The sequence below is a fragment of the Pezoporus flaviventris genome, unplaced genomic scaffold (genome assembly GCF_033815535.1).
Source record: "Pezoporus flaviventris isolate CSIRO_AGI_PZ_B2104156 unplaced genomic scaffold, CSIRO_AGI_Pfla_v1 ptg000023l, whole genome shotgun sequence".
Classification (NCBI taxonomy): domain Eukaryota; kingdom Metazoa; phylum Chordata; class Aves; order Psittaciformes; family Psittacidae; genus Pezoporus; species Pezoporus flaviventris.
The window spans coordinates 13407181-13510000 of NW_026892571.1; the positions used below are offsets into that span (position 1 = coordinate 13407181).

Below are 102820 nucleotides of genomic sequence, written 5' to 3' on the forward strand. Positions count from 1 at the left end.
CTTCCAACCGAGGATGTTTTCTGCCATTGTCCCTCGTAAGCAAGGCTTTGCTCAAGACTGTTAATGGCTGACAGCAGAAATATGTCAGATGACTTTTAAAACCCTGCTATTCTCGAAACTTTCATTTAGCTGCAACAGCTCCTGTGTTATCACTGCTTGGGTTGCTGGAATAACAGCTGGAGACTAATGTGGGCTGCGTCTCTTGGGGACCACCAAAGCCAGAGAGAAAGGCCATCAAATGTAGTGACAAAAGTGATGATCTTGCTAAGAAAAGCTGTAACAGAAAACCCAGAGCTGCCCATAAATCCCATCGTCTCGTTATGCTACTGAGCAAAAACCAAACCCGAGATAAAAAACCATCACAAAAAAATGCTCTGCTGTAAAGCCTGTGTGTTATAAAACTCAAAGCATAAAAATGATAATAAAGCTGCGTGAAAATCTGGAGGCACAAGCTCTGCGAAAGCAATAACAGACCATCCAAGGCATGTTGTGGGCAGGATAAAGCAGCCTGCAAGGTCTCACTGCCAGACTGCAGGGTCAAACCTGCAAAACTTGTTCTGTGTTTTCAGCTCATTGGAATTCCTTGGCCTAAGGAATAATCATGTGAAACGTTTATGAAACGCTTCCCCCCCGCTACTATTTTAATTGCCAGACACTCTCTTACCAGGGCAGAGGAAAGGCAATAGGAAGTTGAGAAGTCAAACAGAATCATCCGAAGGAACAGATGGAACGAGGAGGGGGCCGGGCAGGGATTAGCACTCTGCACACACCTCCATGCACACACACAGCCCAGCACATCACAGCTTCTCTCTCAGCACAGTGAGAAGAAGCCAATTCAAACAACAGGTCTTGCATTAATGTCTCATTCTCCATAAATAAATCAATAAAGGGAGCGCTGTTTGGCTGATCCTCCTCTGAATTGCTTAGGAGCCGAGGGATGCTTTGTGTTCTGCTTCACCCCTGGTTGGAGGTTAGTGGGGAGGGGACATCAACATCCCCTCTCTTGTACAGGCTGTCAGGGGCTATAGGCAAGATGCAACCCCTTCTGAGCCCCTCTTGGACCACGTTTCTTTTTGGGAAGCAGCTTTGCAGCCCCAAGGAGCAGCCTGTTTTGGAAGAGAGTGACCAAAAGAGGGGTCTCTGTCCAGAGGTTTGAGGCTGTTGCCACTTGTTTGTGGCATCAATATATATATATTGATGGGTTAGATCGGGTTAGATAGGTGGCAATATATAGGTGGGTTATAGTGGAGGCAAAAAGAAGAGTTCCAAACCTGGTTTGAATTTTGTTAGAAATAAATGACTTGGGGAAAAATACTGGGGCTGGAGGGAAGTGCAGCTGTGAATTTCCATAGAGGTTATAAAGGGAACTAGAATGATCCTGTAGGAATAAGGCAGTATCATCTGCAGCTCTGGGATCCTGCACCCAGGGTCAGCCTATCCCAACATGCAGGCTGCAAAACCAAAGTGGATTTTGGCAAATGACGAAGGGACTGATTAAGAGCCTGTAAAGATGAAAATGTCATTTGACATTTGCACATTTGCAAAGTGCAGCATAGGTCCGAGATCAATTCCAACTGCACAGCTGAGGAATGGCCAGGCTTCGGATGCTTCTGCCTGCAGTCAGTTTGCAAGTTTAATATGACATTCAAGACAGCGTGGTTGGGAAACATAGAGCTTGTTTTGCCTTTTCTCCATCCCTGCTTGCAGGCTCCCTGTCAGTTTTGCCGTGTGTTTGCTCTTTTTTCCCCAGCAGCTTATGCCTTGTTGAGGAAATATGAGCTAAAACACTGAGGCTCTGAGGGACTGGGGCTCCACGCAGAGAAATGCTATGTAACGTCTGTGCAGCAAACGTTGCAATTCCCAGTACATTGTTAGGGTCTCACTACAAGCCCCTGTTTCACTGGGTGCCCTTGTTCTGGCTCTCTGTGTTTGGTATCTCTTTGCTACCTGGTGCAGGCAAACCTTGCATGCCATCCCTCCTCAAATCCAGGCTTACCTTCCAATTAGCAGGGAGGTGGTGTCTTGACACTGTACTTCAAGGGGAGGGCTTTGGGAAGAGCTCCCTTCTGCGGGTAGAAAGCCTTTCAGGGTAGGAAAAGTGGTAAGGGGAGAGGCAAAGCTAAACGAGAGGGAATTCAATGGGAAGAAATGCTGCTGCTCACAGCCTGCTTGGGCAATGTGATCTTGCCCTTGTCATGAGCCTGACCTTGACTCCTGCTTTTCTTGGGGGAAGCTACCAACTTTCCCTCCATCTCCCCAGCACAGGGACCCTGTTACTGGGGACACCCAGTGTGCTCTCCTTAGGGCTAGGAGACATTGTGGTGCTGTGGGACACCAGCAACAGCCCCAGGGCTCTCAGGGCGTGCTGCTCCCCAGCTCATTCCAGACCCCTTGAGCATGAATCTCTGATCATTATCATCACCATCATGCCTTGGACAGAGACACCTCCTGTCTCACCTCTGCTGCTGTCATCAGTGCTCTGTGGCAGCTCTGCATCCTGCTAAGGGATGCCCTAATTGCTGCCACCGGTCATAGAAACTGTCAGCTGGGAAGAGATCAATACTCCCTCCCTCCAGCATTCCCAAAGCAGCTAATGCCAGCCGCTCTGTCCTTTAATGTGCCTAATCACACAAAGTGCTGCCAAGAGGCATGATCGCTGCTGCCGCCCACCTCCTGCCCTGCAACACAAGGAGTACACCTCCTCTGATGTTTCTCCTAACTCCAGCATCCACAGAGGCTGCTCTGACGGTGCATTCCCCAGCCACGGTGGCCACTCGCTTGCACCATGTGTGTGGCTCTTGTACCTGAGTCCTGGGTGCGAGCTGAGCCCTTGGGTATCGCTGGGAAACCCTCCAGCACCGAGCCACCCTCCTCTCCCTTTGCTGCCTGTACATTGCATTAGGCTGCTAGAGAACAGAGGAGACCCTGCAGGGCACTGGCACAGGCAAACAGAGATGTAGGGGAGAGGGGCCTGTGGGGTGCTCCCAGGTATTCATAAGCCCCTGCTTCACCCACAGAGTAAATGAGCAGTGGCTTTTATCCAGGTGCTTATGGTGACCACCCTGGCACTTATTCATCAGCTCATTGAGGATGGCACCGTCTGGGCTATGGTGTGGGCACACAACCAGATGTGATTCCTGCCTCTGAGATGCTGGTGCCAGGGGCACCTCCTGGGACGCAGCACTCACAACCTAGACGTCTGCACCTTTCCATGGCCAGGCTTTGCCAGGGTTGTTGCCATCTAAATAGCAATTTATTATCTCCTCCATCAAAGAGAGATCCCCCCCAGCAACATTTGCAGCAAGCAGAGCCAGGGGGTCACGTATCTGCAGCACTAACAGCTGCTGAGATGAGTCTGCAGGATGCTCCCTTCATCATCTGCTGTGATGGACCTGCCAGCTCCAAATGTTACCCAGGAGCCAGAGACAGTGGCGGCTTCTTTGGCAGGTTGAGCCCATCCTCCCGCCCTTAACTGTAGTGTTATAAACATGAAATCTCAGCAGGGCTGCCAAGGAAAGGCTCCAAATCACAAATACCTGCCGTTATAGTAAGATAGCCAAGCAAACAGCTTCTGCATCAGTGCTGCCTTTAAAGTATTCTCAGCTGGGGGCTGATGCAGCTCTTTGGGTTTGTCTTTCAAGAGAAAAAACAAATCCATTTTTATCAAACAGTAAGATCTTGGTCACTGCCCAACTTTCCTGCTTGCCTGTTGACTTAGATACCTTTGGCATGATGAGTGCTTTAGCCAGGCAGGGAGAAAAGTGCTTATCTTTTATGAGAAGAATGGGAAGGTGCCTGGTTCCCATCCCAGATCCATACACAGCTCTTCCCGGCATGTGCTGGTGTTCACATTGCTTTCCTCAGCTCGGCTTTAGCACAGTGGTGAGGTTCCCTGAACACTTTAGTGCATAATAGGACTGGTTCAATAATCCCATTACAGTCTGTCTTCAGGATGCCAGGACTAATTGGCAGGCACTGGGACCTTCATCCCCAGCTGGAATTTTACTGCTCATTACAATTAACCATGATGGTAAAGTCTCTCAGTCACACATGTGCCATTAGCTCAGTCTGGAGCCCTGTCCTCGCTGGGCACTTTCAGGGCCCCACTGCACCAGGTCCCCAGCCTCTGGCAGGGAAAGTACATGGTTATTGCTGCAGCCGATTTGCCTTTATTTCATGCCGTTTGTGGTTTAATGGGATTTATTTTGCGCATGTCCAGTTGGAGCTGCTTGCTGCGCACAGCACTGCCTGGAGCTGGGAAAGCCAAGGGCAGCCCTAGCCTGGAGCGTGGCCACGGCACAGGGGTGGGAATGAGTGTCCTGAGCTGGCACTGCCAGCTGAGGGGCCACAGGAGGGGCTGCCCTTAGGCTGAGCCTTTGCCGGTCTGGTCACATCCCTCTATCACAGCTCTTGGCTTCACCTATCTGCCCCTTCTTACTGGAGCACTTGGCATGTGTTTCACTTTGAACACGGGTAGAGGATCAGCTCACTCCGGTTCCCAGCAATGGGAACATTTGTTTAAGTATGGGTTTGTTTTTTTTACCCCGACTTAAAGCTGTTAAAAAGCAATCACAGCTCGTCCTGGTGGCTTGTTTTCAGCTGCTCTGGGATGTGCCATTTCTAGGGCTCTGGAGAGAGCAGAGGGCTGAGGACAGGCTGACAACACAGCTGGTGACAGCTTTGTTTCCTTTTAAGCAATTCAGACTTCAGAGACTCTGCTCCCACTGTGGCTGTTTGTAGTGATGAGGATTAAACTCTTTGCCTCTGCTTTTGTTTCCCATCCTTGTATGTGACTTAGATCCCAGTGCTGAGGACCGAGGCCTTGGAAGCACACAAACCTCTTCCCACAGCATGTCCTTCAGATGGAGACTTATTACCAGAAGTCATTGCAAATGCCAGAACTTTGCAAGGCTTCAGGAAGTGATTAGATGAGTTCTAGGAAGAAAAAAATCCATCAAGAGCTATTAAGCAGCGAGACAAGTTCTGGGACCCAGATGGGTGGATGCCAGGGAAATGTCCCTCAAGTCTGCCCTATCCCTCCTGCTCTCTCCACCTTGGCCAGGACAAAGGCTGGGATGTTGAGATGAAAGGGCCCTTGGTCTGGCCCAGATGTGCTGATCCTGGGTTCTATTTCTCCTCTCCTTTCTCCTCTACTTTTTCCTCTTCTCTTCTTTCCTCTCCTCTCCACATTCACAGGGGTTATTGCAGGTTCTCCCATGCTGTGCAAGGCTCTTTGCCATTAGCTTCTGGAGTTGTTTCTTTAATCAAGAGCTGGTATCTCTTGGCACTGGAGCAGGACAGCAGGAGTACCTGGAGTGCTGTAAAGAAGCCTTTGGGATCAGGATCTGTTGTGGAGCCAAATGGGGGAAAGCAAAGGGAGGTGGCTCTTCAGACAAAACCTCATTGAGAAGAGGAGCAAAGGGAGGCTGGATTTGTCCTGGTTTTCACAGCTGAGGCTGACATGCAGGAAGTGACAAAGTCCAAAAGCCCAAAGGATGCAGCAGGGAGGGCTGTGCCATTGGGATGCATCCATCAGGTTGGAGCTGAGCTTCAGCTGCTGTCAGAGAAACCTCACCTCAGAAACAATGGGTTTTATGTTAAATGTGGGCTATAGAATCAAGTATCCACCATGCAGCAACCTTAGGTCCATTTCAGTCCTCTCTACACTGCTTTTAAAGTTGTACAAACCCCTGTTTTAGTCCATGCCTCCCAGCTATAGCTGTTATCAAAATAAAACCCTCCCCTGAATTCATCCTTTCTGGCTCCAGGTCATGTTCTCTCGGTTTCAAGCCCATCACCCTGCCCTACTGGCACCCCACAGTGAGATGGTGTTCCCAAACCCATGCTTGGGGAATGCTGTGTCCCTCTGAGAGGCAGTGTGCCTGACCCTCTTTGGTCCCCAGCTCCTGTAACTCCCCAGTGCCTGCCAGCACTCACACTTGCACTACTTCTGTCCAAGTAACTGAGCCAGCCTCATCCTCCCACTCCCGTGTCCATCATCCTTTGGAGGATGAGATCCTGGTCATGCGAATCCCTGTCTGCTTCATCACCTCCTCCCTATCCAGCAGGGAGGCTTTGAGCTGACTCCCTCTGCCCGTATCTGCAGAGGGGACATGGGGATGGAGAAGGGCGAGCACTCAGCTCCTGACTCCTTAGCCGGTCTTCAGCTTCGGTTCCAGTGTAGAGCTGTGCGTTGGGGCAGTATTTCATGCTTGCCGGTGTCGGTTGATAAACCTTTGATTTTCACTTCTGGGAATAATAGCACAGTAATGAATTATATTCACAAGAATAACTGTAATAGTCATAAAACTGCAAATAGAAGAAAACTGTAAATCAGTCACCCCCTTGTAATGTGCTTACTCCATCTGAATCACCCTCCCTGGGCAGATTATCAATTTTATTTGGCTTTTCCATCCTAAACTTTTATTAAGTGGGGTGCCTCATGCGTAAAGATACCGAGCACAAGCCATATGGTCCAGGGATTTATCTGTTTATTTTACCTTCCTTCCCTCCCTCCCTCTCTCCTCCTGCTTTGTGGCTCTTGGGACCTGCAGGCAGCTGAGGTGGGATCATAAAAGACACATATCCCCTGTGTCACTTTACCTTTATTATGCTAAAGCAATAAGCTGCCGGGTGATGCAGAGGCTTTTCTCTGTGCTTGCAGAATTAGCCAGACCCTGCAGCATGTTTAGACTTCCATGTAATTAAAATAGAAAACCATTAGCATAGCTCCAGGGTAATCAAGGGGCCACATCCTGGACTCCAGCGTGTCCTGGGCTGCAGCACGAAGATGCTGCTGCTCTCCATCAATGGCACAATGCTCGCTTGGAGCCCTGCAGGTAAACTGGGGACAGAGAGGGGTGTGAGAGCAGCTGGGGCAGCGTCGAGGGAAGGATGGTAACAATTTACTGCTGTGTTGATGAGGCTGAGCATAGATGGAGAATGTGGCTTGGATGGCAGAGCCGCAGCACTAAGTGCTACCAGGCATCTCTGCTGCTATGCTTGTGTGGCTTTCTCCTGGCCATGGAGGGAAGCAGCAGCAGAGAAGATCTTCTGGGGACAAGCATCTTCTCTTGCTGGGTTACAGCATGATAACTTGCTGGGTTACAGCACGATAACTTGCTAGATTATAGTATCATAACTGAGTGAAGTCCCTGTCTTCTCTCTTTTTATTGGAGAATCATATGAAAAAAAAATCCCATCTTGTTTCTCCCATAGCCCATGCTGTCTTCCATGTTTCCTATCAGAAATCCATTGGTTGCAGTTGTATTCAAGGGGTGCAAGGCTGGCATGAGAACAATGTTGAATCAGTGCTGATGGGAAAGGTATCAGAGCAGTCAAATATGCTGGGGGAAATGTGCAAATTACAGTCAGCAAAATGCAGCTGTGGGTTTGGTGACCTGAAACCTGGAGTGGGGTTTGCTTTAGCTGGACTGGAACTTGCCAGGCCTGTATGTTATTTCATAGCTTTTGGAAGCACCAGCTGCAGTTTTCCATTGTAGCACAGCAGGGAAAAGGGGGAAAACCACAGACCGTGTGATTTATGAGATGCTTCTCTTGGATATTTCCATCTGCAATCTGGAATTATCAAGTAATGTAGAAACCCTGAATTATTGCTCCAACTACTCCCACCAACTGTGCTTTTGCCATGATTTCTTATGCAAGTCCAGCTTCTCCTCCTCTGCGCCCAGTAGCCTCCAGTGCTGGATCCGTCTGCAGCCGCCTCTGGCCATGCCTCCTGCCCAGCAGCAGGTTGGTTTTGTGGCTCATGATGGTTAGTGCATTTTGGATAGTCAATGATAGCTAATGGAGCTGAGCCCATCTGCTCTCATCAAGAACTCTTGGCTTGTCTCTTTACAGCTTAGCAGGACCTGAAACACATCTGCTGAGTGAAGGATGTGCTGGAGATGAACATTTTCTGCTCTGGCAAGTAGCTCCTTGCAAGTCTCAGCCTGTTTTCCTGAGTGACAGGCTCCGGGCAAGTGCTTGAGTTGTGTGTATGTGTGTTAGTGCCAGCATCATCCTTGTTGGCTTATCCTCCTGGCATTGCACACATGGACATCACCTGGGTTTTCCTTACTGCAGGCTCAGGGGTGATCAGAGAAGGGTCAGGGGGCTTTGCACAGCTCCCTTGCTCCTCCTTGCATTGCTTCATGGAATGTGGTTTTCTCCCTGAACTGCAGAGGTGACTGAGCTGGAGGATGAGCAGAGCACAGCTGCTGCTGTGACTCATGCAGGTGCTTCACTCAGCACCCAGCTCATGGTGTTATCCCACACGATGTTATCCTGCATCTATGTGATCAAAAAGGCTTGCTGGGGGGAGCAAACAGTTGCTGGTGTAGGGAGAGGAAACTATAAGGCCAGAGTGGGAAAGGCTGGAGACACCACAGCATCTGCTGGAGGCTCAGCCCAAGAGATGCTCCCCAGACAGGGTCTTGCTTGCAGGCTCCAGGTGATGGGTTGGCATCTCCTCTCCTCTATTTCCAGGGGTCCCAGAGACTGGGGCGACAAGCACAGGAGCAGAAAAGCCCTGTGGGACATGCAGCCTGCCCTTGATCCTCCAAGGAAGGCTGCTGGAGCGAGCTGCTGCTTGTGCTGCTTCCCAGCTCTGCAAGCTGGAGTGGAGCTGTGCTTGGAAGAGGGGGGAAGAAAAACCTCGTGGGAATTGGATTTTAAAGGCAAGTCACAGGTTCAAAAGTGGCTGCAATGTGAACAGAAATCTGCTCTTTGCAGCCAATTAACAAGGCTGAGAAAGCAGCAGGAGCGTCTTGGGTTGTGACAGTGTTAAAAAGGCACAGAAACTGAACAGCATGGATTGAACATGCCACCCATGCGAGCTGTCACTCCAGCATCAGTGACCCAGCACTGAGATGATCTGCTGGTTGCCTCAGCAGCAGGTCCAGCAAGGTCCCAGGCTGCCCACTGGAAGGGCCTGGTTTGGGCTGTTTCTGCTGTGTGGGGGTGGCAGTGTAGTGGGGATGCTACGGCTGCCTGGCTCCGCTCCCATGAACAGATGAGTTTGCAGCTGTTTCACTGTCCCAGCAGAGTGAATCGATGAGCGTGGCTCCAAATTCATTTAGCAGACTTGGAGAGGCAGGTAGGTCTGGCACAGCATCCAGGGTGAAGCTGCAGGAGGCAGAGGGTGAGGGGGACCCTTCCCACAAGAGTATTGCCTGTGTGCAAGGCAAGGGATGCTCTGTTGTCCTGATGATGCAAGAAACTGGTCCACAGGGCCTGTGAAACACTGGGAGTCCCAGAGAGACAGATTTTGTTTCTCTCTTATAAACAGTAAGACTCCATGTCTGCTGCCTGGGGCTCACACACACACAGAGTCCCTCTGGGACCCGTGGAAAGAGGCTGATCTGATACTACAGTGCAGGTGTGCCCGTTGGTATGAGGCTCCAGGGGCACTTTGTCCCAGCTAAGGCAAGAGGAGGATCTCCAGACACTTATCACACAAGGCATGGACAGAATCAAGTAGAAGCTGAGCTCTGTTCATTGTGGCACCTGAAGAGAGTAGACACCCACTCCATGGGTCACCTCCAGACCTTCCTGCCCCACTGACATGTGTCCCCTTATCGGGATGCTTCCTGGACAGCAGTGAGTGCCTGAGCCTGTGCAGTTGGGGATGGCTCCCCTCTGGCTAATGCAGCCTTTGCCCCAACCACTGTGGTCACAGCTCCACTCCCTGCTCCTCAATCAAGCTACCGAGGAGCGGTAGCTCAGGCATCGGGAGAGAGCAGTGAGGAGGTACTGGGGGGAAGGTGGGCAGGGGATGCTCTTTGCCCCACTCTGGGATAGGGTTTTCTGTCTTGGAGGTGAATGCTGGGAAGCAGCTCCCTCCTTTCTTCCTTCCCTCCCTCCTTTTTTACCTCAAGCCAAAAAGAAAAAAAGCTGTGACAGCTTGATTTAGGGCCGGATAATGAGGCAGTGGTGAGGAGGATGGGTACAGCGGGAGCTGCGCCTGCCAAATCATTCGCCTTAATTGATCAAATAGTTTTATGCACCGTTTATTCCTGTAAGGTGACCATCAGCCCTGCCTCCTGCTGCATGAACTGAGAAGAGCAATGCTGGGAATCACCTGGGCTGAACCCTGCTGTGACAGAGAGGTGGGTGGCTGCTGAGGACATCCTCCGCCACTGAGGACTTGCCCGGCTCCCGGCACCAAGTGGATGGTGGGTGAATGGATCCAGCCTCTCCAAGGCTTGCAGCAGACAGAGGCACAGCGCAGGCAGCATCCATGTGGCAGGGCTTGTCCTGAAGTCCTACCTGGAGCATGGGTGCATCCTTGTGTGCCACCCAGGCTGTGCCTGCCCTTCCCTGGGGCTGGCTGTGTCCCCAGGGCAGCGTGCCATGGGAGGGCTGTGCTGCTGTTCACCATATGAAGGGAAACACACAGCGAGCCAAGACAGACACGTAAGTAATTGCCAGGAAATGTTTTCCCCATGCAATTAAGTAGCTGTAATCACTAAATCCCTCAGTCAGAGCTGGATCTGTTAATCTACAAAGAAAGAACAAACCAAACCCATTCCTTGCTTTTATCTCACACCCTTCTGCTGCAGGATACCAGTGATGGGAAATTGCTCTCAGTGTGGGAGGGATGAGGAGGCACAAGGCTCTCATTCCAGCATCCTCCCTTGGACATCACTGCTCCGGGTCCCTGAGCCTCCTGTGTCCCCTATGTCCTGGGTTCAGGCTGGCTGTCACAGAGCTGGGGATCCCCTTGCCCACCCAGGCTTTAACACACAACACACGGCATTTGCCACATGGAGAAAAGCCACTGCTGAATGGGCTGTCATTCACAGCCTGGGTGGGTTGTGGCGAGAGCCAGCAGGCAGAAAACCTCATGATCCTTTTGGAGCTCTCCCCTATCTAGCCAAGCCCAGATTAGCTCCATCACACCCATGCGAAGCAGAGATCCCTTCTCTCCCAGACGCAGCCAGTCTTCTGCACTTTACCCTTTGTTCAGAGCAAATCAAGCAGCATAAGATTTTCTTGATCACACACCCAGGGATGCTCCATCATACTCCTGTGCTCCAGCGATGAGCAACTAGACCACGAAGATTCAGGAGAAGGCTGGAAATCCTGGAGACGTCTGAAAGGGAGTAAGACAATCGGATGGAGGTGAATTGATAACTGGAGCTGAGTCTCCTAGCCCTCACCCATAGGAGGAAGGTGTCTGGCCTGTGCTCCTTGCTGCCAGTCGAGGAGGATGCTGTGGCTGAGGCATGTCAGGAAGAATTGCCGTTCTTTATGGCCACTAATGGTATTTGCAGCTCTGCATTTAAAGATGATGGTAAAGGTAATCAAACTGTCAGGAACAAAGACAGATGGGGAGCTCACTGGAGCCAGCGAGGGATTCCCTGCTTTCAGTTAACAGCCGTGATTTATATTTCATTCACACCTACGGACTTGGAGCAAGGAGCAGGGCAGCAGTGCTTTACAGAAACTGTAGGGAGAGGTACAACAGACACTGGATTTATCTGCACTTCAGCTTCTACACCTATTTATGCCTTCATTAGACACTACCATGAAATATCACAGGGGTTATTCACTTTTCCTATAAAACATTTTGGTGAGCAGAATTCCCTGATGAGATAACAACCAGCAGCTTAACTTCCTGCAGCCGGATGCATCCTGACAACCAGCAACCCCCTTTCCCTTTCTGCTCCTCCCAAGCAAGGTTTTGACAAGGTCCCAACAACAGGCACTGCAGTCCCTATGACCTGTCTGAGCTATGAAGTACATGTGTTTCACAAGTAGGGCCTGTGACAGCAGCAGCAGGGATGAAGGAAGAGGAGGGAGGTGTAAGGACTCACTCAGCAGCTCCAAAGCCACTGACCTTAACCTGCCAGCAAGGTCCATAGCTCTGATCTCTGGTGGATGTGGATCCCCCACTGTCTATCAGAGACATCTCTTGCTACTCTTCAAGCTCTACCATGATTCTGGCTTCCCTCCTTTCTTCTGTCTTCAGCTGTTGTCTCTTTTCTCATCTTACCTTTATACAGTGTCACATCAACAGCAGGGACAGCCGGCAGCCTTACTTCCTTTGTGACAAACTCATTCAGCACGGGGCTGTGCCAGTGCAGATACCGTATCCACGCAACCTGTCTTTCAGGGATCCTGTTTGCTTTATTTCTGTGGATTAAAAAAAGCCCAGACCCAAACCAAACAGCAAGAAAACAACAGCCTTACTAAGAAGAGTTCCAGCAGTTAATTAGTCTCAGCATTGAAAGGGCCACTGCCCGGCAGCTAAAAATCATCATGTTTGAATGGTGAATTAAGCCAGCCAAGCAATAAATCTGAGCAACAAAACAGTCCCTTTAGCTCAGAGGAGCTCTCTTTCCTCAAAACACTGATAAATGGCTTCTTCTGGGAGTCCAAGAGGTCATCAAATTAATAAAGCATTTCAAGTAATGTATGGAAGTGAAGTGACACCCTGCTGCAAGAAATTTGCCATTAAAGCCAACTCTCTGTAACAGAGTGTGATGCAGAGAGGATTTCCAAAGCAAACCCATCCTCTAATTTAGGACAGTTGTCTAAACTCCTTCATGTCTGTTCTGGTCCATTGTCTTTCACCCTAGTCATTATTTAAGAGAGATAAGCTTGAGAAAAACTGACAAAAGAAAGAACAATGAAAAACTTGGATTTTCCCTTTAATCAAGATACTCAGAGTATTTACCATGAAGGAAAGGGACCAAGGAGGGAAAGTAAGTGAAATGCTGAAAAGCTGTCAAGATAATGGCAGGACAGACTTGTTTTCTTTGCAGTTGCTGCTTTACATCCCCTACCACATACATGTAACAAAGCTATGGCAAGAATGCTGCACCCAAAATACTGGATTTACTCGTTTGACATGAGTAGGGGCAGGGACTGTTGGCTGCTAGCACTAACTCAGGGACATTTGCATGACAGCAAGAAGGTCCAAAGTCTAAGAAGCAACACTCAGACACCCAGGCATTAAATAAACAAAAGGAGTTTGACTTTCAATTAAATTCTGCAGGTTTAGCCTGAACACAGAATGATCTCTTTGGTCACAACAGGCCCATAAAGCCAAGTAAGGTCCCTGCTTTATGCCAACCTCTGATTCCTTTCCTGCGTGTTTCGGGTGGCCCAGGCTGTTCTCCATGTCCTGATCTTTAGAGGAAGAGAAAGTAGCACAGGCCACAATCGTCACTTTCAGCTCTTCCAGATGGCCCATGACAGGCCTTATGCCAGAGGCAAAGAAAGATTAAGGCAAGGGGAACTCTTGCTATCTCCAACTACTTGGCTAGAAGTTTGTGTAATGGCAGCTGAATACATCCCCTCACTTTCCACTTTCTGCAAGCTTGCATTACACTTGGCATGATTTAACATGAAATATGTGTTTAATAAAACAAACAAACATAAAAAAGAGCTAGCAACAGCCTCTGCAATATTGCATCCACTGGGTGCCCTTCTTCATGAAATCCTGGCCCGGGCTTCATCTGCCTTTGATTTACTCAGAGTACAAACCTCTTGAGACAGCCTCCAGTACATTTACACACTGCAGTGCTCTGCCCTTCGAGTGCTCAACCCAGCACTCATCATTAGAGTGGTGCTGCCCTCGGTGCTGTATGGGGACCGCTGATGTCCTGAGGGAACTCTTCATCACCCTGCCAGTGCCTGATATTCAATCCCAGCAGCACACACACGATGGTGGCTCCAGCCTCGTCACGGACTCATTGACAAGCAGCAGAAACCCCAGATACCATATGGAGCGTGGATGCAGATGGATGGACATATGTGCAGTCTGTGTGCACCCCTGCTGATGAGAACGTCCCAGCGCAGGCATTAACAGTCCACTCTATGGGTTGCGTTTGGGGCTTGCAAGAAAATCTTTCTCCCATAAAATAAATAAAATACATTCTGAGCAGCTTGGGATGAAGCCAGTCTAATCCTTTCATTCCTTGCAAAGGAAAATGATTCCATATTCAGGACACTGTGCAAACAATTAATTAGCCTAACAAAAATGAAAGGCTTAATTGCTCAGTATTATTACAATCATTGGCAGCCAGGCGTGACCAAAGAATAGGCACTGTCTTACCAAGGATAAAGCTCAACTTTCCAGCTTTGGGGGCTTTTGTGATATTTGGACATCTAGCAAAACAGGGTGGTTTTTTTGAGTGATGGTGTAATTCCCCTTTCCACATGCAGAAAAGTTGGCAGTGTTTGGAGACCTCTGCATGGGCTGCTATACAATAAGGAACACGGACAGAGACCCAGCTGGGTCTTTATTGACAGAAGTTGATAGAGCTGTAACTTGACTGAGTTGAATGAAATGGCGGCATCTCCATCGTGTGTCTCTGGCTGGAGACTTGGCTCACCGGATGAGAGTGCTGCAACATTAAGGAGAATTGTAGTTTTTAAGGAGCACACCTTAAATTAAAGTACAATCATCCTTAATGCAGCTTGCTTTTCAATGAACTGTTGTTATCCAAATGGAAACATGCTTTAAATTCAGGCAGATGAATTTATTCACTGTGGATAGGATCATGACGAGTCCGGTTACAGGAGCTTTAAGAAACTGAACCGTTATCATTCATGCATATCTCATAACATGCAGATAGAAAGCAGATGCTGATTGAACACTGACCTAGCCTGAGGAGTGTGGGTCCAATAATTCTTCCTTTAAGCAGCTGATTCTCATGGGAAAATCCCCAAGATTTGGCTTTCATTCTAGGATCTACCTTGTGCAGAGACTGTGACCAGAGAGTACTCCTTACAGTGTGGGTGAAGTCTGTTCTCATTCATATTTGCTGACTGTATTTAGAGGGTTTCTCAGCAAGCTGGGGTTTTGGTGTTTGGGGTGGGCTGCAGTTTAAACTAACTAGGGGCACTTTTACTCTGTGCTCCAGAGCTGCAGGACGTGCCCATACAGAAGACATCCATTATCATGCAACATTACACACTCACATGGGAGACACGGCTTCCCTGTGTAAACCAGTGGTGGTGGGCAAGTGGCTTGCTTAGGGGCTTGGGATCACCCTCTGGCAGAGTTTAATAGACTGAACTGATTGCAAGGGGAAAGCCTGGTCACCAAAATGAGGTGGGATGGCCTCCTCCCTCCCACTCTCAGTATGCTTATCACAGAACTCCAGGGATGTTATTCCCTCTCCATGTAATTTAATAAACTGCTGCAAAACTTGCAAAGAGCAAGGGTTAAGTCAGAGCTCCATCTCCTCCATCTCAGGGGATGCAGTGAGAGCAGCACACACACTTATCTTGGCGCAGGAGTGGAAATTTCTTTATGCCATCTCAGCAACTCACTGGAAAAAAACACAATGCAGACTTGGTCACTTGAACCCTTTAGATACTCCACATTAGTGTTGTGTTGCATTTTAGGAGGTAAGCTGTGTCCAAATAAACTGTGTTTTGAGGGGGACTAAAAATAATAGAGGTGATTACAATACAGAATAGTACAATCCTGTGAAAACTTAAGCACAGAAAATACAGGTTTGTGGCTGCAGGTCACTGCACTTCACAATCACCTTCTTAGTTTCCAAAAGTAAACTCAAGAATATAGAGGCCCTCCTGAAACTATTTCAGGCCTGGAACCATTCATTTATGCATCTGGTAATGATTATTACAGATGCTGCTGAGGACTTTGAGATATAAAACAATGACAGACCGGAAGATGATCTTAAAGTCCTTTCCAACCAAACTATTCTATGATTCTATGCGGTTCTATGTCATTGCAAATGACTGAATATCCCAGAAACCTTTGACAGGCTGGCTAACAATTTCTGCTTAGCTGAATAGAGCTGCTATTTAACCTCAGACAGACAGGTACTTACAGATAAACGAGAAAACTCTAACAAAAGAAAGCTTTTGTTTTGAATTTATTTTGCAAATCTACCGATTTGTTTTATGAAAGTATGAAATCCTATGTGGTTACATTAAACAGTTACATTACAATCCAGGTAATACAAATAACCACTACAAAGTTAGTTTTAGGTACTCTTGGATAACAAGTAGATTTTACATTATTTAAAGTAAGTCACAAAGAAAAGAGAAAGTAGCCTTGTGATTGTCAAAGAATTTAGTTTAAAGCAAGGAAATCAGTGTAGATTCTCCTCATCCTATGGAAAGTTAAGGAAGAAACACTGATGTTTACCTAATCTTTCAATGTTAATGATCAATTAGATGTATCAAACAGATTTAAGTCTACTCAGGATCAAGAGTAGTTCACATGTTGTTTGGAAATCAGTGCCGTGAAATTACATTTACTGTATAACATCACCATCGTCCTTGCTTTCAGATGCATAAAAATCCTGTAATATCATTTGTAAAATACACCAGAACTTCAAATCTGCTCTAATGTAATTCAGTGGGAGTAGGATCAGTTCCTACACTCCTACATTCCTACACTCCTGATTTACTGAAATCCTTACAGCCTCCTTCCCAGGAATGAAATTAATTTAGTAAACAAAATACTGCAGTAACTTGGGAAAACTCTTTGCTTTGCTATCCAGCAATGACACTGCATTTATGAGGATCTTTATGCATCCTCATTCCTGCCTTTCCACTGGCAACAGGACACACGAAGACACCAGTTGCTGTGATCAGAAAAATCTCAGAGCTATGTAAATAAAGTGTAAATACCAAAGAACAGATTGAATTCATTTAGCAACTGCTCTCCTGACACCCATCTGACACACCTCTAGTGTCATTCTGCTGCCTGTAAGCTGCCACTTCTGATGAGACATCTGTCAATCACAACTGCATAGCTGCTTCTCCAGAAGAGATTAAATGGAGCTTTGATTTTGTAGCTGCATCTCTACATGCATATGTAGTTAGGGGCAAAATGTCCAAGATGCTCCTGCTGCATACAATGCAACAGTTTCACAAAAGCAAGCAGAACTGCTCATGGGGAAAAAAGGCAGGTGCAGGTACAAACCTCATGGCCTGTGAGAGATTTAAGCAGATCATTCTCTCTTGAAGCCTTCACCTCTTTCAACCAGGACATCCAAAAGGGTGTAAAACCCACAAATCTCCATTCATGCAAGTGCAACAAACCTGCAGAGCCTGTTGTAGTACAAAAGTGAAGCCAGAAGCATCTTAGCAGGGCTCCTAAGAGAACTGGGCATTTATCCACAAGAGTATCCTTTAACACTGATCACCTCAAAAGAACTTAAAAGAAACCAGACAGGTTACACAAAACTACGCAAACTTTTCACCTGGACATAAAGTGCCATCAAACTATGGAAGCAAAGAAAAAGTTACTGTTGAGGGCAGTAACTGCCCTAATTCTCTGCAGAAGGCTTTATTCCCTTGAAGCAGATAAAAGTTTACTACAGTCTTGGAAATGGTACCAAGCTGGTGGGAATGCTGCTATAACCCAGGCTAGCAATTTTCTTCCTTCCTGAAAAACATCACTCTTACCTGACAGGCCAAAGCCAACTAGGGTGCATTTACTGGTGGCTGACTGCAGAGCTCTCCCCAGAAGGTACTTTAAAATGGTAACAGATGCTTTACTTTCCCCTTCTCTAATATGATTTGATAAATATAACTTGCTCAGACCCTTTGTTATGAGCATGCATTACAACAGATGGCCCCACCCTGGTTTTACCACTCTGCCTGCTTGTTTTCCATCTCTACTCATGTAAATGTAATATCAAATCCTCTTAAGAATCCTGAGCAGCCGTCCAGAATCATTTGTTCAACTGACATTTCTGTAACAATAAGGAAAGAAAAAGAGTTGTGGGGAATTAAATGGTGCTCCTGTTGCCAAGTTGTTAAAATTATATGGCAATATGCTTCCAGTAGTTGTAAGAAATTAATTTGTGGAGTGCTTACAAGCTTTACATCTACTAAATCTCAACAGGATACAAAATGCTATTTAAGTGATATGGCTTACAAATGTTAAGGAGAAAAGAAAAAAAAAATCAGCACCAAAGAGTGAAAGAAGAAACTAGATTCTTGTCTGCACTCTGACTCCTGGAGGCTGGATTTCTACAGCCATGCAGGAGATCCTTGCTGAAGTACATATGTGTGTGCAGATATCAGCACCTGCACTTCTCCCTTCAGTGATAAGACAGGGTATGTTGCCAGCCACTCCTGTAATCAGTGGCTGGCAAACAGCTCAGCCAGCCCCTCCACTAACTACTCCCTCTTCTACTGCTTTCTGAAAGTACTAGCCAGAGCAAAGTGAGTGTCACCTCCTTTAGTCTAATGTTGTTCAGCAGGAAGTGCACGAGACACCTGATCTGTAGATGAGTTAATTTTTACATGATGCCACTATGCGATTACTGGCATTCTTTTCTCACAACAATGTCAAACAGAATAGAAAACTTTGGATTTTCTATGGTAAATGAAATCAGCAAAGTCAAAAGTCAGACCGTGCTGGCAGTGCTGTTACTGCTTCATTCTGTAAGACAGAACCAGGGTAAGGCGCTTTGGCAATCAGCACCGAGTTTAAGCAATGAGCTTTGTAACAATTCGCTCTCCACACACTAGAGTATGCCGAAGTTTTTTGCAGATGTATGGAAAACTGAGAACTCCTGGTTGTTCTCTAAGCTGCTTTGAAACTAGAGCAATTCTTCGAATCCAGCAGCAGATCCTGGTCCTATTCTTTTCCTAAGTACAGTACACTTTGATAGCAACATAGAAGCACACGACACAGAGCAGATTTGTTCAAACTCACCATGGCTCTGATGGGCTACACACACCAAGAAGCAATTCAAAAGGAGCACACAACTCAATGCATCAAGGACAACACTGACACAAAGGAATTCCGGCTCCACTTTCTGAGGGAAGAAAGAGTTCACAAAGGAAAAGATTTTACTGCAAGTTGCACCACTCAGCTTGGCCACTTCTAATATGGATCAGCAGTACCAGAAGCTACCAAGGAGCCAAGGACAAAGAATTCCTGTTTTGTAAATATTTTGAGTGTAGCAAGCTCGCTTTAAAAAGAAAAGCCACTGCACAATACTCCAAATGGCTTTTCTCTAAGAGATTTGAAATCATTCAGTCAACACTGATAGAAAACACAGATTTCAGTAGCAGTTCTGGCACATGGCAATTTGGAAAACTCTTGTGCATATGGGACTGAGGCAGCTTGTTTGCAGAACCCTTTCTTGTAGCATCCTAGGGTGGCCTGTGCCTTCTTAACAGCTCATCACTGGACTCAGCAGGTGCCCTCTTCAGAAGGTGCAAATTGGCAGCTATCATGAGAAACAGTGTCAATGCTCTGCACTTCTGATTGCAGGTGAATGGACACCTGAACAGCTATCTCCTGACCTGGCTCATTCATGGACCCATCATCTGAATCCCCGGCTGGCGAATCGCTGCGTTTCATCTCGGGGTTGATGGGGTAAATGGCAGCTTGGGTACCGCAGGCTTGGGGCTGTTTTTCCTCCTTACCAACTTCATCGGGATCATCAACTCGCACAGCCTCAAAGATCTCCTCCATGAACGCCCTGCAATTAAGGATCAGAGGTGGAAGAGGAATGCTTCTGGCAAGCTCTTCAATGTACCGAGCAAATTCCATGGTCTTAAACTGAGTGACTTTGGCCAACTCTAGTGTTTTGGCAGATGTAATGATAGGGATACGCTTGGCTATCTCAAAAGCCTTCTGAAGCTTCTCAGCCCCTTCCGTCCTGAAGAACTCATTGATAGCCTTCTCTGTTTTGCGGAGGTGACTGCTCATCATGCACAGCCGGGTTATGTTTAAGATGAGGGTGATGGCAAAGGCAACGAGGCACACAATCATGTAGTAGATACTCATGTCTCCTGAGGTGAAGGTTACCCTCAGGGTGACTGTGTAGTACAAGGTGTCATTACGATTAACTCCTGCACAGGTGTATCGGCCCCGGTCAGCAAAGCTGACCTTTGTGATGTTAAGGGAATTCTCAGCAATCTTCCACCGGCCACCTGGAGAGCCAAAGGGAACAAAGTGAGCTAAGGAAACAAAAATCACTGGGTAAACTAGACACAAGATGGCTGCTCCATCAATGGGAGACAGAGCTTGGAAATAAGCAGTCCATTTCCAGCACAATACAAACAGTACACCTAGGACTGAAATTTCCTTTTCATGCCTGTGATACAGACAGCCATAATCCAGTTACCAATCCTACTGCTTAATGGTAAATTGTTCCTCATGCTTGCTACTCTGGTTTTTCTTCTTCCTCTCATCTGCACTTTCTTGAGTGCTTTTGGACAGCTAGCTCTTTGTGACAATGAACCTCATTCTTCACTAGTGCTTCTCATTGACTGTGTAACACTGTTTTGAAAGACTGTCTCTATAAAGTCTAATTTTCCATATTTTCAGAGCCAGAAGTGACCCATGAAAAAGATGTGAGTCTGTAAATGGCTCTGTTGGCAAAAAACCCCAGGATTTTCTTGAGATGCAGTTTTCTGCTGAGCATGCAGTGCTGATACACAAAACCCACGCAAAAAGAAATCAATAAGAGGTTAGCTTTCTATGGTGTTTCTTATGCGTTTATAACTTAGGGGGAAAAACTGTTTTCATAACTCATTCTTCTAATTACTCTACTTTGAACTAATCTCCAGATGGCATTATAACTACAAAGAGGTTACTGAGTACTTAAGGCAGAAAGATGGCCTCCGAGAAGATCCTATCAATTAGCTTGACGACCTTCATTAATACTAATAGAGAAACCACATGCGTCTCTAAAAGACATTATTTTGTGAAAATTAAAAACTACAGGGACAGACCTCTAAGAGCCAATGCTAGGAAAATACATTCTCCCTCTGTACAAAGAGGTTAAATAGCATATATATCATCATTGGCCATTACAAATTGTGTTCGTTTCCACAGTCACACTGGTGCATAAAAGAGAAAATAAATGTAGTAAGTTACCCCATGCTTTAAAAAATCCTGTAACAAAACTAAAGCCCTGACTGCCAGCTGGGAAAGAGCACGAACTGAGGAGAATTGTGTTTAATTCATGTGTTTGGAAAAATATAATATAAACCAGAGCAATAATAAATAGAACATCAGTTAGAATCTGGTAGGATGCAGACTCATTTCTTCTGTGTAACACTGTAGCAGGATGGATGGGCTAGGACAGAAGAACTCAGCTATAATTCACATGCCACATGCCAGAGGGCAAAAGGCTTTGTTTTGCTCTCTCCTTATCTCCCAACTGTAAAAATGGGAGGATAGGAAGACAAAATGATAATAAAGTCCCAGAGGTTTTCAGATACTTTGTATAAAAATGTAATACTGAAGGATAGAAAGCAGCAGGAAAGCTCACCTTCATCTTCCTGTTCAAGCAGGTGTCCTCTGGAGTTGTACCAAAGAATATATTCATACTGGCTGATGTTCAGTTTACATTCAATTAAAATACTGGTCCCCTCTTTGGCTATGATATCATGGTGTGCTGGAGAACTTATTAAAGCTTGAGGCACCGTATGAAGGGATGCATTGAAAGACCCAAAAGCAACTGTCCAGTTAAAAGCTACATTTTCCAGTGTAAATCCAACTGAAAGATCAGCACTAACAGTTAAAATTAACAGGCAATAACTGAGCTTCATGGGAAGCCAGAGAAAATTCTTCTTTCATTTAATTTGAAGAAATGAGGTCATATGATATTAAGCTGTCTGTACTGCTATGAGACAGGAGAGGAGGCTCTTGATTTGTTCTGCGACAGAAAATGTCTGGGATCCAAATGCACTTTCAAGACCATCAATACCAGAAGTGGAAATTGGAAATCCAACTGGAACAAAAGAGAAAAAGAATTAACTTTATTAATGACAGCAAGCTTATGGTGTATTCTAATTTCATTTCCAGCAAACAGATTTCAATTAGCATAATACAAACTGTCAGCCAACAGGTTCCAAACCAGAGCTTTGCTCAGAACACAGTAATGAAACAAGGGTAAGAAGGCATTAGCATAACCTTGGGTCCTCTGGATGTTCATCTTCCTGTCCAAATAAATAACCTCAGGAACAATAATCATTAAGGGAAAAAAGACTTTTAAAAAAGAGCAAATTGTTCAGACTACTCAAAATGCAGAACTATTTTTATGGTCAGAAAGTGGATTCTGCATGTGTTAACAGAGAAAAAGTGCTTTCTTAATAGAGGAAGATAAAGAAGAAAGAGGATATAATTTCTGCCTCTCTCCCCCAGAATTGCTTTTAACAACTGGTTTTCTAATGATAGTCTTTCATTTAGCCCCTAGGAAAAAAACAAAACACACACACTTATGTTTTTTAGCATTTACACATCTACTTACTTAATTTTAGAGGAACAATCAGTGTTAGATATCTAAATGCTACATAAAATGCTTCTAATTTGTTGTGTTGGGAAAGTTCTTGTGGCAGTTATCTACAGCCACAGAGAGGAAGTCCCTTGCTGAGTATCAGGACACTGATGTCTAAACATACTTCCTTTTTTGCAATGCCTCTTGCTGCTGCTGCTGTATTTTCTTATTCTGCCTCCTTTTTTCTTGTATGTTTTACAATAAGCCCCTGTTGAAAACCTTCTGATTTATGCTGCCACATCTCATGGGTCAGACCTTGTTTCTCATCCTCTCTACCCAAACGCTGGCCCATATTTCTGAGCAATTTGAAAAATGGCTTTTTCTAATGACAGAATTTGCACTCTTCAAATTAATGTGCACAAAAGGTATTTCAGGGAATCAGGATACAGCCTTAATGTTCTTCGCACACAAGGAGTTTTCTCTTTTAAAAGCCAGAATAAAACCAACTGATAACAAAGTGAGATGACACCAGTAAGAGAAAATCTGTAATCAGTTTTCCTGGAAGCCTGATTCAAAAAAATTTCTAAGCTAATACACATTCCCTGAAGCTATGATTCCATCCAGACTGCCCCAGAGCCTCCAACCCCCCCCAATTTACAAAGTACAGAAGCCTCAAGCCAAAATATTATCCTAAAGAATACCTCACTTCACCCCATTGACTGTGTGATTTCAGATATATCATCTTTTCTTCTACCAATAACAAATGCCAGGAGACTTGAATTTCATAAATATCACAATACAAAGGAACACACTTTCTTAATAAATAATGCATACGCTTCCGGCCTTCCAGAATCGCCAGTTAACACTGCCTAAAGCAGAAAGAAACCCTGTCATTTATGAAAAAATAGGTAATACAAATAAACACAGGTGATTTGTACTAACTGTCTTTTCAGCAGAGAAAATTTGCTGATAACACATTACCTAGACTAGGAATACTTTTCTGTTAATTTGTGGAAGGTCAAACTGGACTCCAGACAACATCCGATGAGAAACATATTAACTGACCCACTTCTGCTGTGGCCGTTGCCAAAACCAGTTTGACAAAGAAGGCAAATAAGACAGCTGTGTCCAACTCTCCTTCAAGCTTGACTAACCAACTCACCCACTGAATCCTGCAAGAGAAACTGGAAAACAGGCTCTCTGGTTGTTTCCCTGTAAACAGCAATCTCTCCATCTGCCCTTTTTTTAATTGGCCCCACTCTGTTTTCTATCATGCCTCTTGTCCGTTCATTTGAGACCAACGCTGAGAGCTGAATTATACCATTGTTCTGAAGAAGCTACTTTCCCATAGCTAAATGGTTAAAAACGTTCCCAAGACCTCTTTAGTTCCTGTTTTCCACCAGTTACACATTAGGGAAAGTGTGGCTGAGCCCTGCTGCCTCTGGAGAAGAGCATCCCAGCCACATCAACGGCACAAGACAATACTAAGGTTGCTGCTGATCAGTAACTATTCTTCTGTTTGAAGGTGTGGGTTTAACCTTCCTTTTTCAGATCCCTATTATTTTCAAGAGTGCTTCAGAGCCTTCAGAAAGCTGCTAACAACTGAGCTGCTTATTGGTTACCTTGTGCAGCCTTCTTAAAGCAGGATTGTTAGCAGTTTGTGGACCACTGACATTTGAAGTGCTGGAGTTGCCATTTGAGCCTGTCACAGCTCGTGATCACAGATCAGCACACATCACCCCACAACCCGGCTGCCTTCAGTTAAAAATGCCACCACACTTAATGGCTTTTGCATGCATCAGGACCTGACCTGTAAGCATTTGAGGCAGTTACAGCTGATGATAGCTCTGCAGTGAAGACAAACCCTCATTTTCAGGACCAAATCAAATATATAACTTACAGTCCTCTAAAACAATAACTTCCCAACTAATCATGTTTTAGATTTATTCTAAAATAATCTAGGTCCTGTCTCTATAAGGTCCTGTGTAGGACCTCCTGTACTTTACCTGCACTACTGTAATTTTAGATTATTAAATTTAAATTGTTAAGAGTTCCAAGAGTCTGTGACACTCCTAAAATGACATCAGGAACCTCAGTCAATTATTTAATACAAGAAATACTCATCAACATTTTCTCTCATAAGACAATTATCTTCAGTAATTGCATATGCTCTCCAATATATTCACACTGAGCTTGCATAATGGGTAAAACATTGGTGATGGGTCATTGAGTTTTACTATTAAACTCTTCGAGGTCTGATTTATTAGAAATTGTTTGTCGTGTTTTGCTTTGGAAAAGCCATTACTGCTAAGCAGACAATGATCTCTCACTGCCCAGTGCTGGTTTGTGAAATCCATATTCTTCAACCATCACACTTATGTAAAACAGCTGCTGGAGCTGATAAAGGATCCAAAAAGGATAAAGCATGTACAGTGCCTCCATTGCAATTCTTCCAGAAAGCATTAAGCCCAAGCAAGATGAAATGTGCAGAATAGAAATTGGCTTTTTTACAACTGAACCTGAAGTTGAGCTGCACATACTTAACCTTTATTAAACCGTAGGTTGCAACAACAAATAGCAGTTCAAAGATAAAACTCCATGATGCATATGCTTGTGTGAATCATCTTTGGCTCTTATCCTGAAAAAGCATATTTGTGTTTAACTCAGAGCGCTATAAGTAGTCCCACTGAGGTCAATGGAAGTACTGATAGTACTTAAAATCACACACATTTACAAGACCCTGCAAAACTGGGGCCCAAGGGGTTGCCAGTTATATGGCTTTACATTCAGTGCTAATAACATCACTCCGTACCTGGAGAAAAATGAAGCAATAAACCCGGACACACCTGACAGACCACCGACTGCTCTAACCGACTGCCACTTCTGTCTCACAGCGTGGAAACAAACGCATTTTGGCATTCCCAACTGGTAATAACACACACTAAATAGATGGAAATGGACCACTCTGCTCTGAGTGCACCTTCCTACTTGCAGTGTGACTGTGACCACCCTCTGACGCTCTTTCAAATCAGGGAGCTGCATCTGGCAGAGCCCTTAAGTCATTAACTCCTGGGAAGTTAATGGAAACAGATGCATGGCCTGGCCAAAGCCATTATACTGGTGTTCCCAGTGTAGCAGAGGCTGCATGGAGGGTTCACCTTCTGCCAGCAATAGTGAAGGCTCCTGGGGTGAGCGGCTGCACCGGCAGCCCAAAACCAAACAGTTTTGGGAGCAAACCTCCAAGAGACCAGAGCAGACCTCGATGCTGAGTAGCTTTTGCCACGTACACAGTCTTTGCCTGACACAGGCCACGGGCAGCTCCCGAAGGGCACGGGACACGCTGCACACGAAAACACGGTTACTGTCCGCGGTCAGCTAAACACCATCAGGTACAGAGCCCCACAGAACCATCACCCTGTCCCCAGCGACCCTGCTCTCGCTCGGGTCAAACCCCGCTCAAGCCGGGCTGCTCCAGCCTGCGGGGAACACGCCACACATCCACCCTGCAGCCGAGGGACCCCGCCGGCCTCATGCCACCCCAAAGGCACCACCCCCCTCCGGCAGCCAAAACAGCGAGGCCGGACCCAGGCTGTCCCTCAGCAGCGAGGTGGGGCTGAGCTTCCCCCGAGTCCTCACCGGGAGCAGCACGGCCGGGCCCCGGCTCCCACCCGCCGCTCACCTCCGCCACCGCCGTCCCACCGCCCGGATGTGCTTCCCCGCGCACCCTTCCGGGCTAGGCCGCACTTCCGCGGGGTGCCGCTCTGCGCCTCGGCTCGATGGTTACGGTCCGCCCGGCGGGGGAGCGCGGAGCTGTCCCGGCCCGGTGGGTGAGGAGGGTGGAACCGGGGCCGCGGGTACAAAGGGCTCGAAGGGGCCCTCTGTGGGACTGTGGAGTCCCGAAAGTGAGGAGGGCTCGGGGCACACAAGGGTCCTCTGTGGAGTAGTCGGTACCGGTAGAGAGGTTTGTGGGCAGCTGGGGGGCCCTTATGGGGCAGGAGTACCATGCCAGGGGGGGTAGGGAACGAGGGGTCCGTTGTGAACTAGGCAGCGCCATGTGGGGGATGTGGGATCCTGGGGAGAAGGGGAGGGAGGCAGGCCCCGAGGGCTGGGTAGCTCAGGGGGTGCCGGGGGAGCTGCAGGGTGCGGTGTCCCACTGACTACTATGGGGAGACATGTGGAAATGGGATGGGGGTCCCCGAGTCACCCCGAGCTGTCCTCTTCGTTCACTTCAAGCCAACAGAACCCGTGAATGGGGGATAGCTGCCCGGATTGCATCCGTGGCCAGCTCCGAGGGGACGCAGCTTCATGCCGGCAGTGATGCTGGCATCTGTGGGGTGCCCAGTGTGACCCTGCCTGTACCTGCCTGCTGTTGTTGCCCTCAAGTTACTGCCCTGGAGCTGGTGTGGTGCTGCCAGCGAGGCCGGGAGGAGAGCAGAGAGAAATCTCTGCCCCCGTGAGCAGGCTGCGACGTGGCAGCGCTGTTCATGGGCCACCGTCATCCCCTGTGTGCAGTGTCAGCGCCCGCTGAGCGTGTTTCAGGTGCTGGGTGGTGTTAACACCCTGGCGAACACCCTCAGCCCCAAATACAGGAGCAAACCAGTTGCTGCCTCCCTCCTTGTCTGGCTTTCTGACAGCTATCCCCATTTTAATGGAGCCCCCTTAAAAGCAGCCTTCCCAAGCCGTTTGTTTTCACTGTTTTTCATGAAGCAAGTCATGTATTGAATTATCTGAGGACCTCTTGTACCTTTCATTTGCTTTTCAGAGTTAACAACCTGTTTCTGTCCTGTGGAGAGGGTGTGTCACTTAGATAAAGCAGAGTGGTTCTGTGGGACTTTAAACTTCCAAGTGGGATGTTTCTTTCCAGTCAGATGTAACTTGGTGTACACATTTGCTTACAAATGTAATCTGTTCATGCAGGTACGTGTGGCAGCATGGAGGGCTTTCTGTCTTAGTTGTGTTTCTTTAAAACACAAATGTGATGCTTTTGAACCAATGTCAGTGTGTACAAGGGAGTGATTGTTTTATCTGCTCTGCTTTCTATGGGTGTTCGTAGTCATGTCTGAGAAAGATAGCGTTGAAGATCTGAAAGAAGAAACCTCTAATGAAGATGGAAATGAACAGAAAGCAGAGGGCCTTGGCAGCACTGAGAGCAATGAAGAGAAAGAGCAAGAGATCGAGCCTCCGCCTATGACTCGGAAAAGACCTGAACCCAAACCCACAAGTCAGCCTGCTGCCACAGAGAAGCCTGCAGCTGAAACCCTCAAGGTATGTTCCTGTGCTAGCTCTGAATAGCGTGACTTCACGTTTCATGGCTTTGAGTACAGAAGAATGCTGAGCATAAGGCTCGCTCCTCTTCTGAAAATTCACATTGGTGTTTATCTGAAAGGAAAAAGCTGCACAAAAGTGACACATCACAGACTGCTTGTGTTCCTCTGCTCACCATAATACCTACATCACTCTCCTCTTCTTCATTAAAGGCCTCTGATTCTTCAGCTGCAGTTCAGACAGGATGGGGTTACTGGGGAAGCTGGGGGAAATCTCTTCTGTCAACTGCATCTGCTACTGTAGCTACTGTAGGTAAGGCTCTTTCTGGTATTTGATATATATTTTAACCATTCTTCATGTCTCAGCTAATGCTTTTGAGCTTGTTTCTAGAGAAGGGGATTTCTGTCATAGCAGCAGTTATTGGAAAAATGTCAAGGGAATTGTTAAGTAATGGAGAAAACTTGTAGCAATAGGTACAATGAGATTAAAGAACTTATGCATAGCCAAAATGACTTTCAAACTTTTAAGGTGTTTGCATCATTTTCAGCTGGTATTTTAAACTGCTCTTCAGCCAGTATTTGCAACTTGATTTAAAAGCTGAGGTGAAACCTGAGTTCATTACATTGGTAAGCAAGCTGGGTGGCAGTAGGTTTTAGTGCCGGGTGAACTGTCTTAAAAAGGAGGAATACAGAATAATAAAACCCAATATGCAGCCCTGATCCTGTTTCTGATTTGATTTCTGTTGTATGGTTAAAGTAATACTGTTGTCTTCTCTAGGTCAAGGTATTTCAAATGTCATAGAAAAAGCAGAAACAACCCTTGGGATCCCCAGTCCAAGTGAAATCTCTTCAGAAACTAGAGATGCTACAAGAGGTCAGTTTTTACTTCGTAAGAACAACACTGAAACGCTTCTATGATTCTATGACTTCTCGTAACGTAATCAGCCCCAAAATAACATCACCTTCCTCTTCACCTTGCATGTTGAGGTAGATATCTCAGTGCTAAAATAATACTCTCATACTTCTGTTAGCTCTGAAAAGAAGGTAGGAAAATAATGCCAATTCTGGCTCTGCTTCTGGCTGACGCTTGGTGTTTGATTATTTTCTCCATTCTGCAGCTGACAGGATCTTTTGGGGGGAGCAAGGAATTTAATTTTCTGCCTTCTAATGCAGGAAGCGAAAATCCTGGTGCTAGCAGCACAGATGCAGTTGGGGATGGCAGTTCCTTTCCTATTGCCGGAGCTCTTGAAGTGTTATCAACCATCTCTACTGCTGTCCAAAGCACAGTGAGTGAGTTGGGAACACAGGGAAAATGGGTGTAAGAGAGCATTGGGGTTTTTGCCTTTCATCTGAAACATCATAAGAGAACGGTTTTACTTCTTATTTTTTTGTGGGATGAATGGTGAGAAACTGTTCCAGTCTTCAGACAAACTTTATCCTGTGCCTTGCTTCTAACTGGTATTTAATGTGTAAGTTGTCCTGAATTTTGATAGGATTAAATGTTGACTCATAACACAAAAAACCTAACAGTGGACAGTGTGGTGTGTGCATTCCTGTGCTTGTCACCTCTGTACCCTGTTATCTCTGCTCGCTTCCTTTAGAGTATTCAGGTAAAATGCAGGGTCAGACTCATTCCTGGAATATTTCCACTGATTTCCACAGAACTGTCTAGAGATGAAATCCATTCTCTTCTTCAAAACTCCTGTGAAACTAGCCCAAATTGCTTGGAAATCAGTTTGCTCCTGTGACCATGGGAAATACACTTCAAAGGAACACATTACCCTTAGAAACTGTGCTTTCGTGATCTGTTGTCTTGTCAATTTGCCCATGAATCTGAAAGAGCTGCAGACAGAAAGCTTGCTTTTGCTTTTAAGGCTTGAACAAGAGTTAACAACCAAAACCCACAGGTCTAGTGTTTTCTGATTGGAAGGATGAGAACTAAATACTTCAGTGTGCTTAAGAACCAGCTTATTCACAAAAGAAAAGTGTATTTCCCATTAGATTGCTGCAGCTGTCTGAGTACTCTATTAAACTGTAGGATGATAGTGTGTTGTGGCTCTTTCCATGTCCTTCTTTGTGGCAATTAGGGTTGAATTTTAGGGTGACAAGGATCAGTTTGGATTTTATGTGAGTGTCCAGCATGATACTGCTGATATAAATCCTCCAGTTCGTTTCCTTCAGTTGTATAGTTTTCTATGAATTTTATGTGCTGCCTATATCCAAATCTGATTTCTAGGGAAAAAGCGTTATTAGCGGAGGTCTGGATGCCTTGGAATTCATTGGGAAAAAGACAATGGATGTAATAGCTGAGGGAGATCCTGGATTCAAAAAAACAAAGGGCCTAATGAACAGAAACTCCACGCTATCTCAGGTATGGCAGTTCCATATCAGCAGCTCATTGGTTTCTCCCTTCTTTTACAGTCCCATCACTATGCAACCTTTTTTACTATTGAACCAAACGCCTTCTCCTCCCCTGCTCTGTATCTTCTGGCACTGACCTGAGTACTCTGCTTTTATTTTTCAGGTCTTACGAGAAGCAAAGGAGAAAGAAGAGCAGCAGACAGCTACTGAGGTTGCCATGGCTACGGAGAAGAAAGCCCATTATGGGTTACTGTTTGATGAGTTTCAGGGTCTTTCTCATCTGGAGGCCTTAGAGATGCTTTCCAGAGAGAGTGAATCAAAGGTAATGGCCTTGAGCAATTTGCCTTCTATTTTGAAGTCAGCTGAGCAGGGAAAAAAAGGCCAGAAATATATGGATATACATGCAAAATCGAGTGCTCAGAACTTGCTGTAAAGTGATGGATTACACAACTTCGCTCTGACCCCTGCATTATGATCTGGTGTTTACCTTGGGAGCGTTATGTCCTGTCCTCAGCCCCTAAAGCCATTTTCTTTACCCAGCTACCCTCAGTTCTTGCATGTCTTCAACAACATTTCACAAATTACTCTTTCCTCATAGTCACTTGTTTGCTGCCTTGGTCTGGAGAAAAGGAGAGTGTTGGAAGCACAGCAGAGATTGCCCACTCTGTCTTGGGGCAGGAAGGAGGGCAGACCAACGTGCGATTTCAAGTCATTCATTTTTTAAATGAAAAATTGAATAACTGCTGAAGAATCCATTATTATTTAATGTGTCTTCACAAATGGGTCTTTTTCTCTTTTCTCTTCCTTGTAGGAAAGTACTACTTTCTTATTAACATTCAGCCTGATGTTTTTATGTGCAGTGTAAACCAGTGTTGCATCTTCCATTGTCTGTCTTTTTCTTGTTGGATTTATGATTCTCTCTTTGGCTGTGCAGGTGAAATCGGTTCTAAGTGCTCTCTCTGGAGAAGAGTTGGACACACTGAAGGAGGAAATGGAACAAGTGAAAGAAGCATTTTCTTTACCTGAATTCTTTGAAGAAGAGGAGGAAGAAAAGAAGGGTAAAAGAGCCCCAGGTTCTGGAAGAGCAAGCTAGTTCTCAATGAAATTCTCAGTGTAGAGCCAACCAGCCTTGATCACTAGCAATGGGCAGGTTGCCAAAGTTAAGGTGTTCTTTAGCTGGATGCTTAATCCTAAAGCCAGCTGTGGCCAGGAGCATGACAGGTAGCAATATCCTTCATCTCTGGAAAGCTGCTGTGAATTAATTCTGTAGCAGGAATGATTTCTTGCCAGAGGAGGATTAAAGTTGTTTTAACTCCTGGGCGGTTCATACAATTGACCTTGAGCCAAGGTACAAATTCAAAGAGATGCTGGGTTTCCCTGACCATGAGGAAAAAACTGTGAACAGAGATGTCCAACCTGTGGGAAAGCAAAAAGCCTTTTGATTTATGTGTTAAAAGAGAGTTAGCCACACAGACCAAAAGACTCAAGAGGTGCCTCCATGCACAAGAGCCATCTGATTCTTGAGGATTATGCAGATTTAAATGTAAATTTCTCGCATTGCTTTTGCCTAAATGGCTCATCAGGGAGGGCTTACACACCTGCACTTGCTGTCATTTAACATTTAATGTATCTTTTATATTTGCACATGATGCATCTCACAGCCTTCCCCCCACTGTTAACATCTGCCCTGCCATATATAATTGGAGAACCATAGGCTTTAAGTGATATTTCAGGCTCTCCAAGGTGATGTGCAAGTTACTGCATTATAAAATGCTGCCTGTAAAAAAATAAAAGTGGAATTACCTGAGTTACCAAACTGGAATTAAGAAAGCAGAAGTTAACCTTCTGGCACTGGTGTCTCCGCTGTTTCAGAACTTACCTTATAAATTGTATTTAAAAAGACCAGCCTCAATACATGTTGCCTGAGGTGATGATTTGAACAAAAATAGAGGAGATAGTTGATAGATTTGGGCAGAACTAGTTCTGCATTGAAGTGCTGCTTATTCCTGTCTGTGTCCTTTGCATGGATTCTCTAACTTTTCCTGTTCTCTAGGAGATGAGGAGTTCACAAAAGAAGTAACAGAGTTGTTTTCAGAGTTGCACATCTCCTCAAGCCCGGCCAAACTGATCACAGTGAGTTATTTCCTATCTTCTAAAAGCTGGAGAGATTTCTTACAAGAACTGCGTCTCTTCCTGTTTTGTTTGTGAAAATATCAAATGCATGAAAACAAGCCTTGTTTTAGATCCTTTGACAATGGTAGGCGAAAGAGATGGGCCATTTCCTTTGACCTTATGGGGCAAAATCATGTTCTGTAATGTTTTTGGTTCTGAATCAGTAGATACTAGTGTGTCTTTCCCTTTCATTGTGCAGTTACAAGTGGTGGCAAAGATAACTGTGAGCACTAAGCCTTCAGCCACCACAGTGAAATCGACCTACAGTCATGCACTGAAGTCCTCCTCTTGGTACAGAGCAGCTGGTTTTGCTATGTCCAGAACTTGGTATGAGGAGGTATCACTTTTCTTGCCTTCATTTTACTACCCTTCAGATCCACCAAGTGGCAGCAGTATGCTGTAGACAGGTTTTTAAAGCACCTCTTTTAAGTTGTGGTTTTGCTGGTAAACTAACACCCAGTGCTGGAGAAATGACTGCCCTCAACTACATCAGTGCAGCCAGCTGACCTGAAGCCACTAGGATCATTTGCTCTGGTTGTTCTCACTAGCTCAGGAGTTATGGCTGTTTTCTTCCTCCGTAGAGATTCAGTACTCCATGTTTTGTGGTGAGCAGAGGGGCTTCATTCCAGTCATTAAATACTATGGCACATCTTCATACAGGTGAGGACATCTGCTCATGAATGGATAGCACAATTCAACAGTAGTCTTCCTAAAGAAGAAAAAGAGAGTGAAGAGAATCGAGAAGTAGAATCCAGAGATGGTGACCACGATGCTAGAAAATCAGTAGAGGTAACTGAGTGATGAAGGAAGAGAATGTCTGACCATAGAGTGTTTACCTGGCTGCTGAGTTACAGTTGTGTTTCCCAGAGTCTTTGTGCAGATCCTGAGGTCTGAAAGTGCAGTGTAGTGACAGCATGTTGTGTGATTCACTTGTCTGAAATAATAAAAGCTGCTAGTTTATGTGTGGTCTGGGGAATCCTCTTAACTCTTGCAGGATATTCATGCATTTGCCATAAGAAGTCTGGCCGAACTGACAGCATGCTCCATTGAAATGTTCCACAAAACTGCAGCTTTGTTTCTACATGGTCAGAAACAAGAGGTGACGGCCACAGACAGAGCCAAGTCCCTTTCACAGTAAGTTCATCTCTTACTAAATGTGTAGCTTATAATTACTGATATACTGATTAAACTGTTTAATGATGCTTTGCAAATCATGGGATGTAGGGCTTTTGAGTTCTGCATGTATGTTTAAAGTTGCAGTGGGTGGCATCACTATCTTCCAGCAGTATTCAGCTGCCTCTTCTTTCAGCTTAAAGATATTTCTTGATAAGAAAGAGGAAACCCTACTTGAAAGCTTTTGTTTAGCCAAGTAGAATGTTTGCCCTAAGCTTGTGCTAGTTAGTGGGTAGACATATAAAATAAGACAAAGCAGTTGTATAAAAGTGATTCTTAATTACCTCTTTGCTAATCTTTTAGTATGTTAGGTATGCAATATTGTAAAAGTACTGCAGCTAAATTAGTACATTGGTCTTTCCAATAACGCATAACACGAGGTTTTTCTCTTATGTCAGGAGATACTTGGCAAGCACATGAAATATGCAGTACTTTCAGAAAGTAACACTTGTCAGTAAAAGGAAAAAGGGAGTTAGTACCATTCCTTCTTGAAAGGACATGTTTGTCCTTTGAATGCTGTTTCAGACATTCAGCTTTAATTGTTTGTTTTTACATCTTCCCCCTTCCTAATTTATTCAGGGAACTTCTGGAGCTTTGTACACTGTTTATATGCTCTATATCAGTTTTGGTTTAATTGCAGTTTTGGTTTAATATGCATGGAAACAAGGTATTTATGTGTTAGAGGAATGCTAAAAGTTATTCCTGTAGACTGCATTTATTACATTGTTTTCCCACTCTTCTTTCACAGAATGACAATTATGCTGTGTAAAGAACTGTCAACTTTCTCTAAAGAGTTTACTACATGCTTAACGACTGCAGGGGTAAGAGTTACACCATAGTTCTTAGGAATGAGATGTGGCTAGTTGATTACAGCCTTGAGATCTTCACCACAAAGTGCTTTTTGTGTTGGCACATTTATATATGCATTTTTTTTTGCCTTGTAAACTGATCTTTTAGGTCAGTGTTTCCCAGATTGTGGCATCTGAATGTATGCTGAGCTTTTGAATGCCTTCTGCTGCATTCAGACTGGTGTGGGGGTGAGTGCAGAGGGGGAGTGGGAGCTGTCGGTACTAAGGAGACAAAAGTAAATGAGGTTTGTGATCCTAGTGTGGCTTTTCCAAAACACTCAGGTGTTATTGAAGATAGTATCATTATCTCTCAATTCTCCAGCTGTCCACAGTACATTTAAACACATAATGTGCATATTCATATACAGCTTACGTTGGGCATATGTGGGTTGCTTTGTTCTTATTTGCATGCTACAAGGCAGGTCCTCTGCAGCTTGCAACTTAGCTTTCCTAGAGTCAGGGGAGCAATGGTGATTTTAAGCCTACCAAGGATTTAGCTTTATCTTGCTTGAAGAAATGTGATCAAATTTCCAATCAGGATAATATATGTCTGATCTCTGCAGGTCAAAGAGAAAGCAGATGTGCTTAATCCCTTAATCACTGGAGTGTTTTTGGAGGTCAGTTATGCTAAAGTTAAAACGTTGAGTAATACTTAAAAAATAGATATGCTGTTTTTTCCACTTTGGTATCCTTGTGTGTGCCAAGCCTCATGGTCCAAGATTCTGCTTCCTTATCTAATCACTTGAACGTTCTAATAAATGTCTGTAGATTTGCACAAGAGATGAGTTACATAGTGAAAGGTGAGCCTGTATGGTCTCAGCTGACAGTTATGATGAGTCAGAAAAAACATGCTACATCCAGCAGCCTGGTTTTCCAGAATTGAGGTGTCCAAAGTCAAACCTTAGACAAGCTCATAAATAAACATGCAAGAGTCCCACACTTCCTATCTGTTAAACTGGTTCTCAGAGCTTGTAAATTTCAGAGGTGTGGTAGGAAATGGGTGTTTCCTTGTTGGTGTGTTATTCCTTCCTGCCACAGCATTCTTATGCCTCACTTTGAAACGGATTCTTCTCATCTATTCTTGAAAACAGTGTCCTACATTTAGATTACACTTGATCTTGTTTGGCAGTTTTGAAGCCAGTTGATTTTTTTGCCTAGTGGCATAAAACTCCTCAAAAACTTAATGTTAAATTGATTTCTAAAATGAAGCCTTAAAAATCCAACAAGCACGAGGCTTCTGTTATGTGCGTTATTCAATGTTGTTTGAAATGAGTGTGTGGTTAGGAAAGCTGATTGGTAGCGTAATTATTCATGTGTGTATTTTAATTTTTGTTTTCACAGGCTTCAAACAGTGCTTCATATATCCAAGATGCCTTCCAGCTCTTGCTGCCTGTACTTCAGATCTCTGTTATTGAGGCTAGAACGGAACTATCACAGTAATAAAAACCCTTCTAATTAAGAACTTTTTGACCTTCCCACTTCGTAGTTTCCATGCTGGAGAGTGATGTAATAGCTCTTATTAAAGGGAAAAAGATTAACTCTGATCGCTGCTGCTGTAAGAACCGTGATTAAATGCAGTCTGGCAATGACAGCTTCTACAGCACTGAGAGATGTGATTAGCATAGTCCAGGTTGGTGGGCAGTGTGACAGACTTAAGTGCAGACTGCTTCTCTGTTTCCATGGACTGACTATATCTTCTCACTGAAATCCCTCTGCTGTATCTGTTAACAAGCCCTTTGTCTTCACAGTCCAGAGAGCTTCTGCCAGTGCTGGAGAGAAGAGTAGCAGCTGGGCAGTTAAAGAGTTAGCTAAACTCATGGTGTGATTTTTAAGTCAGAGAGACATAATTAGGCTCCTGATAGCTCTGCATTGGTGTCGAACTGAATATTGGATAGGAAGTGCAAGAAAAGGCAAATATTTATGAACCTTGCAGTTCCTAGACTGGAAAGAATAGAGCTGGAAAGAGAGGATTCCTTATCAAGCTGTTGCTGCTGAAGAGAAGCCCTGGTTGCCTGAAGATGTCTGTTAATGACTCAGGGATGTGGGATTGGGACTCTCACTAGGGTGCTGTTCTCTTGCAGAGTGCTTGCTTCAGCATGAGCTGCGAAAATGCTGATCTGGCCCTAAGAATGGGGGTACTTTGCTTTATAGCAATAAATGAGAACTGGCTAAAAGAGATTGACTTGTGTTTGGGCAATTTAATGAGAGAATTTAGCAGGAGGATTCCACTTCCTCAGTGCAGCTTCACATGTCAGCCACAGACAACTCAGATACTGCTTGTCTCCACTTTCTGTGTAAAAAAACACTATAATGCAATGCTCCTTCTTCTTGGAAGGTATATTAAAGTAGGGGGAGAGGAAGCAATTTGGTTCTGTTAGCAGGAGCCCTGATTTGTCTCAGAAGCTTCATGTACAGTGTCTGTTTCTTTGTGCTCTGAAATTTCCCTGCTTTGTTCCTTTCTGCAATGTCTATCTTTTGAGCCTGCCCATTGGGAGGGAACAGCCTCTGTTGGAATCACAAGAGCAGAAATGCACAGCTAAAATGGAACTTCAAGAAGTCCAGAATAGCTAACCAGAGGTGACCGAATGTCACACCTGCCTCTGTACCGGCTCATTGGTGACAGTGATGCTCAAATCCTGTTTGGAAAATCCTCTGGGTTTTAGCAGGTCTTGCACGTTTCAGCTGTACTGAAGGCTTAACATTCCTCTATTTGTGCAGTAGAGAGGTGTTCTTATTATTAGAATACCTTTTGGATAATGCTCCTCTGATTTTTATATATATATATATATATGGGGAAAGCCTTGCCTTAGTCATGGGTAGACCGATTAGATCTCTAAAGGGAGAGCTGTGTTTTTTTGCATCTTAAAGGCAACTAAACTTGAAAGGAGAATGTCTGGTGTAAAAAAAACCTGTGCTACCATGAATTCTGTAATTTTTTTCTTGGTTTGCTTGATAGCATTATTAAAAGAAGGATTTCTTTTGACAACCATTTCAGTGAAAAGCTATTGAGGTAGCAGTGGGCATGAATACAATGAGAAGCAAGAACGGTGGGGTTTTTGATTCTAGCCCTGGCTGTGGTTTGTGGGGCAAAGCTGGGACAGCTGAGGCTTTTCTCATGGATTTTCTCATGGCTTTTCTCTAGCTTTCCCAGAGCAAAAAGAACTCTGAACCAAGGCTGGGCAGTGAGGGCTCCTACAGCCGAGCTGCCAGTTCCTGCACCAGTGCAAAATGGTAACTTTGCTCCTGCTAAAAAGCCAAAATGTACAGAAATGGCAGAGGAGAAAAAAATAAAGATATGGCACAGCAGCTGCTTTTCTTGCAGATACATTCTACTGACCTGCAGTGCTTTAGTGGAGTTTAATAATTAAAGGAAATGAGGTGATTTGTTTTGAATATGCAGACAGTAATTCTTTCTTTGCCCACCTGGATTTTGTTACAGCAGCCAGTAATCAAATGTTCACCAGCTTCACTGGTGTGCCAGTGCGAGGACTGCAATAGACAGCCAACTAAAACAGATCCACAGTTGCTGAAATCTTCCTACCCAAAGGGTTCATCAGAATTCAGCATCCAACTGTCTGGAGGTCTTACTGCTGGCCTTGCCTTGTGCATGAACCTAATGAGAGCTGGCAGTAATTTGAGCACTTGTGGTAGTGTTTGGAGAGGTAAGAGGTGGCTGAGAATAGAGAAGAGTTAGCTAAGATGCTGGCAGGGACTCGAGGGGGATAAGAGAAAAAAGCTTTCCACAATTATTTTCTTTCCTTGGGAGAGATTCTGTTATTTGTAGCTGTAAAAGCTGCTTCCTGGCAGCTGCTGTGGAAAGGTTTAAAACATAAGAAAGGCTTGGTCCTCCCGATGGGCTCGGGGATGTGCTCCCAGCCCTTTTCCAACCAGCTTCCCAGGGACTCCCTTTCATTATTAAAACACACACGTTCGGTAGCAGCAAAACCTCTGACACAGGCGGGATGAGCAGTTGTTGTCATTTGAAAGAATCAGCAGCTACATTGCCACTGGTGGCACTACCAAGGGGACAGCATGTCCCACGTCACCTACAGCGCAAATTAAATGCCCTGACTCAGAGGCAGGAAGGGGAAAATCTGTGGCAGGAGGAGGCATTTCTTTCCCAGGTGTGGACACTGGATCCTAAATAAACAGTGGTCTGTGATGATGGAATTTAAACAGAGATTGGTCTTCTGTAGCTGAAGAAGATGTAAGTGCACAGAAATAGAAGTTGCAAGTGCTCAGTACTGTGCTAATTAATGTTTTCAGTGAGTCCCTCAAATCTCTGCACTGTGACAGCAGCTCAAAGGTGGCTGTATGCTGGTGTTTTGGGTCACCCTGCTGCAGGGTGACAGCAGAACCTTCATGGTCTGTGGGTTGGGACCTGGACGTGGCTGCAGGTTCCACTCTCTGCTCTCCTGCTGGGTGGTGGCAGCCACCCCTGTGCTGTAAGGCAGCAGTTAAAAGTAAGGTTGAGTGTGGTGTTTGTAGGGGAGGATCCTCCTTAAGGTGGCAGGGCTGGATGCCATCAGGTCCCAACACCACACAGCCTCCCTGGATCCAAACAGGGTCCCACGCTATGTTCCCTGTGCACATCTCTGCCAGATTTCTGCACTGTACCCCAGGCTGCATCGATCTGGTGGCTTCATCCTGCCGGGACAGGCAGGATTGCTGCCATGGTTTACCCCAAAACTGGCTGTGAGGAGTTCCCAGAGTGATTTGCATGTGAGTTGAAGCATCTCTGCTCCAAAGAACCACAGCTATTGACTGTAAATTGGCAGCAACGGGGACTCTGCCACCCATTTTGCTGAGCTGCTCCAGGGTTTATCCACCCTTGCTGTTAAAACACATCCCTTATTTCTGATCTAAACCCGCTGAGGGGAGTTTTGATTTTAATTTAGGGCTCCAGTGGAGGAGGCCTGGGGCAGACATGGTTGGTTTTTAGGACAAGTGACTTCTATACAGCTGCCTGCTCCCTGCATTGAGTTACCCAGGGTTAGTCTCACTCGGTGGGAGGGGACTCCATGCGTATTGCAATTATTGTAAGTTAAAGTCAAATGACTGCGGGAGCAAATTTGTTGTAGAGTTGAAGGTTTTAAATGGCGCAAATCTTGCGGGAGAGGTAATACCTTTTATTAGGTGGAGAAAACAAATTAGCTTTCAGGTACACAAGCCCTTCTTGACATTATTGTTACTGTTATTATCCCATATTGGTGCTATTAGAAACGAGGGCATTGCATTAGAGGGGAAGCACATTATGCAAGTGTTTAGACCTGCTGGTAACTGCTCTCTGCTGACAGGTATTTGCTTAATGATATGTTGGAGTGAAAGCCAGCAGCAAGGACATGGTTCAGAGGGAGCTGGGAATACTGAGTACTTCATGGCCTGGCCTTGCCAGGACGTCTTGGAGCTGCCTGACACCTCTCACCGGGAGTGGAGCAAGGACCTGCTGGAGGCTCCTCTCACTGTGGTTTTAAGGACGCCCCAAATCGCCTCTTCTCTATTTCCACTAGGGTGCTGACCATAGCACATGCCCAGACTCTGAATGCTGCATCCCTGGTGGTGTTCAAGGCCAGGTTGGATGGAGCCTTGGGTGACATGGTTTAGTGAGAGGTGTCCCTGCCCATGGCAAGGGGGTTGGAACTTGATGATCTTAAGGTCCTTTCTGACCCTAACTATTCTATGATTCTATGAGTCCTCCTGGATCCCAGGACTGGTTCCTATGGATGTCTGCAGCCTCCAGAGCTGCCCTGGCTTGCTTGCAAAGGGTCTTTCTGCTCTGCCCGTGCTGGAGGCAATGCCTCTTGCAGGTATGCATGGGACTGGTCATGTTCCCAGTGTCATGTGCTGTCCGTGGCAGAGCCAGTTTTTCTGCTCTCAAAATGGGACTAGGGAGGAGACTGCAGCACTCAAATACCCAGATCCCTGGCAGCTGCCAGCCAGGCATCCAGGAGGCCACTTGTCTTCATCAGCTCCAGGTAAGCCTCTTCCCTGTCTCCCTCATGTCATTGAAGGGATTTAGAGACTCATATACCAACTCCACAGGCTGAAGAAGCAGAGCAGGAGGGCAGGGTGAAGCAGAAGGTGCAGCAGGAACATCACTGGGACAGCTCGTGCTCAGTGTGGTCTTGAGGACGGCAATTGGGCATCATGCTTGAGGGAAGGATTTTGGCTCCTTGGGTGAGACAGGAGCAGGCACTGTGACCTGTAAGCCCATTGTACTGGTGGGGTAAGGCCATCCAGGCTACTGTAAGGCCACGTGCTTCTCGAGCTTTGGTTGGCTGTGGAGGACAATCACAGCTTGTCAGTGAGAACCATGGAGCTGGGCACTGGGGTTTGCTGGTTTGCCTGCCTGGGCTCTAAGGAACCAGCTCATGTGGGGCAGGGAAACTTGGCTGCCCAAAATGCTGCATGGCCAAGGAGCTGGTAAAACTGGATTTGCTGGTCTGGGATGAGGATAAAGCTGAGCTTTGGCAGCTGTCATCTGGGCCATGGATCATGGTGGGGACTGCAAAGGATGCTGGAGACATCCCCTCAGGTGAGAGCACAGGGAAGACCTAGTGCAAAGCTTGGGGTCCATCTCTGTGTATCTCTGTTCACCTTGTGCCTTTCCTACCTGCTCAGACCCAAGCAGTGAAGGCACAAGGCAGGGGCATCCCCCATGGATCTGGGTCTGAACACACACTGAGGAAGCTGTGAAGCAGCTTTGGTGAGCGGGACCGGAGCTCAGGGTATCAGCTACACCTCCTGCATCTTCCCAGGGGCTGCCTTTTCTTTTGTTAATGTTTGATTATTTTTAATGATTTTAGATTAAAATGTAATTATTTTCAATCAGTAGTTGCACCTCTTAATTACAAAGATGAATTAGATTACTGTTTGTTATTAATTAGATTTTAACTTTGCACTGATTCTGCCTTTTATCAGCCACTTCCCATACTCCTCCTCTCCCCATCCAACCTATCTCTCCTCCTATGCTTCCTCAAACCCCACAGCTTCCCACTGCCCTGCAGGGGAAACTTGTCTAGAAAATACAAATCAATGTTATCTGCTCTTTTAAAAGCCCAAATACCAACCAGATGATGTAATTTTTGGCCAAAAAAAAAAAAACCATGGAAAGAAACCATTAATATTCTGCCTCCTTTATCAATGGCTGGAACAGAAACTGTTTCCCTATTACCTGCTGCAGCATGGGAACAATCCCCCTCTTCCCTATGTGCGGAAGAGACCTGATCCCCCACCCCTGCTGCATTCCCTTTGCTTTATTTTGCTATTTGTGGACAAGGCGATTTCCTGGGCTTTGTTTGGTCCTGCTATTTTTAAAGCAATCTTCTTTCTTTCCTTTTCATCTGTCACCCTTCAGGCACCTCATCAATGCTTGCTGCTGCTCTCAGCTTTCCTGCTTGCTGCTGTCTCTATCTCCCTCCTCTCATCACCGTGTCCCTGGGGGAGGTCTCCTTCCTGCTGGGGCTTCCTGGGACCCCCAACCCCTGCTCTCTATTGACTCATCCCCATTTAATTTGAAGTAGTGCTGTAATTTGCACCTTCTCCCAGGGGTTTAAGTGTGCTCCGTGCACATTTGCCCTGAGATTTCTCAGTCTGCCTCTGTCACCCTCCCTTTGCTGCTTCCCTGGGCAGAGGACAGCGGGTGCTGCTTGGCTGGACACAAGTTCTGGTCCTGTTTGATGGGTTTTCTTGTGGAGGTCACAGATTACCCCTTTCCCTGCTGTTTCAGGGGGTAGAAAGTGCACAGGGCCTCTTCTGAGATGGAGAAGGGAAAATCAAATGGTGGGATCCAGGGAGATGTTTTCATCCCTGAAAAGCTCCCATTACTCCTGTTGCTCCTTCAGGGTCTCTCTGTGCTGTAGGTGTGACAGTGTCGTGCCCCAGAGCTCTTTGGCTTCTTTGAAATGTCTACAATCCTGAAATGTGAGTGTCTGGTGTGAAACCAGTGGGACCTGTGGGGTTTGTGTGTGCTGGATGCTGTACACTGTCAATGAAACTCCCTCTGTGCCCTCTTGTAGGGTTTGGACGGGAAGATAAGGACAAAGAGGAGAAGGAAAAGGGCAAGGAAGAAGAGAAGGGGAAAGAAGAAAAGACTGAGGGAGAAAAAGAGAAAGAAGAGACAAAGGTAGGGGAATGGTGGCACTTTCTGCTCATCAGCTGTTGAACCATTTGCCTGAGGGTTTCCAGCCCAAAGTCCGCAGCCTGGTGCTTGGGGTGAGCCCAGCACAACTCAAACCATCTGAAGCTAGGGGCTCGTGTCTCAGGGAGCAGGCAGCTATGGAGTAGGGCCTCCTCTATAGGTGAGCACAATGCGGTGGGGACGTGAATGGTACAGAGCTCCCAGGTTGCCACCGAGCCCTGTGGAGAAGGATGCTTGGCACAGGCAGCAGCCAGGGTTTGCAGGGTGTTGGAAAGCACCAGCCCCACCTGATTTACATCCTGACTGTGAAGTGAAGCAGTGTCTGACCCATGGAAGCCCCACACCTCTGGTAGCTGGAGCTGTGTCTTGTAAATCATACTGCATGCATGGTTTTTTCACTGAGAGACAGCTCTCTCTTTGGTCCCAATATTCCTAGTCAGTACCCTCTCCTTTTCCTCCTACTTCAACTGCTGTGGACAGTGATGTCTGCACTGCACACACCATCGAATCCTTACTCTTGCCTCTGCAGGTCTTTGTGGGGCCATGGGTACATGTGGCTCCATAGCACCCCTGGTGCAAAGCCAGGCTCTAGATACCCACAAGACCAGCCATGTCCCTGCCTATAGGCTCTAGCGCCAGCACTAAATGGGGTGCCAGGGTCCCTGGTGATGCTTGTCCTTTTCTCTTAGCCCCTGCAGGGAGATGGGGGAGAGGACAGGAGCAGCAGCAGCAGCAGCAGCTCCGGCAGCAACTTGGAAGAGGTAACCACACCACCAGCTCTGTGCTGGGACCTGCCCGCCCCTCTGCACACCAGTCCTGTGGGGTTTGCACCTACCACCCTCTCTGTGGGTGCTACCAAATACCTCGCGGTGCTAGGGGATGATACATGAAACACCCAGCACACTCCTCACATGCTGTCCCTTTTCCTTTTGTTCCTGCCCCAGGCCCGTGGCAGCAACAAGGATGATGAGAAGGAAGACAAGGACTAGCCTTTCCATGCTGGAGCGGCAGCGCGTTCCCTGGGCACACCAGGGAGGTGTGAATGTGAACTGCAGCATGTGCTGGATGGGGCCTGGGCCACTTCTAGCCAAATAAAGGTGTTTGCAGGCTATGAAGAGAACTGCTATTTATTCATCCAGCCACACTGCCTATCCAGTGCTGTATATCCTTCTTGAGAGGGAAACAGCCAAGGAAAGGAAGTGGGATCTGTGTGAGCAGGGTTTGTTCAAGACCATTAAAGAGTCTGGAGAGAAATCCAGCGCTCTGGCTGCCTGGATCTGCATAGTCCCCCTAAATCACGTAGTATCACTCTCCTCCCTGTCCCTTCCATGCTGCTTGCTACGGGATGGAGCAGCCCAAGAGGGGCAGATGGGCTGCACAAGCGGTTACAGAGCCCTGGGGCTGAGCTGATACGACTGACTGTGATTTCACATTCATCAAAACCAGCAGTTTTAGGTGAACAAAACCCAAGAGCATCCTCTCTTTCCGCAGAGCTGCCCCAGCACCCAGAGTGTGCGCAGCCCAACCAGGGCAGAAACTCGGGAAAAAAGGAGGAAAAAATAGGGATAAATGATGTGGCACCGCCATCTACCGGGACTGGGATGTGTGGCAGCGGGGCTGGGTTTCATAACCGCTCCGCTGTGTTCTAGGGCTCCCCGAAGTGTCCCCATCAACCAAGAACTTCAATGCAAACCTGAGAACAAGCTCTCCCCTCTGCATCACTGCCTGGATTGGTTTTCCTTAAGGAGTCTATTTTTAAGGGTATGTTCCCAGTAATGCAGATTTCAGACCTACTTGAGTTTAAGAGTCAACGCTGTGGAGGATTTCACTTGAAACCACAGGGCATGGCTTTAGATGTTGTTTTCACGGAACAAATACATCTGGCTCTCGTATAATCACAAAAACCAGCAGGAAAGATGCAGAGGAATGTTGTCTTAATTGTCTGGCACAAAGATTAAAGGGAAAACACGAAGATGGGAAAAACAAACATCCCCAAAAGCTAAACTGGGTTTCAATGCGCTGGTTTTGCTTCAGCAGGAAAAGGCTGAGTCTGAGTGCCTTATTGCTCCACAAACAAGGGTGCCTAATGTAAAATAACCCTGTATGGGATTATTTTACATATACTGTTTTCCCCTTTGTGCAAGTACACAGGATTCTTGCACAAGACACAACCTACTTCCAAATAGTGTATGGGGTTGCGGCATTTTACAGTCCCCTCAGGCCACGCTCCCATAGGATAGAAATCTCTTGGAATAATGTCTGGACACGAAAACGGGAGGCCCTGCCTTTGCTTTTTAAGTTAAAGGTTGGAAACTGTTCAAACACACTGTGCCAGACTCTGTTTTCTGAGGTCAAGCAGGCCTGTAGATGTTCAGTTGGAGCTGGTAGGTGTTGCATCTGACCGGAGCGTGATTCTGCTTTTCAGCTGACGACAGGCTAAAAACCTTAACATTGTCCTCTGTACCTTGTACCCCAGCTCCCAAAGCAGCTGAAGGGCACAAGGCTATCTGCAGCTGGCTCAACCAATGTCACCTCACCCTGCACCAAATCTCAGCATCTTTATGGCCTCAGCACCAGCGCTGGGTGCACCCCACACTGCTGGGCCAACTAAAGTTCTTCTGGTTGCTGTTTATGTTTTACGGTCCCTGCTTCAGGCCACTGTGCTAAGCACATACGTGTGCAGCCAGATCCCTGTGGCAGGAGAGACGTTCTGTCCTACCTTCAGTACCTCGTCCTTGCGTTGCTTGCTCCCCTCTGCACCCGTGTAATGCCTTGACTTGAAGTGCTCAAGGCTCCCCAGAAAGCTGTGGGGGTGAAAGCCACTTCTGGTGTCCCCAAGTCCTCATTGTGTTGCAGCCCTGGCTTGAAACCAGGTGACGTGAATGGGTATCCAGCATGACCATTGATGCCAGCCATGTGGATTAGGACTCTAAAAACACTTAGCGGAGGAGGCAAAAAGTAAAAGTGGAATGTTTGGCTTTTGGGGATGCTGAGAACCCTCAGCCACAGGGGGACAGTGTCTGTCCTGCAGGACGTGTCCACCAGCATGACCTCGGTGTGCCAAGACAGCTGTTTGCCCACAGACGTGACAGCCAGCAGCTTCCCAAGCACTGGTGGGCATGAGGTCTGCCTTCATCACGGCGTTCAACCACCTCATTTGCCTGAAGCACCTGCAAGGTTCAGTTTGGGGCTCCTTGGGGCTGCTGTGCCTTGAGCTGGCTGGGAGCGGAGAGAGGACAGAGCTGTGCTGAACACCCATTGTGTCAGGCTCTGGAGGGGTGGAGTAGGAAAAGAGGACCAGCAAGAGAAACTGGCAGCCATGGAGTTACTTAAGTTTTGTTTACATGCAATTGCTCCTCTTTATATAATAACCTCAGCTGGTCCTGCTCACAGCATCAGTACCTGCAGGAACCCTGCATGGCATGTCTGGGGCCTCATAGCAGCAGACATGCCAGTAGAGCTTAGATGTAGAAAAAGAATTGCTTTCCATACCATTTCATGCAGAGGTGCCCCAAATAGAGGCATTTTTTCTATAAATGTCAACAATTTCAGAACAGAAAGGTTGGACCTTTATTTTTGCAATGATTTTTTTCATCTTGTATCTAGAGGCTTTATTATGTAAAGAGTCCTATTAGGGAAACAAGCCTCACTAAGGTAGAGATCAAAAGGAAATCTTTCCTCTGTTCCCAAGAGGCCTTCTTCATGGAAAATTTTAAGCTGTTTTTTCATTCCACTAAGAAATGGAAACAGAAATCCTGACTTTCCCAGACAAGCTGATTCCTGCAGCCCTGCTTTTGATCCACTAATCTCTGCAGAGAGCCAGGCAGAGGGTTCCTATGAAATGACTCTTCTATTTTTGTGCTGAATAATAAGGAAACCAAAAACCAAAGAGAACTTGAGTCTTGCAAGTGAAGGGTGTTTTGGGAGGATAAATCTCTGTTTCTGCCCCTGCTTCCTGCAGAGCACTCACACGTGCTCCTCTCTGTGCTGCATCTTCCTACAACCTGTCCCTTCCTTTGGAAAACGTGTAAATAAAGACTTTCTGCTATGCTAATTCACAGCTAAAAGTTATAGTCACTGAACTGCCTGGGGTTCATTCACATTAAAATGACTCTCAGGATACACAACTTCCACAACACCCTTCTTTCTCCTGCAGACCTTTCCAGGCCTCCTGCATTTGCTCTTTCGGAAGAGCAGAGCAGGCTCTTTACTCCCCAAACCTCCCATTCCTAAAATCCACACAGAAACGGTGCCAGGCTTCCTGCCAAGGAAAACCTGCAGTGTGCTCTGGCAGATCCACAGGGACAGGTTTCTGGGTGACAGATCTGCTGAGCACAAACAACTTGACCTCTTTAGAAGCAGTGACGTCTGTGTCGTTATGAAAGGGTGCGCTGGGGCAATGACTCACTCACCCAAACACATTCACCTGCTGTCCAAAGCGCAGTGAGAGCTGGAGGAGAAATAGCCCATGCAAGGAGAAAGGCACAGCCAGAAGTACTCCTCTGCGCCTCGAGCAGAGAGCTCTGCCCAGGCCACCGCTGCTGCAGCCAGCCAAGGAGCCCACAAGCAGATGTATATAGAACCATAGAATGGTCAGGGCTGAATGGAACCTTAGTTGTGGTTCCTTCCAACCACAATTATGAGACACAGCCCTGCTCATCCTGCCTGAAATCAGCCCAGTGCCTGTGGTTAGGGCTTCACACAAGGAAATGGAGCTGTGGGAAGACCCTGAGCACTGCTCCCCAAGTCTCCTTCATGGTCAGATATGGGTCTTAGCTGGGATCTGAGCCACTGATTTTGCAAGATGTCCTTGTGAAGAAGAACACTGAATTGTTAGGTTGGTGGTGGTGGAGATTCTGGAGCTGAAGGAATGAAGACCGGGTCAGTGGGAAGTGGTCACAAAAAGCACACCTGGAAAAACATCTGTACAGGAGCCAACACCGAAGGCAGAGACCAGGGGAAAGATCTGCAGCCCCCAAAGCAGTGTGGTCGGGGCAAGCATTCACCCAGCAGCTCGTGGCCACTGGGGAAGGGAGTACTCATGGAGCAGATGCTCAGTTGCAGGACCTCACCATGCCCATACTTCCCTGCATCCAGACAACCCCACTAGCACCAGAACTGTGGCTCCAGGAAGGGGAGCCACACTTCTCCAACAGCTACCATCCTCCTGGGACCCACTGTGGTGTGAGGTAAGTGGGACAAGCTGGACCCTGGACCTGATCTGCCCATGGCAAGATAGAGGCATCGCTGCAGAGCAGACTCTGCCATCTGCGGAGCTCACCCGCTGCCACTTGTATCCTCCTTTGGCAAAGCTAAAAGGCAGCGCTGGGTCCCCGCCAGCCCTGCTGGCATCTCCATCAGGTGGGTGGGAGCTCAACAGGAAAAGGAAGAAAAGGAAGGAATGAGGGAGGTGGCACATACTCACTTCTTGCTCGGCAAGGAGCCAAGGCCACATTGGGCTGGTGAATGAGCAGGGCAGGGCAGCCTGGTGAGTCCCTGCACTGCAGTGAGGGGCCACAACAGCATCACCCCTGGACACACGTCCCAGGTCAGGCATGTGGCACCCAGAAGCTTGTGAAGCCGGTGGCTTTTGTCTGACCCTGTAGTGCTGATGGGTTATACGTCAGCTCTCATTACAGAAGGTGAAGCTGGTGATGTGACCTGACCCGCAAGACAGCAGCTCCCTAGGGACACCAACCCTCTTGGAAGTGGTGGAGCTTGCTGCAGTGTAGAGGTAGAGTTATGTCTTCAGAGTGGGCTCCTTAAGGCTTTTCCTCCCCTAATCACTTGGTTATGTTATCCACGTCCTTACGCACCCTAGGATTAGATGGTGCTGAACAAGCTGTGCTGACTTCAGGCCCCTCCATGGGATCCCCTACAGATGGGGGATCTTCAGCTGCCCTTGAAACACAAATAAAACAACTGCAAAGCCTCAAGGCAAGCATAGAGCACCCTGCACCACAGACCCTGCTTGTCACCTATCCTAGGGATTCCCCCTGGATAATGGGGACAATTCTGACCTTGCTTTTAGCTGTTGTCCCATCTCAGGGGCACGTGGCTTATATGTGACCACCCATGGAAAAAGACATCTCCATGCATTTTGTGTGGGACTTGCTTCCAAGTCCGAGTGTTTATGTTCTGCCAAACTCTTTGCCAAGATGTTTTGCTCAAGAGAGTATAATGAGCCAGATAGGGATCTGGGCTGTCCCACAGTGACTCTCCAGTTTCCAGGAGTTCAGGCATCAGCCCAGTTACATGAGCATGAGAGAACATTACATCGCAGCTCAGTGTCCTGCCAGTGCACGTGGTAGTCAACTCATTTCTCTAGGAACGCTGATGATGCCTCAGGCAAAGCCAGTGTGACTCAGAAGGGAAAATATTAAAGTTTTCTTTAAAACAAAATATTAACATTTTCTTTAATTCCCCAACCCTGTTCCCATCTGATCCTCCTTACCGAGGGAGTCAGGGCCTCTCTGAGCTGTCAAGCAGCAGTTTCAGGACGCAGGAACCATACCTTGTAATTTGTATGATTGCTCCCTTCCCCACACCTAGTCAGCACAGCACAGACCGTGAATACCAAGCACCAAGGAGCAGCATGGCAATCTGCTTGCCTCTGCCCAAGAGAAAAACAGGTATGGAGCAGCTCCCCTTATTGCAGAGAGACCTGAAAGAAACAATGCTTGTTATAAAAGGCAAGCTGTGAGTCCAGATGAAGTGTCTCCCACACCACCTGCTTCCACTTCCTTTTGCTTCACTCCCAGGACTGGCTTTGAACCACGTGTGGCAAAGAGAAACGGGGTGGTTGAATAACATCCTGGATCTAGAAATACCATGATGCAAAGAAAGCAAAAATTGCAGGAAGCTGATGTGTTTGTTGACAGGCTGGGAGGGGTATGATGCAAACAACTCCCTGCATGCTATTTGCACGTACTGAGATGTAAAAATGGTTCTCTACGCCAACTCTGGAGGCTTGCAGACAAGCAGCAAAAGGTTGATGTAAACCACATGGGCACAAGTGGATCTGCACAGGGGCTGAGGCTGGATTTGACCTTGGCTCTTTGCCTGATCACCCAGGAGGCTGCACTGGCTTTTAAACAATCATGACAGCATCAGCCCTGAGGGGCCCTTGCTGATGTGGGATACCCATGCAGGATGCCAACATTTTCCTCCTGCACCTGCCTTTGAAACAGGAAAACTTGTTTCACCTCTGTGCCACAGGACTTTCAGGTCTGATGGTGACAGGCTCATCCTGGCAGGAGGCTGGGGTGCAGAGCGGGTGTAGCTGTGTGCAAAGGCGGTCATGACATTCAGGGTGCAAGCTGCCGTTCAGCAAGTGCTTGTGGTGCTGTTGGAGACACCCTAAGGAGCAGGCAGGAATCTCTGGACAGAAAAAGGGCACCACTGGGAAGGCGTTGTCACTCCTTAATCCCTAATGTGTCAAAATCAAATGTCAGTGCCTGTAACAGATTTATGCACTAAACAGGCCGTGTGAATCTCCTATCCCCATGTTGTGCTGCCAGCAGCCTGGACCACAGTAATGAGGTGCACAAACGGCCCCTGTGGCTGGGAGCCAGAGGAGGTGGTTTCGCTTGCAGCAACACCTGAACTCCTCACTCTGCATTGACCCAGCCTGTTTCCCACCTTTAAAGTGGAAATAAAATATATAAGCTAAATCCTATTGTGCTTTGCAAATAGCTCTGAGCACAGTGTGATCTGTTCTGTGTTACACAAAGCGTGGAGTCCTCATCTGGCCAGCAGAAGGGTTAGCACTCAGCATTTAAAGCTTTATGTTTGTTGCAGTTATGTACTGAGTCAGCACAAACACAGCAGTGACAAGAGAAAGCAGCCGGAGTTCAGAACCAGCTCAGCTCTGGGTGGAATGAAGAAAACAAATTGTTCTTGCCCTGGTGCTAATGAAGCCTGGTTTTCAATGGACGTATGTGTCCTGGTTGGTTGATTTCTAACACATTATGCAAAGGCAGCACATCCTCCTCACTGCTTGCGAGGCGCTGGAGAGCCCACACACGTGAGGATGGTTGTGGAGTGAATCAGGAGGTGGGGAAAAAAACAAAGCAGGTCCCAGGGAACAGCCCGGTGTCTGCCGGAGTGATAGAAGATGCTTTGCTCCTCACCTGACACTGGCTGCTCCCACCCTGAGCCTCACAAACAGGTTACAGGAGCGCTTTTCAAGTGCATCGCTGAGAAGTTGGCCCCAGAAGCTAAAATCACCCTTATTTCACAGCTCAGGAGCCATGAATGTGTCCTTGAGGGGAAGCCTAGAGGTGAGACGGGTGAGGGCTCCCTGGTGGCAATCTTTTGTTTTAGTGAATAGGCAGGTTTTGGTGGAAAAAAAAGCCGTGGTGAGAACTAAACCATGGGAGGACAGTGTCTGATGTGAATGAGCCTTGCTCATCTGAGAAATGCCCATGGGACAGCTGCTGGGGAAAGTGATGTGGCAGATACCTCTGGGAGGGCAACCAGAGACTGATCCTGCAATAGGGAACATGGAAAATGTTCCCCATGGGGTAGATACCCTGTCAGCCCCACAAAGCTCCTGGGCAACCGCTGTCTTTAATGCCACACTCAGGAGGTGTTCAGGGCTGTGCTGCTAAATATTGCCTGAGATTTCGCCAGTATGAAGCAATCACTTAAAAAGATAACGGAGGAATATATAAAACCTTCCAAGCCTACACAAAATACTTAACTGTTGAGCTTTTAGCACCACTCATAAGCTGTTTAATATAATTACAGTAGATTTTGAAACAAAACCTGCTCTACAGCCTGAACCTTCACCAGCCACTCCCTTAGTGAGGCGTGGGTTTCACCAGCACTTATGTCCCACTAGCTATCTCCCTCCCAGAGCGCCCCTTCCAGCGCATACATGGGTTCCATTTATTTTTGGAGACACACAAAGAGCCCTTGTGTAATGTGCATCATTCTTATGTAAAGTCTGATCTACTAAGCTCTGGAGTTGTCAGATTTCAGCTGGTTTTCCCAGCACCTGCTATGTAAGAGCTGCTGGCCCATTGCTGTATGGCTGTGTGGCAAGGGGATGAATCTCTTTTGGGACACAGAACCCATCCTGGCGGGGACTGACCCCATACAGGTCTGAACTCATTCAATTCTGTGTAAGTAAAGCATCTGAGGGAGATGCAGTTTCCCGTCTACACTGGAGGGACACCCCTTTCCCCCCAGACATCCTGTCCTGATGGAGCTGCATGGTGGGGTCCAAAAAGGGACAGTTGGTGCACCCCAGCCTCACCAGCCCTAGCTGCTCTGGAGCATCCCAACAACCTGCACCCCAGTCCTGCTCTACAGAGCCTCAGCTAGCTGAGGCACCCTGCTCTCTGGACTTCTGCCCAGCTCCCCTTGCTCCCAGGTATCCTGTGCCCCAACCGCTCTGGAGCATCCCACCCTCCCGTCCCCATCCTAGAGCACCCCGTTTCCACCAGGACAGCCCCGGCAGCACTCCAAAGCTCCCTGGCACCCCAAAAACCTCCCTTGCCATTTCACACCCTGGTCCTGCTTCAGAGTGCCCCAGATCCACTCGGACCCTGCACCCCTGCTGGTCCGGAGGGGTCTCCAGCATCCCCGCATGGCTTCACCCCCGAGTACCCCAACTTGTCCCTCGGAGCCCCCGCGTCCCCTGGGCGGTCCTCGGCAGCCCATGCGCGTCCGGGAGCATCCCGCAACCCCGCACACCGCCCGGGGCCGCCCTGACCCTGCTCTGCCGAGTGCCCGGTACCGCCGGCTCCGTTACGAAACGCGGCCGGGGCGGGGCGGCGGCGGCAGCCAATAGCGGCCCCCTCAGCTCCGCCACCGGCACCCCCCGTCGGTTCTGCCTTGGGGGATCTGCCCCGGCGGGACAGGCTGTACCGCGCCGGGCCCCGCAGCCCTCCGCCGGGCCGGACGGGGCGGGAGCCCCGGGGAGGATGGGCTGAGCGGGGCGGAGCGGAGCGGGGCTATGCGCGGGGACCCGGCTGCGGCTCTGGTGTGCGGGCAGCGCTCGCCCTAAGGGCAGCTCCCTCTCTTCGCCTGAGCGATGAGCCACGGCCCCGAAAACACGTCCCCTCCGCCCCGGGGGTGCAGCCCCGGCCGGCAGCCCCTCGGCCCCGGGAGCCGGGGCATGGACGTGCTGCGCTGCCCGTCCTGCCTCCTCCTGCTGTGGGAGCCGGTGACCGTGTCCTGCGGGCACACTGTCTGCAAGGGGTGCCTCGGGGGGCCCCGCTGCCCGCTGTGCCAGGACAGGCTGAAGCTGCTGGGCGTCGGGGCGGCGAGGAGCAGCGTGGTGCTCTGCGGCCTCCTGGAGAAGTGCGTGCCCCTGGAGAGCCGGCTGGCCGGGCTGGTGGCCCGCGTCCGGGACCGCCTCACGCGTGGGGACGTGCGGGAGGCGCTGAGGATGGCGCAGAGAGGGGTCGAGCTGGGTAAGCATCACTGGGACCGAGGGGCTGCCGGGTTTGCGGTGCGGGGCTGGGCTGAGGATGCTCGGACTGGGATGAGGGAGCAGGTGGGTACCAATGCGCTTTGTGCCAGCGCCACAGTGCCCTCCGAGCCGGCATTGTCCAGAGCTGGGAGACTGAGGAAGCTGGAAGTGTTGGAAAGTCAGGACTAGGAGGGAGGATCCAGTAACGAGGCATATCTCTCGTGTCTAAAGGTATCCCAGTGTAGGTGGCTGGGCAAGCCGTGCTGCTCATCCCAGCTGCCAGGGCCACAGGCAGGACACGGAGCCTGTGTCCCATCGGCCACATGCTTCTGGTGTTAGCAAGTGGCTGGAAAGTGCAGCAGCTTCTTGCATCTTCCCACACAGCAATATTTCAGGGTCAGAGGAAAAGCTCTGCCCAGGGGGGTGGCCATGACGTAAAGTGGTTGGGACTTTTCCAGTCCGAGACAGACATGTCCTTGCCCCCAGAGCCTGGCAAGGACACAGCCTTGGCTGAGCCCCATGGCTCAGGGCAGCCCCGGCCCCTTTCTGTGGCCAGCTCTAGAGAGTCATTTGCCTGCAGGGCAGGATCGGGCCCAGTGGAGGCTGATCTGCTTTCATATGTGGCTGTAAGTGGATTCCTTGGAGAGTAATGCTTAAATAAAAAGAGTTATACAATGCGTCTGGAGCAGGACGGAGGCAGAAGGTCCTTTCTTCGCTGGTGTTTCTATGACAGCAGTCATCTCTGCTCCCGCAGCGCAGACGTTTATTCATCGCCTGCTACGAGGCAAGTGCCAGAGGTTCAGGGTATGCCTGGAACCAAAGGGCTGAGCTGGCTGGCCCATCCCCATGTTGGCAGCAGAAAGGAAGTCCCTTTATGCAACCTCCTGAGGCATCTGTCTCATACCCTGCACCCTATCCTTCAACTCAGATGCATGTGCTCAGTTCTCCAGTGCTGTTTTCCTTCCTTATTGCCAGGCTTTTGTCTGATTGGGGTGTACAATTATAGATCTCTTTCTAAAAAGCTTCTGTGAGTATAAAGAGGAAACATTGCCAGCTCTGTCCTCAGCCTCCCCTGCATGCTCTGTTCCCTGAAGGACAGGGGGAAGTCCAGCTTCAGGGCAAGGAGGAAATTACAATCCCAGCCCCAGCTCTCATAAACCCACACTTGCTGGTGCTGCTCAGGCTCAGCCACGTGGGTGGTGCTTTTGGGATGTGTTTTCCAACTCCTGCAGCCCACTTTCAGGCTGCACAGCTTCTTACGGGCTCCCTTTGCTTTCAAATAGAACCACTGATAAATGTTTAACTCACAGGAATGTGGTTCAGCATCGCATGATGAGCCGGTTTGCAGTGCCCTACTCAGCTCTCCATGTTACAGCAGCTCTCTTTTTGCTTTGGAGAAAGTAGATTGTCAACTTTTATCTTCTGTTTTTAATAAGTGAACAAAAAAATGCCCTGTAACACGTAACACAGGAGGCCTCCTGACATGCCTGCAGCCAGGAGGCTGGCGAGTGCTATCAGTCACTCATCAGCTGCCTGGGCTGCCAGCTGGCTTACGTCCCTAATGTCTAATGATATCATAGATCAAAACCAGCTGCAGCAGAAGAGAAATGCAGAATTCATAGACCCCGTTTACACATCTTTTTTTTGCCAAATCAGTTGCTTTATTGTCCATATAGCATGGGTTTGCCCACATGGAAAATAAGCCTCTAGAGTTTGTACCCATTTGTTCATCCCTTCCTGTTATTAGAGGCTGGAATATTTCATCTCTAGATGTGTGTTTGGGACAGGATACTGAGCAGCGAGTTCCCACATTTTCTGACCTGACCCATAAGGTCCCAGCTAACATTATAAATGAAGATAAGCTCTGAGGGATCAGGTGTTGCTCTGCTGCACAGATCAGTGTGACCAGTGCAGTCCTGGTGCAGATGCTGTTTGGGTTATGGTGGCATCAGGCAGAGACCAAGGTCTCCCCATGCTCCATGCTGAGCATAGAGGATGAGGAGGCAATAGCCATGGGAGATCTTCCTCCTCCATGATAAGACATGGTAGGTGCCTGGGAATGGTGACAGTGGATGCAGGCAGTGGTATGGGCAGGACTGGGTGCACAGCCCCATTGCCTTAGCTGAAAAGCCAGCACAGCACTGGATGTAGGTCACCTCCGTGGCAAGCTGTGATATAATGGGGTGGGTCTGGGAATCTCTGCAGTTCAAACCCACAAACATTACCACACCTGGTTACTCCATGTGGGCTTTTGTGGTGCTGCTTGCTTGTACTCCCCGATATCCCCCACTTCAATTCCCCTCCTGGCATTGCTGATAGGAAGTAAGGTCTTTATGGGGTTTCTCTGAAGCAGGAGACAAGAAGGTCTCAATGCCTGTTACTTAGGAGCAGTCAGGAGCATGTTGGGTGCCCAGCACTGTGACAGTTGGGTTGTCGTGGTCATGTCACCACCACTAAGATCTCATCAGTGACATCTCACCGATGAGGAACTGGATGCTCAGTTCCCTTCCTTCATTCTTGGAAGTCTCAGCCTTTTCTTGGAAAACACAAATCATGTGGTGGGAGCAGATCCTTGAACTCTTCTACTTTCTCTCCTCTGCCCTGGGATTACATCCAGGTGGGTCCAGGAGAGCTCCCTGGAGTTGTGGGAATTCAGGTCTTGGTAATTGCAGGCTTGTTCGATAATGTGTTATTGTGGCTCTGCTGGGTGAATCACATTGTAAAGCCTCCTGTGGCAACAGCCCCTGTAAGGATTACATGTATGGCATTTTGCTGCATCCCAAAAGGATGGATGAGAGCCCAGATCCCAGCATGGCTGAGCCCCAAGGCAGTGGTGGGGCCCCTTGGCTGACGGTGTTTGGGTGAGATGGGGAAAAACAAAGGGAAGAGCCTTAAAGAGTTTAAAACTTATATTAAGGGGAAACAACTTCCTTGCAGAGCCTTATGAGGGCAGTGACTCCTGCCAAAGAAGAGCGCAGGAGCTGGCTGTGCTCAGTGTGAGGCAGGGGTTGTAACACCACGGTGGCATCTCCAGCCCTGCTGCCTCATGACGGATTCCCCATGAGTGATAACTTTTCTCTTTCCAGCCCCAGATGCCAGCTCCCTGCGGCTGTGCCGGGCAGAAGCATTTGCAGCACTGGGGCAGCACACGCAGGCACTGGAGGACCTGGATGCTGTGTGCAGGGCTGAGCCTGGAGACCATGAGGTGAGCAGAGAGAAGATCCCTTTGACTGGCTGCACGTGGAGCCAAATCTTACTGTATGGGAGCAGTTTGCCCCTTTCCTGAATTCAAGCCGTTGGATTCACCCTGCTCAGAAACACACTTGCCAGACCCATCATGTTGCAAATCCAGGTCTGGGGCCATGCCCACCCTTGCTCACAGAGCACACATCTATGCTGGTGCATAGGATTGCAGCTGGGACTCGAGGAAGTGCTGAACAAAAGAGAAATCAGCCCTGGGAACTCATTTGCTGTTATGTGAAGCACTTGTTGGTAATTGTTTTGCATCTTCAAAGGCAGAGCCCTTGCTTCCCTCTGTAGGTCACTGTAGGGTTTGTTTGCTTAGCTTTTGCAACTGCTGCGCTTTGGGAGAGTCCCATTTTACAGGTTCCTGTAATTTTTAGACAAGTCTGAGCATGGGAGCAGCAGTGTGTCCTGGTGCTTTGGCTCAGGATGGGAGGAGGCTGGAGGGAGATTCCCTCAGGGCTGAAGGGGTATGTGCTTAGCTGGTCACTGTCTCATCGTCACCACAGGTTTTCTCTGCTCTGTAGGGTTTCTTCAGGAAAGGGAAGGTGCTTCTGGAGATGGGGCAGAGAGCTGAAGCCCTGCAGGCATGGGAACACTGCCTGGCACTCAATCCCCATTTCCAGCCTTCTCGGAAAGAGATGGAGAAGGTGAGTAGTACTGTGGTGGGGTCCTGTGCCCTTACATCACCCATGTCCTCTGAAGGACTCACGTCAGTCATGGTCGTGCTGCTCTGGGTGGGATCAAGGGACATCGGGTCCTGGTCCAAGAACCTTCCCAGTGCTCCAGTTTCAGGTTCACCCATGAAAACTCCCCTTCGTCAGTCTGTACCTTCAAGTCTCAGGTTTAGCAGGGTGTAGATGCTGACACATGGCACGAGGTGGGCTTTGAGGTAGCCTCAGTAGTCACCCAAGGCAAAGCACCAGCCAAAGGCTGCCAGTGCAGAGCCAGCGTCTTTCCTGCAGATGATTTCAGGCCAGCACCACCTATGTACCAAAATCACCATCACTGGTGTGGCCTCTGGCAGTATCCCCAGCATGGGGGCTTCATGCCATGAGCGGACTCTTGCCCTCCAGCAGGAAAAGGACAGGGGAATGAGGAATGACCTTGTACCCCCACAGCTCACTCCCTTCCTGCTGTCTGTGAGTGATGGAGAACACGGCTCCCAGCCCTTATAATCATAGAATCATAGAATAGTTAGGGTTGGAAAGGACCTTAAGATCATCTAGTTCCAACCCCATACACCATTTTATTCACTGCCTTGTGCTGCTTTCTTCCTTATGTTCTGCCAAGGCATTTTTTTTGACACAGAGCTCAGCCAGCGCTGAAACAGGAAACCCTGACGTGTCCTGTGGTGAGCAGGAGGCTGCTTTGGGGAAAGACAGAGCCTGGCAGCACATCCACCTCCCTGCTTCCTTCTCCCAGCACTCCCTGAGCCCTGCTTTTTCCTTGCAGATCCTAATGCAGGAGGATGCTCCCCAGGCACACATGGCTGCTGCACGCTTGGGTGATGCTCATCAGGGCTCAACTGGTCCCCAGGTCGATGGAGGGAGCCCTGTGCTCCTGTCTTCTGTAGAAGCTCAGGTAAGAGAGCCTGCAATGATCTCAGTCTGCGATGGGACTTAATGTCCCTCTGGGACATCTCAGATTGGGATTTTCTAATGATGGAAAAGGAGGTGTGATAAGGAGAGGCTGTGCAGGACCACAGCCACGTGCAAGTGGATGCATGTTGGGATGAGAAGCTGCAAGTAGTGGAAGGTGGGAGAGCAAAGACACCGTTGGAGCTGGTCCTGTGGGGACTGGGGAAACAGAAGAGGTGCTTTCTGTCTCCATTCTTCTCCCAGTTTTAGTCTGCAATACTTCTGCTAAGAGTTTAGATTCTCATGTTTGAACACCCAAGTCACACTGCAGTCAGGAAATAAAACCCCAAACCATCATTTTTAATGGACTCAATTTCATCTTTGTTGTGCCTAGGCTCAGGAGGGAGAGCCAACAGATGGCAAAGGGGATGCTCAGTCTGAGCACAGCCAGGGGACAGCCACCCTTTCCCAGCTGGGGCAACAACAAGAACTGGAGACTTCAGCAGAGAGGCAGGGCCAGTGGTTGGTGGGTGAGTGTCATCAAAGGTACCAAAATCTCATCTCATGCAAAATACTTGTTTAAAAGCCATTTTGGCATTGAAAGCTTAGTGTTTGTGCTGTGAACCAGCTCAGTGAGCTGACATCCCAGGGCACACAATGGGGTAGCTATGGTCAGCACAATTACTGCTCTTCATGAATGTGAGGAGGATCCTGTGTTGAACAAACTTCTGAGTCTAGCTTGGCGAACAGTTCTTGCTAAAGCCAGCTGTCACTTGTTCCCTGTGTGGAGTCGGGGAAAGGCTTCTTCTGGTTCTCATGGGTTTTGTTGGGTTCAGATTCAGATTAAATTCCCTTGTGAGGAATGTGCATTATGGGAAGTGGCACCTCCATTGATATGAATGTGCCATCAGCTTCCAGCCAGATGGTTGCCACATACCTGGCTTTGCATAAAGTGGTGGTGGTGACTCATGGCAGGTCTCCAGAGACATCCATCTGGGAGTTTCTTAGGCTACTTCACCTCCCAGTGCCTCAGTTTCCCTGCCTGTAAAAAGGGGTAGGGAGACACCACCTTCCTCTTCCAAGTACTATGAGACCCAGTGATGTAAGAGTTATGGATGAACCCAGGTGGGTTAAATAGAGGGATTTATGCTATGTTTTGGCAGTTTTGTTTTTAACTTTACTTTGTGTGGCAGTTAACTACTCACACCTTAGGACAAGATCAGAAAGCAAAGATTAATTTTCAGTATTGAAATCTTCTCTTTCCTTCTCTTTTGATGCTAGATAACAAAGAAGAAACAACAGCAGAAGAAATAACCCAGCCCTGCTGGGAGCTGCTGAATGTATCTGACGTGGAGTGCTCCCTCTGCATGCGGTGGGTTCTCCAGCAGAAGAGCTTTTAGGATGATGAATTAGCACCTACTGGAGTGGATCTGTCTTCACATCTTAATAGCAAACTCAATCCCCAGTACTGCTGAAACACATGTTTCAATAGAGATAAGAGGGGGAGACGGGCATGCTTTGCCTTGCCAGGCTGTAAGAGCTCAGATTGCCCTGTCTCAGGGTGCAGCATCTTTAGGTCTGTATTGCTTGAGACTTTGGTGTGGAGGTGGGGATGTTCAGTGAGGTCAAAGACTGAAGGTGATGGTTGCCCTTTGTAAATGGAAGCTGGAACAAAAAGGTGTTGCCCCAGGGAAATACCGTCCATGATGGGGATGTTACAAACCCAAAGAGGAGCATTTCCCAGCGATGTGCCTGCTGGAGGTGGAAAAGGGGACAGGTTAGGGCCAGTGTCTGTCTGCTGACTCAGGCCTGGGTGCTGCCACAGGGCATGCTCAAACCAGGCTGTTATTTCTGGCATGACCCAGGACCTCAAGCAGTTGTGCAAGTGCCTGCTGGCAGAGGCTGGATGTTGCATCATTGGATGTGCAAGGCGGTCAAGGTCTCCTGTATGGCAGCTTTTTTCCAGGTCTGGGCACGGCATGGGGGGAATGGCACAGCAGAGAGAGAGATCAAAGCTGTATCTGATCTGCATTAGGTGAATTTAGGTCTCTTCTGAGAACAGGGAACCAGTGTTGAGGAAGGATCAGGACTCAGTGCTGTGCACGGCTTTCCCAAGACCTTCATTTCACTTCTGATCCTGGAGCTACCTGTGAGCAACCTGAGAGCTTGCTGCTGGCTCTGCTCTCGGGGCAGGGGAGAAGGAGGCACTTTCCCATCACTGCTTTTTGAGCTGCACATCACTGTGTGTCTGGGGAACTGCAGAAGGGAGTGCTATGTCTGTAGTGATGAGTTCCATGGGGACCCTGCAGGGAGGGGAAGCAGTGCTCAGCCCTGGAACTCATCTTTTATTATTGTGCAAGTCCCACAGTCTGAGCCCAGACTGCTAATTAAAGGAATAAGCCAGGTAGCAACCTTTACACTTAATTAACAGGAGCTACAAGCAAAGCTTAGCCAATGCAACTGTAGTGAAGGTGAGTTTCATAACCATGGGCTGCCAGAGCTTGGAAAACACAATGTGAGATAGCTTTCATGGTGTTGCATCCCTGCAGTATCACTGTCTTTAGTGGAGAGGGCTGGTGAAGGCAGCAAATTTCCCTTGGAAAGGTAGGAGGGGAGATGGGAAATGTCTTGTTCCCGCTGGAAGCAAAATCTCTTGCTTTCAGCAAGATGAATCCAAGAAGATGCAGGCACGAAGCTGGGGGTAGCCAGACGCTGCACCCACAGCTTTGCCCACTCTGTCCTGCTCTACCCGTGCAACACCAGCCTGGGCTTCTCAAGTCCCTGAGCACTCAGTGGGACCCCTGCATCATGGGGCTGAGACCAGCCGGGGTTTCCAAAGCAGGGTGCTGAGCCAGGCATGGGGAACGACAGCTTTGAGGGCACCCAGCCCTGTGAAGAGAGGCTCTGTGAAGCCTCTCTCTGCTGGGCTTTACCTGCGCTCTTTGCCCCGTGTCCTCTCTGTGGTCCACTGACCCTGGTCCCTTTGCAGGATGTTCTTTGAGCCGGTGACGACGCCGTGTGGGCACACCTTCTGCAAGGAGTGCCTCGAGCGCTGCCTGGACCACCGGCCCAACTGCCCCCTCTGCAAACAGAGCCTGAGAGAGGTGAGGCCATGTGTCCTGTGGGATGGAGCCCCAGGGAGAGCCAGGACTGGGGTGGGAAGGAGCAATGCTCTTATGTTGGCAGCTCCCTGGCACAGAGGTATCAGCTCCACTCACATGGGAATAACTAGACTGTTGGTAATTAAGACCAAGAGATTAATTTCCAGAAGATGCAGCAGTGATTTAGTGAGATTGTGAACAGGGCAGAGAAGTAGAGGGAGAAAGACAGAAGGAAAGAAGTGACTGCTAATTACTTTTAAAAATGTAAATGGATGGAAAACCTGATGGCCTGGAGATTTGATTTAATCTTTAATGAACAGGGATTCGAATGAGATCATCAGGGAAATTAGGCTGTCATACAAGGACTGCATCACTGTCAGAGACAGGACACTGCATTGGATAGGCCCTAGGTCTGAGCTTTGTCTGGGGGTCTCGGTGGAGCTGACATCCTGCCCTGCTTGATGGCTTGACATCCACCGAAAGTCCCTGATTTTCTCTGATCTAAAATTACCCTCAGCTCTAATAAAAGTGAGTGTGATTCAGCCTCAGGGCTCCCCCCCCCCTGCTCTTCTCCAATCTATTTCTGGGTCTCATTTCCTTTAGTACCTGAAGGCTGGAAGCTACAGCCCCACCGTGCTGCTGCAGGACATCATACTGGCCACCTTCCCCTCTGAGCTGGCTGAGCGCAGGGACCTGCACTGGGCTGAGATGGCAGAGCTCTCCAAGTAAGTAGGGATCTGCTCCACTGTGCATGTGCGTGCATGCACAGGGGCCTGAGGGGTCTGTCCTCACCACATACCATTGCTTTGGCTTGGTTCTGCTCAAGTGATGTCTGTCCCACTTCTAGGACCACATCACAGCAGGGTTGGGTGGATGCAGATGTGCTCCATGGGGCACCTGGGGATGAGGGAGCATCTCTGCAAGGAGCTTTTTTGTGGGCAGAGTTTGTCCTTGGGTTCTTGGTAAGCCAAGTGGAAGCCTTGGTGTTGCTCTGCCCCAGAGAATCACTTCCTGGGGCAAAGGACACATCTGGTTTGTGGGAGCAGGCCTTGGGATGGGATTTACTCCAGGAGCTTTCACAGTGATCTCTCCCCCTGTCCCTCAGCCTGACCAAGAACATCCCCATCTTTGTGTGCACGATGTCCTTCCCCGGCATTGCCTGCCCTCTGCACGTCTTTGAGCCTCGCTACCGCCTCATGATCCGGCGGTGCCAGGAGACCGGCACGAGGAGGTTCGGGATGTGTATATATGAGCATGGGAAAAGGTGAGCTCTGGGGCAAGGCCCTTCCTTCTGCCCTGGCTGATTTACCCCTCTCTGCCCCAGCCCCAGGTATCTAAAATCCCAAGGGGTTCAAAGAGAAGGAGCCATGATCCTATCCCACTGCACCCCACTGATAAACCCAGCAGGGAGGTTGTGCATTCGCCACAGAGTAAAACGGGACTTGCTGCCTGCCAGCATCATCACAGCCATGACAAGGAGTGGGTCTAGTCCTGGAACTGGGCATAACCAGCACTTGCTGTTAAATACAGTGGTGTAGGAACAGCTTCTGTCTCAAGATGTCTCAGCTGCACGGTTCCCTGGCTGTGACCTTCGGCTCCTCTTAGTGAGCACTTGAAAACTACCACATTTCTCATACTTTGCCCTTAACGAACTGTGAGAGGACATTGGGTTAAACGAGCTTTTGCTTGGTGCAGTGTGGCCATTATGTTCCATATGGCATCCAGGTCTTGGATGGGTTCAGTCTCCAGACTCCTAACCCAAATACTCTGTTAAATACATGTATTTACATGCCATATCCTCCCTGCGCTACAGTCCTGTTCAAATGAAATGAGATGAATAACATTTTCTGGGCTTTGGGAAGATGTCTTTGCAAGGGGTGGTATAGTCAAGACCACAGTGCATCAAGTCAGTATGAGGATTTCAGTCATTTTGCTAGATGGCAAATCCAAGGGAGTGCAGGCAGTACGCTCACTATTCCCTGCCCTTTTAGCAGCAAGTGGTAACTCCAGAATTTCCCTCTCCTCCCAGCTAGTTCTTGGGTTTTTTCCTCCTTTGAACGTGGTGCCTTCAGTAGAGCATCCCTCTCACCACTGGTACCCCAGTTCACCCCTCTTTTCTCTCCCTGTCTCCCTCCAGTTTTGCTGACTATGGCTGCATGTTGGAGATACGGCAGATAGAGCTGCTGGCGGATGGCAGGTCCTTGGTGGACACCATCGGCCGGCGGCGGTTCCGGGTGCTGAGCCGCGGGCACAGGGACGGCTACAACACTGCTGACATTGAGTACCTGGAGGACAGGAAGGTGAGGGCAGGGCCAGGGCAAAAGCCACTGCTGCGGTGGCAAAGAGCATCCCCATGGACACCTTCTCCTCTTCCCTCCATGCAGGTGGCTGGGGAGGAGCTGCAGGAGCTGCAGTGCCTGCACGAAAGCACCTACCGCTTGGCTCAGCAGTTCTGTGAACACCAAGACCTTGCCTCAAGGCACATTTTGATGCAGCATGGACCGCTGCCGGAGAAGGAGGAGGATATCCAGGTAATGCCCCAAGGGAAGGGATGCGCTAAATAGAGCGGGTAGCATGAAAGCCTCTGAAGCAGGTTCCTGCGCCAATTACTCTGCTTCCTTTCTCGGTTAGCCAACAAGATACAAGAAACGTTGAGAGGGACTTTTTACAAGGGCATATAGTGACAGGACAATGGCTTTAAACTGACAGAAGGAGACTGAGATTAGACATTAGGATAAAAGTCCTTCCCTGTGAGGGTGGTGAGACACTTGCATAGGTTGCCCAGAGAAGTGGTGGATGCTCCATCCCTGGCAGTGTTCAAGGCCAGGTTGGGCAGGGATTGGAGCAACCTGCTCTAGTGGAAGGTGTTCCTGCCCATGGCAGGGGGTTAGAACTGGATGAGCTTCAAGTTCCCTTCCAAACCAAACCATTCCATGATTCTATTGTAAGATGAGCAAAACAAACCCTTTTTTTCACTCCCGCTACCAGTTACAGCATCTCACTCAGAGAGATGTAGGGCTTGTTTGTTCAAACTGTTTAATGTTTCTTTATGGGTTTAAACTTCTCTTGGAAACCAGGCACTGAGTTTTAAAAGCTTTCCCAGGGTCTTTTCCTAATGAGAACTGAGAAACTGAACTGTTTGGATTTGAAAACACTTGGGTAAAAACACCAAACAAACAGGCAAAGAAACCCCACAGCTCAGCAAATCTGCTTTCTCCTTTCTCACTGTGTTCCTTTGAGACAGCCATGGCTGGCCAGAGGTGAGGAACTATGAAGACAGGGTGCAGTTTGCTTATTAAATTGCTCTGACAAATTCAGATTTTGGAGAGGAAAAAAAACAACCTAAATTCAGTTTTCACTCCTTTAAGAAAGTGTTACCTGTCTGGATCATCACAAATATCTCTTGCCGGCTTGTCCCAGGCTAAGACTGTCCTGGCCAGCAGTCAGATCAATGCTGTGCCCAAAATAACAAAACAGCTCTTCCTCCTTCATCTGAGTGGAGCGTTTCCCTGTTGATTTGGCTCAGGTTTTAAGAAAGCTAGTTTACAAAAGCACTGGACAGTTTTCTGGCCTGCACTTCGCGTTGCTGAGTGATGATATGGCAAACACCCCAAAAGACACCAGCTATGCAGGATTCAGCCTGTGCTTCCAAAAAGCATTGCTTTAAACAAGGAAATGCACAAGATATTTTGTTCTCTCTTTAGTATAGACTTTTTCCTGGTTACTTCTGTGTCTGGAGACTCCCTGGGGAATGCTTGTCTGGAAATTGAATTGGTTTATCCAGCAGTTTTGAGCCTGGTTAGACAATGGAGCTGTTTGGAGGAATACCTGAGCTAAAGCTGACACTCCTATCCTGATGAGCAACTGTTTTCCATCAGCGATGCTGCCCAAAGTCCATGCATCCACCTTGCAATTCCTGATGCGAGGCTCTCTCCTTCTCTCTCCTTCTCTCTCTTCCAGGCTTCAGCAGATGGCCCGACGTGGTGCTGGTGGCTCATCTCCATCCTGCCCCTTGACCAGTCCTACCAGCTGAACCTCTTCTCAACCACATCCCTGCGCGCCCGCCTCATGCAGCTGCAGCACATCCTGGCCATGCTGCTGCAGCAGCCTCCCGAACGCAGCCCCCGGGGCCATGTCTGAGCCCCCCTGGCTCTAGGAGAGCCCCCCAAGGGATTCTTATGTCTTTAAGTGTGGTTGAACCCCTCCAAAAGTGACCTTGGTGATGAGCTGGGCACCCTCTGCCTGGCTCAGTGGGGCTGGTGCTGCATCAGCAGTGATGCTGCACTATAGTGACACTGCACTGTCCACGCTGCCTCCAGGAGCTGCTTGGTGTGTGGCAGTGCCATGCTGCCAAAGTGGGGACTGGGATGGAAAGATGGGTTGTGTCTTAGGAACTAAAATCACTTCTAGAGCTGATTTGGTGCTAAGGATTGTCCTTAGGGCGGAGGACTGAGTGCCAGGATCGCCTCAGTTTTGGCTCTCCTTTGAAGGACAACATAGGGGTTTTTGATAGCTGGTCCAGCTCCATGTAGCAGATTTAGAGGCTTGGGAGAGGTGGCACCAGAAGGCAGAGATGTCGTGACAGCTTTCTCGTGCCACCGCTTACAACTTTGACTTAATTTCTATTTAAACAAGAAGAAAGGTTAAATTAAACCATCTGAAACTCATAGTCCTGCTCTTGCCCACCTCCATGGCACATAGCAAGGAGATGCTGCTTTCCAAATGTATCTGGGTCTGGGCATTCCCTTCCCACTGCTCTGCTTGGTGCTGTGCCATGTTTGCTGTGCTGAGTTTGCTGGCCCTGGAGCCGTGCTGGAGGCTCCTGGCCGCTTCTCTGACTGCCAGCTCCACTGCTGTGAAGTGCTGTGGGAAGGGGGATAATTTGGCAGCATTGGTGCTTTTTCCCCCACCTAAAGGCTGCTGTTCCCAAGCCTGGCTGAGTTCAGTTTCCAGATTTGGACCCATGGGCTGGAAGGAGCCTATGACACGAGGGAGTTCAGCCTGGCAGTGATTTTGTGAGGCTTTCTGCTCCTTGACTGCTGCAGTTTTCCCTGTGTTCAGTGTTTCTTGTAAAGTTTCTGCCTCCTCAGGAGAAGTCAGGATCTGAGATGAGGCCAAATCCTTGCACTTGGGACCCAGAACAGTTCAGGATACCCCAAAAGAGCACAGAGTGAAGTTAAAGGGAGCTGAACCTCTGGAGAGGCAGGGAAAGGGCATAGACCACGACCAGTGACTTGAGACTGAGCACCTTGTCAGGGGAGAAAGTGCCTGTCTGCAAGTGCCTGTCTTCTTGTCTTAAACCATAGGGAAGATTATACCCCTGGACAGACCGGGCTTTCCTCCATGGAAATCCTGAAGGTCTGAGATTTTTGTCTCACATCTGTAATTTCAGTGGTTTTGGGTTGAATTTTAGGAATGACATCCACTCGGTCATTGGATTAACACTGCTTCCAGAACTTTATCCCTGCTTCTCTCAAGAGCTCCACACCCCATCTAGGAACTCAGTGTGTTGTTGGACCTATGTGTGGGAGAGAAAATCAGGCTGTGACTACAATGGTCCTTACTGCATGTGTTGCTGGGGCAGGAGGCTCTGGACACAGCTCTGGAGGTCTCTGTTCACTGCCACCACCTTTCCCTGTCCTGTTCTCTCCAGGAACAAGATGTGTTATTCCCTTCTTTCCAGTAAAGTGCCTCCCCAGAGCAACAGTCGGGTACCAGAGCTCCGCAGGGACGATAGTGAGCACAAGGCTGCTGAGGGCGATTCAAAGCTGGATTTGCTCCTCTATCTTTAAGCCATGTCCTCCTCTACTTTGCCTCTATCTCTGGGGCACCATGATTCCCCCAACAGGCTGTATCTCCAGGATGTTGGATGGGGCTTGGCATGGAGGGATGCCTTGGAGTCCTGGGCAGGTACATGGAGGTGGCAGGGTGCCTTTGGCATTTGGGAAGTGCCTTTCTATGCTGTGGCTTCAGTGTGAGCTCACCCAGTGGCTCCCCCCATCCCAAGCACCTCACTTACTTTTTCCCCACTTGTGGGAGCTCCCTGGGCTTCTGTGGGTTCCTCCAGCAAGGGGGTGGCATTAGGGATGCAGGGGAGAAGTGTGGGTCTACACAGTGTCCACACTGGGGACCAGAGCCACATCTGCCTGTGAAGAAGGGAAGGGACTTGTGCAAATCACTGCAGTTTGCTTGTAGCGCCTTTGGGGTTTGTATTAATATCGCTGTTCTTTGAATTAAATTTTCTTCCTGATCACTGAAATAAAAGACTTTTTTTTTGGTGCTGCTGGTGATGGTTTATTGCAGGTTTTTAACTTTTAACTGCTCATTGATGAAAGTGCTTAGGCCCCACCAGGGAGATCTGGGGATACGTGGAGAGGTGACACCCTGGCCTTCAGACAGCGAGATAGACACAGTGAACGCAGCCCAGCAAAGGTAGGTGCAACAAAGCAAAATAATGAGGTGGTTTTGCTCTCAGAAAGTGAGCGTGTAAAACAAGGCAGGAGGGACTAGCTCCTGCCCATCATTGTGGCTAAAGGCTTTGGAGAAGGATGGGAGCACAGAGACCAGCCTGGCATACACTCTGACCAGTGTGGGATGACCCTGGAGGCTGTCCATCCCTCAAATGGTGTGGAGGGTGTCTTGTCCCTGCTCTGTCTTTGCAGCCATGGGCAGAGAGGGCTGCAAGTTGGGAGCAGGTTTACATTTGGCAGCTAGCATTAGGGATGAGTAACAATGCATGCAAGGGCTCTAAAATGAGAGGGTGGCCCTGGATGGAGAGGGGATGGTCTTCAACCCTGCGCACAGGGGTGGCCCTGGATGGAGAGGGGATGGTCTTCAACCCTGCGCACAGAGGTGTCCTGCCAGGACAGCTCTCCTGGAGTCCGGATCTGGCACCAGATCCCTTTGCCGTGCTGCCCTGCTCCCACTAGATGTCAGGAAGAGGCTGAGTGCAGGCGAGAAGGAAGGCAGAGGCGAGGGGATGCGCAGCATCAGCCTTTACCAGAGCCTTGGCCATACTTTTCTCACCCCTAGCCCCAAAAGCAGCCCTGCTGGCCTCAGCCAGGCTGCCCAGAGCACAGAAGTGAAGCTGGGGACCCTTGTCACTTGAAACCACTTTGATTTACCCAATCACGCACAGGGTCTGTGCTGGGGAATCCTCTCCATTCAGGACAACAAGGTCTTGATTGGCTTTTTGGGACTGGAATAGGGGACTAGGGCAGCTGGGGGTGTCCCCCTCCTTATTGCTCTTCAGCCACCCTGCTGGGCATGGCCCTCAGTTCAAAGGTGGGAGAGGAAGCAACCCCTTGTCCCAGCACACAGCTGGAACAGAACAGCATCCCATGACCCCTTGTGAAGGCAGCCCCTTGGATGCTGGGATGAGCAGCTGGGGGCATTTGGGAAAGACCTGTCAACTTCCTCACCCCCAAGGGCTCCTGCTTCTCCTTGTCCTTCTTCATGAGCCTGCAGAGAGGCTGCGTGTGGAGCAGGCTGGCATGGCTGTGGCTGGCAGCTATGGGCACCTGCAGCCTCCCTGCCCTAGACTTTGTTGCAGTGTGCACGGCAGCTTCACCCCAAATCAGCAGCCAGAGCTATGGGGAGATGAGTGCAACTCTGTATAGGCTTCTTGGTGGTACTCAAGACTCGAGGGGAGATGATCCACTCTAACCTGCAGCACGGGATGTCCTGACCATGCTTTGTTTTCTGCTGCTTGGATTCATCTCCTCCCTGTATTTTTCCATCTGTTTGTGCACTCCTCCCATGTGCATCCCAACAACACTTAGTAATGACTTCTGGCCTTTATATAACATTCCTCATCGGAGCTTTCCAGATGGACATCTATATCCTTCTCTGGATTTTACAGGCTAGAACCAGGGGTGGGAAAAGGCAACAAGCTGCCCAGGATCACCCAACACTGTCTCTGATAGGCAGGGGACCGCTGTCCAAATGTGTCCTTCTTCCCACTGCATCCAGTCCCCACCTCTGTAGATGCTGGGATGTATCCTGCACATAGCTTTTACATCCTTGGAGAGGTGCAAACCAGCACTAGCACTGGCCCTGGTTCCATCGTCCAGAAACCTGACCTTTCCAACAGCATCATTTCCTCCCTTCCCATCCAGCGTCTTACACACAAGACATTGGTGACAACTTCCCTCACCTAATAGTGTGGATAAGCAATCAGCTAAAAAGGCAAGTAACTAATACAGCAGGTGTCAGGCTGTGCCTCATCTTTCTTTAACAAATGGTACATTTTCAAACTAATTAGACCAGTCTGTATAGGAGGTAGTGGAAAATCAACGTAGGATTGTTTGAGCTCAGATCTTCTGCAGCAAAGCCAGGCTCAGATGGAAGAGGAACACAGTACATGTTAAGGTTAATGAAGGCGGGAAGAAAAAGGAGGAAACCAGCACCTGGTTTTTCCTATCCTTTAGCAATACCAGTTGATGCAATGAAAGACGGATCGTATTGCTCCTGCTCTTTAAAGGAAAGTGATGAAGACAGATGTGCCATCGCTTCCAAGAAAACTCACCCATGGGATGTATTCAAAGCTGGCAAATGACAAGTGATGAAAAAAGTGACTCAAAGCCATTGCTGGAGCAGTTGGAGTGGGACCTGCTCATCCCCCTTGGGAGACAGAGTGTGGCCCCTTGTCTAAACCTGTGCCAACAGCCATGTCCTTCCTGCTTCCCTATTGAATTCTGATTTCACAAAACCGATTCAGATCAGGCAAGACTGATTAAACGTCAAGGAAATAGGGAACTTGTTAAAAACACAGAACTTATATAAATATGACATTATTAAAACAAAATGTGACTTTTAGCAAGGACAGCCCTCTCGGCTGTGCCGTGTTTACCTTCATTGTTTCCCTCCATTAATTACAGTCTGAGAGGAGACTTGTGCAAATTGAAATAAATGAATTGAATTTCTTTAGAGTTTTGTGTGGCTGGCTTATGGGGATTGCAATTAAGCCACTATGTTTGGTGTATTAAATTACATGGCATAGATCTGCTCTCCCCTTTTCAAGCACCCAGGAATGTGCAAAGGCAGCAGTCAGTGACAATTAGAAGGTAAACAGGCAGTGCAAGGAATGGTTGTTTTAGCTCCTTGTGCCTCAAGAATTTCACTTCTTGCAAGTATTAAGGCTCATCCCTTAATAAATGCAGCCCCAGATCTGTGCAATGAAAGATAAAGTGGAGCTGGTGGAGTGGAGACCAGGGCGCATCTCAGCTCTGCCCTGGCAATGGAAACAGTGACATGAGTGGGAGTTCAGTCTGATCCTCCAGGAAAATTAGGCTGCGTGACTCAGCAGCCTTGCGTGTGTTCTTCCTCGTTCCCACCAGCAGCTGCCCAGTACCACCCACGTTTGACACAGGGGAAGCAACTTCCAGATATATCGAGGTTCTGACGAGGTCTGTGAGAATGGGCAATGAAACAGAGAAACGCATCAGCCAATGGGGAGGGCAAGGGGATGCTCAACCCTGATTTGACACCAGAGAATCTACACCACAGTCTTTTTCCAGATAGGTATTTAAGAGGAAAACTGGCTTAACTGATGTTGTCCACGAGCCAGTCTGCTCGGGTAGTGTCCTAAATCAGCCAGAGGAGTGGTTTGGTTGCTCTGAGACCTTGTAGCCCCAGGGAGAAGCACAGCCAAGCTTCAGGAGGGATTTCAGAACAAAGTAAGAGAAATGGGCAATTTCCTCCCTAAAGAAAAAGGCATTGGGGGGGGGGGACACACACACACACACCATAAATCCATATTTTGGTCTGCAGAGGAGCCAGGCCCACCCAAGGTGACTCCTTGAGGATGATGCTGGCAAAGGTGCCAGGCAAGAGGTAATGAGGGTACACCAGAGCTGTGGGGATATACAGAGACCAGGGAAATTGCTCTTCAGAGACGTGGCCAGGATGTAAGGTGCTTGATTCTCCCTCTCCTGACTTGTAGATCTTCTATGAAACCACAGGGGATTCAAAACGCACCTCCCATCACTTTCCTGCAGCTCCCTCTCCGTTCTCTGCTGCTCTGAGCCATCCTTGGTTCATCAGACTTGTTGCTGGCTCTGTGTTTGTGTTACAAGTAAAAACTCATCTCTTGTGCCCAACCGGAGCAGATTCCCATAGGAAGTCCCCCTTGCATTGCTGTGCAGAAAAGCCCTATACTATCCTCACCTCCTCCCACTGCACTGGAAGGGCAGAAGGACGACAGTCTCCTCCCTGCTTGTAAATACAGGCTGGACAGGGATGCCAGGGACAAGCATCATCTTGCAGATGTGTTCTCCACAAGAGAACCTCTTCACCTGGCCATTGCCTGCACCCAGATGATGTATGGAATGGCTGGGCTGCAATAGGATTTCTACCCAGAATATTGGCTAGATGATAAAGGAGTCTGTCTGCGGTGATAATTGCGCCATAAATAGCTCTGGATTCGGCAGTGACAAGTGAGGCATTAGAAAACCTCACCCTCTGGATTCCTCCCACTTCCTTCCATCTTCCTGACTGCTAACAAGCTGGAAGAATAGCTCGTCAGTTTTTACCAGCCACAAGAGGTTTATAGTGCTCAGATACAGCTGTGCACCTTCCTCCCCATAAATCTCAATAGTGAATAAGTAGAGAGAAGGGGAGAAGAAAAACCCAGCTAAATTGGGTGATTATTGAAAAGCAGCAGGTAGGGCTGTATCGTGGCATGGCTGTCCCTCTTCATTCTCTCTGCTGCAAGGACAGCACCATCCCACTCCCTCCTCCAGACTTCCTCTGCCTCTTCTGGGTGCTCTCAGGCACCTGGAGGTAACCATCCTCTTTACTGCACTGATGGAAACTGAAAACCTGCCACCTAGCCCCAAACACTGAAAAATGAGGAGCTCAGACTAGGGAGTGCTGTAAAAGTCAAGACTGGAAAGAAATGGAATTAATATGAATAGATTGGAAGCCCTTTCTGGCTTCTTGCTTTTGGAGCCTGCAGAAAACACGTGGACCCTTGTCCTTTCTTTCTGAAGAAAAGCTGGGAAATGGATCTCCACTGGCACATTAACTGGCTCTTGAACTCCAGAAGATACCTTAAAACCAGGTGGTTTAACCGTAAATCCCCCTACATTATCGGTTGCATCTGTTGTGCTCCAAATAGGTTGGAAAACATTTATATCAGAGAGACAAGATTTGTCTCCCTTTGTGTCTACCTCTTGGAAATGGCTTAAGCTGCCAACCAGCCACAGGGTCACAGCCCCTTCACTAGTGTTCCTGGCTGCACATTCTGCAGGGCAGAAGTACTGCTGACGGTGCAGCTGGAATGTGTTTCTGCAGCAAGGGATGTAGGTGGTGGTGTTAGGCTGATGCAAACATCTGGCTTCAGCTGGCGTGTGCTGTCAGAGCTCTGTGGTGGTGGGACGGAAATCTGTGCTGGTGGGGTATCCTCCACTGCCGGTTCCCTCTGGTGCCTCTGGCCTCTTGTGGGCTCCTTTGGAGCAGAGACCCATGGGGATCCTTCAGGGGCAATTTACCAGGCTCTCTCCATTACCACCCCTGACATCACTCACTCACTCACTCACACTGACATCATTATTGTTTTTCTAGGAAGTTGATTCTGTTAGGTGGGGTTTTTAGAGTTTTGACAGGCCCAGCAGTGAAGGAAGAAAATGGTTCTCCTTCCAGAACACTTCATAAAGCTTCAATAAATAACTGCAGAAGGAGGAAGTCAAGTCTTATTCTGAGATGAGAAAAGAGATGCTTAAAATCAATTTTTAAAGGCATTGAGTACAGCTGGGGGGAAATCCATCATAGAATCACCTTAGAATGATTTGGGTTGGAAAAGACCTTAAAGCTCATCCGGTTCCAGCCCCCTGCCATGGGCAGGGATACCTTCCACTAGAGCAGGTTGCTCCAAGCCCTGTCCAACATGGACTTGAACACTGCCAGGGATGGCACAGCCGCAGCTTCTCTGGGCAACCTGTGCCAGGGTCTTAACACTCTCAAAGTAAATAGTTTCATCCTAATATCTAACCTAAATCTACTTTTTTTTAGTTTAGAGCAACTCCCTTTGTCTTATCATTCCATGGCCTTGTAAGTATGAATCACTACATCCCCCATGCCCAAGTTGCAGCAGGACTCTTCAATATGGATGGACAGGCAGTGCTGGGGCTCATGCTGGCAAGCAAGAACTTCTCCCTGTGTGCATTGCAGTGAAGGCTGCTAAGCAGGCACAAGCTTTTGAGTTCCCATACAAATCCATAAGCTCTCCCAAAACTTCCTTTTCTGCACACCCAACAAATCCAAAGGCCGAATATAGAGCACTATTTTTCTTCTCCCCCCTGTTTTTTTACCATGTTGGAGTGTTTGAAGCAAAACTATTTACCTCAGTTAAGCTTTGGATTTGCAAATTTAAAGCTTTCACAGTTCCAGGTGCACCCACAAAGATAAGGGAGCTAGGAGGTGCACTGCTGTACTGAAAAATAAATAAGTAAAGCTGAGATTAATTCTAAGCTACTTCTTAATACTCCATTACCTACTGGTATTACTATGCTGACCTCGCTTAAGCTGACAGAGGATAGCACAAACCCCTTAAAACAACGAAAGTAATGACCACTCTTCAGCTCTATGTTTTCCTCTTCATTTTCCTCTTTTTCTCTCCATGTCTCTGATATATGTGGAGTAAGAGCAGTGATTTTGCAGCCTCGTGGGCAGGAGGACCTGTTAATGAGCATCACAGCAGAGGGAGGCAAGCTGGGGAGGTATAACAACCCTTTGAACGTGTCAGAGACCCGCAGAGCTTGGGACCTGGAAGGCAATGACTGGGCTGAAGAGGGTGGTGCGTGCCCCTGCACCAGGCTCTTCCTAGTGCCAAAAGCTGTGGACCAGCCAGCATGACATAGGATGTGCTGAGCAATAGATCCCCTTTGGAGGCTGTTAGTGGGATTCTTGTTAGGCGATGCAAAACCTGACTTCATAAACACGTACCTACATACAGTTGGCTGGACACAGAGGGAGGAAAAGAAGACTGAAGAAACAGGCTGGGAATGGAAGGATCTGTGCTGTGCATGACTCAGTGGAAAGAGGCAAGTCAGGGCTTTGTGGAAGGAGCTTTGGGAGAGAGAGGCCAGGGCCAAGATGACATTAATCAAGTAGCAAGAGCTGCCCAGACATGGCTATTCTTGGCTATTCTATTAGGAGGTATATTACTGCTCATGGTTCCTCAAAACTAGCTCTGAGGCAATTAAGCAGGCTGTAATGAAGGGTCCTCTCTTTACTCAGCAGCTCTGTTTCATTCAGCAGGTCTAGCACAGGGGTGGATTTATGTAAGGATGGATGCCTTGGGTCTAAAGAAGTAGGACATCCTCATGGGAGCCGTGCTGGAACCCACTCAGTAAAAACTGCTTCCCCTGAGCTCTGTGCCCTGTTTCTGACAGCCTTTTCCCTGGTAGCAGCTCTGCTTGTGCTAAATGAACAGGCGCGAGGCTGGACTCGGAAGTCCTGTCCATGAGAGGTGGGGAGCTGGCACACAGCATTGTGCCACTGGCATCCAGCATCATTGGCGAGCACACATGGCTGGTACATCCAGAAGCCTACACTTGAGTGGTCACAGCAAATACATCTAATTCTTGGGTAAAAGATAAAACCAGGCCCACGTTATATCCTGTAGCTGCAACAAATGAAATCTGTGCTTTGAAGCTGAAATAAGCTGTCAATGTTTGTCTGTCCCTGGGAGTTAAAGCTTTATGAAAATGCTAGCAGGATTTTTGTCCAGGTCAGGAAAAAACATCCATTCTGAATGGATGTTCTGAAATCTTGAAAGTTATTAGTTGTCCTGTCTTTATTTTTGAAAGTCATTTGCTGAGTTTTATTTTGCCAGCTTTCTCTCCCTCCAAAGCTCAATACCACCCACAGCATTGGGTACTGCTGAGCTCTGGCTCTCAGTCAAATCCTCCTGCCTTCAGGGAGGTGGGAACTAATCAATGAGGAATATTAAACAATATGAAAACTGCAATGATTTAACATTTCCCACAAAGGTCAGAGTCCCCTGGCAGCTCCATGATAACACTGAGCTCAAGGTGGCACAGGGAGACGACACGTCTCACAGATAAGCTTTCATTCCTCTGTTTTCTACAGGAGGCGCTTACTTGTGTGATGGAAAAGATCCTGCTGCTGAGCAGGCTCAGGCTGGCTGGGCTTCTGAGCTTGTGCTAGACTGAGTTTAGACTTCCCAGGTGCTCACAGGGACCTGGGCTGTCTCAGCCCTGGTTTTGCCCTGGGAGTCTCCAAGGTTTTGCTGGGAATGGGGTGATACACTCAGGTTGCCCCAGAGATGCTCAGCAGAGCTTACACTGGGATCTCGGAATCCTTCAATTACAACTCATTTACTCAAGAGCTGCTACCTCCAGCTACCTCAAGCTGGGGGCTCTACTGGATCCCTGATTGTAGTTTTAAACCCAGATTCAACCCTAGGTTCAGGTCATGATTTGTCATCTTACCTCCCTTTCCAAAGATGAGTGGTGCTGGGATCCAGGGAAGGCTTCTCTTGTGACTCATTGTTCAAGGGAGTTGCAAGATACAGCGCAGCTCATGGGAGCAGATGCACCTATTTACCATACAAAAGTAATAGAAAAATAAACCCTGAAGCGTACCCACATCTCTGTATTTTTCTCTGTACAGGTCCTTCTGTTTCTGTGGCAGCCATGAGGATTTTAAATAATCCCCAGGTGGAGGTTAAATTTCTGCTTTGTCATTTATTTTTCTGAGCAATTTTAACAAGTTACTTCCCACTGGGCCTGGGACTTCTGTGTGAGAATGATGACACTCAACTTTCGCTTCTACAGCTATTCATATGAAGTGTCTGATAATGCTTTAGCACCAGTGTCAGCTGAGAGACTTCCCTAAGTGAGACCAGTAATCAGCTGAGCCTTGTTTCTGTTCTAATAGCAAACCTGCTTAAAATCTAGCTCTTATTGAGCATCACTGGCAGGGCTGAAAAGAGGCAGACACAATAGTTCAATCCAGCCAGACTGCTCAAGACTCTTCTGCATGTAAGTCTGAACAAGGGTTATAAAAACACCAGAGCAATTAGCATTAGCGAGTGAAAGGGAGGAGCAGAAAGGACCTTGAATGACACCAAGCTGCAGCAACTAAATTGAAACCCAAAGAGCAGGAAGTTTTGGAGATTGCTGTGAGCCATTGCGTTTTGCATTCACACTGTTTTCTCGAGGGCATGGTTAGCTGACGGTAGGTGGTCCCCATCAAGTTTCTTGACAAGCAATTTGTTGTTAGAAAGGCTGAAAATCAGCAGGTGCTAATTCCATCACAACGCCCCTCCTTTCCCATCCCAAATCCTCCCGTCGTCTTCATTCGCTCCTCTTAATAAGATTTTGTGCGTTGCTACCGCACCTGGTTGCACATCACGGTCATGAATTTAATGTGAAAAGTTAAATGGAAACAGGATTTAAAAAAAAAAAGAAAAAATCTTAATAATTCTAAAACACTTGAAAGCATTCTCCCTCCTCCACTTTGTTTGCAGACTCTTCATCCTGCCTGTCTTGCACATCCAGCTATAGCAGTCGTTTCTCGGAGGTAGTTTAACTCATTCCAGCCAAAAAGGAACATTGATTTCGACAATAAAAGTGGCAGGAGAAAACGGGAAGCTTTTGCCTTTACTCACTGGGAATGGGAGAAGGAGTGAAAAGGAGACTTCATTAATCTGTATTCAAAATGTCAGGTGAAATTTTGCCTCCTTATAAATTCTTTGACTTCAGAAAAAGACAAAACCACACAAGTAACTGTTTTTACCTGAACAGAATTTGGCTGTCTATCTGCACTCCTCAGTGATGTACTTCTGTGCTGTTGGAATGTGTGATCTTTCATTCCAAGGGCTTTCAGGATCACCAGAGATGTTTGATTTTCCATTTCAATTGGAGCAATAGCAGTTTGGGTGGATGAAAGCATCAGGAGCATCATTTGCTTGGGATCAGAGTTTAAAGTATATGTTAGGTCAGCATTGAGGGATATAGAGTTTTTATGGGGGGCTCAGATCCTCCTTAGTGCAGCTCAACAACAGTTACTGAAATATTGTGCATTGGTGGAAACATCTGTCATCAAACCATCACAGTCTGTGAAGGCAACTCAAGCTGTCTGACCCACTGACCTCCCATGGGAATGGTTGTTTCTGAACACAGCTCACTTCTTCAGTTGCACAGCAAGGAATATCTTGCTGTCAGGAGAGGAGAGATTAGGAAAAATCACAATTAGGTGATGTCCACAATTAGCAGGCATTAAGGAAAATCCAGATCTGCCTTTGGGCTGCACGAGTAAACAGGGATGCTGCTCAGGGATGCTGCTTAGTGGATGCGGGGATCTCATTTTCAGTGCAGCAGAAGGAGCACTGTGTGTGATCACAACTGACCACAGCACCCTGCAGAGCCTGCCCAGCTCTCCTCCAGCACAAAGGACACCAATAATTTGGTTTTTGGGTAACTGTACTTAAAAACTTCCTAAGACAAGCAGAAAGAGCTTCAAACTTGCTGTAAGAATCTAAGTGATTGACAGGAAGTCAAAGTTTTGGCTGGCAGGAGGAACAACTCTGCTTGAAGGTGCCTGGTGCCTGCTGCCAGCCCAGAACTGCAAGGAGTGGGTACAGCATCCCCACGAGGTGCTCTGGCATCAGATCTCACCCAGCCACCAGCACACGGCCACTGCCACCACAGCGGAGCCATGGGCTGGCTTGCAGGAAAGGAAAGCAAGGAGCTGGTTTAGCTGCTGAAAGGAACAGCGCAGCGACATCGCTGGTTCACTTCCTAATTCATCTGAAATCTCAGCGGGCTGACACCTTTTAATTTGCTGTTTGTTGCTGCTCTCCTACACGTCCAGCTGATTGCTCGGTCGGTGCCTGCAGATCAATCTCACAGAAACAGGCTTATTTTTCTTCTGGTCTCAAGGAGGCTGGTTTTCCAAACATCTGCGCTTACCTGCTGAGCTGAGCAAGATTGCTCTCGCTCGTCCATGCTGTTCTCGCATGCTGCCAGGTACAGCCCAAGCCTAGGGTAGAGCTGGAACAAAGACCTGACTGCCCCAGTAGCTGGGTCTTTATATGTGTAATGGTACTGGTGGGAGGGAGGCAAGGGAGACACACACAGAAAAAAAGCCATAGAGCCATTTTCAGTGTCATAGACTCACAGACTGGTTTGGGTTGGAAAGGACCTTAAGATCATCTAGTTCTAATCTCCCTGCCATGGGCATGACACCTCCCACTAGACCAGGTTGCTCAGGTTTTATAGCTGTATGAAACTGCGTTTGGCTGGCCAAGCAGTGGTGGGGAGAGGGACACAGGGTGGGCTTGCACAGAGCAGCCATAGAAGGACACATTGCAGCCCAGCACTGCACAGATGGGGCTATACCACCTCTTACCTCAGGAGAACTTTTGTCACCTCCACATTTAAAGACCTGCAAAATCCACTTCTCTGGGACTATTTGCATATTTCAGTCTGCACACGTCTTGTGAAAGGAGCTCATCTGCTGTATGCCAGCTCTGCCACTCTTCCTCTCACTGAGTGCAAACACATTGTCCTCTTTTCTACTGCTCAAAGCTTCATATGGGACTATTGGAGCACCTGTACCACCCTACTCTGGGAAGAGGAGCTGCTCCAGCTGTATCCATTTGTGAGGTTTATTGGCACCTTTGTAGGGTACAGGATGAATTTTACATGTAAGATATCATATGGCTTTCATGGGAGCAGCCTTCAAGAGGAAGCAAGTGACCTGCTGCAGCCCAGCGCCTTCCAGATACGGGCTCAAATGCTTCCTGGGGTGGAGGGAGGGGGGCAGGAAGCAATCCTTCCTTTTCTTAGGGTCCACGCTAATTCGTATTATTCATGCTTTGCTTAAGAAGGGCTAGGGAAGAAATATCTTAGAAACCCAAGAAGTCATCCTCATAAAGGAAGAGCACTTAATTTAGTACTTCTGTAAAAAACCAAACCACTATTTCCTCAACACCAGAATTTGCTGAAAGCACTCCAAGTTCTGTTTTGCGAGCGCAATGGAACAAAATAATTGTGCAATTAGTAATGCAGCTCACAGTTTGTGAAACGAAAGATTTCTTGCTTTTGACAAGTACAAAATGTAACATTTGGCTTCCCTGTGGTGGTCCTTCCCCCTCCTCCCTATTTCAAGTGCATTGCAGTACGTAGTTAATAAAGATAATAATAAATATCCTCCAGAAAGCAGGAGGAGAGAGATGTGAATGGCACAGGCACAACGCGGAGAGCTTGGGATTGCCAAAGCAGACCAGAAGCTTCCAAATCTTAATTATAGCTCTCTGAGGAGGAGCTGTGCCCTCTCCAGCCCTTTCCAAGGCGCCGCTCCCAGGCACTGTGAAAGCGGGGCCGTTTGCCCAGTGTTGACCAGCAGATCCAAGCTGGGATGAAGCCCAGCACAAGGCTTGTGCATGCAGCCATGAGCCCTGATTACATGAGAGGGTTGCTGTTAATTCAGTAACTGGAGCGATGTTTCTGAGCTCCAGCGTTCCCATGTGCAGTGCTTCACAAGCCCATGCATGTTAACAAATGTCCCCTCAGTGCTGGCCTGGCCTCTGGAAAAGGCTCTGCTGTAGCTTGCCTGACTTGTATCTGGTGAGACAAACAGAGCTGTTGCCTGGGCAATAGCATCCTCCTGCCCTGCTAGGTACTGCTGGATAAACAGCTTTCCCCTTCTGGCAGCACCTTGTGCCTGCTGCTCTGATGGGAAGTGCTACCAAACCCTTTTATAAAGTGATCATCCCCCCCCGCAGAGTACCTCTCCCTCCTGGCTGCTCAGTCACAGTGGGCTGGGAGGAATGGGACAGCTGCGAGCATCACAGTGTGGAGCAAGTGGGCATTTGGGATGGGGAAGCATCACCAGGCAGAGCTCTGCCATGATGGGAGCACCCTGTTGCTGCTCAAGCCCTGGCAGACCGATGAGGTTTTGGTGTGGGCTGGAGGAGCATTGTGCAGGAGGACATGGCAGGGCGAGAGCTGAGGATGAGCTACACCAAGACAGAGAGGTGCAAACCCCCATGCAGTATCCATGCCAAGGGATTTGTTCCCACCTGTGATGTGGGGGAAGAAGATCCAAGCACGGGACCTGTTGGGCTCAGCCCTCAGTCACCCCCGGTGTAGCCTTAGAAATGCATCATTGACCTTTAGCTGCAAATCAGCGCTGTGAAGGCAAGTTGACTTAATTATACATATTTAACTTGCTTTCTATACCTCACCATGGCCAGCCCAGCTGTGAGAAGGAGGCATTTAACTATGGAGCTGCATCTCTGCTTTGTGGGTTCCAGGGGCATCCTTCTCCCCTCTCCCCTGCCCACTCCACTGAGGCTTGCAGCTCCGTCGGCTGTTTCCATGGCACATCAGCAGCATTTCAGAGGCAGGGCAGGGAGGGCAACCTGGCAGGAATGGAAGCAGGGGCTTTTTTGGTGCATGCTAATGAGATGGTGCCTGGCAGAGAATGGAGCCGGCAGGGGTGGGCACACGGGAGCTGAGAGCGGCTTATCGCTCCTCCACAGAAAGGGGCTCTCACAGAGACGGTGGATGCTAAATAAATAAATAAGACAGACATCAAACACCTCAGCTTCCCATGGTCTATGGCCCCTGTGCCTGCCCGGGGCTCCCAGCAGTGTTTTCCCCCAGCAGCTCATTAGCAGAGTGGCTGCTCTGATGCAGGGTGCTGCAGGCAGGCAGCAGCGCACAGTGACTGGGGATGCTGAGATTGCTTCTTGCCCCAAACTAAATTGCCTTGGAAATTAAACGCTGCTGTAGTCACAGAACTGGAGTCCTGGGGCTGGAGGAAGGCCTGTTGCTGTGATAAGGAAAGGCTTGTGCTGAGAGAGGGCTGGAGAAGACCACTCATCTAAGTCTCAAGCCAGGACATGGTACAAATGGTGCCAAATGTCCTCTCATGTCTGCTAACTGACAAGTAATGGCTGAAGTCACAAAGCCAAAACAAAAGCTCTCCCTAAACCAGTATTTTTTGGCACAGGAAGGACCCAAGCCATCCAGTGACAGCCACCAAGCAGGCAGAGATCCTCCTGGCATGGTCCCCCTTGGGTGAGCTGCTGCTTCAAGACAGCATTTGCTGGGGAATCCTGAAAAATGGGGCCACAAATGGAAGTGAGAGGCTGGGGTTAGATGGGGTTAGCAGACACTAGGTGGCTAGGAGAGAAGTAGAGACTCTATGCTTTTTCCAATTGCTCTGCACCATTTTGGGTTCTTCAGCCTGACCAGAACAAGTTCCTTGTATCCTTCCACCTGCTACATTGCCCATTTTCATCTTGCAGCTCCCCTCACCTGGCTTTTGTACTGGGCAAAAGCTAAGGTGCACCACAGTCTCCTGTCTCAGTCTTCTAGCAAACTTTTGTTGGCTCCACAAACTGTGTTTCAGGCCTGATGTGAAGCTTCACTGCCATCCAATCAAACCAATAGTCCCTGGTTGGCTATTCCTTTCCTGGAAGAACCTTACGAGCCACCTGAGGATGCTTATGTTAATGAGTTCCAGTCCATCATCGTGGCTTATGTTCCACCTGCCTGTACACAAAATCAGTGATTTCCCTTGTAAGATCTCCTTCATTCACCATCTCTTGCCATTTTTGAAGGCCCAGATAATAAAGGAATGGGATGAAAAGGGAAAGAAAGAGTTTAGTCCCAGATAAAGAGAGATCAGCATCACCTAGATTCTGATAAACATAAGAACAACAGAGATACTTTTTGCCTTTCTTCCAATAGATTAGTGCTGCTTCATGCCCTTTTGAGATGAGCCATAAAGGAGTGAGAGTGAAGATCATCTCTGTTGTACCTGACCAGGAATATCAGGTGACTGAGAGCTCAGAAAACCTGTTTAAGGTTTCAGAAGGAGGTAGAAGGACCAAGATTCCTTGAAAGGTTCCCATCTGATTACAGGGAAGTTGAACACCTGGTTAGTACTTTCCCACTGACCAAGCTTCAGCAATGATCAAATCCACCTGTATCCCTCATCCAGAGAAAAGCTCAAACCCTTTCTTCTCAAAGGCAACACCAGGAGCAGTTGTCCCTCAGATGGTTGTCATCAGTGGATGGTGAAAAGGTTGAATTCATCCTGATGCCAGATTTCTCTCTAAGATGGTTTACCAGAGGATCTACAGAGGAGCAGCCAACCTGGTCCATGGCTTTGCTTGGTACCCACCTGCTTGCTGTTCTCAATAACATTTTGCCTTTTGAAATCAGCAACAACAACAAAAATCATCATAGAACTGCACTTAGAACGTAAATATTATTCTCCAAGTGCCTCTGTGAAATGATGCATCCCCAGTGCTGCCTGGACCCTTTTCCATCCCACCTCCCTTTCCATACCTTCCCCTCCAGAGCAAGCTGGGTTTATCAGTCTCCTAATGATGCTCATTCTGTCCTAGGTTTCTGGAAGTAGAGTGAAAACTGGAGAGCCACCTCTTGTCTTTCAGTCTCTTTTAAGTCTTGATGCTCCTATTTCTTTCCTTCTGCTACCTTCTCTCCTACCCCTACATGCTACCATCCTTTGATGAGCCGCACTTATTAAAGACTGAAGGGGATTTGCCACATGTCGCTTGCAAAGGTCCGGGGGCAGAAAACTTTAATAGCCAGATTTTTCACATAGGGTGTTAGAATTTATTAAAGTCAGTTTCTCTGATTTTCCTTTAATGAGATGACAACTGTGCCTATGAGATAACGTTAGGTTCTATTGGTGGGAAACTCACAGAGAGGGTTTAAATAATCAGAGGGAGAAACAAGCAAAAGGAAACACAAACCTGTGCTAGATCTCATGTCTTAAGGATTTACTGGGATCATTCTTCAAACAGTGCAGCACAGCCAGGGATGTTCTTTTTAAAGGACTTTCCTTGGGAAATGGAGCAGGAGGGAGGCTTTTGAGGTTGTTTGATTTTCAAGACACTTTTAACATTTTGGCCACTGTTTCTCCAGGAGCACGGCTACCCCTGTGAAAACAAAGAGAAGATGAACAACGACTTGGGGTTCACCCGGTACCCAAGGAGATGCCTTGAACACAACTGCTTGTGCTCTACTTTACCGAGGCGGGGGGGGTAGCTGCTCATCATGCTCCAGCAGCCCCTGCCAGCACTGGGGCATCAAAGAGAGCAGAGGGGCTAAACCCCGTGTTCATGAGTCCTTGCAGCACAAGTCAGTGTCCCCCTGAGCACATAACCCCACTGACAGTGCACAACCAGCTGGAAGCAGGACCACACTAGTCCAAGTGAAAAGAAAACCCCTTCTCAGTCAGGATACCCTGAAAGCATTGAAGCTGTTGAGAAACAAAAAGAAGCCTGAACTTTTTCCCTTGGCCACCCCGGGTGCTCTCCTTCCTCAGCTTCATTTCCCCCCTCCTTCTTTCACTTGGTGCTACCTTCACACTGGGTTTTGTTGCCCTACTTTTGTCCAGCCTTCTCCTAGAGATAAGATAAACGCTATATTCAATTAACAAGACTTGATTGCTGAAAGCAATAGGAGGCAGTTCATTTAGAGCCAGCAAATTAATTGAAACCTAAATGTACATAGTCAGTGTGTTGCTGGGAGAACAATTATCCCAATCATTTGGCCCTTGCCACGTAAGGCAGCGTCTGCAGCACCACAGCTGGGCTATGCAAGTAGGAGAAGCTCTCCTTGCTGTCATCTATCATGAAGTCCCTCTCTCAGCTACTTTTAGCCCACTTTTACCTTGCAAGAGAAAGCTTTGCATGACTGTAACTGTAAATTAGAGCTGGAAGATGTGTCCTGGGACTTTGGCATTGATGGGACCCAAAGCTGGTTTCTAAACAAGTGGTCAGACATGATGAGATCTTCCTCCACCTTCTGGAAGCCTTTTGCTGCATGTGAAAACAGGATCTGTGCAATACCAACCATCTAAATCCCCTACCTTTTGCAGTGCTTACCAGTTTGAGTACGCATGGTGGGATATGGGCCTTGGGAATTCATTTTTCCTTAAAATATGTTTACACATGACAAATAGCAGAGGGGGACACAGCAAAGCAATCAGCCAGTGGAAGAAGTATCCCATCATAAGATCTTCCATGGCTTTTAAGGCCCTGCTGTTGCCCAGCCGTCCCTGCCAAGGAAGCCACTGTGGCTTCTGCACCATCCAGTCCCTTATCTCCTCAGGTGATGGGAGGCGACAAGCCCAGCTCACACATCTGCTTATTCTCATAGTGTCAGGGAAAAAAACTAGGATATTTTCTTTCCTAAAATAGGTAGAAATGAGGGAACCTCAGGAATTGTCCAAGTACTTACCTGAGCCATGGAGGAGCATCCAGGTCTCCAAAACCTTCCAGGGTGATGTGTGATTTGGGCATCTAGTCTCCTTCATCACTGGTGGAAAAGGACCACTCAGGGCTTCATGGTGAGGGGTGCATTTGGGATGTGCAGCACCTGGACCCTGGATGAGGCGGATCCAAGCAGCAAGGAGGCACCACCTCACTTAATGGGGTCATTTCCCACCTCACTGCCAGCATCCTACATCTCTTCAGAAACATCTCACTAAAACCCTACTGCTCCACAATTTACGCATCAGGGCACTGTAGGAAACAACCCACTCTTTACCACACAATACAATGCAAAGCAAGAAACAGCAATTATAAGCCAGTCTCTGCTGGAAAGATGACAAACCCACCAAAAAAATCCCACCATGTTTTCGCTGCTGCACCTCTCTGCCTGCAATCCAACTGGCACAAAGACGCTGCTTTTTTGTTCCTTCACAAATGATGCTTTTAAGCCTTCCCTCCCTGCCAAGCGTAGGAGCAGCCCCACGTGTCAGCTCGGTAGTATTTCCGAGGCTGGCTGCTCTCAGCCCTGCGCCTCTGAAGCCAGCAAACCTGGTGCTCGTACGGGTTTTCTCTCACCTTCGAGAGATGCTGACAGCGGGGGCCGGAGTGGTGCCCCACTTACATAGCTGACACCTCCGAAGGGAGCCAGCACGTTCACAGGGAGCAGCCAGAGCTTATTAAATCAGAACAGTAACACCTACAGAGCTCCGCTCCCTCAGTGCGGTGCTCGCAGCCTTGCTGTGTCTTGTAAACTGCTGCCTGGGGATGAGCTCCATCACAGCTCCTTGCAAAGTACTTGTTATGCACCAGCACCTGTGTTAGCATCCTCCCCTCTCTCGTTTTCTCCTGTCTACCAGCTGTGTCCTTGGCCCTGTCTCCACCTCACATTCCTCCCTGCTTAAATTTCAGGACAGATTTCCCAGGCAGTTGAAAAACTTTTTTGGACACAATCTGGGGCTCTCCCAGGGAGGAGAGATCCTTCTTGCCTTTAACAAGTCCGTGGCCCAGTAATTGCACAGAAGGCATCTCATAGATGGAGGCTGGTTAGGTGACAGTGGCCACCACACTGCTGGTGGGCAGGGACATAAATGGGGCTGTAAAGGATTTCCTGCACCACTGAATTTCCAGCTATCCCAGTTTCAGATCGGCTTTATTAAAGGCAGCTGACCAGGATTGTGCATAACATTTTTGGTATTATAGCATCATAGAATGGTTTGGATCAGAAAGGACCTTAAGATCATTCAGTTCCAACCCCCCTGCCATGAGGGGGAAGATGCCTCACACTAGGCCATGTCACCCAAGGCTCTGTCCAACCTGGCCTTGAACACTGCCAATATCATGAAAGGCTTCTCTCAGCTGGAACTCTCTTACTGTGACCCTAGAATGTGTTTTCTTCCCCTCACGCCCCTTTTCTTAAGGACTGCAGCATGCTGTACCATTGCTAGCAAAGGTAATCAGCAAGTGTACCCAGCCCTTCATTTGTTCTTCCCAGAAGCAGGTGGTCTTGCAGTCAGCCCCTCAATCATGGTGTTGAGCATCACCTTTCATCTTGTCTTTCTATCCTCCAAATTTGAAGCTTTTCAATTCTTCACGTGAATCAACAGCACTTGTAAGATAAATCCTTCATAGGAACTATATATGTACCTTTCATTCCACCCAGCTATTCTTTGCAGTACAACTCGTTATGTTCTCTTTAGATGTCTCACTTTGACAACTCTTCTTTTATAGTCTTCGCTTTAGCTAATGAGCTCCCTCACTAAATCAAATGGTTTTTGTGAAGCTCATTTGCATTAAACCTACCACACCTCCCTCACTTAGAAGCACAAGCATCTTCAGGAGAGAAACAGACAAAGAAAACAAATCCCAGCAGTCTGTCACACTCTATCTTTGGGAAAGCATACAGGGCTTTTTCTCTTGCTTGCAGACTGCCTGCATGGGTTTGGTTATTCCTGCCTGGACATAGGCTATATTTGCCCTTCCTGGCACATAACACTACCTGATTCACTATAGTTACCGAAAAGTATTTCCTGGCCTACAAAGCAGTTGGTTTTGCTTACTTGAGAGTATTCATTTCCAAGTTTTGCCCCTGCTCAGTGTATGGGAAATCTCTTTCTGTGCTCTGATTCCCTTTAATGGTAATGTCATTTCCTCCACTTTGCATCAGTCTGTTATGAAGCCCCAGGCACATTATTCAGCAGTTTTCAGGTTTTCTCTTGACCCTTTTTGATCTCCCTCCCATTATTCCCACACAGCAGCCCCCTCTCTTTGTCAGCAGCTGAAGAATTTCTTGCTGTCGAAGGGATTAAGCGCTCTTCCCCCAGCCCAGGATAAGGAAACCTTCTTTCCTACTCTCCTGCTTGGAGATTAGCTCAGAAGCCAGGAGGAAGGCATTGACAGAGTTTCCTCTCCTACCTGTGGTATTAAAACCAAGCACCTTTTCTCCCACCTCCTCCATAACTCCAGAAGAGGATGCAGGCAGTGACTGCAGAAACCTCCCTGCATCAAGGCAGCAAATTGCCTGCCTCATCCCTTCCTAAATCCCAGCCATACCTTCTGCCTCCGGCCAGCTCTCCCAGCAAAGCCCTATCTGCTCTCCCATCACACCTTTATAGCTCCTGGTAATCTCTCAGTTCCTCCCACTCAGCTTTGCAGCTAACAGCTGGGATGAGGTTAACCCTTTCTCCACCAACCTCCAGACATAGACCTTTACACCTCACAGTGTAGCACACGTCTGGTCCTCTGTATGGCATCATCCTGGGAACACCAGGATGAAAACCCTGTCCTGGAAAGTCTTACCTGTGCTCTGTGGAGGGAGGTAGTGCTGCTATTGTGAAGTCCTACCTAATTCTAGGACCCAGCAAGCTGGACTCAGTGCATTAACAGAGAAGTTTCACACCTGGGCTTTGCTTCTCTTAAACCTGAAAGTTCCTTTCCGAATTAACATTTCAGTCCCTTCAAGAGACACAACAGAAAGAGAGGGAGGCTCAAGTGGAGTTTCTCTCTCCTTCCTGCTTCAAACCGCAGGCTGCTCCCTTCCTCTCCGACCTGGCACAAACTCATGGCAAAATCCTTTTAAAAAGGATGATGGTTGGCAGCATAGGCATGCTCCTGTGTTCCTGGAAATACTGAGCTCTGGGCTCCACGGAAGGGTCAGGATGAGCTTAGCAGGGTGACCTGCTGACTCTACAGTAGGGTAGCCCTCTGGGAGACAGGGCAGTGTCCTGTCCCTCTGCCTGGGCTTCTTGTGTACCACTGATCCCATGGGAATCTTTCTGTGCCTCCCTTTTTTCAGAAAGGAACTTCGCAGCCCCTTCTGTGCTGTAAAAGAGGATCCAGGAATTGCTGGGACAGTGCTCAGGCTCTCTTACTGCTTTTTTGGATGATCAGCAAATGTACTAAAAAGGTGCCATATGGTCTGTGAGGGGAGGCTAGAATTCTCTTACAGCAGAGTGAAACACTTCAAAAGAAGCCTAAGAGCTGATCACAGTGTGGTCATGTCACTGTGTCAAGATCCTATGAAGATGTATTGCAGTGTAGAGAGGGATATTTGACATCTTGCTGAATCCTGCCAGGTGGCTGGTGGCATCTCAGCGTTGTTAAAGCTTAAGGTTTGCTTATAAGTCTCTGGGAATATGTGGCTTGTGGAGGCCAGGGCTGCAGCTATAACCCATCTCCCATCAGGGATGGCAGAGGTTGGCAAACTGGCCACAAAGGGGTTAACTTAGATTTCCCTTTGATTGCTCGATGAGTGTTATAGTTTAGTTGTTTTTCTCTGGGAAGAATAATTAACAGCACTGTGGGTTGCTCTTTCATCTTGCCATATGGATTACCACACTAAAGAGAATTGATAGTGAGGATATAAAGGTCCTCACATTTCTAGCTCCAGAGAGCTTCTCTTTGTGCTCGTCTTTGATTTTTTGAGGGGTTACTGCTTTATTTTTAAATGGCACACAGATGCACACCTGTGCAAACACCAATGCACATGATGCTCACTTTGAACATATCAATCGCTGCCCTTTTAGAGAGATCAGTGCTTTCTCTGAGAGGCTTTATGAGATTAGATTGTTTCCAAATATCTGCCCAAATCTGCCCCAAGTAAAGAGGACAACAGCAGCCAAGAGTACATACAGTTCATGAGAAATCAACTGCTTCCTTAGAGGAAGGAAGTTTTCCCAAGTTTTTGCTGTGTCTCTTCCTACTTCTCAGCTGAAGCAGCATTACAGCTGTTGGTGGCTCTTGGCAAATGGACACACTTCAGCACACAAATGGGAAAGAAAATCACAACAGCTTTTAGTTGGTCTTTCCCCATGTTTATTACATTGAAATTAGAAATGGTGATGAGCACGGTCAGTTAAAAACCCTCAAAAACAGAGAACATGGGAACCATCTTTGTAGCAAGTAAACAGCCATGAGGTCCTCCATCCCCTGTGTGAGACCTTGTGGGTAGGATGGCTCTGGTGCTCCACAGCACTGACAAAAGGGGGGCAAAAGGGGCCTCTAAGGCTGCTGACCCCAATCCCATCCTCTCCTGGATCCCATGGCACAGTCTAAACTGCCTGTGTCACCTTTGCCTGCATGAGCTGGGCAGAGATGGGATGGAGGTGGAAAGGATGCAAATGAAATATGGATAACATGGGCTGACTTGTGGGGATTTTTTCCCTCTCTCTCTAAAAAAGGTGAAATCCAAACCAAACCAAAAAGCCCTCCCCAAACCTAAATTAGCAAATGCTTTATTCAGAAAACTTCCTGGAAATTTTGATTATTGTCTAACCACTAATTATGGCCCGTTTGGAGCTGGCTCTTGGCTATGAAAGGTACTTTCAGAAAGGTTTTAATCCTGCCTGCCTGCCCTGCCTGTGGGGTTGTACCTCCATGCTGTGGCTTCCTAATCACAGCCCTCACCCAGCTCTGTGGAGGAGAGGCAGCAAGAGACCATTATATTTTAATAGCAACAATATTCAGCACTTAAGCAGGTGTTAGAGGGCTCAGTTGAGCTGTTAAGCATGTCTCCTGCCCATGATGAGTGCCAGTGAGCGCGGGGCTCTCGGCTTCCCTCCTGAACCACAATTACTCCTATGCTTGCTCACACTGCTGGGCCTGTCTTGCATGGTGGCCACGGAAGGAGCTGGAACACTTTTGCTTTCATTATTTTGGCTTATTTTTATACTTTCACCTTTCTGTTTTGTTTTGTTTGGAAAGTTGTCCCAACCCACTCTGCAGCTACCAGTGCCTGGAACCTGTGAAAGGGCATCACACTGCCCATTTCCATCCCCGAGCACTGCTGCACTGGTCTAACTGGGTTGTGAGAGCAACCACCCACCTGGGACTGGGTGCACTCCTGCATCTGCAGACCACTCTGGCAGTGCCAGGTCCTTGAAATGCAGATGTGGGTCCGTGATGGCTTAAACCACTGCAGCACCTCCACAGGGCTCTGCTGCCAGGGCTGAGGATCTTCTTGCTCTGTTTTCTTTGTGTGCTTTTGTTAAACTGGATGTGCAATGATGTGGGTGAGGGCTCAGCAGCATGCACAGGGATGATGGGCAGGGAGCAAGGAAGAGGGCAGTAGCTCCCAGAAAAGTGTCATTCCTCCAAATCCTATGGATCACTTTGTAGTGACACATAGACAAGGAGCATTTTCTTTAACAAATATGAATCTAATGGATTAGGTCTGATCTAATTATGCATTCTGCATTAAGCTGATGCTCCCACTGTCTGTGGCTGCTAGCATAATTAAACCTAATGTACTTTTAATGATGTCTTCTTAAATCATGCATTCATATATGCTTAGAATCAAACAGGATGAGCTCTCACGATTCCAGGACAGCTCTTTTGGCAGCTCCTGATGGGACACGTGTCGAAATATGAATAATCCAGATTTCAAGGTTAACAACATTGGTTTTGAAGTGAGGACAGCTTGTCCCACAGTTTGAGCTAATCTGGGGGCAGCAAAAAGGCTCCCCTTTCAAGTTCAGCCTCTTCCCATCTTGCACATGTGTTCCTGGGAGCAGAGGAATTTAAGTTTTACTTGGTGAAGATGTTGTCAGCTTCTTTATGGGCACCTTTCAGGGTGCTGCGTTCTCTGTCCTGCCATGCTCAGTCCCTCACTCCCCTTTTCCTGCTGCTTTTCTGAAAATTGGGAGCAGTTTGTTCTAGGATCTGGCAATCAGAAGGGAAACTTCACTTTTGTCTCTGCTGCTATTTGGTCAAGGGAAATCAGGCTTCCACCCTCTATCAGCTTTGTCCATAACCTCCATGATGCAGGTGCTCCCTTTGCACTGTGCACCACCTTGTGCAATGAGGCCTGATGCAGCTTTGACATTGCTGCCTTAGCTCCAGCATCCTACACAGAACAGGTAACAATACTGCAACAAAATGTGTTTTTCCCCCCTCCTTTTTCTGCTTTTATGTATTTCAATCTTTTTACCAGCCAGGGCCTGGCAGACAGGTTGTCTTTGGAGGTCCCGAAAGCTAGTTGTGAATTGCCTGAAATCCTTCCAATATGAAAACACTGATTTATTACAGTGTAATACTGATGTGAACAACACCATGTACCTTTCATCTAAAAAGTCAGGACTTATAGAACACGACGTGACATTAATTTTGAAGCCAGCTTGAACAGAGGGGGAATTACTGCCAAAGGGATCCGCAGAACACGTTAAACCAACCCTGTAGAGTAATGAACATACTTGTGACTGTTACATTATACCATATTGAGCCTTAGAAACAAAAAGGTGCCTTGACAGCTAATAGGGGCCATGAGAAGCATCTCTTAATGTATGCAGGTGTTTTATGCTACGTAATTAGTGCATGAGAAAGGGATGTGCAGGCATTGGTTAATGGCACTTGTCCGTATCCCTCTGGGGGTGAGGGTTACTGTCTTTCACTGCTCTAGAGGCAGCTCTCCCCTTGTACACGTTTGGTGGGCAAGTTCACTTGGGTACCAGCTCGGTAGAGATGCTGCCTTTGCCTCTCTCCATCCCTGAGCCAGATGTACCTCCTGGCAGCCAGCCAGTGATGTCTCCTCAGGTAAGTGCACACCAGCAAAACACAGTTTAGTCTGAGAGCTCTGGGAACTGCCAGATAACTTAGTGCTTTTCAAGATTGTGGCTCCATATACCACTCCATTTGCAAAAAGTCTCCTTGCTGTTGAGTGCAGTGTGATGGGTTATGGGATTACTTTTTGCCCAGTAAATACCTGGAGTCACATCTCTGCCCTATCCCAAAGGAACGTGCTTTCTAAAGCTGTATGGTGATATAGACTTATCTGCAGTAAGATGATCTCCATGTACATACTAAGAGCCTATTTCAGGTCCTGGATAGGAGTAGCTAGCAGTGCTGAGGGTGGGATTGGTGTACAGGTTAAAGGAGAGATGGTGATGGACAGAAGGGAAATGGGAGGTGATGCTACAGGTCAGGGCTGAGTGGAGTCCCAGAGTAGGAATGACTGGGATTTTGATGGAGAGATCAGTCTCAAGCTACCCCTGCATGCCTAGGAGAACCTTTTCCAGGTCCTTTCACACTAAATTAATCCCTCTTATACATCCAAATAATCTGGAAAATAACAGAGCATCTCTGTGTAAGAAGGAAGCTGGGAGGGGTGTCATCTTCATAATGAAGCTGGAGTAATGTGGAGCCCAAGCAGTTTTGTCTGGCACTGTCTTGCATCTTTTGAGCTGGGATTTGCATGTGGATTTTATGCCAAAAACCTTGACCTCCTGTGGGCTGGTGGGCAGCTCTGCATAGCACGATGACATCCCTGTGTTTCTGTCAATTACTTAATTGTGTGGGTACCAGAGATGTAAGCATGGGGGCTTCATCAGCAGTGTGCTGCCAAGACACAAAACCAGCACTGGTGGATTGATTTGTGCCTACAAGTAACATGAAAGCAACTGGGAAATCTCCACTTGAAAGATGGCGGCAGCTAAAAATACCATCAGAGAAGAGGCCACAGAGGTCTCCAAAAGGTGTTTGGGGTTAGTCTGGTATCTTTGCTGTTGGGAAGAACCTGAACCCAACTCTTCCACTCTCCAAAATAATGCTGGAGAGTGACCTACACTAGCTAAGCCCCAGTCTGTGCTGTTATTTCTCATTTCATAGCAGTGAAGAGTACCAGCAGTGTCCTAAGGGTACCACACATCACTGTTACGGGTCATCTAAGCTCTGACGTGTGCCTCTGTAGTGGACCAGTATGTTAGAAACATGCACAGAAAGGTTCCCCTGGGGACCCACAGAGCGATGTGTGAGATGAGTGGTTGACCATGTCTTTGAAAACTGAGCATGAGCCTGTGTTAACAGTGAAAACTTCCCCATGTATCCCCAGACTTTTGCTGGAGATATGTGGCTGAGTTGCTGGATCTGAACAAGTCAGTGGCACCCACTGTTACAGCAAACACTGATGAGCCCATGCTATATCCTTTCACTGTGCTTAGATGAGTAGGTTCTCCTTGCATCTGATGGCAGATAGGCAAAAGTCCAGCCAAATCTTTTTGGAGAATCCCAGCTTCATGTTCTGATAGAAGGGTTATCATCCCGTAGCAAAGGGATGGACTGGGTGATGCATCTGTTCCTCATCTGCTTCAACAACTGCTGAAGATAGTTTGGGATTTTCACTGGAAACTTTCTTACAAGGAATATTTGCTTTTCCCTCTAGGAGGGAATTTTGTCCTGTTTACGCCAAGATATAAAGGAACATTTCTTGTGTGTTTCTGCAACCTCACTGGGAACCAAGAGTGAACCACTGGGCAGGAAGTGCGTTTTGCACTCGCAGCACAGTATTGGATGCATAAGCATTTGTGGAAGACCCAAATGGACTGATCCGGTGTAACCTGCCCATGGGAAACCTCTTCTTCAGGCCCCCTTGACTAGGAGTCTCTTTTGCTTTTAATTCTGAAGGTTCATAGCCTCAAACCGCATCAATTCTGCCCCTTGATGGGTCTATCTTTAAAACTCACCAGTGTGTTAAAACCCCCTTGTGAAGGTTTGCCACGTTGAACCTACAGCCTGTGAGGTGACCTGGGATGCCTGGTCAGAGGTGCTTTTGTGTCTCAGCTTCCCCAGCTGATAAATGGTACTGCTGATATGGGGAAGATCCAGAACTGTGACATCAAGAGCTATGTAAGAATGTTAATGATTATAGTTAACCTCAGCAGCTGTCAGCATGTCCAAAGCCGTTTAAATCCTGCTTTCTTTTCCCCTTCATCAGACTTTTGGACAAAAGAGTTTAGCAGGTTGAGTGAGAACTGAGTGAGAAGCATCTTAAATGTCCAAGCCTCTGAAACAGCATGGGAACTCCTAGGAAAGCTGATCCTGGTGACGATTTTTGGACCAGTGCTGGTTCTGAATTATCTCTGAGCTGATCCTTTCTTCTCCCTCTGTAAAAACAGGCTAAAATCCCCTAATAGCCCTCCTCAAAAAATAACCCCACAGAACTCCAAACAAAGCAAAATTACTGACTTTGAACCCAGTGAATGTTTAGTTTCCTGACTCTTGGGTAAATATTAGATAGATACCCAATTTCAACCTGAAGCAGTTTATTTGGCTGCTGCTCACAAGTCAGACACAGCAATAATCAAGGAAATTTTGTTTGATTCAGGTTGGGTAATATTGCCTGAGGGGTAACATCATTTTCATTTCCACACATCCAGCACTGGCACAAAACGGCATGGACAGGTATGATGAATGGATGATGGATCCTTGGTATTAAAATTCCAGCTGATAATTTCATTTTTTGTCTAAATAATAATTACCAATAAAAATGTTGCTTGAGAAAAAGAGAATGTGAAAAGAAAAGTGCTGTTGTGTTTGACAAAGCAAAATCCTCTGCAGTACTGCAGAAAAAGAAAAGAAAGGAAAAAAAAACAAAAGAGAGTTAAAACGAATATAGCTGTTAAATAAAAGATCCAGGTACCAAAGAGCAAAATTTAATGAAAGCCAAAACTGTTAAATATGGATTCCTGTTGAGAAAAAATGTCAATGTCTTCAAGAATTTTACCATTACTCTATTTTTAAGAAAAGTGTAGTAAAAATACATATTACAAGTTAACATTTTCCACACATTTGTCCTATTCATCTTTGTTTGTTTTTTAACCCCTCCATTGACCAAAAGCCTTTGACAACTGCATCTCACATCTTCATGTCACAGGCAGTCAGTCCTAGCACAGATGTGCTGCTTCTCACAAGTCCATCTTAACTCCCCACGACCTGCTGCTATGTGGTCCTGTCTTTGAAGGAGAACAGGGCACCCATGGGTCTTGGAGCTGGATCCCACTACAGTGCCCAGTGGTGCATTGCTTTTACAATGTCCGGGATGTGGCAAGAGCTGGGTGAGGAGTTGCATCTGAGAGCTCTGGGCATGGAAACAGGCTAGCTTGTGGGATGCCTCCACTATGCTAGCACTTATGCAGAACTGAAGTTAAAATGAAGAGAAGTGGATTAAAAACAATGCTAACCACTACAACGTGACCTGAAGAGGTGTTTGGAGTGGCTGAAAACAGAGTTCATGTTCGGTGATGAGAGATTATGTTCACAATGATTTCCAATTGTGGAGAGAGGAAAAGATTGGCACAAGACATACTGTGCCCAAGCTTAGGACCTTGACTCTGACTTGCTGGTCTCCAAAGTGTTGTGTGACAACTGGGTAAGTAGAACAGATGCTTCAGATCAGGCTGGTGTTAAAGGTGGTAAACGTATTGCTCTGTGCATTCATACACTAGTGGAAACGTATACAAGCAGCTTCCAGCGGTACTTATGGACAGCTGTATATACAGATCCTCCTCATAGACCCGTGCCAGTCATTTGCCTGCATGACTTTCTCTTCATTTGCCTCTTTTCTTTTCCTGCTCCTCTCTTGCTATGTTGAAGAAAAAAGAAGAAAACAAGAAAAAAGAAAAAAAGAAGAGAAAAAGTGTCTCAGAACACTCCGATAGCAGCTCAGTCCCCACGCAGATATTTGCTGAGTCCTGTGAGAAGCTTTGAACCTTATTTGCCATCAGTGAGATGGGGGAAGGCTAAGTGGGTTCACTGTGGTCCCTGCCCCACAGATCTCTCTCTCCGGATGCTCCCTTGGGAATCCCTCTACCTGGGGAGGAGTCTCAGGTCTATGAGTGGGGAGCATTTATCTGTCCATGCGCAGAATGAACCTTTTGTGTGGTTCTGGAAAGCCATCCTTGCCCCTTTCATCTCCACGCCTGTGGCTGGACTATTGGTTTCCTCAATAACAAGTTTGGGGTCAGTAAACTGCTCTCCTGACTTGTGTATGCTTCCCTCTCTCTAAAGATACATGAGTGGGAATCTGCTACTTTTGGCTTTGTACCCAGGCAGGCCACAACTTGATGGGAAGGCTGAGTTTGACCAGCTCTGATGCTATTGAATGTCATGGATGCTTGAATGAAGCTCTTGTAGGGTCTCCTCCTCGGTTTGCTTCAGCCATTCCTTCCAGGAGTTGACTGTCTACATAATGTCCCTCTTCATTAGAAAGATGGCCAAAAAGGGATTTCAGAGCAAAAAGGCAGGGATATTCCCATTGCAGCCCCATGACTTCTAGCATGTTTTACTGGTTAATAGGCAGCCATCTAGAACTGCTTGTCTTGAGATGGTCTATTCCCGGCTCAAGGTGGTTCCCTTATGTGACCACCAAAAAGGGAGCACACACAGAAGCTAAGCAATGAAGAAATGGTTCACAATTGCTTATTAGCCCCCAATAACCTAGGCAGGAGAGTCACATGTGAGGGGAATGTGGCATTTACTTTCTCTGTTCCATAAACAGCAGCCGACCATGATCTTAGACCAACTATCTGCTCTATTCTGCTATGCATGATGCTCTCCAATCCAGGCACACAATTCTTCTCTTGAACCGCCATGTATCATCTCTGGAAGAATGACCATGACCACTTTGTCTTTAGGTTACTTGGGGTTTCCAAACTCACTCATGACTTTGCCCCTGCAAAACAGCCTCGTGTTTTTGCTTAGGTTTTTTCTCACATAAAGTCCTTCCTGCTGCAGGGAGAGCCGTTCACAGCTTTGTCTGCCTCATTGCAGTAACTCCACAGCCCAGGTTCACAACAGAACAACAGAAGGCAGAATCACGATGGACAAAAGGCGTCAATGCTGATGCCCTGTAGGGAGTTCAACTTGCCATTTATAGGGTTCTCTTTTTTGCTGTTAGTAGCTCAGACGTTATGGTTTGCATCCCAAACTAAACCAGATTGAAGGACTGAGCAGGGAAAAGGGAAAGGGCTGATGTTACCCTGACACCACAGGAATTAGTAAGAAAAAATATATATATTGCACACACTAAGACTTATTAACAACCAAGTTAAAACAAAATGGCATAGTCCTCATTAGTGTTCCAGTGGTTCTTTGATCAGGGACGGTTCACGAGTCTGTTAAATCCCATTACACTCTCCTTATTGCAGTACAGACCTATTTCTGTTCTCCTGCCAGTGGATCTGTTAACAAATAAAAAGGGAAATAGAACTGATTTCCTTGAGAAGATCCATCCAATTGTCCCTTCTGTCATCGTCGTTTGTCTTGTTGGTGTTGGGTTTGTTTTTGGCTCTGGAGGGGGTGGAGTTGGGCTGCCCCTGCTCTCACCCAGGCAATGGGTCAAAAGGCCAATTATAATCCCGTAGCTCCCAGGGACATTCCAGTGCTGTGGCTCATGCATGGGATTGTCTGCATGGATTTGGGGAAATCGTGGCTGACCACTCGTCCATTTTCTCCACTGCCTCCTGCTGCAGCTGGCCTGGGAAGGGTTGATGTCCGTATGGCTTCGTTGATCGATTGCTGTGGGATCAAACAAAAACCCTTTTTAGGAAGGACGGGGGGGTCTCCCCCTGTCCTTAGCAATGGTGGAGAAGTTGCAATATAAACCAGTGTTGTTTTCTCACACTGTTCTCTCCCTCCTTGTCTCCATTCAGACTCTCACTACCTGCACACCTCTACTGTACCTGCTCTGTTAATTCGTAACTCTGCTACATTCACAATTAAATGCTTCAGCTATATTTTGGGGCCTAGAGCACGGTGCCATATGCAAAAACTATTCAAACTCTACAACATAAGGACATCTATCCTGGATCTGAGCAGAGGCATTACACACACTTCCCCCATAGGTATGCTATTACTACTCCAGTACTGTTACGTGTGGTGGACTCAGACTCACTGCAAGCATATGTTTAACTTTGCTCATGTGAGAAGTTGAGCATGTGCCTATGCTTTTTGTCTGCAGTGATGACTGAGGTAACCAGGAAATGCAAACCTAATTCAGGAAACCAAATCTCATCTTCCTGTTGCAGGTACTGTCCAAAATGTTTGCTTTCAGAGATCTAAGGAGACCACCTGTTTAGAATAATTAAACTAAAAGATGAAGTCAATGTGGTTTTTTTGCATTCAAGTTATCTCTAAGGACAACATAATCTTTTCTGGACTGGGATATGCACGTGAAGGATTATCCAGAAGATTTGGAAAGAGCCAGCTTAGTGCCTAGCCAGTGATGGAGCAGCCTCCAGTGCTGCTGGGCTCTGCAGCTCAGCCCAGGGTCTGTAGGGCCTTGCTGAGAGGTTGTGTTTAGAGGGTTTGGCCCATCTTCCTGGGCACTTGCCTGGCTCTGCTGAATGTCTTTGTGGGACCGTCACTGATGGCAGGAGCCAGCCAGAGGGTCAAGCTTGGACCTGATATTAATACTGGGAGCAAAGATTCCTTCCCATGTTGGCTGGTTTTAACATGGCAAGAGCACTGCAAGCTGACACTGACACGAATTAGTTGGTCATTTCAAGTAATAGGGGGAAGCCTACAGCAGGGCAGAATCTCCGTAAGACAAACTGCGGAGGTATTGCATTCTGACACTCTTTCACAGTGTATTTATGACATACCTAGCTTTTCAGTGTAGACAGCAATTATAATTTAATTCTTGTATATTCGGGACATTAATTGCTCACATTATCTTATCCCTGTGCTCAATGTACCTCTCATTGCCTGTAGAATTTCCTGAACCTCAATGGGAAAAGAGCTGTTGCACATTTTCAGTGAATTAGAAATGTTATTATTGCTGACAAAACATTAAGCATGTTGTGAAATGGTGACATAAAACCAGAGAAATGACTGCTTATTTTCTATTTGATTCTGGGTAAGTATCAGTGCTCAGAGAAGTGAAAATCTCTCTAAATTTTATGAAACTCACTGCATACTCAATAGACTTGAACTGAATTCCATGCTTAAGGGAGAGGTCAAGATGAGGAAGAAAAGGGATGTGTTACAGCGCAGATCCCACTGCACCCTTGTACACAATGGTATCTGTATAAGGGATCACCTCTGCTAGTCATCTGAGTCAACATGTACTTGTTCCACTGATGCTTCATTAAATGTGTATCCCCAAAGCTTTCAAATCTAATCCACTCTTGACACTCTGAAATTTAGGCACACTAGAATTAAGAGCAGAAACAAATCTCCTGGGTCATAGGAAGTACAATTCTGCAAGACCATGACAGGGTGGAGAAAAAAACCCAGCACATTACAGGAGACATTAAAAGCCAATTTCTCTCTAAGAGGACCTGTAACTGTGATTTTGGAAACATTATCTGTTCCAGGGCAACAACGCTCTGAACATACATCACTGTCATCAACCCACAAACGGTGCCAGCAGGGTGCCAGCAAAGGGAACACCAGGATCTGATTTATTACTGAGCTCTCCCAGTTTTATCTTGTTTTTAACTGCCTGGGTTTGGGGATTTTTTCATCTTGCAGTAATGGCTGCATCACACCAGCCCCAGTGCTCTTCATCCACGCTGCACACACATTGCCAGAGTCTACTTTTGTTAATTTTAAGGAATGGCAATGTGCTCCTGTTACTATTTGTGCTAAGATTTTGCTCTGAATCTGGATTTTGAACTAGCATTATGCCACATGTCTGATCTTGCATCAGCTCCCCACTATGGCCCATTTGACCCTCTTTTAGCTTCCTCTGACGCTCATAACCCTTTCTAGCAAGTCGAGTGACATGGTCACTTCTTTATCCCTATGTTTTGGCTTTCCACCCATGGTCTGGGCTGCATCCATCTCTGAAGCCAGGGTAGGATCAGAGAGAAGGTGTGAAAGGCCGGGGAATGGGTTGCCACCTTCATCCGCTTTGATTCACTTCTGGACTTGTAACAAAACTCGATTAAGGCAACCAGCATGGCTAGTCCGAGCCCACCGATGAGGATATAGAAAACCCCTGCCACGTTGCTGAGACTCAGTGCGCTTGTCTTGTCCTAGAAGAGAAAGGAGAAGGGAGGGAGGGGTGGGAACAGGGGAAGGAGAACAACAAAATTAATACAAGATTGCTCCGGGAGGGATGCTGCACAGTAAAGTAATGTTGGCATTACATCATCTTCTGCATTAAATGAATAGGTGACATTTCTAAGAGCATTTTCAATTTTCAATTTCAGTGTCTAGTAAATCTAATGTTTCCCTCACACAAACAAATAAACATTTCTCCAGCACTGTGGCTCTTTGTAAAGGTTTGGGATCTCCGTTTTTCAATCAACTAACTGAAATGCTTATTTTACTCAAAATGCCTACTTTAAATTATTGATTAAAGGAGGAAGAAAGAAGTTCTCCACCTCTGTGACATTTGCTTGTCCCTGATGTCTTGCCTGAAATAACCTGTTCTCTTGGAAATGCTCATTCCTTCATTCCTACATTGTTTCCCCTGCAAATTCTGTTGCTGAGCAACACATTGAAATGGCTGGGATATTTTTTTCTTTCTTTTCCTTTTCCTCTTCAATACCGAGGTTGAGGTGACACCTGAGCTGTCCTCAGGAACTCATTTAATTTCTAGGTAATAAGGCTGTTATTTCATACGCAATCAAGACCTGCTGATGCATGTCTAAGCTAATTATTTGGTTGGCAATAAATAGGGCTATTAATGGACCGCAGCTCACAGTCAGCAGCTACATTCTGATTTTACAATTGCCTAATGAATTGTCACGGCTCTCTGGGGAAGAGGTGAGTCTCAGAAAGACTCATTTCACTACTACAGGAACCGAGTCCCCACATCCAACCCCAATGTCACTCAGTGCAGGTTTCAAAACCTTCTCCTTCATGCTGACCAGGTGGAGTTGGGGTGTTAGGATAATCTGGGCAGCAACAGAACTCAAAAGCTTGGCTTAGATCCATGTACGAGACTCCTGTTTCTAGGACATGCTTTCTCTATAATTCAACCAGACAGAGGCTCCTTGCTCCATGCTTGTTGCAGCTCTGCAATATTGAATTAATACCAGATTCCCCAGGGCAAGCCCAGCAGGTCAGTCCAAATCTATTGGTGTGACCAGGGTCTGACCAGCATTGACAGCTCCCTGGATGTGACAGGAAAATTGCATAAGGATCATTCAAGATGCAGCCACAGAGTTAAAGAATAATATTTATGCCTGTAGAAGTGTTTGCAGTTGGTAACAAAGCCTCTGCATGGTCCTTGGTGTTCCCTGCTACTGTGGACTCATGGACACATGGAACGCTGGGTGGCACAGCCTCTTCCTTGTCCTGGTAGGAGAGCTGATTCACTTGCTTAGCTTGGAAGGCTTCACAATAAGCAACTTACACTTTTCAGGAAGGGCAAGGATTCAGGAAGCAGAAAACCATGCTAAAGAAACGTGTTTTTTTTTCTTCTTCATCTGGCCTCAGTGCCTGTGAGATCTATTAAGCTTCTGCCTAGCTGGAGCTCTCGCCACGGGCTCCATTGCCACAGGGAGCAGCTTTCCATCATGAGCCCTCTGCTGAAAGATGCTGAGGTTTCATTAGGGGTCACCTCTGCAGAGTTTTGGTTGCTGGTGAAACCTCCACAAGTGATTTCATTTTCCATGCTTTCCTGATTGCCATCGCTGCCGGGAGATTTGCCGCTGTCACTGCGTGCATTTACACCACTGCGGGTGTGATGGTCACTGCTGACAGACAGGTTTGGTTTCTCCTTTAGATAAACCTTCATTCACCGCTCAGTTTATAATCTATAAGCTCACAATGCTTCCTGTGAGCTCTCTATAATGAGAAATTTCTGCAAATATCCTCTTTATTTCAGCACTTTCCGTATTTGAAGGATTATTTATCTGGTCTTTCATAATCTGCTTTCATGCATTTTTCCCCCAGGCTTGACTTACATTTGTTCAGTCATCTCTTCTCTGCAGGTTACTGGGTACACTTCTAAGCACTAGCTGAAATAGGTAGGGAGTTTTTTAGTGAAGATTGAGAAAAGAGGAGGAATTACTCTGACAAAACTGGGTTCCACCAAGAGGTACTTTGCCCTCTTCAAATCCCATCTGATGGGGCTGCACCAGCTTCAGGGAGGGACAAGGACACAAGAGGTGGGCTGACCTCCTTGACATCCTAATCTTTTAGCCTCGCTCCTTAATGAGAAGTGGCTGATTAACACATGCTCTGCACTCAGAGGTAAGGAGCAGGACAGGGAAGGAGGTGGAGCAGCTTATTTGTCTGTGTCTTGCTAATAATTTTCAGCACATTCTTTCATGTTGATTTGACAGAAGGGTGGAAATCTCCAAGATATCAGGAAACTCCAGGCTGTGTGAAAAAATAATGGCACTGTAGAAAAGAAAAACCTATTAATGCCTTCACTCAGAAAATGAATCAGTGCAATCCATAGTAGCCATCAGAGACTCCACATAGGTCTATGATTTGCAGCCACAGATCCTTAGGAAACCAGGTTTCATTGGCTCTGATGGGCAGGGGAATACATATATTTCAAGTTTTATTGGCCACGATACTCTTGTATTTCTACCTCCAGTTTGGGGATCATGGTCCAACAGGACACCTGGCTCTTAATTTCCACTTTCCTCCTGATACCAGCAGCAAATTGACCAGTAAGAGAAAGACAACCCAAAGCAATTTCCTGCACCATTGTGTCATAAAATTAATTACAGTGTTGTTGTATTTTCCTTGCATTTACTTTGCAGTGGCAGCATTATTATTAGTGTTACTATTATTACTGTTATTGCTACTATGACTGTTATTACTGGGACAATTTGGGTTAACTGGAAGTTGTCTTCTCCTGAAGGCAGAGGAAACCACAGAGGTGGGCCAACCTGATGGGAGGGAGAGAGCAGCCTGAGTTTCACCTCTGCCACCATAACAAAGTTCCTCCCAAGGAGCCAGAAACACAGGCAGCTTTGGTGGGTCACTGGGTAACACTGAACTACAGGGGCATGGCTGATGGCACAGGCTGCTATCGTGAGTGAGGCTGAGAAGTGAAATTGCTCCTGTGTTGCTGCTTAACTTCTTGGTTGTCTTCTCCTTTTTCTTTTCCTTTTTGTTTCCATCCCTCTCCCATCAGGACATGCAGAGATATTCTCTGGGCAGGAGTGGCATCTTATTGGTCCCATCGGCTGCAGCAGCAGCCCCATAAGTAGGAAATGCTGCATGCCCCATCTATGCTTTGCCTGCTGTTTCTGTGCATGCTCCTGCCTTAATAATGCCCATAATAACAAAAAGCCCCAGATTACGCTAACTGCTTGAGAGGACCCTCGCCTCCTCTCTGCTCAGGCTCTCTGACACCAAATGCTCTCCTGCAGAGCTGCCCATCACCGAACCAGCTTGTTAGTGGGAGTGTAAATGTCACCGCTCATCTCCCGCAGTGGCAGAGCGCTGACGCGGGGGGAAGATTGGCATGTGAAAAGAGAAAGAAGAACCTGTCTTTCCAAAGCCCGGCCTTGTTGCTGCAGCAACCGGGCACATTCCCGTCTGTTCCTCTCAAACGTGGCACCGTGTCCATCATCCTCTTTGCCATTATCCTCCTTGGCTGAAAGGTGTTAAGGCCAAATTTGCCGTTTTCCCCAGCTAGTCCTTTCTTTTACCCTGCATGACCAGAGCCTGTTGGCAGCACAGGGTGATGGCACCTTGAGTTGCTGCAGTCTCCATAGAAGATGAAGCGTCCTTAGAGCAGGTGGTAGCTGCAGAAGTTGTGCTGCCTTTGTACCATACACTGAGCTGATTTTATTGGGACAAGGCCTGAAGATCAACAGTGTAGGACAGTGCTGGCTATTGGCTAGAAGCACTGCT

At 47.6% G+C, this 102820-nt stretch overlaps 4 protein-coding genes across 7 annotated transcripts in view; 2 read left to right on the forward strand and 2 right to left on the reverse strand.

Annotated features, from left to right (window-relative positions):
• Positions 1-15041: 15041 nt before the first annotated feature.
• On the reverse strand, positions 15042-26013 carry MFAP3 (microfibril associated protein 3). Of its 2 annotated transcripts, XM_061456846.1 has the most exons (4): positions 24733-25279; positions 21240-21701; positions 19261-19893; positions 15042-15445 (listed from the first exon to the last, which is right to left on the reverse strand). In XM_061456846.1, the coding sequence occupies exons 2-4, from the start codon at positions 21517-21519 to the stop codon at positions 15423-15425; spliced, it is 936 nt and encodes a 311-aa protein (XP_061312830.1). In that variant the 5' UTR covers positions 21520-21701; positions 24733-25279; the 3' UTR covers positions 15042-15422. The 2 variants fall into 2 exon arrangements, with proteins under 2 accessions (XP_061312830.1, XP_061312829.1); XM_061456845.1 differs by lacking the exons at positions 15042-15445; positions 24733-25279 and adding an exon at positions 25867-26013 and having other exon boundaries at positions 15848-19893.
• Positions 25929-36183, forward strand: FAM114A2 (family with sequence similarity 114 member A2). Its single transcript, XM_061456844.1, has 14 exons — positions 25929-26010; positions 27241-27452; positions 27665-27764; positions 28230-28325; positions 28625-28737; positions 29688-29822; positions 29976-30134; positions 30747-30870; positions 31866-31945; positions 32645-32773; positions 32979-33118; positions 33906-33978; positions 34569-34622; positions 35347-36183. Exons 2-14 carry the CDS (start codon positions 27243-27245, stop codon positions 35443-35445), a joined length of 1512 nt encoding a protein of 503 aa, XP_061312828.1. The 5' UTR covers positions 25929-26010; positions 27241-27242; the 3' UTR covers positions 35446-36183.
• A 15772-nt stretch (positions 36184-51955) lies between these two features.
• LOC133271071 (LON peptidase N-terminal domain and RING finger protein 1-like) lies at positions 51956-66777 on the forward strand. Its single transcript, XM_061456847.1, has 12 exons — positions 51956-52569; positions 55655-55773; positions 56339-56461; positions 57267-57395; positions 57786-57921; positions 58673-58763; positions 60381-60495; positions 61096-61217; positions 61598-61756; positions 62630-62792; positions 62877-63023; positions 64453-66777. Exons 1-12 carry the CDS (start codon positions 52188-52190, stop codon positions 64630-64632), a joined length of 1866 nt encoding a protein of 621 aa, XP_061312831.1. The 5' UTR covers positions 51956-52187; the 3' UTR covers positions 64633-66777.
• A 26909-nt stretch (positions 66778-93686) lies between these two features.
• GRIA1 (glutamate ionotropic receptor AMPA type subunit 1) overlaps positions 93687-102820 on the reverse strand; it is a 124772-nt gene continuing 115638 nt past the window's right edge. For 2 of the 3 annotated variants that reach the window (XM_061456848.1, XM_061456849.1), the window contains exons 15-16: positions 98893-99027; positions 93687-96586 (exon numbers count right to left, since the gene is read on the reverse strand). In XM_061456848.1, the coding sequence (XP_061312832.1) occupies positions 96398-96586; positions 98893-99027 (324 nt within the window). In that variant the 3' untranslated portion in view covers positions 93687-96397. Of the gene's footprint in view, positions 96587-98892; positions 99028-102820 lie in introns of those variants that run through there. The other variant, XR_009743995.1, reaches the window with a different exon arrangement.

Coding starts and splice junctions, on each gene's coding strand:
- MFAP3 (XM_061456845.1), bottom strand. CDS start 21,519: ATGAAGCTCAGTTATTGCCTGTTAATTTTAACTGTTAGTGCTGATCTT. Junction 19,894..21,239: donor GCTTGAACAGGAAGATGAAG/GTGAGCTTTCCT, acceptor TTGGCTCTCCAG/GTGGCCGGTGGAAGATTGCT.
- LOC133271071 (XM_061456847.1), top strand. CDS start 52,188: ATGAGCCACGGCCCCGAAAACACGTCCCCTCCGCCCCGGGGGTGCAGC. Junction 60,496..61,095: donor GCAAACAGAGCCTGAGAGAG/GTGAGGCCATGT, acceptor CATTTCCTTTAG/TACCTGAAGGCTGGAAGCTA. Junction 62,793..62,876: donor AGTACCTGGAGGACAGGAAG/GTGAGGGCAGGG, acceptor CCCTCCATGCAG/GTGGCTGGGGAGGAGCTGCA.
- FAM114A2 (XM_061456844.1), top strand. CDS start 27,243: ATGTCTGAGAAAGATAGCGTTGAAGATCTGAAAGAAGAAACCTCTAAT. Junction 29,823..29,975: donor GAAACTCCACGCTATCTCAG/GTATGGCAGTTC, acceptor TTTATTTTTCAG/GTCTTACGAGAAGCAAAGGA. Junction 32,774..32,978: donor ATGCTAGAAAATCAGTAGAG/GTAACTGAGTGA, acceptor TAACTCTTGCAG/GATATTCATGCATTTGCCAT.